Consider the following 102,871-nt stretch of genomic DNA (forward strand, 5'->3'; position numbering starts at 1 on the left):
CACATTTTCCTCCCTCCTGAATCCCCCCTCCTCTCTCTCTGTGGATGACTTCGTCAACCACTTTGAAAAAGAAGGTTGACGACATCCGATCCTCGTTTGTTAAGTCTAATGACACTGCTGGTCCTACTCACACTGCCCTACCCTATGCTTTGACTTCTTTCTCCCCTCTCTCTCCAGATAAAATCCTGCGACTTGTGACTGCAGGCCGCCCAACAACCTGCCCGCTTGACCCCATCCCCTCCTCTCTTCTCCAGACCATCTCCGGTGACCTTCTCCCCTACCTCACCTCGCTGATCAACTCATCCTTGACCGCTGGCCATGTCCCTTCCGTCTTCAAGAGAGCGAGAGTTGCTCCCCTTCTCAAAAAACCAACACTCGATCCCACTGATGTCAACAACTACAGACCAGTATCCCTTCTTTCTTTTCTTTCCAAAACTATTGAGCGTGCCGTCTTTAGCCAACTCTCTTGCTATCTCTCTCAGAATGACCTTCTTGATCCAAACCAGTCAGGTTTCAGGACTGGTCATTCAACTGAGACTGCTCTTCTCTGTGTCACGGAGGCTCTCCGCACTGCTAAAGCTAACTCTCTCTCCTCTGCTCTTGTCCTTCTAGACCTGTCTGCTGCCTTTGATACTGTGAACCATCAGATCCTCCTCTCCACCCTCTCCGAGCTGGGCATCTCCGGCGCGGCTCACTCCTGGATTGCGTCCTACCTGACCGGTCGCTCCTACCAAGTGGCGTGGCGAGAAGCTGTCTCCGCACCACGTGCTCTCACCACTGGTGTCCCCCAGGGCTCAGTTCTAGGCCCTCTCCTTTTCTCCCTATACACCAAGTCACTTGGCTCTGTCATATCCTCACATGGCCTCTCCTATCATTGCTACGCTGACGATACACAACTAATCTTCTCCTTTCCCCCTTCTGATAACCAGGTGGCGAATCGCATCTCTGCATGTCTGGCAGACATATCAGTATGGATGACGGATCACCACCTCAAGCTGAACCCTGGCAAGACGGAGCTGCTCTTCCTCCCGGGAAGGACTGCCCGTTCCATGATCTCGCCATCACGGTTGACAACTCCGTTGTGTCCTCCTCCCAGAGTGCGAAGAGCCTTGGCGTGACCCTGGACAACACCCTGTCGTTCTCCGCTAACATCAAGGCGGTGACCCGCTCCTGCAGGTTCATGCTCTACAACATTCGGAGAGTACGACCCTGCCTTACACAGGAAGCGGCACAGGTCCTAATCCAGGCACTTGTCATCTCCCGTCTGGATTACTGCAACTCGCTGTTGGCTGGCCTCCCTGCCTGTGCCATTAAACCCTACAACTCATCCAGAATGCCGCAGCCCGTCTGGTGTTCAACCTTCCTAAGTTCTCTCACGTCACCCCCCTCCTCCGCACACTCCACTGGCTTCCAGTTGAAGCTCGCATCCGTTACAAGACCATGGTGCTTGCCTATGGAGCAGTGAGGGGAACGGCACCTCTGTACCTTCGGGCTCTGATCAGTCCCTACACCCAAACGAGGGCATTGCGTTCATCCACCTCTGGCCTGCTGGCTCCCTTCCTCTGCGGAAGCATAGTTCCCGCTCAGCCCAGTCAAAACTGTTCGCTGCTCTGGCACCCCAATGGTGGAACAAGCTCCCTCACGACGCCAGGACAGCGGAGTCACTCACCACCTTCCCGGAGACATTTGAAACCCCACCTCTTTAAGGAATACCTGGGATAGGATAAAGTAATCCTTCTACCCCCCCAAAAAAAATTGTAAAGTGGTTATCCCACTGGCTATAGGGTGAATGCACCAATTTGTGAGTCGCTCTGGATAAGAGCGTCTGCTAAATGACGTAAATGTGCCCTTGAGCAAGGCACTTAACCCTAATTGCTCCTGTAAGTCGCTCTGGATAAGAGCGTCTGCTAAATGACTAAAATGTAAATGTAAATGTAAATAATAATAACCTGATGGCTCAGTGTTCCTGGCTGCTACTCTGCTCTCTTTCTCTCTCTGTGTGCGCTTGCGTATGCATGTACAGTACCAGTCAGAAGTTTGAACACACCTACTCATTCAAGGGTTTTTCTTTATTTTTACTATTTTCTACATTGTAGAATAATAGTGAAGACATCAAAACTATGAAATAACACATATGGAATCATGTAGTAACCAAAAAAGTGTTAAACATAACAAAATATATTTTATATTTGAGATTCTTCAAAGTAGCCACCCTTTGCCTTGATGACAGCTTTGCACACTCTTGGCATTCTCTCAACCAGCTTCATGAGGTAATCACCTGGAATGCATTTCAATTAACAGGTGTGCCATGTTAAAAGTTAATTTGTGGAATTTCTTTCCTTCTTAATGCTTTTGAGCCAATCAGTTGTGTTGTGACAAGGTAGGGGTGGTATACAGAAGATAGCCCTATTTGGTAAAAGACCAAGTCCATATTATGGCAAGAACAGCTAAAATAAGCAAAGAGAAATGACAGTCCATCATTACTTTAAGACATGAAGGTCAGTCAATGCAGAAAATGTCAATCTTCAAGTGCAGTCAGTTGCAAAAACCATCAAGCACTATGATGAAACTGGCTCTCATGAGGACCGCCACAGGAAAGGAAGACCCAGAGTTACCTCTGCTGCAGAGGATAAGTTAATTAGAGTTAACTGCACCTCAGATTGCAGCCCAAATAAATGCTTCACAGAGTTCAAGTAACAGACACATCTCAACATCAACTGTTCAGAGGAGACTGTGTGAATCAGGCCTTCATGGTCGAATTGCTGCAAAGAAACCACTACTAAAGGACACCAATAAGAAGAAGAGACTGACTTGGGCCAAGAAACACGAGCAATGGACATTAGACCGGTGGAAATCTGTCCTTTGGTCTGATGAGTCCAAATTTGAGATTTTTGGTTCCAACCGCCGTGTCTTTGTGAGACGCAGAGTAGGTGAACGGATGATCTCTCCATGTGTGGTTCCCACCGTGAAGCATGGAGGAGGAGGTGTGATGGTGTGGGGGTGCTTTGCTGGTGATACTGTCTGTGATTTATTTAGAATTCAAGGCACACTTAACCAGCATGGCTACCACAGCATTCTGCTGCGATACACCATCCCATCTAGTTTGCGCTTAGTGGGACTATCATTTGTTTTTCAACAGGACAATGGCTGTGTAAGGGCTATTTGACCAAGGAGAGTGATGGAGTGCTGCATCAGATGACCTGGCCTCCACAATCACCTGACCACAACCCAATTGAGATGGTTTGAGATGAGTTGGACCGCAGAGTGAAGGAAAAGCAGCCAACAAGTGCTCAGCATATGTGGGAACTCCTTCAAGACTGTTGGAAAAGCATTCCTGTCACGCCCTGACTCAGGGGACGCTTATATGTTGAGTCAGGGTGTGTATATTCCTTGTTGTGTTTGTTTTATGTTGTAGGATCTAGTATTCTAGATCTATGTTGGCCGGTGTGGTTCCCAATCAGAGGCAGCTGTCGCTCGTTGTCTCTGATTGGGGACCATACTTAGGCAGCCTATTGGCAGTAGTGGGTTGTGGGATCTTGTTCCGTGTGAGGTTTGTTGTGTGTACCTTAGGACGTCATGTATCGTTAGTTTATTGTTTTGTTGTTGTGTTTATTCGTTTAATAAACATGTTGGCATATCACGCTGCGCCTTGGTCCGTCCCGTTTATGAACGAACGTGACAGAAGATCCCACCAGACCTGGACCAAGCAGTGTGCCGAGGAGGAGCAGAGAGGATGGACTTGGCAGGAGATGAGAGAGGATCTGGCAAGAAAGATGGAGGCCCTGATCAGGGTGGAGAGGCAATCCCCCCAAAAATTTGGGGGGCACACGGTGTGGACGACGAGGCAGCAGGAGGCCGCGACAGGGCGGATCTGCTGGTTAGGAGAGGAGGCCACCAGATTATGGGGGACATTGGTTCAGAGGGAGCAGAAGGAAGGTGTAGAGGCACGGCGAGAGGAGCTGGTTAGGCAGCAGAAGGAGCAGGGGTTAATAAAGGAACCCAGTCCCGCTCCTCGCACCAAGGAAGTGTTCCTGCCCGAACGTGACAATTCCACATGAAGCTGGTTGAGAGAATGCCAAGAGTGTGCAAAGCTGTCATCAATGCAAAGTGTGGCTACTTTGAAGAATCTAAAATATATTTTGATTTGTTTTAACACTTTTTGGGTTACTACATGATTCCATATGTGTTAGTTCATAGTTTTGATGTCTTCACTATTATTCTACAATGTAGAAAATAGTAAAAATAAAGACAAACACTTGAATGAGTAGGTGTGTCCAAACTTTTGACTGGTACTGTATCTGTTTGTGCATATGTCGGTTGGACACTGAGCAGAACTAACCTTGTTTAAACTTACTGACAGTTAAAACAGAGCAGGCGAGGCCAGGGGAGTGTGTGTGTGTGTGTGTGTGTGTGTGTGTGTGTGTGTGTGTGTGTGTGTGTGTGTGTGTGTCAGGATTTCCGTTAGGAAAACGTAGCGCCAGGCATTTGACCGGCAGCATTTTAATTTACTGGACATTTGAGAAATTTACCAGACCCAATCAGGTACGTAACCTGATTAGGGTGTCCACCCACGGTGCTCAGAATGACAGAAATCACATTAATATTATGGCAATTCATATTAACAGAACATGCAAGTCCAGCATGCAATGGTGTGTGTCCTTCTTACCGAATTCTGATGCGCACTTAGATGTTAGAATAACTGTCCAATGAGTCTGATGCAACAGATCAGAACGTTTAGCTTACAATGTTGATCAACTATTATTTCTTCACATTATAAGTGCAGCAATGCGTACAAGGCAGTAGGCTACTTGCGAATGTTTGTTCCATAATTCAATTAGTGGGAAAACACCAATGTCAAAAGCGCACCGCACATGCGAGAGGTTTCATGTGACAGAGATGAAAGCATCCGTTTGAAATTCTGGAAGTGGGGAGATCTAGTATGGGTTGCTAATATGACTAGGATTGTGCCTTTGGCTACTGCACATTGAAAGAAAGTTTAAATAATTGCCTCCACAGATATGGTCTGATTTTGGCTAGGCTACTTTGAAGCAAGGTAAGACATACAGTGCATTCGGAAAGTATTCAGACCCAATTGACTTTTTCCACGTTTGGTTACGTTACAGCCTTATTCTAAAATAGATTAAATAGTTTTCCCCCTCATCAATCTACACAAAATAACCCATTATGACATAGCAAAAACAGGTTTTTAGAAATGTTTGCAAATGTATAAAGAAAATAATGAAATACCACATTTACATAAGTATTCAGACCCTTTACTCAGTACTTTGTTGAAGCACCTTTGGCAGCGATTACAGCCTTGAGTCTTCTTGGGTATGACGCTACAAACTTGGCACACCTGTATTTGGAGAGTTTCTCCCATTCTTCTCTGCAGATCCTCTCAAGCTCTGTCAGGTTCGATGGGGAGCGTTACTGCACAGCTATCTGGCTGGGCCACTCAAGGACATTCAGAGACTTGTCCCGAAGCAACTCCTGCGTTGTCTTGGCTGTGTGCTTAGGGTCGTTGTCCTGAATGTTGTATACCCGTGGTATACAGCATTCAGGGCTCGAACCACCCAGTTTATAATGCAAATTAACCTATAGACCGATAAGCATGACCAGTCAAATGTATTTACATCGACTGGTATTTCCATCAATGAATAGGCTAAAAAGCATTACTTCGCAATGGGATTTTTTTATTCTTCTCCCGGACAATTGGCCGGTGCAAATGTTATTCATCAGCTTTTCTATTTTTCTATCTGCCAAAAGCCGGCTATTACCGGCTAACAGAAACCCTGGTGTGTGTGTGTGTGTGTACCTCTGGATGGCTAGGGCCTGGTGTGGGCTATAGCGTGTTCCTGTGCGGGGGTGTAACAGGAAGTGTCCAGGTACGTCCGACACCTGTAGCGTTGTCATTAAAATACAGAGCCCAGCAATGGTCAGTGTTGCCCCGGTAACAGCCATCAGCAACCCCATCCACAGCCCTGGACCTTGCAGAGTCAGGAAAGTCAGGAAACCCCCTACTACCTACACACACACACACACACACACACACACACACACACACACACACACACACAGTGAGCCAGGACACCATCTACAACTTAGTTAACATGTTATTTTGGTAACAAACAAACACACACACACAGCTAGAATGCGGCCCCCTCCTACCATCATCACGGGGCCTAGAGATAGCAGCACGCCCTGGGGAGATGGCCGCTTTCTCTCCCCCTGTCTGCCTGGCGCTACCCCGTGGCTTGGCTCACACACACCTCCACACTCCTCCAACACCATCACACCATCATTCACAATCTGCACGAAAGAGAGAGCAAGAGAGTGAGAGAGAGATCAAAGACAAAGGGTTGAGAGTTATCAGATGATCACGTGTTGATTGAACTGTCAGAGGGCATACCATCTCACTACTTTACCTTCTGAAGAGGCTTCTCCAGTGCCCAGCCGGGTATAAAGGTAAGAGATGATTATTTCGTTTCTAAATCTCTCCGTTGTCTTTTTACTCCTTTCTTCCTCAGCTAGTTGCACTTCCTTTTTGCTTTCCATGTGGCGTGAGAGATTCTGATTGTTATCTAAACAAAAATGAAGAATCTCAAGAATCAAAATGTTCGAAACAACCGAGCAAGCTATAACTTAAAACTCATCCCGCTTGCTCTGCCAGAGAGCCGTTAAATCCGTTATAACGTGACATCGCGGTCGACATATTGAATTTGTATCGCAGTAGGGCAGGGCAGGGCAGGACACTTGCCCCGGCTATTCACACAGCTCCGTTCTGCGCGTGGTCAGAGGAAGTCGGTTTCTGACAGTTATTCTGGAGGAGGAAAGGAGAGAACAGAGAAAGGGGAAGGGGAGGAAGGGGGCAGTGCAGTGGCAGAGAAGAGAAGGATCTGAATGTCGTCAGTGTTTGTCAGAAAGATGTTTGGATGTTGTCTGAACTAGAAGACGCTGCACAGAACCCAGATGACGCTGGCTGTGTCATCCCGCCGTCACAAACTGATTAAATCAACGTTGTTTCAACATAATTTTTCAATGTATTGTGACGTGGAATCAATGTGGAAAAATACATTGGATTTGAAAAAAGTCATCAACATAAACTGTTGTTTTGGTGACACTCTTTTCGCTCCACTTCGATGCAAAGTGATATTCGTAGCAGGTTAGGAGAGCATTTTTGATAACCCTAACCCGAACTATTTTCCTAACCTTAACCTTAGTCTCCTAACCTGCAACTTTAATTCTTCTAACCTTACTAAAGTGGCGTGAAAAGAGTGTTTGCTGTTTACATTTGATATGTTAGTCATTCAGCAGACGCTCTTAGCCTCTTATCCAGAGCGACTTACAATTAGTGCATTCATCTTAAAATAGCTAGGTGGGATGACCACATATCACAGTCATAGTAAGTACATTTTCCCTCAATAAAATAGCTATCAGCAAAGTTAGAGCTAGTAAGGAAGAAAAAAAGTGGTACTTCACGAAAGGCATTTTTTGTGGGTGCTGTGGGAATATTTAAAATACTCTTTGAAGAGGTAAAGGTAGGTTTTCGGGAAGATGGGCGGGGACTCTGCTGCCCTAGTTTCAGGGGGAAGCTGGTTCCAATATTGGGGTGCCAGGACAGAGAAGAGCTTGGACTGGGCTCGATTTGGGGTGTAGGGTCTGAGCATAGCCTGAAGGTAGGGAGGGGCACTTCCTCTTGCTGCTCCATAGACAAGTACCATAGTTGTTTTGAGGGTGACAACCACAAGATTTTGGTAACCAAAATGTCATTTTGGTAACCAAATTTCAACATAGACAAACCTTGTCAAAAAAAAAAGTCAACTCTTCTCTTCCAACGTTATATCCACTATCAGAAAAAAAAACTGTAGGCTGGGCAGCACCTCCTACTGGAGAGTGTATCTAACTACAGCTACCCTTTGGTCTCTAAGAGCTTTGCACACCTGGATTGTACAATATTTGCACATATTATATATTTTGTTATTATTCAAGCTCTGACAAGTTGGTTGTTGATCATTGCTAGAAATCCATTGTCTTGTCATAGATTCTCAATTCGATTTAAGTCAAAACTGTAACTAGGCCTGTCAGGAACATTCAATGTAATTTTGGTAAGCAACTCCAGTGTATATTTGGCATTGTGTTTGAGGTTATTGTCCTGCTGAAAGGTGAATTTGTCTCCCAGTGTCTATTGGAAAGCAGACTGAACCAGGTTTTCCTCTAGGATTTTGCCTGTGGTTAGCTCTATTCCATTTATTTTAATCCTAAAAATCTCCCTAGTCCTTGCAGATGAAAAGCATACCCATAACATGATGCAGCCACCACCATGTTTGAAAATATGAATATGTAAACACTGATGTGTTGTGTTGGATTTGCCTCAAACATAACACTTTGTATTCGGGACATACATTTTATTGCTTTGCCACATTTTTTTGCAGTTTTACTTTAGTGCCTTTGTGAACAGGATGCATTTTTTGAATATTTTATTCTGTACAAGCTTCCATCTTTTCACTCTGTCATTTAGGTTAGTATGGTGGAGTAACTACAGTACAATGTTGTTGATCCATCCTCAGTTTTCTCCTATCATAGCCATTAAACTCTGTAACTGTTTTAAAGTCACCATTTGGCCTCATGGTGAAATCCCTGAGCGGTTTACTTCCTCTCAGTTAGGAAGGACGCCTGTTTCTTTGTAGTGACTGGGTGTATTGATACACCATCCAAAGTGTAATTAATAACTTCACCATGCTCAAAGGGCTATTAAATGTCTGCTTTTTTTATACCCATCTACCAATAGGTGCCATTCTTTGCGAGGCATTGGAAAACCTCCCTGGTCTTTGTGGTAGAATCTGTATTTGAAATTCACTGCTCGATTGAGGGACCTTACAGATAATTGTACGCGTGGGGTATTATTGCACACAGAGTGAATCCATGCAACTTATTGCGACTTATTAAGCAACATTTTACTCCTGAACTTATTTAGGCTTACCATAACAAAGGGGTTGAATACATATTGACTCAAGACATTTCAACTTTTCATTTTTAATTAATTTGTAAAAAACAAAAACATTATTGGGTATTGTGTGTAGGCCATTGACACACAATCTCAATTTAATCCATTTTAAATTCAGACTATAACACAACAAAATGTGGAAAAAGTCAAGGGATGTGAATACTTTCTAAAGACTATTGTTTCAATTCAACCCAGAATTCAACCAAAAATAGAAAATACAATAGGCCGATAGTTTCAAGCTCTGGTTGATTTAAAATGTAATGATCTTTAGTAATATTGAATTTGGTTCAACAGAACCAAATATCAACATTTGAAGGAGATGTGTATTCTGCTTGGATAGTTATATCTGTGCCACTGACTTAATAGGCTTTAATTCCAGTTTGTCTACAAGTTAATATTGATATATTGGATTCACGTCTCCATCTCAACCAAAAATCTAAGTTAAAGAATAGGCATTTAAGTGCATTTCAAGTTTGATTTGATTTAGACCTATTCTTTAACTTATATTTTTTGTTGAGATGGAGTAGTGAATCCAACACATCCAATACATTTTTAATTTGTAGACAAACTGGAATTAAAGCCAGACTAAGTCAGTGGCACAGATGGAACAATCCAAGCAGACGATATATCTCCTTTAAATGTAGATTTTTGGTTACGTTGATAACCAAACATAATTCAATATCACTTTTGAAATACAATAAATAGCCTATTAACTTGGAAATTCAACTAACTTTTGAGTGGGTGAATATAGGTTGTAATCTCATTGATCAATGTCTCAACCAAATATTACCCAATTATCCACGTTGAAATGACATGGTGTGCCCAGTGGGATGTGTGTGTTTGTGTGTGAGAGAAAGACAGAGCGAGAGACACTTTTGTTTATTATCTATTTCACTTGCTTTGGCAATGTAAACATACAGTGGGGAAAAAAAGTATTTAGTCAGCCACCAATTGTGCAAGTTCTCCCACTTAAAAAGATGAGAGAGGCCTGTAATTTTCATCATAGGTACACGTCAACTATGACAGACAAATTGAGAGTTTTTTTCTCCAGAAAATCACATTGTAGGATTTTTATGAATTTATTTGCAAATTATGGTGGAAAATAAGTATTTGGTCACCTACAAACAAGCAAGATTTCTGGCTCTCACAGACCTGTAACTTCTTCTTTAAGAGGCTCCTCTGTCCTCCACTCGTTACCTGTATTAATGGCACCTGTTTGAACTTGTTATCAGTATAAAAGACACCTGTCCACAACCTCAAACAGTCACACTCCAAACTCCACTATGGCCAAGACCAAAGAGCTGTCAAAGGACACCAGAAACAAAATTGTAGACCTGCACCAGGCTGGGAAGACTGAATCTGCAATAGGTAAGCAGCTTGGTTTGAAGAAATCAACTGTGGGAGCAATTATTAGGAAATGGAAGACATACAAGACCACTGATAATCTCCCTCGATCTGGGGCTCCACACAAGATCTCACCCCGTGGGGTCAAAATGATCACAAGAACGGTGAGCAAAAATCCCAGAACCACACGGGGGGACCTAGTGAATGACCTGCAGAGAGCTGGGACCAGAGTAACAAAGCCTACCATCAGTAACACACTACGCCGCCAGGGACTCAAATCCTGCAGTGCAAGACGTGTCCCCCTGCTTAAGCTAGTACATGTCCAGGCCCGTCTGAAGTTTGCTAGAGTGCATTTGGATGATCCAGAAGAGGATTGGGAGAATGTCATATGGTCAGATGAAACCAAAATAGAACTTTTTGGTAAAAACTCAACTCGTCGTGTTTGGAGGACAAAGAATGCTGAGTTGCATCCAAAGAACACCATACCTACTGTGAAGCATGGGGGTGGAAACATCATGCTTTGGGGCTGTTTTTTCTGCAAAGGGACCAGGACGACTGATCCGTGTAAAGGAAAGAATGAATGGGGCCATGTATCGTGAGATTTTGAGTGAAAACCTCCTTCCATCAGCAAGGGCATTGAAGATGAAACGTGGCTGGGTCTTTCAGCATGACAATGATCCCAAACACACCGCCCGGGCAACGAAGGAGTGGCTTCGTAAGAAGCATTTCAAGGTCTTGGAGTGGCCTAGCTAGTCTCCAGATCTCAACCCCATAGAAAATCTTGGGAGGGAGTTGAAAGTCCGTGTTGCCCAGCGACAGCCCCAAAACATCACTCCTCTAGAGGTGATCTGCATGGAGGAATGGGCCAAAATACCAGCAACAGTGTGTGAAAACCTTGTGAAGACTTACAGAAAACGTTTGACCTGTGTCATTGCCAACAAAGGGTATATAACAAAGTATTGAGAAACTTTTGTTATTGACCAAATACTTATTTTCCACCATAATTTGCAAATAAATTCTGTAAAAATCCTACAATGTGATTTTCTGGATTTTTTTTTCTCATTTTGTCTGTCATAGTTGACGTGTACCTATGATGAAAATTACAGGCCTCTCTCATCTTTTTAAGTGGGAGAACTTGCACAATTGGTGGCTGACTAAATACTTTTTTCCCCACTGTATGTTTCCCATACCAATAAAGCCTTTTGAATTGAATTAAGAGACAGACAGACAGACAGACAGAGAGGGAGAGAGAGAGAGATGCCATTCCTATTGTGTGGTGTAATTAATGATCAATAGACTAGTTAAAAATGTGTTGGCCTATGTAAGATATTATCTCTGAAGCAGATAACTTTAGTTCAGCATGTTTCAGTGAACATACAAACCTCTGTTCATCTGGGTATTATAATCTTCAGGGATTACACTGTGATGGTCGACTGGCCAGTCGGGTTTCTCTAATACTAGCATGCGTTGATTGAAATATAACTTAACCTGGAATCTAATTCCCAAACTCATAACAATATGTGTATTTACAGTGGGGAAAATAAGTATTTAGTCAGCCACCAATTGTGCAAGTTCTCCCACTTAAAAAGATGAGAGAGGCCTGTAATTTTCATCATAGGTACACGTCAACTATGACAGACAAAATGAGGAAAAAAAATCCAGAAAATCACATTGTAGGATTTTTTATGAATTTATTTGCAAATTATGGTGGAAAATAAGTATTTGGTCAATAACAAAAGTTTCTCAATACTTTGTTATATACCCTTTGTTGGCAATGACACAGGTCAAACGTTTTCTTCACAAGGTTTTCACGCACTGTTGCTGGTATTTTGGCCCATTCCTCCATGCAGATCTCCTCTAGAGCAGTGATGTTTTGGGGCTGTCGCTGGGCAACACGGACTTTCAACTCCCCTCCAAAGATTTTCTATGGGGTTGAGATCTGGAGACTGGCTAGGCCACTCCAGGACCTTGAAATGCTTCTTACGAAGCCACTCCTTCGTTGCCCGGGCGGTGTGTTTGGGATCATTGTCATGCTGAAAGACCCAGCCACGTTTCATCTTCAATGCCCTTGCTGATGGAAGGAGGTTTTCACTCAAAATCTCGCGATACATGGTCCCATTCATTCTTTCCTTTACACGGATCAGTCGTCCTGGTCCATTTGCAGAAAAACAGCCCCAAAGCATGATGTTTCCACCCCCATGCTTCACAGTAGGTATGGTGTTCTTTGGATGCAACTCAGCATTCTTTGTCCTCCAAACACGACGAGTTGAGTTTTTACCAAAAAGTTGTATTTTGGTTTCATATGACATTCTCCCAATCCTCTTCTGGATCATCCAAATGCACTCGAGCAAACTTCAGACGGGCCTGGACATGTACTGGCTTAAGCAGGGGGACACGTCTGGCACTGCAGGATTTTAGTCCCTGGCGGCGTAGTGTGTTACTAATGGTATGCTTTGTTACTTTGGTCCCAGCTCTCTGCAGGTCATTCACTAGGTCCCCCTGTGTGGTTCGGGATTTTTGCTCACCGTTCTTGTGATCATTTTGACCCCCACGGGGTGAGATCTTGCGTGGAGCCCCAGATCGTGGGAGATTATCAGTGGTCTTGTATGTCTTCCATTTCCTAATAATTGCTCCCACAGTTGATTTCTTCAAACCAAGCTGCTTACCTATTGCATATTCAGTCTTCCCAGCCTGGTGCAGGTCTACAATTTTGTTTCTGGTGTCCTTTGACAGCTCTTTGGTCTTGGCCATAGTGGAGTTTGGAGTGTGACTGTTTGAGGTTGTGGACAGGTGTCTTTTATACTGATAACAAGTTCAAACAGGTGCCATTAATACAGGTAACGAGTGGAGGACAGAGGAGCCTCTTAAAGAAGAAGTTACAGGTCTGTGAGAGCCAGAAATCTTGCTTGTTTGTCGGTGACCAAATACTTATTTTCCACCATAATTTGCAAATAAATTCATTAAAAATCCTACAATGTGATATTCTGGATTTTTTTTCCTCAATTTGTCTGTCATAGTTGATGTGTACCTATGATGAAAATTACAGGCCTCTCTCATCTTTTTAAGTGGGAGAACTTGCACAATTGGTGGCTGACTAAATACTTCTTTTCCCCACTGTATAAAGTACCATCATTTAATCATTAAAACATGATGAAGTACTTGCCAGCCAAGGAGAAACATATGTGTATGTGAAGCCTGTTTCTTTCTTTCTTTAGCTATCCATTGATGTCGATGATGATGTTGCTCCCTATTGTTGATTAGTGATGTTATTGTGGGGGTATTCAGCACCAGGGATGGGGACCTGGCTGTACACTCTTATAAAAAAAGGTGCTATCTAGAACCTAAAGGGGTTCTTCGACTGTCCCTTTAGGAGAACCCTTTGAATAATCATTTTTGGTTCCAAGTGGAACCCTTTTGGTTCCAGGTAGAACCCTTTTGGGTTTGATGTAGAACCCTTTCCACAGAGGGTTCTACATGGAACCCAAAAGGGTTCTACCTGGAACCAAAAAGGGTTATCCTATGGGGATAGCCAAATAATCATTTTGGAACACATTTTTCTAAGAGTGTGGGAAGTTGGTGTCTCTGAGCACCATTCTATTCTCCTCCTGGCGAATCTCTCCTGGAGGTGTCTTGGGATGGACACCCTGGTGGCAGGACAGGTAGATCATCAGGTGACTGACTACTAAATGTCCTCGTACACACATGAATGTATAACATCTTGATTTTTCATGTTGATTTCAATAGGACTAGATTACATTAAATCAATCCAAGTATTCCAACTATTTTGTTGAACTTTACATAATTAAACAGTATTTCAGTTTTTTTTCTGTTACACATGCATATACTGTACAGAGCTAGCGGAGGCAGGGAGAGGCCCTGAGTGTGGTTTGTATTCAGTTGGTTCCTTTGCACCAGGCAAGTGCAAGTAAGCAAGCGAGGGTAAAGTATTTGACAAATTAGAAAATGTGTGTGTCTCATTTGAAAAGCATTTTGTGAAAACATGCTAAACTACAGGTTGTTGAAGACAGACAGAGACATGCTGCTCAACGTGTTGATTCTCCTATTCCTGTCGCTTCCTCTGGGTTGACAGCTGATTAGAGGAGCCTAAGTGAAGGGTGTGGCCACAGTATTCCTCTTGCGGTCTGGTTGGTGGTGGCAGTGTGTGGGCCTGTCTGAAGGGATGTCACACTTCGAAGCTAATCTCCCGTGATTGGCCAAACAGGGGTTCCGAGGCCAGGTGTCCGTCTGAGTAGGCGCGGCGCAAGTGGGTGGAGCTACAGGTGTTCTTGATGGCAACCTCGTAGGGAGGTGGGGGGCCCAGCCAGGGAGGATAGTGGGAGGGGGGGCTGAGCGGGGGGTAGTCCACATCATCAGCCCCATACACACCTCGCCGCTGGTGCTCGGTCCTAGACACACACACACACCCACATAAAGGACAGTTACAGTACATGCACAGTGCGTTGTGACCTTTACCTTTTATGCACTTTAAAGGCCCAGTGCAGCCAAAAACGTGATTTTCCTGTTTTATATATACACTCGGCCTGTTTATTAGGTACTAGTACTGAGTCGGACCCCCCTTTGCCTCCAGAACAGCCTGAATTCTTCGGGGGATTCTACAAGGTGTCGGAAACGTTTACAGGGATGTTGGTCCATGCTGACGCGATGGTATCACGCAGTTGCTGCAGATTGTACGGCGGTACATTCATGCTGCGAGCAGCCGTTCCATCTCATCCCAAAGATGCTCTTTGGGTTGAGTGTAAACTGAACTCGCTGTCATGTTCCAGGCAATGTTTTTCCACTCCTCAATTGTCCAGTATTGGTGATCATGTGCCCACTGGAGCCTCGTCTTCTTGTTTTTAGCTGATAGGAGTGGAACCCGGTGTGGTCGACTGCTGCAATAGCTCATCCGTGACAAGGGTTGACAAGTTGTGCATTCCGAGATGCCGTTCTGCACATCACTGTTGTACTGCGCCATTATTTGTCTGTTTGTGGCCCACCTGTTAACTTGCATGATTCTTGCCATTCTCCTTCGACCTCTCTCATCAACGAGCTGTTTTTGCCCACAGGACTGCCGCTGACTGGATGTTTTTTGCTTGTCGCACCATTCTTGATAAACCCTCGACCTAGACACTGTCATGCGGGAAAAGCCCAGGAGGGCGGCCTTTCTGAGATACTGGATCCGGCACGCCTGGCACCGACAATCATACCACACTCAAAGTCGCTTAGGTCACTTGTTTTGCCTTGATGCCTATCTGCCTGCTTTATATAGCAAGCCATGGCCAGGTGACTCACTGTTTGTAGAAGAGATCCATTTTAGTGAATGGGTTGTGTACCTAATAAACTGGCCGGTGAGTATAAGTCCACGCTATGAGTCTGGAATAATACTGTGAAATTGTGAAAATTATTATAATGCCCTTTCAGTGTAAGAACTGTTTGAAAATACCGCCTGAAATGTCTGCCTGTTTTGGTGGGATGGAGTTTCAGAACACTCCCAGACAGTCCTAGCAAAATTATTGCATGAGGGATTTATGTTTGGTAAGAAGCTATTTTTGTTTCTTTTTTACCATATTAATGGAAAACAATTACAGTAAGGTACTTAATTGTTACCAAGACATTATTTGATATTGAGATAAAAACAGCTGCATTGGACCTTTAAATTCAACAATACCAATTCAAGAAGGATGCTATACACCTCTGCAGCAGGGCTGATTGTGACTCTGGGAAGTGTCCAACAGGACCAGGGGGGCTGAAGAGGACGTGGCCCAGGTCAGGATGGGCGTACCGGCCAAGGTAGTTGAGGTCTGGGTGTGGGTAGGGATAGTTGGGGTGTTCTCCCTGGTGAGGATAGTGGGGAATGTTGGGGTATTCTCCCTGGCTGTACTCTACATGGTTCTTGTTGTTCATGGCCCAGAACAGCCCCAGAATCAGCATGATGGCTCCCAGAACCACACAGCACAGAGAGAAGGCCTGCAGGCGACTCTACAATCATAACAACATCATATTAATATTAACATTAATTATAACAATAATAATAATACATTTCACATTGTATTTCTTTATAGTACCCACCTGAGGGGAGGTGAGAAAGGCAGTGGAGCCGCCTGTCACGATGAGGAAGAATCCGAGGAAGATGGCTGCTTGGTGGAGGGAAGGCATCGCTCTGGGACCCCCGGGGACGGTGTGTGTTAGTCTCTGTGGTGTAGGGAAGGCATCTCCCTCTCCATGGGACCACCGGGGATGGCAAATATTAGTCTTCCCAGTGGAGTAACCCCCTGGTAAATAACCCTAACCCCCGTTAGGCGTGCTCTGTCCCGGTCAGTTCCATAAGACCAGGTCCAATTCCAAGTGTGCTTCCGTGTGGGTTATTTTGGATTCAAGAAGCAATGAGATGATGAATGGAGCTGAAGTTAAAGGAGAGTTAAAGTTTAAAAACATAGTCCCATTACCTCCAGGTAGTAAGACAAATAAAATGGGTGAAATGTTGGTTTTCTTTTATTCCTTCCAGGCTGGATAATGAAATTAAGACAAAAGATGAAATGATCTCCATCAATTTCTTTTAGAATAATAGAGACATATTTTCCAATGATATCCAGAGGCTCACATGAAAAACTGTAAATATAATACAGTTTCTTAGATAAAGACACATTTTCTCTGAAAGCAGGAGAGAATCGTCCGGGAGGGCTGAGTATGTGTGTGGTTGAGAGAGAGAGAGAGAGAGAGAGAGAGAGTGGTGTGTGTTCCGGACTGGAGAGACAGACAAGCTGACAGCAGAGCCCATTAAGGATCCTTACTGGCGCCCCACCCTCTGCCTAATGTGTGTGTACCACTCACCAGCCTAGTAACGGTCCATTCATGTGTGTGTGTGTGCATGTTTGCATGCCTGGGTGTATGTGCGTTCTCATGTTCACTCTTTTTTATATGACCCAACAATTGAAAGTGAATTAAACTGATTTTCATTGAAGATGTGAAAACACCTTAACTGAAACCAATCAGTCAGAATTCCCTCCCATCACAGTGACAGTTCATAGATGTCGCTAAAGCTATGTATATAGACCTACCTCAAAGTATGGTTATGGTATATGGTAGTACAGTGCTTTCAGAAAGTATTCATACCCCCTGACTTATTCCACATTTTATTGTGTTACAGGATTCAATAGAATTGTTTTCACACAATACCCCATAATGACTAAGTGAAAACATGTTTTTAGAAATGTTTAGAAATGTATTGAAAATGAAATAGAGAAATATCACATTTACATACACTACCGTTCAAAAGTTTGGGGTCACGTAGAAATTTCCTTGTTTTTGAAAAAAAAATCAATTTTTTGGTCCATTAATATAACATCAAATTGATCAGAAATACAGTGTAGACATTGTTAATGTTGTAAATGGCTATTGTAGCTGGAAACGGCTGATTTTTAATGAAACACCAGTCTCAACAGATACTCAACTAGTCTCAAGAAGGCCAGTTTTATTGCTTCTTTAATCAGCACAACAGTTTTCAGCTGTGCTAACAGAATTGCAAAAGGGTTTTCTAATGATCAATTAGCCTTTTCAAATGATAAACTTGGATTAGCAAACACAACGTGCCATTGGAACACAGGACTGATGGTTGCTGATAATGGGCCTCTGTACGCCTATGTAGATTTTCCATTACAAATCAGCCGTTTCCAGCTACAATAGCCATTTACAACATTAACAATGTCTACATTGTATTTCTATTCAATTTGATGTTATTTTAATGGTCAAAAAAATTGCTTTTCTTTCGAAAACAAGGACATTTCTAAGTGACCCCAAACTTTTTAACGGTAGTGTAAGTATTCACACCCCTGAGTCAATACTTTGTAGAAGCACCTTTGGCAGCAATTACAGCTGTGAGTCTTTCTGGGTAAGTCTCTAAGAGCTTTCCACACCTGGATTGTGCAACATTTGCCCATTGTTATTTTCAAGATTCTTCAACCTCTTTCAAATTGGTTGTTGATCATTGCTAGACAACAATTTTTAAATATTGCCATAGATTTTCAAGTATATTTAAGTCAAAACTGTAACTCGGCCACTCAGGAACATTCACTGGCTTCCTTCTTTTCAATCAATTAGGTTACTATTGTGGAGTAACTACAATATTGATGACCCATCCTCAGTTTTCTCCTATTACAGCCATTAAACTCTGTAACTGTTTTAAAGTCACCATTGGACTCATGGTGAAATCCCTGAGTGGTTTCCTTCCTCTCCGGCAACTGAGTCAGGAAGGATGCCTGTATATTTGTAGTGACTGGGTGTATTTATACGCCATCCAAAGTGTAATTAATAACTTCACCATGCTCAAAGGTCTATTTAATGTCAGCTTTTTCTACCCATCTACCAATAGGTGCTCTTTTTTGCGAGGCATTGGAAAACCTCACTGGTGTTTGTGGTTGAATCTGTGTTTGAAATTCACTGCTCGACTGAGGGACCTTACAGATAATTGTATGTGTGGGGTACAGAGATGAGGTAGTCATTCAAAAATCATGTTAAACACTATTATTGCACACAGAATGAGTCCATGCTACTTATGTGACTTTTTAAGCAACTTTTTACTCCTGAATGTATTTAGGCTTGCCACAACAAATGGGTTGAATACTTATTGACTCAAAGACATTTCAGCTTTTCATTTTGTATTAATTTATAAAAAATTTGAAAAACATAATTCCACTTTGACATGATGGAGTATTGTGTCTAGGGCGGTGACAAAAAATCTCAATGTAATCCATTTTAAATTCAGGCTGTAACACAACAAAATGTGGAAAAAGTAAAGGGGTGTGAATACTTTCTGAAAGCACTGTAGTTAAATGCGTTAGATTTAGCATTGGTTAGGGTTTCATGTAATAATCAGTGTAGTTTTATTACCTGGTTTATGGTAGTGATATTGTTATATAATACCGCTAAATAAAATCTATAATTACTCTTGTAGTTATATGTAAGTTATAATAAATAGGTTATTGAAATAATGCTTAACTACTGTAGGCCTAGTTTGATATCAGTGAAGTTGAATGGTTTTAACAAAGTTGTATCCACTGTATTACTTAACTGTTGCATGTTAATGAAGGTATGCGCAGGATGAATGGTGTGACGGGATTTCTGCTCTCTGATTGGACGAAGCGCTCCAACATAGGCCTCGCCTATCAGAGAGAACGACATGAGTGGCAGGATTCTAACTTCAACATTTACACACCTGTCTGTCTGTGTAGCGGTGTGTGCCTTTAGTGAATGTGTTGGCATAGAGGATCTATGTGGATTTTAAAAAGCAGAAGCTTAGAAATCTTGCATCGCGTGCTCCCAACTAAAGGCAATAGAAAATCGATTGTTCATAAAAGGGATTTATTCTCTGGAACAGTCTTAACTAGACCATCATCAGGCCAGTAGACCAGCAGAGCAGGGTGGATGGATCCGTTGTTGTATCTCGGTGGACTGGTAGTTCTCTTTCTGTTGTGGATCAAGATGAAAGGCTTAGACTACGTGATCGTTCACCAGAGATGGATATTCGTCTGTCTATTTCTGCTGCCACTATCAGTCATATTTGATGTCTAATATTACCTGCGCGCGTGGCTCATCTTCAAGATGTGTTCCGCGCCAAAACAGCACGACCAGCGCGTGCGGGACATCCAGAGACAGGTTAGGGCATGTGGCTAAATTGCAACGATGATGCAAATTGCATCTCTATTAAAATAGGTTAACTAATCTATTAAAACCAGTGGATACACCCCTCTTCACTGACTAGCCTACCTAACCAGGCCTACTACTCTACATGAAGAGGCTTATGAGTTTATATGAGCAGTGCTATTACAGAAGAGCAGACATTCTAAAGTCTATATCTATCATGTTATGTTATCTATAATCTGGACGTTCACACATGTCCTCGCTAACCCCAATGTGTGTGTGTGAGTGCGTCTGTCTAAACTTTAAACACAGATCCCTGATAACACCCGATGATAGCAGTGTGTGTGAGTGTATATGTGTGTGTGAGAGAGAGACTGCAGTGACTGTAATCCCTCTCTTCCTAAAGGGACTTTTGGAAAGAACTAGGGATTTGGGAATGAAGGAGAGGAAAAACAAACTGCAGCGTTCACTGTGTAGGTCTCGGAGTGTGTGTCAGTGTGTGTGCATTCTGGGAGCTCAGCATTTGAGCATGGTATCAGATACTGTATTTCCTTCTGTCGTTTACAAAGTCTAAATTCTTTCTTCCATTTCAAATGTTCTGTAGTGATTTATAGGGAATAGCAGGAGTAGGGCTTTAATCAGAGACCAGAGAGGAAGTGCAGTGCCTTATGTGCCATAAAGGTCCAGACATTTAGGCAGAGGCCATAATACTTACATGCAGTATGATACTGTGTGTGTGTTGCAGGTATGTGAGTGGAGGAAGGGGGGGGGGAAGACTCACATGTGTACAGGTCGGCCCGGCTGGCTGACTGTTTCTCTCAGAGTGGGGAAATACAAGAAGACCAACAAGAACATCCTAATCAACATGATGGACATACTGGAGGTGGACACACAGAGACAGGTAGGACACACATGCTCACACACTGTAGCTCTGTATATAAAAGTATGTATGTGTGTGTAAACCTGTATGACCCGGGCAAGTATATGTACAACAGGTGGTTCATGTGGAGCCCCTGGTCAACATGGGTCAGATCACTGCTCTCCTCAACTCCATGGGCTGGACTCTGCCTGTGCTGCCAGAACTGGACGACCTCACTGTCGGTACGCTATGCAACTCATTACCATTACATCTGCATATCATCAGCATATATTGTTGGCTAAGGTTTTATGGTGTATGGTGGTATATTTTATTGTATATGGGTTTGAGTTATATTATATATATTGTTGTATGGCTGTTAAAAGGTATATATGGTGGTATATGCAATGATGTACACAACCGGTCAAAAGTTTTAGAACACCTACTCATTCAAGATATTTGTTTTATTTTATACTATTTTCTACATTGTAGAATAATAGTGAAGACATCACAACTATGAAATAACACATATGGAATCATGTAGTAACCAAAAAAGTGTTAGACAAATCAAAACATATTTTATATTTGAGATTCTTCAAATAGCAACCCTTTGCTTTGATGACAGCTTTGCACACTATTGGCATTCTCTCAACCAGCTTCACCTGGAATGCTTTTCCAACAGTCTTGAAGGAGTTCCCACATGTGCTGAGCACTTGTTGGCTGCATTTCCGTCACTCTGCGGTCCAACTCATCCCAAACCATCTCAATTTGGTTGAGGTCGGGGGATTGTGGAGGCCAGGTCATCTGATGCAGCACTCCATCACTCTCCTTCTTGGTAAAATAGCCCTTACACAACCTGGAGGTGTGTTGGGTTATTGTCCTGTTGAAAAACAAATAATAGTCCCACTAAGCCCAAACCAGATGGGATGGCGTATCGCTGCAAAATGCTGTGGTAGCCATGCTGGTTAAGTGTGCCATGAATTCTAAATAAATCACAGACAGTGTCACCAGCAAAGCACCCCCACCTCTATGCTTTATGGTGGGAAATACACATTAGGAGATCATCCGTTCACCAACACCGCGTCTCACAAAGACACGACGGTTGGAAACAAAAATCTCCAATTTGGACTCCAGACCAAAGGACACATTTCCACCGGTCTAATGTCCATTGATCGTGTTTCTTGGCCCAAGCAAGTCTCTTCTTCTTATTGGTGTCCTTTAGTAGTGGTTTCTTTGCAGCAATTCGACCATGAAGGCCTGATTCACACAGTCTCCTCTGAACAGTTGATGTTGAGATGTGTCTTTGACTTGAACTCTGTGAAGCATTTATTTGGGCTGCAATTTCTGAGGCTGGTTATTCTAATGAATCCTTTGCAGCAGAGGTAACTCTGGGTGTTCCATTCCTGTGGCGGTCCTCATGAGAGCCAGTTTCATCATAGCGCTTGATGGTTTTTGCGACTGCACTTGAAGAAACTTTCAAAGTTCTTGAAATGTTCCGTATTGACTGATCTTCATGTCTTATAATAATGGACTGTCGTTTCTCTTTGCTTATTTGAGCTGTTCTTGACATAATATGGACTTGGTCTTTTACCAAAAATGGGTATCTTCTGTATACCGCCACTACCTTGTCACAACACAACTGATTGGCTCAAACACATTAAGAAGGAAAGAAATTCCACAAATTAACTTTTAAGAAGGCACACCTTTTAATTGAAATGCATTCCAGGTCGTGCAGAGCTGTCATCAAGGCAAAGGGTGGCTGTGATGAGGTGGTGATGAAGGAGTCAGGCGCAGGAGGGTAAATCACAGAATAACAGGCTTTAATCCGCAAAATACATGTTTACGCAGAAATGCGTCAAACACACTCCAGGGCACAAAACAGGCGCACTGGAAAATACAAGGCACACGGGAAAAATACTCCCGTCGATACACAATACACGAGCTCCACCGAGCTTCACTAACCTCCACAAACAAACAATCACCCACACAGACAAGGAAGCAGAGGGAACACTTATACCATTACTAATGAGGGAATAAGAACCAGGTGTGTGTGATTGAAGACAAGACAAATGGAGTGATGATAAATGGATCGGCAGTAGCTAGTAAGCCGGTGACGCCGAACGCCGAAACCTGTCCGAACAAGGAGGGGAGGCAGCCTCGGCGGAAGTCGTGACAGTACCCCCCCTTGGCGCGCGGCCGACCCCGGCCTCGGGGACGGCCAGGAGGACGCGGAGCAGGGCGAGCCGGATGGCGGCGGTGGAAATCCCGTAACATGGAGGGATCGAGGATATCCCTCACCGGGACCCAGCACCGTTCCTCCGGACCGTACCCCTCCCACTCCACGAGGTACTGAAGGCCCCCCACCCAACGCCTCAAATCCAGGATGGAACGGACAGAGTACGCCGGGGCCCCCTCGATGTCCAGAGGAGGTGGAGGGACCTCCCGCACCTCAGCATCCTGAAGTGGACCAGCTACCACCGGCCTGAGGAGAGAGACATGAAACGAGGGGTTAATACGGTAATCAGGGGGGAGTAATAACCTATAAGTGACCTCGTTGACTCTCCTCAGGACTTTGAACGGCCCCACAAACCGCGGGCTCAGCTTCCGGCAGGGCAGGCGGAGAGGCAGATTCCGGGTCGAGAGCCAGACCCGATCCCCCAGTACAAAGACGGGGGCCTCACTGCGGTGGCGGTCAGCGTTGGCCTTCTGACAACGCACAGTGCGTTGGAGGTGAACGTGGGCAGCATCCCATGTCTCCTCCGTGCGCCGAAACCAGTCATCCACCACAGGAGCCTTGGTCTGGCTCTGGTGCCACGGTGCCAGAACCGGTTGGTAACCTAGAATACACTGGAAAGGTGTTAGGTTAGTGGAGGAGTGCCGGAGAGAGTTCTGGGCATATTCTACCCATGGCAAGAACACCGACCACTACCCCGGCCTGTCCTGGCAGTAGGACCGCAGGAACCTACCCACGTATTGATTTACCCGTTCCACCTGCCCATTACTCTCGGGGTGGAACCCAGAGGTCAGGCTGACCGAGACCCCCAGACGTGCCATGAATGCCTTCCAGACCTTGGACGTAAACTGGGGACCTCGGTCAGACACTATATCCTCTGGTACCCCGTAGTGCCGGAAGACGTGTGTAAACAGGGCCTCCGCAGTTTGCAGAGCCGTGAGGAGACCGGGCAGAGGAAGGAGGCGACAGGCTTTAGAAAAGCGGGCCACAATGACCAGGATGGTGGTGTTACCTTGGGAGAGGGGAAGATCAGTTAGAAAATCAACACTTAGGTGAGACCATGGTCGTTGTGGAACTGGTAAAGGTTGTAACTTACCCACTGGGAGGTGCCTAGGTGCCTTACTCTGGGCGCACACAGAGCAGAAGGAGACATACACCCTCATGTCCTTAGCCAAGGTATGCCACCAGTATTTTCCGGTCAGGCAGCGCACTGTATGGCCGATACCTGGGTGACCAGAGGAGAGTGACGTGCGTGCCCAGTAGATCAGACGATCACGGATAAGAGCAGGCACGTACTGTAGGCCATCTGGACACTGAGGTGGAGAGGGATCCGTGCGTAATGCCTGCTCTATATCCGTGTCCATTGCCCATACTACCGGCGCCACAATGCAGGAGGCCGGCAGTATGGGAGTGTTGTCGCTGGGCATACAGCCGGGACAGCGCGTCTGCCTTCACGTTCTTCGTACCTGGGATGTATGATAGAGTTAAATCAAACCGGGTGAAGAATAGGGCCCACCTGGCCTGGTGAGGATTCAGCCTCCTCGCTGCCCGGATGTACTCCAGGTTACGGTGGTCCGTCCAGACGAGGAAAGGGTGTTTTGCCCCCTCAAGCCAATGCCTCCACACGGTCAAGGCTTGGACAACAGCCAACAGCTCCCGATCACCAACGCCGTAGTTCTGCTCCGCCGGGCTGAGCTTCTTCAAGAAGAACGCACAGGGGCGAAGCTTGGGTGGCGTACCCGAGCGTTGAGACAGGACAGCTCCTATCCCAACCTCGGACGCATCCACCTCCACTACGAACGGTAGTGATGAATCGGGGTGGGCCAGTACTGGGGCTGAGGTGAACAGACCCGCAGTTTGCTGAAGGCCAGCTCAGCCTCAGCAGACCAGCGGAGCCGGGACGGTCCACCCTTCAACAGGGAGGTAATGGGAGCTGCGACCTTGCCAAAGCCCCGGATAAACCTCCGATAGTAGTTGGAAAAGCCAAGGAAGCGCTGCACCTCCTTAACCGTGGTTGGAGTCGGCCAATTATGCACGGCTGAAATGCGATCTCCCTCCATCTCCACAGCTGAGGTGGAAATGCGGTATCCATGGAAGGAGACGGACTGCTGGAAAAACATACACTTCTCTGCCTTAGCATAAAGGTCATTTTCCAACAGTCGGGCCAGACCTTGCGAACCAGAGACACATGCTCGGCGCGCGTAGCGGAATACACCAGGATGTCATCGATGTAGACCACTACACATGTCCCGAAACACCTCGTTCACAAAGGACTGGAAAACTGAGGGAGCATTCATCAAACCATAGGGCATCACCAGGTATTCATAATGCCCCGTGGTTGTGCTGAATGCTGTCTTCCACTCATCTCCCTCTCGGATACGCACCAGGTTGTACGCACTCCTGAGATCTAATTTGGTGAAGAAGTGCGCCCCATGCATTGATTCAATCACTGAAGGAATGGGGGAGAGGATAACTAAATCTTATCGTCTCCCTGTTCAGCGGTCGATAATCAATGCACGGGCGCAGACCTCCGTCCTTCTTCACAAAGAAGAAACTCGAGGAGGCGGGTGAAGTGGAGGGACGTATATACTCCTGGCGCAGGGACTCAGTGACATATGTTTCCATAGCCACCGTTTCAGCCTGTGACAGGGGGTATATATGACTCCTGGGAGGTACAGCGTCTACCCAGAGTTTTATCGCGCAATCCCCTGATGAGGTGGTAATTTAGTCGCCTGCGTTTTAGAGAACGCATGCGCCAGATCGAGGTATTCAGGGGGAATGCGCACGGTGGAGGTACCGTCTGGACTTTCCACCGTGGTTGCACCAACGGAAACACCTAGACACCTACCCTTACACTCTCGCGACCACCCCGTGAGAACCCTATGCGGCCATGAGAAGGTGGGGTTGTGGAGTGCTAGCCAAGGGATACCTAATACCACAGGGAAAGCAGGAGACTCAATAATGGAAAAAATAACTTGCTCACAATGAGTCTCCTGGGTAATCATGGTGACTGGTGCAGTAACTTCCTTAACCAACCCGGACCCTAATGGTCAACTATCAAGTGCTCTGATGGGGCGTGGAATGGATAGGCGAATCAATGGAATGCCTATACGGTGTGCGAATGCCCCGTCCATAAAGTTCCCAGCTGTGCCTGAATCGACTAGCGCCTTACACTGGGGAACTACCATGTGCTCAGGAAAGGAGATGTGTATTTTACAGTGCGCAGCAGAGGGCTCTGAACGAGTGTGGGTGTTCGATACCTGGGGTGATGCGAGAGTGCCCTGCCTGCCGCCTCCCGGTCCAAAATAACGTTGACTACTACGTGTGGTGTATTGTCCCTTCGTGCCACCAGAGTGACACTGTGCTCAGGAAAGGAGATGTGTATTTTACAGTGCGCAGCAGAGGGCTCTCCGCTCTCTCGGCCGGCGGCTCCACCCAGCTACATCTGCTCGGGATCAGAGTCGTCCGGGGTGGAAACGGGCAGACCCCTACCAGGACGTCCTCTGGCTGCCAGCAGGTTGTCCAAACAAATAGCCATGTCCACCAGTTTCTTGAAGGACAACATGGTGTCTCGGCAGGCTAGCTCCCGTCGGACGTCCTCCCGCAGATGGCACCGGAAATGGTCGATCAGGGCCCGCTCGTTCCACCCGGACCCCGCTGCCAGCGTCCAAAACTCCAATGTGAAGTCCTGCGCAGTCCTCTTCCCCTGCCTCAGGTGGACCAGCCGCTCGCCCGCCTCTCGGGCGGGTGATCAAAGACCTCCCGGAAGAGGCGAGCGAACTCACCGTAGTTCTCCAACCCGGCTCCTCCTTCGTTCCACACCGCGTTGGCCCACTCCAGGGCTTTCCCCGAGAGGCAGGAGACTAGGGCGGACACCTTCTCCCGCTCCGATGGAAACGGTCGGATGCTGGAGAAGTAGAGCTCCAGTTGGAGAAGGAATCCTTGGCACAGCACCGCTGTCCCGTCAAACTCCCCTGGTCGGGATATCTGGATCCCTCCTGGTGCTGGGGTGTAGGTGGCGGGATCCGGTTGACCAGCTGGTCTCGACGGATCGGGCTCTCTCCTCTACAGGCATTGGACGACCTGAAGAACCCGACCCATCGCTTCACCCAAGCTGGCTAGCATAGTTGAATGCTCCTGGACCCGTTCCACGACTCCAGGCATGTGCGTCTCTCCTGCTGACTCCATAGCGGGTGGATGATTCTGTGATGAGGTGGTGATGAAGGAGTCAGGCGCAGGAGGGTAAATCACAGAATAACAGGCTTTAATCCGATAAATATACAGGTTTACGCAGAAATGCGAAAATACAAGGCACACAGGAAAAATACTCCCGTCGATACACAATACACGAGCTCCACCGAGCTTCACTAACCTCCACAAACAAACAATCACCCACACAGACAAGGAAGCAGAGGGAACACTTATACCATGACTAATGAGGGAATAAGGACCAGGTGTGTGTGATTGAAGACAAGACAAATGGAATGATGATAAATGGATCGGTAGTAGCTAGTAAGCCGGTGACGCCGAACGCCGAAACCTGCCCGAACAAGGAGGGGAGGCAGCCTCGGCGGAAGTCGTGACAGTGGCAATTTTAAGAATCTCTAATATAATGATTCCATATGTGTTATTTCATAGTTTTGATGTCTTCACTATTATTCTACAATGTAGAAAATAGTAAAAAAATAAAGAAAAACCCTTGAATGAGTAGGTGTTCTAAAACTTTTGGCCGGTAGTATATATAAACCCTGGATTGCTGATGCTATGTATTGGCCATTGGCTTCTTTCACACTTCCGGGTTTGTAGAACGGAAGTTCAGCAAAGCGGTGTTGTTTATGTTCCGGTTTATGTTCTGGTCACTAGCAACAGCGCAGAGTTAGCAAGCTAGCATAATGGCGGCACAATCCTCTCACTGATGCTATTGTAGTGTCTCCCGAGTGGCGCAGTGGTCTAAGGCACTGCATTGCTGTAGCCTGGTTCGAATCCAGGCTCTGTCGTAGCCGGCCGCGACCGGGAGACCCATGGGGCGGCGCACAATTGGCCTAGTGTCGTCCAGGGTAGAAGAGGGTATGGCCGGCAGGGATGTAGCTCAGTTGGTAGAGCATGGCGTTTGCAACGCCAGGGTTGTGGGTTCGATTCCCACGGGGGGCCAGTATGACAAGAAAAGAAAAAACACTCACTAACTGTAAGTCGCTCTGGATAAGAGCGTCTGCTAAAATGTAGTGTCCCTTTTTGTTCCGACAACAAACAAAAACACCCATACCTCAGATTTCACGACTTCCCAAGGATGCGACTTGAGAGCAATTAGAAGAGATGAGGGCCCTGACTTCACTATTTTACATGGGAGCACCTTCATCTGTAGCCTGCATTTTAACCTGGCCAACATCTACTTTGAAGCCAACGGTCGGCCATATTGGCACTCCCCAGAAGGACCAGTCCTTGATAGGAATGGAATTCTACAGTATTTCAATTCAATGTTTCAAGGACAAAATTACATGTATTTAAGTACAGTGGGGGAAAAAAGTATTTAGTCAGCCACCAATTGTGCAAGTTCTCCCACTTAAAAAGATGAGAGAGGCCTGTAATTTTCATCATAGGTACACAGACAAAATGAGAATTTTTTTTCCAGAAAATGACATTGTAGGATTTTTTATGAATTTATTTGCAAATTATGGTGGAAAATAAGTATTTGGTCAATAACAAAAGTTTCTCAATACTTTGTTATATACCCTTTGTTGGCAATGACACAGGTCAAACGTTTTCTGTAAGTCTTCACAAGGTTTTCACACACTGTTGCTGGTATTTTGGCCCATTCCTCCATGCAGATCTCCTCTAGAGCAGTGATGTTTTGGGGCTGTCGCTGGGCAACACGGACTTTCAACTCCCTCCAAAGATGTTCTATGGGGTTGAGATCTGGAGACTGGCTAGGCCACTCCAGGACCTTGAAATGCTTCTGACGAAGCCACTAATTTGTTGCCCGGGCGGTGTGTTTGGGATCATTGTCATGCTGAAAGACCCAGCCACGTTTCATCTTCAATGCCCTTGCTGATGGAAGGAGGTTTTCACTCAAAATCTCACGATACATGGCCCCATTCATTCTTTCCGTTACACGGATCAGTCGTCCTGGTCCCTTTGCAGAAAAAAAGCCCCAAAGCATGATGTTTCCACCCCCATGCTTCACAGTAGGTATGGTGTTCTTTGGATGCAACTCAGCATTCTTTGTCCTCCAAACACGACGAGTTGAGTTTTTACCAAAAAGTTCTATTTTGGTTTCATTTGACCATATGACATTCTCCCAATCCTCTTCTGGATCATCCAAATGCACTCTAGCAAACTTTAGACGGGCCTGGACATGTACTGGCTTAAGCAGGGGGACACGTCTGGCACTGCAGGATTTGAGTCCCTGGCGGTGTAGTGTGTTACTGATGGTAGGCTTTGTTACTTTGGTCCCAGCTCTCTGCAGGTCATTCACTAGGTCCCCCCGTGTGGTTCTGGGATTTTTGCTCACCGTTCTTGTGATCATTTTGACCCCACGTGGTGAGATCTTGCGTGGAGCCACAGATCGAGGGAGATTATCAGTGGTCTTGTATGTCTTCCATTTCCTAATAATTGCTCCCACAGTTGATTTCTTCAAACCAAGCTGCTTACCTATTGCAGATTCAGTCTTCCCAGCCTGGTGCAGGTCTACAATTTTGTTTCTGGTGTCCTTTGACAGCTCTTTGGTCTTGGCCATAGTGGAGTTTGGAGTGTGACTGTTTGAGGTTGTGGACAGGTGTCTTTTATACTGATAACAAGTTCAAACAGGTGCCATTAATACAGGTAACGAGTGGAAGCCTCTTAAAGAAGAAGTTACAGGTCTGTGAGAGCCAGAAATCTTGCTTGTTTGTAGGTGACCAAATACTTATTTTCCACCATAATTTGCAAATAAATTCATAAAAAATCCTACAATGTGATGTTCTGGAAAAGAAATTCTCAATTTGTCTGTCATAGTTGACGTGTACCTATGATGAAAATTACAGGCCTCTCTCATCTTTTTAAGTGGGAGAACTTGCACAATTGGTGGCTGACTAAATACTTTTTTCCCCCACTGTATGTGTTGTTGCAGTGGGGACAGTAACATTAGTAATCTCAAACAATTATATTTTAAATGTTTTTACATATATTTATTTAAATTTTTGTGTTTAGTTCACATAATATAATTTATACTGAACAAAAATATAAACGCAGGCCTCCCGAGTGGCGCAGCGGTCTAAGGCACGCAGTGTTGCAGCATCATTACAGCCTGGGGTTCGATCCCAGCGTCGTCCGGGTTAGGGAAGGGTTTGGCTGGGGGGGGGCTTTACTTGGCTCATCGCGCTCTAGCGACTCCTTCTGGTGGGCCGGGCGCCTGCAGGCTGACTTCGGTCGTCAGTTGAACAGTGTTTTTCTCCGACACATTGGTGCAGTTGGCTTCCGGGTTAAGCGAGCGGGTGCTAAGAAGCGCGGCTTGGCGGGTCATGTTTCGGAGGACGCATGACTCGACCTTCGCCTCTCCCGAGCCTGTTGGGGAGTTGCAGCGATGTGACAAGATCGTAATCACAAAATTGGGGAGAAAAAGGGGGTAAAAAAGATATATACACTACCAGTCAAAAGTTTGGACACACCTACTCATTCACAGGTTTTTCTTTATTTTTACTATTTTTTTTACATTGTAGAATAATAGTGAAGACATCAAAACTATGAAATAACACATATGGAATCATGTAGTAACCAAAAAAGTGTTAAACAAATCAAAATATATTTTATATTTGAGATTCTTCAAATAGCCACCCTTTGCCTTGATGACATCTTTGCACACTCTTGGCATTCTCTCAACCAGCTTCATGAGGTAGTCACCTGGAATACATTTCAATTAACAGGTGTGCCTTCTTAATGCGTTTGAGCCAATTAGTTGTGTTGTGACAAGGTAGGGGGGTATACAGAAGATAGCCCTATTTGGCAAAAGACCAAGTCCATATTATGGCAAGAACAGCTTAAATAAGCAAAGAGAAACGACAGTCCATCATTACTTTAAGACATGACGGTCAGTCAATACGGAACATTTCAAGAACTTTGAAAGTTTCTTGAAGTGCAGTCGCAAAAACCATCAAGCGCTATGATGAAACTGGCTCTCATGAGGGCCGCCACAGGAAAGAAAGACCCAGAGTTACCTCTGCTGCAGAGGATAACTTCATTAGAGTTACCATTCTCAGAAATTGCAGCCCAAAGAAATGCTTCACAGAGTTCAAGTCACAGACACATCTCAACATCAACTGTTCAGAGGGGACTGCGTGAATCAGGCCTTCATGGTCGAATTGCTGCAAAGAAACCACTACTAAAGGACACCAATAATAAGAAGAGACTTGCTTGGGCCAAGAAACACGAGCAATGGAGATTAGACCGGTGGAATTTTGTCCTTTGGTCTGGAGTCCAAATTTGAGATTTTTGGTTCCAACCGCCGTGTCTTTGTGAAGCGCGGTGTGAAGGTTCCAAGATGGCGAAGTAGTGCAGTCCTGTTTCTGTCGTGTGTCTGTAAATAGCCTGTAAATACCCTGTTTTTTTGTATTTTTCGTACATATTTCCCTATCAGACTTTTCATCCTTCTACAAAATATACTTTCCTGCAACCCGCCTCACTCAATGTGGAACGGATTCTATTTTTGACTTACCTTTATCTAGAATCTAGAATCTCCAGTTGAAACTAGCTAGCCAGCTAACTAGCTACTTGCTATTAGCCACAGCTAGCGGTGTTTCACCCAGAACATTGGATTTTTTTCCGCGGGATTAATTTTAATCACTGGACATTGATCACCGGATATTCGGCCAGTCTGCACAGCGCGTTATCGACCCAGAACATATCAGTTTTTCCGCCGGAATCACTGAATCACTGGACCTTTAACTCCGGATTCATCGCTACCAGCTGGCTACAACAAAACGGACGCTGTGGTCTGGCTAATCATCCTGAGCTAGGCCCATCTCCCGGCTATCTACCTCTCTGTCAACCGGACGGGACCACCTAGTGTTGACACGGAGCCCCGCCGATCCTACACGACTGGTCTGCCGACGAAATCGTCTGATGTGGTTACGACGTTAACCACGAAGATTCCATCCATCGGCTAGCCCTGGCCCGCTAGCACACGCTATCCGTGGCCTCTTACTCACTAAACTGAACTAGCTACTGAACTAGCTACTTGCTATTAGCCACAGCTAGCGGTGTTTCACCCAAAACATTGGATTTTTTTCCGCTGGGATTAATTTTAATCATTGGACATTGATCACCGGATATTCGGCCAGTCTGCACAGGGCGTTATCGACCCAGATCATATCAGTTTTTCCGCCGGAATCACTGAATCACTGGACCTTTAACTCCGGATTCATCGCTACCAGCTGGCTACAACAAAACGGACGCTGTGGTCTGGCTAATCATCCTGAGCTAGGCCCATCTCCCGGCTATCTACCTCTCTGTCAACCGGACGGGACCACCTAGTGTTGACACGAAGCCCCGCCGATCCTACACGACTGGTCTGCCGACGAAATCGTCTGATGTGGTTACGACGTTAACCACGAAGATTCCATCCATCTGCTAGCCCTGGCCCGCTAGCACACGCTATCCGTGGCCTCTTACTCACAAGTGCTTCACCACCGGACCTTATGATAACTCAGCTATACAGCTGATATCTGCTGGACTGTTCCTTTTTACGGTACTACATCCTGTTTATGTTTAGCCTCAGCCCAAACATGGTTAGTTTATTGTTGTTTCGGTTATTTCTAATTGTACTATATCACTGTAGACCCCCAGCCTAGCTAAACCTGCCTTAGATAGCTCCTTTGTCCCTCCCCCATACACTCAGAGACCGACTCAATTGATGCCTCTAGAGATACTATCTCTTTCATTGTTACCCAACGCTTAGGTTTACCTCCACTTTACTCATATCCTTCCATATCCTTGTCTGTACATAATGCCCTGAATCTTTTCTATAACACCCGGAAATCTGCCCCCTTTATTCTATGTACCCAACGCACTAGAAGACCAGTTCTTAAAGCCTTTAGCCGTATCCTTATTCTAGTCCTCCTCTGTTCCTCTGGTGATGTAGAGGCTAACCCAGGCCCTGCAGCCCTCAGTATCACTCCTACTCCCCAGGCGCTATCATTTGATGACTTCTGTAATCGCAAAAGTCTTGGTTTCTTGCACATAAATATCAGAAGTCTACTTCCTAAGTTTGAGTTATTCACTGCGTTAGCACACTCTGCCAACCCTGATGTTCTAGCAGTGTCTGAATCCTGGCTCAGGAAGGCCACCAAAAATTCTGAAATTTCCATCCCCAACTATAACATTTCCCGTCTAGATAGAACTGCCAAAGGGGGTGGAGTTGCAATCTACTGTAGAGATAGCCTGCAGAGCTCCATCATACTATCCAGGTCTGTGCCCAAACAGTTTGAGCTTCTACTTCTAAAAATCCACCTTTCCAGAAATAAGTCTCTCACTGTTGCCGCTTGCTACAGACCCCCCTCAGCCCCCAGCTGTGCCCTGGACACCATATGTGAATTGATTGCCCCCATTTATCCTCAGAGTTTGTACTGCTTGGTGACCTAAATTGGGATATGCTTAATACCCCAGCCATCCTACAATCCAAGCTAGATGCCCTCAACCTCACGCAAATTATCAACGAACCTACCAGGTACAACCCTAAATCCGTAAACATGGGTACCCTCATAGATATCATCCTGACTAACATACCCTCTAAATACACCTCAGCTGTCTTCAACCAGGATCTCAGCGATCACTGCCTTATTGCCTGCGTCCGTAACGGGTCCGCGGTCAAACGACCACCCCTCATCACTGTCAAACGCTCCCTAAAACACTTTAGCGAGGAGGCCTTCCTAATTGACCTGGCCCAGGTATCCTGGATGGATATAGATCTCATTCCGTCAGTAGAGGATGCCTGGTTGTTCCTTAAAAGTAATTTCCTCTCAATCTTAAATAAACATGCCCCATTCAAAAATACAGAACTAAGAACCGATATAGCCCCTGGTTCTCCTCAGACTTGACTGCCCTTGACCAGCACAAAAACATCCTGTGGCGTACAGCATTAGCATCAAATAGCCCCCGCGATATGCAACTTTTCAGGGAAGTTAGGAACCAATATACACAAGCAGTCAGGAAAGCAAAGGCTAACTTTTTCAAACAGAAATTTGCATCCTGTAGCACTAACTCCAAAAAGTTTTGGGACACTGTAAAGTCCATGGAGAATAAGAGCACGTCCTCCCAGCTGCCCACTGCACTGAGGCTAGGAAACACTATCACCACCGATAAATCTACAATAATCGAGAATTTCAACAAGCATTTTGCTACAGCTGGCCATGCTTTCCATCTGGCTACCACTAACCCGGCCACCAACTCTGCACCCTCTGCTGCAACTTGCCCATGCCCCCCCCGCTTCTCCTTCACACAAATTCAGACAGCTGATGTTTTGAAAGCGCTGCAAAATCTGGACCCCTACAAATCAGCTGGGCTAGACAATCTGGACCCTTTCTTTCTAAAACTAGCCGCCGAAATTGTCGCAACCCCTATTACTAGTCTGTTCAACCTCTCTTTCATAACGTCTGAGATCCCCAGAGATTGGAAAGCTGCCGCGGTCATCCCCCCTCTTCAAAGGGGGTGACACTCTAGATCCAAACTGCTACAGACCTATATCCATCCTGCCCTGCCTTTCGAAAGTATTCGAAAGCCAAGTTAACAAACAGATCATCGACCATTTCGAATACCACCGTACCTTCTCCGCTATGCAATCCGGTTTCGAGCTGGTCACGGGTGCACTTCAGCCACGCTCAAGGTCCTAAACGATATTATAACCGCGATTGATAATAGACAGTACTGTGCAGCCGTCTTCATCGACCTGGCCAAGGCTTTCGACTCTGTCAACCACCGCATTCTTATTGGCAGACTAAATAGCCTTGGTTTCTCAAATGACTGCCTCGCCTGGTTCACCAACTACTTCTCAGATAGAGTTCAGTGTGTCAAATCGGAGGGCCTGTTGTCTGGACCTATGGCAGTCTCTATGGGGGTGCCACAGGGTTCAATTCTTGGGCCGACACTTTTCTCCGTGTATATCAATGATGTCGCTCTTGCTGCTGGTGACTCTCAGATCCACCTCTACGCAGACGACACCATTTTGTATACATCTGGCCCTTCATTGGACACTGTGTTAACAAACCTCCAAACGAGCTTCAATGCCATACAACAATCCTTCAGTAGCCTTCAACTGCTCTTAAACACTAGTAAAACTAAATGCATGCTTTTCAATCGAACGCTGCTAGCACCCGCCCACCCGACTAGAATCACCACTCTCGACGGGTCTGACCTAGAGTATGTGGACAACTACAAATATCTAGGTGTCTGGTTAGACTGTAAACTCAACTTCCAGACTCACATAAAGAATCTCCAATCCAAAGTTAAATCTAGAATCGGCTTCCTATTTCGCAACAAAGCCTCCTTCACTCATGCTGCCAAACATGCCCTCGTAAAACTGACTATCCTACCGATCCTTGACTTCGGCGATGTCATTTACAAAATAGCCTCCAACACTCTACTCAGCAAATTGGATGTAGTCTATCACAGTGCCATCCGTTTTGTCTCCAAAGCCCCATACACTACCCACCACTGTGACCTGTACGCTCTTGTTGGCTGGTCCTCACTACATGTTCGTCGTCAAACCCACTGGCTCCAGGCCATCTATAAATCACTGCTAGGCAAATCCCTGCCTTATCTTAGCTCATTGGTCACCATAGCAGCACCCACCCGTAGTCTGCGCTCCAGCAGGTATATCTCTCTGGTCATTCCCAAAGCCAACACCTCCTTTGGCCGCCATTCCTTCCAGTTCTCTGCTGCCAATGACTGGAACGAATTGCAAAAATCTCTGAAGCTGGAGACTCTTATCTCCCTCAATAACTTTAAGCATCAGTTGTCAGAGCACCTTACCGATCACTGCACCTGTACACAGCCCATCTGAAATTAGCCCACCCAACTACCTCATCCCTATATTGTTATTTATTTTGCTCTTTTGCACCCCAGTATCTCTATTTGCACATAATCTCTTGCACATCTAGCATTCCAGTGTTAATACTATTGTAATTATTCTGCACTATAGCCTATTTATTGCCTTACCTCCATAACTTGCTACATTTGCACACACTGTATATATATTTTCTGTTGTATTTCTGACTTTATGTTTTTTTTTTACCCCATATGTAACTCTGTGTTGTTTTTATTGCACTACTTTGCTTTATCTTGGCCAGGTCGCAGTTGTAAATGAGAACCTGTTCTCAACTGGCTTACCTGGTTAAATAAAGGTGAAATAAAATAAAATAAATAAAAGTGGGTGAACGGATGATCTCTGCATGTGTATTTCCCACCATAAAGCATGGAGGAGGAGGTGTTAGGGTGTGGGGGTGCTTTGCTGGTGACACTGTCTGTGATTTATTTAGAATTCAAGGCACACTTAACCAGCATTGCTACCACAGCATTCTGCAGCGATACGCCATCACATCTGGTTTGGACTATCATTTGTTTTTCAACAGGACAATGACCCAACACACCTGCAGTCTGTGTAAGGGCTATTTGACCAAGAAGGAGAGTGATGGAGTGCTGCATCAGATGACCTGGCCTCCACAATCCCCCGACCTCAACCCAATTGAGATGGTTTGGGATGAGTCGGACGGCATGGTGAAGGAAAAGCAGCCAATAAGTGCTCAGCTTATGTAGGAACTCCTTCAAGACTGTTGGAAAAGCATTCCAGGTGAAGCTGGCTGAGAGAATCCCAAGAGTGTGCAAAGCTGTCATCAAGGCAAAGGGTGGCTATTTGAAAAATATGTATTTTGATTTGTTTAACACTTTTTTGGTTACTACATGATTCTATATGTGTTATTTAATAGTTTTGATGTCTTCACTATTATTCTACTGTAAGGTTCTGTATTTATTTTCTTAGTCAACCTTGTGTTCTTGAACGTAGCCCTGTCTTTCATTTTTGTTCATTGATTTCACCTGTGTTAGTTACTCACCTGGTCTCATTAGTGCCTTATTTAGTTCAGTTCATTCTGTTTGTGCCTTGTGAGGTATTGTTCGTTTTGACTCTAAGCCTTTTCCTAGCTCGTTTGTGAGAACCAGTTATAGCCTTCAGTCTTAGTTTTTGATTCTCCTGCCTGTTTGCCTACCTGTGTATGACCATTGCCTGCCTGTGACCACGATTCCTGCCTTTTGCGGAGGCTAAATAAACACCTGCCGCGCTCTGCGCGTGAATCTACACCTTTTTCTCCCTGAGTATTCATTACATCTACAATGTAGAAAATAGTAAAAATAAAAACCCTTGACTGAGTATAGGTGTGTCAAAACTTTTGACTGGTACTGTATATAAACGCAACATGTAAAAATGTCAAAGATTTTCCTGAGTTATAGTTCATATAAGGAAATCAGTAAATTGAAATAAATAAATTAGGCCCTAATCTATGGATTTCACATGTCTGGGCAGGGGTGCAGCCATGGGTGGGCCTTCTAGGGCATAGGCCACCCACTTGGCAGCCAGGCCCACCCACTGGGGAGCCAATCAGAATGAGTTTTTCCCCACAAAAGGGCTTTATTACAGACATAAATACTGATCATGCTGTTTAATCAGCTTCTTGATATGCCACACATGTCAGGTAGATGGATTATCTTGGCAAAGGAGAAATGCTCACTAACAGGGATGTAAACAAATTTGTGCACAAAATTTGAGAGCAATAAGCTTTTTGTGCATATGGAACATTTCTGGGAGGCACGGTGGCTTCAACACAGCGCCCCATGTCAGTCATCTAGTGTATATAGAAATCATTGGGTATATATTGTTGTTCGGATGTGATATATGGTGGTATATGTTGTTCTATACAACGACTGACAGATTGCCATCCAGAGGGGTATACTACAAAGTAGGATCAATGAGTTAGTCAGCTGACTTGCCTAAATATTCTGAAATATATATATATATATATATATATATATATATATATATATATATATATATATATATATTTTATTTTATTTTTTTAGAAAGATAAGCTTGAAATGGGCATGGACTAATTGACTCAACAACCAAAAACACATATCTAAATTTAGTTTTCTTAATGAACCAGAAAATCAATAGTTATTTCTGGTTGTTGATCAAAGTTAGCTGGCTAACTCATTTTTCTGCTTTGTAGTATACCCCTCTGTAGCTGAGTGTTTCCATGGCATCTTATCCATCAGGGTTGTTTATTTCCTGTTGGGAGCATCATCACCCTCTCTTATTGGATTAGAGGATCGATGGTTTATAGATGGTAGAGTTCCGAGGGTGAAACTCAGAGGAAATTGCTTCGGAGTGCACAGCGCTCCTGGATCAGATTCCATAATGGTTTTCCGGATCCATAAATGTTAGATCAACAGCTTAATGTTTTCCCATCAGCACGCTGTAGATTCATCTGGAGCTCCACAGAGACTGACACACACAAACACACACACACACAACTGACAAACTGTTTGAGTGTTTACGCTGCTCTCTGCTTCTTCACCTGTGAGGAGATTGAGTCCCTAAAGTGTTGTTGTTGTGTATCCTGTACTGTTGGTGTTGTATCTTGACTGTGTCCCTGAGCACTAGTATGCCCCAATTGTCTTTTGTTTACTAAATAATTAAGCCCTCTCGCTCTCCCTCTCTCTCTATCTACAGGAGGTCTGGTGATGGGTACAGGTATAGAGTCATCCTCTCATATCTACGGACTCTTCCAGCACATCTGTGTTGCCTTTGAGCTGGTGCTGGCTGACGGCAGCCTGGTCCGCTGCACTGAGGTGAGCAGAGCTCTCTTTACTGCTCGGATCTTTAAGAGAACCTTGTTGTCGGAGCAGAGCAATACCTCCAGTTCTGTAGATCACAGAGCAATGCTACAGGCCTCCAGTTCTGTAGATCACAGAGCAATGCTACAGGCCTCCAGTTCTGTAGCTCACAGAGCAATGCTACAGGCCTCCAGTTCTGTAGCTCACAGAGCAATGCTACAGGCCTCCAGTTCTGGAACTAACAGAGCAATGCTACAGGCCTCCAGTTCTGGAACTAACAGAGCAATGCTACAGGCCTCCAGTTCTGGAACTAACAGAGCAATGCTACAGGCCTCCAGTTCTGTAGCTCACAGAGCAATGCTACAGGCCTCCAGTTCTGTAACTAACAGAGCAATGCTACAGGCCTCCAGTTCTGTAACTAACAGAGCAAAGCTACAGGCCTCCAGTCCTTCAGAAAACATAAAGCCAACACCACTGGAAATGGCAGTTAATCTGGAAACAAAGGGTCCACAGTACAACTAGAGAGAGAGAGAAGGAAATGAATCTGCTATGTGGCACTGTTACAGGAGGGAAACTGATGTTCTCTGTGTGTGTGTGTTGGAGGGGGGGTTCTCTAACAGGAGGAGAACTCTGACCTGTTCCACGCAGTTCCATGGTCCTGTGGAACTCTGGGGTTCCTGGTTGCCACGGAGATAAAGATCGTCCCGGCAAGGTATTGGGTTGGTCTGCAGTATGAGCCAGTCAGAGGGCTGGAGAACATCTGCCGTCGGTTCAGTGAGGCGTCTGAGGACAAGAACAACACGTTTGTAGAAGGACTGCAGTACTCACTGGACGAAGCTGTTATCATGACTGGCACTATGACTGACACGGCTGAACCTGACCAGGTGAGAAAGAGAAAAAGAGAAATAGAGGAAGAATGACATGGTACGATCAGAAGGACAAGAGAGGAGAAGAGTGCTGTCTGTCTGCAAGATCTAACCATAACCCTGCACTGTGTGTGTGTTTCAGATTAACAAGATCGGCCTGCACTATAAGCCGTGGTTCTTCAAGCACGTTGAGAGTTACCTGACAAAGAACAACACAGCAGTGGATAATCCCTCTACGCCACTACTACCACAGACACACACGATCCATCTTCTGGGAGCTCCAAGTACACACACACAAATGCACACATACATACACACACAGTGCATTAGACAAATGATACAAAGTGACCCTTTTATCCTGCAGATTTCAGCATGTCATCATCTCCTCCCCCAGCACATAACTCTGCATTAGTCTCCCTAATGTACAGACACACATGCACACACACACGCACGCTGCCATTAGGAAACCATGTGTGGTTTGCTGGTAATTGTTCCTTACCATAACCTTAAATTATGTCTAGTTTTTCTCTGACAGACTGATGATGTTGTTGATGGGGAGGAGGGGTAAAGGGGCAGTTTTACAGCCCCCCCCCCCCCAACCCCTTCCGTTATATATGAGGCATAGACCAGGGTCGTGTTCAGTGGGACATATAATAGCCACACTTTCTGAAATAGAAAACCAAAATGTGTTTCGTTCCATTTCAAAACATATTTTCTCTACTGGACACAACTGTGGAGCTGGAAAGCTGATTGCTGTAAACATGAATGTGTGTGTGTTTTTGTCTCCAGGACATCATCCCGTTTGGTAACCACCCAGTGTTCCGGTGGTTGTTTGGGTGGATGGTTCCTCCTAAGATCTCTCTGTTGAAGCTGACCCAGGGAGAGACCATCAGACAACTGTATGAGCAACACCATGTTGTCCAGGACATGTTGGTCCCCATGAAACACATCCAGACCGCTATCGCACGCTTCCACCAGAACATCCATGTAAGACACACACACACAAACTAGTACATTTCACATAAGACACATAGCTACATTGCATGCTTCCTCAGCGTAACATACCCTAATACATTAAACACACACAAGTGTGACTGAGTTGGTATGTCTCGTTTTAGGGGTGTGACTGAGTTGGTATATCTCATTTTAGGGGTGTGACCGAGTTGGTTTATCTCATTTTAAGGGAGTGACTGAGTTGGTACAGTATATCTAATTTTAGGTGAGTGACTGAGTTGGTATATCTTGTTTTAAGGGTGTGACTGTCTCATTGTAGGGTTGTAACTAAGTTGGTATGTCCCTCCCTGCAGGTGTACCCTCTGTGGTTGTGTCCGTTCGTGCTCCCCCCGGGCCGGGGGATGGTTCATCCTAAAGGTGAGGAGGCAGAGCTGTATGTGGACATCGGAGCGTACGGAAAACCCAGGGTTAAACACTTCAAGGCTAAAGCCTCATGTAGACAGCTGGAGCAGTTTGTCAGAGAGGTGCATGGGTGAGTTTCTGTACACACACATACACACCCCCAACAGCTGTATGATGAGGGTCTATATGGAACGATGGGAGTAAGGCTTCCGATTGTGCTGACGTATGTATGTTTGAATGTGTGTGTGTGTCTAGGTTCCAGATGCTGTATGCTGATGTGTACATGGAGCGTAGTGAGTTCTGGGAGATGTTTGACGGGACGTTGTATCACCGTCTGAGAAAGGAGCTGGGCTGTCAGGACGCTTTCCCTGAGGTATACGACAAGATCTGCAAAGCTGCACGACACTGACCTCTGACCCCTAATCCTTTAACATCTGCCATCCCACCAGTAACACGATGAAGATGAGAGCCTTTAAGGAGTGTTCTCAGCCTGTTTGTATTGTAAAGCCCAGTGAATGTGAATGTGCTGATGAAACAAATACAGCCTTAACACCAGCCTGTTTTAATATTCAACTTCTGACCCCTAACCCCAACACCAGCCTGTCCTGACCTCTAGCCCCTAACATGTTCTGACCCCTAACCCTAACCTGGTTATTTCTACTGCCTGGCACAGAGAAAGGAGATAACTGCTTTTGTCCACAAATGTTTTTGTTGGTGTATGATGATAATAAAGTTTGTTTTGTCAACAGCAAATCTCTACTACTTTCTACCAAACATAAAGACATCTCATGTTGATCAATATTGATTTTAATATAGTTGAAAAACTAAACTTGAAATCTGATGGTTTGTAACATGTATCCGGAGTCTTTGTTGCATGCTGCTTCAATGTGTGTGTGTGTTTGTGTGTGTGTGTGTGTCTAAGCTGATTTCATCAAAGTGTTCCTTCCCGGCGGCACCGGCACCAGGAAACTCCGTCTGTCCACCGGAACATTTATCGCACGCAACCTCTCCCTGAAACACACACAGAGCAATACACACACACGACACACAACACAACACCCACTGTATACTGTTAGTAAATGAGACATTTCTGTAATTTCAGGTGAGGTATCACTGTATGTGTGCATGTGTGTGTGTCTTACTGTGTGTGTTTGTCTCTGTCTGGTTTGTGAAGATATCTCTGTGTCCGGGAACTGAAGGAGGAGGTGTGGCCATTGTTAGTCTTACTCCACCCCTTTTCTGCAATGTCATAACGACCAGGACCAACCATGCTCTGATTGGAAGAGAGGATGTTAGAGTTCAGGGGACGGGGTTAGAGGTCAGAGTTAGAGGTGAAGGTTAGGCTTAACTCACATAATTTCCATTCTGCACTCTCTCTGTCCTGCGGCTGGCACGGGGGGCAGAGGATAGGAAGGGGGGATGGGTGTGACTCTCTGGACGGGACTGTGGAGGGACGGCCTCATACCACCCTGGCCCTGGGAACGTCTGAGGGGAGAGGGATGGAGAGGAGAAAAATAGAGGGAGAAGAGAAGGATATTATATTTTTTCTTCCACCTTTTGGGGCAGGGGTTGGATGTTAAAGGTTAGCTAGAACGGTTGGAAAGCATTGGGGCAGGGTTAGGGGTCAGAGGTTAGGGTACTCACAGCAGGTCGAGGGCATTGGGACGGGGTGCTGTGGTAGATTCTCTCTGTTGGAACAACTGGGTACTGATCCAACATTCCAAACACACCGTGTTTCCGCTTTTCACGACGACACATCTCCTCTCCAAAGCCCACACACACACTAGGGTACTCCCCTGGAGTCAGGTTTACACACTTCTACACATGTACACACACATACACACACACACACACGCAATCAGTTGGTGGTGGTCCCTCACAGTTTTATGTGTTCTGAGGTGGGTGTGATGTGGGAGTGTGTGTGTGTTACCGGGGTAGCGAAGTATCCAGCGGTGATGGGTTTGTCTCGTGGTCCAGTGAAGAGGTCATATGCGCCTCTCCTGCTGCTGCCGCTGGCCAACAACGCCTCTGTGCTGCTCTTTAGAGTATAGGTACAGGGACTCAGCCCACAGTCCTACACAGACACACACACACAGTTAGTTGTAGTATAGTGAGTTTTATAAACTGGGTGGTTCAAGCCCTGAATGCTGATTGGCTGACAGCCGTGGTATATCAGACCGTATAACATGGGTATGACAAAACATTTATTTGTACTGCTCTAGTAATTAGCAATAAGGCACTCTGCATTGCATCGTGCATAAGAACATCACTTAGCCGTGGTATATTGGCCATATACCACACCCCCTTGTGCCTTTTTGCTTAAGTAACCTATACCTTGTTGTTTTCAGTTGTAGTGTTGTGTGTGTGTCGTACCGTACTGTTGCCTTCTGGGAAGCGTTGCAGCGAGGAGCTGAGGTGCATGCTGAGGATAACATATTGTGTCCTCCTGCCCTCTAGTGGTGCACTGTGGTACCTCTCTGTGTTGTGTGTTGTGTGTTGTGGTACCTGTGCTTTTCTGAACCGCTCTTTCCCTGCTGTCACACACTCCTCTTATACTGCCTGGTTTCTTCTGCAGCTCCTCTATAAAGTCTGCTGTTCTGTAGGTTCCTGGACCCACTTTAGTTTTCTATGGGACAGACAGACAGATAGACAGAGGTTAGGGGTCAGTTGTGTGTGCATGTGCGTGCATGTGTGTGTGACCCACCAGGAAGCGTTTGTTTTCCCAGGCCTCCCTGTAGAGGAGGTGAGGTATGGCTGCCAGCCTGGCGGTCTCCTGGGCCCTCTGCCACCCTGGCCCTTTGGCCCGCTCTGCCACCGACCGTTCACTGAAGTCCCCACGGCCTGCAGCATCATACGACCCCGGGCCCAGCCGCCTCTCCTGACATAAACAACACACATATCCTTATAAGGGAAAACTAAAACAAAACTTAAGTGCCATGTTTGTTATGATTTTGAAGCATAGAGAGAGAGTTTGAGAGAGATAGAGTTATTTCACTTTTGTTTATTATCTATTTCACTTGCTTTGGCAATGTAAACATATGTTTCCCATGCCAATAAATCCCTTTGAATTGAATTGAATTGAGAGCGAGAAAGAGAGAGAGAGCGAGAGAGAGAGATGTTGGGAGTTACAAGTCATACCAGGTCATTGGTCATCTTTTTGCAGTAGGGGATCTCTGTGTAGGTACCTACTATCTTATTGGCTGGATGGACCGCTGACACATCAAACCTGCACACGCACATTGCAGTAAGACATCAAGCCGGCAATGTTACCGATAACAACATCCATATTGTTTTCATTATTAATCTCAATGATTCGCCATGTCCCTTGGGCGCTTGTCAATGTCTTACCTCGACGTCTGTGTTCCAAACGGGGCTCCTTTGAACTTTTTTTCAGCCATCGTTTATTTTAGCCTCCCCTGACACAAGAAATGAGACCTGTGTTTTTGACAGAGACGTGGCTATGGCAACAGTGACGTATACATCCCATAATGTATTGTTGATGGTAGTTCCCAGCAACGCGAATTCTATCTTTATTCTGTTTTTATACCGCGGAACTCTGGCAGGCAGGGTTGCCATGTCCGCAATTTGCCGCCAAATTGGGCTACTTTGAAAACGATGTCGCGGTTAAACTGTATTGATCGCGGGTTGCGGGTTTTTGGGCTATTTCTAAATTGCACTGGGCCGCCATGGCATTTTTCTTAAAATATATATATTTCACTGTGACCTGCTGCCGCTTACTATCGGGGGTAAAAAAGTATGTTGAGACTGAGCGCTGCAGCAGGCAGCTGAGTCACGTGAGTGAGTGGAGACAGAGCAGCAGGCGCGCACGTCATGACAACTTTTACCAGTTGTAGCTAGGCTATTTAGATTGTCATTATGGAGACAACTATTTAAAACGCTTTTTCAATAAAACATATTAACGCACTAGTACTGACGCGCATCAAGAAATAAGAAGACAACGCACAGGGAAAACGACTTTAGGCGCTCTAGAGCGCATTAGATAAAGTTGATCTGAGGTGGTTTAAACTGCATTCTATTGTCGACTTTACTTATGGAAAAATACATCAAGCGAAGGGTTTTACGCATGCTCAGTTCTTGGGTCTCGAGTGCTGCGCAAGTGGACATTTTAAATGGAAATTATGGAACTCCCTTGCGTGCTTCTGATATGGGGAAAAGTACACAATGAAACTGACATTGAATGTGGAGAGGTGAAGAGTGATACATCTGTTGACGATATCACTGGAGTCGTTGCAAATCAATTTGTGCCACTTGTTTAGCCTACCTGGAGCTGGCAAACTTCAGTTTATTGCTGTTGTTGCCTTGTGTTATTATGCAATTATTAACGGCCATGTTTAGTTAATGAAATTGGAAGTTATCAATTGTGATCATGGTCACAGTTCTATCAGCTGTTAGAATGCATTAGATTGAATGTAACAGTCAATCAGATTAGGCTACAGGTAAAAATAAAAAATAAACATTGGCTGTTGACAAGCATAGGCCTATTCAGTTCATATCCATATTATGACTATATGATTCAGTGATTGAAATTAAGACCCCATCCTCAGTAGCCTATTCCAGCAGGCTATTGGGCAACATAAGCACTTCTTACCAAAAAATCGCCTCGCTATTCATGTTAAATAAATTAGTTTGTCAATATGAACCAAGCAAGCTGCTAAATCGTTCATCTAACATCTTGCCTAGGCTACTGTAGGCTATCAGGGGCTTTAGGCTACCTGCAATTAGCATAACTAAACCAAGTTGAATTACAATCATAAATCCAGATTTTAGTAGGCCTAGCCTATGCCTATTGAAATGACAAGTCAATCTCGCAAATAGGCCATTTAGAACGGGTTGTAGTCTTAACATCTGGCACATAATAACAGCACAATCACCAGAAAATAGTCTAACATTATTTTGAAGTTCGTCCAAGTGCTTCTTGCGCAGAGATTTCGAGATCCTTTCATCCCACAAACTGTCCTGTTGTATTTATCTATAGTTATGCACATGCGCATAAGGGATTTATTTACAATCATAGCAGTCAAACGAGTTAAATTAACATCCATTGATGGAACATGATCTGGCGAGTTGAATCAGCGAATTATCTTTTCTTTTGCGACATATTCAAATTCCTTTTTTAGTCACGTTAGCTCGCAAGAATTAGACCTATTATTTTTTATGGAAAACCGAATTTTGCTTCTTACGTCATTACAATTGACGTTAATATTCCTTATTAATTTCCTCGATAACGTTAAAGAAAAAGGGGTTCATTGGCTAAATGTGGCAACTCCCCTTGCTGTCGCAAAGAAAATGTGTGTGGGCTGTTTTTAGGGTTTGTGGGCGGGTTTTGAGTAGTCATTGGGAGAGAAGTTCTATTTAATCCTGGCAACCCTGCTGGTAGGGCGGTTCCGGGCTGTTAGTTCACTGACGTACGATATCAGCTTCTTGACATCGTCATCATGATGCTGGAGATAATAAACAGGAAAATAGCCTACAAAGAACTCTCGTCATACAAAGTTGTATACCAGTAAATTATATATCAACCCTATGGAAAATCCCTAGTTAGTTGCAGTAGCGGTGCGTGGGTAAAATCACTGGGGAAGCCAAGCCAGAATAAAAAGCCATATTACAACCAATGTGTTGTGATAATTGCGTTGTTTGCTCTATAACCTGTTAGTTCATATGCCTTGCGACCGTGTTATATAGGCCTAAGGTCGAGACAATAAGAAGACATAGTGGCAGAATAATTCACACCTTTGTTTCATAACAAAACCAGAGAGCAACCTCTGTTGGGTGAAGTCCACGAAGCATATTGCATGTAACAAACAGTTACATGACATACAGCACTGTCAAGCAAGTTACTGTTTCCGACATTTTCAGACCACTAAACAACTATTGATTTAGAACCATGGAGAGTACCACAAGTTTCAAAGAAAACAGGAGCTGCCTCCACTATTCCAGCACCATTTCAACTTCAACATTTCAACATCATCAAATCACCTATGCGTAGTCTAATACAGTGACAACTAAAATATACCAAAAACAATTTAGTCCAATCAACTTAAGCTAAATATGATGTGGCTGTCCATGGTTCTGATTTGTGTGTGTGTGCGCGCGTGTGTGCATGTGTGTTCGTGCAAGTAGAAAAAACATGTTGACTCAACCTACTTGTAGAGAAATGCCAATGCCATCCTCCTCTCGTTCATGTTGACAAAATGGTCTATCACTGTGTCATACAGTACACGCTTTTCTTTTATGTTGTGCTGCTACCTGGCTAAAATGCTTGTTGGCTAGCCTAACTTAATTTCATGGGCACCGTTAGCTAGTTAACATTAGCCTTCTACATCTAGCTACAGTTGAAGTCGGAAGTTTACATACACTTAGGTTGGAGTCATTAAAACTTGTTTTTCAACCACTCCACAAATTTCTTGTTAACAAACTATAGTTTTGCCAAGTCGGTTAGGACATCTACTTTGTGCATGACACAAGTAATTTTTCCAACAATTGTTTACAGACAGATTATTTCACTTATAATTCACTGTATCGCAATTCCAGTAGGTCAGAAGTTTACATACACTAAGTTGACTGTGCCTTTAAACAGCTTGGAAAATTCCAGAAAATGATGTCATAGCTTTAGAAGCTTCTGATAGGCTAATTGACATCATTTGAGTCAATTGGAGGTGTACCTGTGGATGTATTTCAAGGCCTACCTTCAAACTCAGCGCCTCTTTGCTTGACATCATGGGAAAATGAACAGAAATCAGCCAAGACCTCCGAAAAATTTTTGTAGACCTCCACAAGTCTGGTTCATCCTTGGGAGCAATTTCCAAACACCTGAAGGTACCACGTTCATCTGTAGAAACAATAGTACGCAAGTATAAACACCATGGGACCACGCAGCTGTCATACCGCTCAGGAAGGAGATGCATTCTGTCTCCTAGAGATTAACGTACTTCGGTGCGAAAAGTGCAAATCAATCCCAGAACAACAGCAAAGGACCATGTGAAGATGCTGGAGGAAACAGGTACAAAAGTATCTATATCCACAGTAAAACAAGTCCTATATCGACATAACCTGAAAGGCCGCTCAGCAAGGAAGAAGCCACTGCTCCAAAACCACCATAAAACAGCCAGACTACGGTTTGCAACTGCACATGGGGACAAAGATCATACTTTTTGGACAAATGTCCTCTGGTCTGATGAAACAAAAATAGAACTGTATGGCCATAATGACCATCGTTATGTTTGGAGGATAAAGGGGGACGCTTGCAAGCCGAAGAACACCATCCCAACCGTGATGCACGAGGGTGGCAGCATCATGCTGTGGGGGTGCTTTGCTGCAGCAGGGACTGGTGCACTTCACAAAATAGATGGCATCACGAGGAAGGAAAATTATGTGGATATTGAAGCAACATCTCAAGACATCAGTCAGGAAGTTAAAGCTTGGTCGCAAATGGGTCTTCCAAATGGACAATGACCCCAAGCATTCTTCCAAAGTTGTGGAAAATGGCTGAAGGAAAACAAAGTCAAGGTATTGGAGTGGCAATCACAAAGCCCTGACCTTAATCCTATAGACAATTTGTGGGCAGAACTGAAAAAGCGTGTGCGAGAAAGGAGGCCTACAAACCTGACTCAGTTACACCAGCTCTGTCAGGAGGAATGGGCCAAAATTCACCCAACTTATTGTGGGAAGCTTGTGGAAGGCTACCCAAAACGTTTGACCCAAGTTAAACAATTTAAAGGCAATGCTACCAAATTCGCCTCTTGCGAATTGAATGAAAATTATGAAACACAGAGAGACGAAATATAAATTATTTCATATGTTTTCGGGGAAGCCTGGCTTCCCTTGGCATCCACGAATACACGCCACTGGTTAGTTGAGCATGCATGGGCTACAGACGTAATATACCTCAGTGGCTACAGAGCATGAAGTCTATTCTACATTTACATTTACATTTTAGTCATTTAGCAGACGCTCTTATCCAGAGCGACTTACAGTTAGTGAGTGCATAAATTTTCATACTGGCCCCCCGTGGGAAACGAACCCTCAACCCTGGCGTTGCAAGCGCCATGCTCTACCAACTGAGCTACAGGGGACAATTGTCCTGCAGGGACACCTCATTACCCAATTTCAACCTGCAAAATGCACATCAACCCTAGTTTTATGTTCAAGAGAGGAGTTCAACCAGCAATATATCTTTCAATAAAATGATTTCAGTATAATTTCTGATGGGTGTTTCCTGTATGGCGAAATACCCTATCATTTTATGAGAGCAAAAGATCATTTACTGATAATGTGTTATTGTATGTCTTGTATTCATGAGCTAACAAGGAAGCTTCACCCTGAGGTTGTATTACATTTAAGACGCTTCTGCATTTTCTTCTTCCTAAATAGATTTGCAATCAGTTCCTTCTAATTGAAGCTAATTTGGTGTTTATAGCCAGCAATCAGCTGGAAGAGTAGAGCTGCTCTCCACAGGCAGACCAAGTGTAATGTGTGAACCCATGTTTCTCATGAACGATCAATGATTGAATTTGAACCTAAGATGTGCTTGACAAAAACCTTCACTGGTGAAAAATTAACCACATTATAGGTAATGTATCCAGGGCAGTGTGAATGGTTAATCATTACAGTTTGCCTGAATTGTAAAAGTGTAATGTTACATTAGGTCTACCCTCATCTTTGTTGTGTTACCTTAGTACTGTAGAAGCTGATGTGACACTGATGTGCGTCCCAAATGGCACCCTATTCCCTATAGGGCTCTGGTCAAAAGTAGTGCACTATGTATGGAATAGAATGCCATATGGGACACAATCACTGATACTCATAATAAAGGTATTATTAACTATTAACACCCAAAAGAGAAGAGTCAGCTATCTTCTTTGACCTCAGTGTGACCTATGGTGGAGCATTAGGCTGAAGGTGTCAGCTCCCCTGGTTGGGAGAGTACTAATAATATGTGGTGCTACAAACCTACAAGTGGGTTGTTACAAGGATGTACTGTATTATCAATTATTGTCAATTATATTTTTTTGTTTGGCCAAATACCCCTTAGGCTACAACCTTGTTGAACAGTTGCGCAACTGACTAGGGATCCCCCTTTCCCTTTCCCTTAAATGGACACAAAGAAAAACATATTACAGTTGAAGTCGGAAGTTTACATACACTTAGGTTGAACGTACAGTGCCTTGCAAAAGTTTTCATCCCCCTTGACATTTTTCCTATTTTGTTGCATTACAACCTGTAATTGAAATTGATTTTTATTTGGATTTCATGTAATGGACATACACAAAATAGTCCAAATTGGTGAAGTGAAATGAAAAAAATAACTTGTTTCAAAAAATTCAAAAAAATTAATAACAGAAAAGTGGTGCGTGCATTTGTATTCACCCCCTTTTCTATGAAGCCCCTAAATAAGATCTGGTGCAACCAATTACCTTCAGAAGTCACATAATATAGTTAAATAAAGTCCACCTGTGTGCAATCTAAGTGTCACATGATCTGTCACATGATCTCAGTATATATACACCTGTTCTGAAAGGCCCCAGAGTCTGCAACACCACTATGCAAGGGGCACCACCAAGCAAGCGGCACCATGAAGACCAAGGAGCTCTCCAAACAGGTCAGGGACAAAGTTGTGGAGAAGTACAGATCAGGGTTGGGTTATAAAAAAAATATTCGAAACTTTGAACGGAGCACCATTAAATCAATTATTAAAAAATGGAAAGAATATGGCACCACAACAAACCTGCCAAGAGAGGGCCGCCCACCAAAATTCACGGACCAGGCAAGGAGGGCATTAAACAAAAAAGGCAACAAAGAGACCAAAGATAACCCTGAAGGATCTGTAAAGCTCCACAGCAGAGATTGGAGTATCTGTCCATAGGACCTCTTTAAGCCGTACACTCCACAGAGCTGGGCTTTATGGAAGAGTGGCCAGAAAAAAGCCATTACTTGAAGAAAAAAAAGAAGCAAACACGTTTGGTGTTCACCAAAAGGCATGTGGGAGACTCCCCAAACATATGGAAGAAGGTACTCTGGTCAGATGAGACCAAAATTGAGCTTTTTGGCCATCAAGGAAAATGCTATGTCTGGCGCAAACCCAACACCTCTCATCACCCCGAGAACACCATCCCCACAGTGAAGCATGGTGGTGGCAGCATCATGCTGTGGGGATGTTTTTCATCGGCAGGGACTGGGAAACTGGTCAGAATTGAAGGAATGATGGATGGCAGTAAATACAGGGAAATTCTTGAGGGAAACCTGTTTCAGTCTTCCAGAGATTTGAGACTTGGACGGAGGTTCACCTTCCAGCAGGACAATGACCCTAAGCATACTGCTAAAGCAACACTTGAGTGGTTTAAGGGGAAACATTTACATTTCTTGGAATGGCCTAGTCAAAGCCCAGACCTCAATCCAATTGAGAATCTGTGGTATGACTTAAAGATTGCTATACACCAGCGGATCCCATCCAACTTGAATGAGCTGGAGCAGTTTTGCCTTGAAGAATGGGAGATACCCCAAGAGACTTGCAACTGTAATTGCTGCAAAAGGTGGATCTACAAAGTATTGACTCAAGTTGCATGCTCAAGTTCTGTTTTTTTTGTCTTATTTCTTGTTTGTTTCACACAAAAAAATATTTTGCATCTTCAAAGTGGTAGGCATGTTGTGTAAATCAAATGATACAAACTCCCCCAAAATCCATTTTAATTCCAGGTTGTAAGGCAACAAAATAGGAAAAATGCCAAAGGGGGTGAATACTTTCGAAAGCCACTGTACTTCGGTGCGAAAAGTGCAAATCAATCCCAGAACAACACCAAATGACCTTGTGAAGATGCTGGAGGAAACAGGTACAAAAGTATCTATATCCACAGTAAAACGAGTCCTATATCGACAAAACCTGAAAGGCTGCTCAGCAAGGAAGAAGCCACTGCTCCAAAACCGCCATAAAAAAGCCAGACTACGGTTTGCAACTGCACATGGAGACAAAGATCGTACTTTTTGGAGAAATGTCCTCTGGTCTGGTAAAACAAAAGTAGAACTGTTTGTCCATAATGACCATCTTTATGTTTGGAGGAAAAAGGGGGACGCTTGCAAGCTGAAGAACACCATCCCAACCGTGAAGCACGGGGGTGGCAGCATCATGCTGTGGGGGTGCTTTGCTGCAGGAGGGACTGGTGCACTTTACAAAATAGATGGCATCATGAGGAAGGAAAATTATGTGGATATATTGAAGCAACATCTCAAGACATCAGTCAGGAAGTTAAAGCTTGGTCGCAAATGGTCTTCCAAATGGACAATGACCCCAAGCATACTTCCAAAGTTGTGGCAAAATGGCTTAAGGACAACAAAGTCAAGGTATTGAAGTGGCCATCACAAAGCCCTGACCTCAATCCTATAAAAAATGTGTGGGCAGAACTGAAAAAGCGTGTGTGAGCAAGGAGGCCTACAAACCTGACTCAGTTACACCAGCTCTGTCTGGAGGAATGGGCCAAGATTCACCCAACTTATTGTGGGAAGCTTGTGGAAGGCTACCCGAAACGTTTGACCCAAGTTAAACAATTTAAAGGCAATGCTACTAAATACTAATTGAGTGTATGTAAACTTCTGACCCACTGGGAATGTGGTGAAAGAAATAAAAACTGAAATAAATCATTCTGTCTACTATTATTCTGACATTTCACATTCTTAGAATAAAGTTGTGATCCTAACTGACCTAAGACAGGGAATTTTTATTATGATTAAATGTCAGGAATTGTGAAAAACTGAGTTTAAATGTATTTGGCTAAGGTGTATGTAAACTTCCGACTTCAACTGTATGTAATGATAGCCAGAAGTTGCTACTGGAATTGAAAAGCTGCTAGGAAGGCAAACAGAAAGGTGGTGTATATACAGACATAGGATCTTAATTTGATCACTCTGTTGTCACTGAGTATTTTCCTGTGTCGCATGATTTACATAAAGTCACTGAAAACCTGCACTAATACAAGGTTATATTAACAGTATTGCACTTTTCATGTAGCCTAATTTTGGCCAGCTAATAGCCTAACCACTGATCAAGCAACATTACATCAGCGGAAAAGTGTGAATGGACTAAACGTTAAAATCCTGTTGCTGCATGATTATTTTGCTGCGACAATACTGGTCATATTAAGATCCCATCTGTACAGTAAAGCAGGCCCACTGGGTAAACAAAAGCAGACTGGGTCTGTGTGTTTATCTTCCCGAGGTCTGCCTCCCTCTCACATTATCAAACCTCTTCCACTTCTCTGAGGCTTGGACAAACAGTGCTTTCACTGCTGCGCACGCATTGCTGTTCTCATATCCTTCTGCTCTCTGGGCAGGCTATCTGTACTGTTGATGACAACTTTTATAGGGCTGTTACACTTTTAAAGGTGGGCAGTGAGGGTTGTAGCTAGCAGCTGTGTGTGTCATAGTTTAACCAATAAACCCTGGTAGTGGCAACCCCAAGGTCTGTTTGATTCCATTGTTGGCCTGCTCCTTCTCCTTTAATGTCTGACCACTGGGACTTTGACTGAGCCAGCAGCACAGCAGACTCTTTCTTAGTTGTGTTCTTATCCTCAGAGGGGATGTTGGTGTGGATCCTGTTTCTGCTCTGCCAGGTGGGGGCACCTGCCCTGGCACAAGACCTCTGCCAGCCCGGTGAGTAGCTAGGCGTATATAAGACGCTCACATCCTCATAGTTTGAATTACTTGTTAATTACTTGGTGTTTGGTTTTAATTATTTAGTTTGTAAGTGTTACAATTTGTACAATTCCAGCTTCTTATTTCTTCCCTGAATGTTTGTTTCAGCTAATTTGCCAATAGTTTAATGTAGGGAGAAAGACTGTTTAATATGTCAGCTGATCAGAGTTGTCTTGAGGAAGAAGGTACTGGTTCTGAGTGTTTTCATGACTTCAAATGGTCTACATGATGTTGTTATCTTGTCATTGCATTGAATTGGCTAGTTTATCAGCAGCGAGTGCCTGAGTGGGCAGAGGGCGAACACGCAGTAAATATTCAAATACTGTATGGTTTGTGGTACAGATAGTTCTTTATCAGGACAGTATGAAGGACACTTTGTGAGACTAGATGAGCAGGGTGTCCTATTTACTGTTTGTTTCATTGTTGTCATGTTTTTTTGTTATTGTACTGTTTGTATCATCCTATGTGACACAAGTCAACATCTTTGTGACTTAAAAAACCTTGTTATTGTATGCTAATGTTTCATGATGAGTCTAAAAAATTGAGCATACAATGTTTGAGGTTGGGGAGAGAGATAAAAAAAAGTGTTATTCTCTCTGTAGATGATCCAAATGGCTACAAAGTGCGCATCAGCATCAAAACTGCTTTGGGAGAGGATGCTGTGAGTACTATGCTTACCAAAGATACAGCAGATTATTAAATTAAATCAGTGGTATGCTCTAAAATACAGAAGGGGTCCTATCGATCAAGAGCTTTGAAATGCTATTCAAATGTGTTTGAATATTGTGATGGGTGATGAGATTATACTTTTTTGTCTGCAGTATGAATGGAATGAGAGTGAAATGTTCTTTTTCCGAGCTACTATGGCCTTTGCCATGAGGAGGCACTTCCAAATGGAAACATACAAGTAAGAATATCTACAGTGCCTGAAAAACATGTCTGACACATTATTTAATCAGTCGCTGTTTAAACTCAACACAAAGCACATGCTACAGTACATCAGCATATAGTACATTATCAATTGGGTGGTTCAAGCCCTGAATGCTGATTGGCTGACAGCCATGGTATATCAGACCTTATACCACGGGTATGACAAAACATTTATTTTTACTGCTCTAATTAAGTTGGTAACCAGTTTATAATAGCAATAAGGCACCTTGGGGGTTTGTTGTATATGGCCAATATACCACACCCCCTCAGGCCTTATTGCTTAAGTATAATGTTTTTCCAGCATTCCTGTGAGCATTTTTTATGACTTCTGTTTAAGTCAATAGAATTGTCTTCCTGGTGTGTTGTGTAATGCCGTCAACATGGCATTTCTGGCATTATGATGTTTGTGGGACTTTTCCAGTGTCGACAACATTATCCTGTGTGTTCAGACTTCGAGGGTGTCCTTCTGGTTTGTGGTGACATCACCAGACAACGCCACCATGCTTATTCCTAAGGCAGATGTGGAGAAAGCTGTGAGGTAATTCGCTGAATTCGCTAAACACAAGGCAAGCGGTATTTAGACAGATTCAAGTACAGTTTGAGATCAGAGACCTGTAAAAGGTGAGATGTACTATCTGGACCTAAATTAACCCCTTCTATATCCAACAGGATGTCAAGGCATCGCATCAACAATGCCTTCCTCCTGTCAGATAGGACCCTGGAGTTTCTGGGCATCCACCCCACGCTGGCAGCGCCAGTCAACCCTGACACCCCTCCCTGGCTCATCGTGTTTGGAGTGGTCATAGGGGCTGTGTGTGCTGGAATCATCACCCTGCTCGTATCCTCTCTGCTTCAAAAGAGACAGTGAGTCCACCCTTTGACAATACTTCAGTCTCTCTGTTCATAATGATGTGTTTGGTTATTGAACTTGTGTTGATGGTTCATCCTGATCTAGGAAAGAGAAAGGGATGACGGAGGATGGGCAGGATGAAGAGGACAGGCAGGTGAAAGGAGTGGAGAATGGCATCAACCTGGATGGCACCTACAACAGAGGATTCACAGATGATGATCGCTTCACAAAGCTGTAAAGGCTTTTCCGGTACAATGCTGCCAAGTAAGCACTCCAAAGAGACTTTTATGCACGTGTCTACAGTTTAAAACTGCAGCAGCTATGAGATTTTGTAAAACAGACTCTATCCACTAGTTAAATAAGTGAAAAGAACAGTAAGACACTTCCCACTGGGCACAGACGTCAGTTCAACTAAGGTGAATTCAATGTGAAATCAACAAAAAATATCACCATGACATTGGATTTAGGTTACAAGTTTGGTGGAGGAAAAAAAAAAAAAATCCCTTATGTTGATGACTTTTTGCAAATCCAATCAGTTTTCCACATTGATTCAATGTCATCACATTTACTTTTTTTGTTGAAATTATGTGGAAAAAACGTTGATTCAAGCAGTTTTTGCCCAGTGGGTTCAATCCAATTGTAATTGTATAAAAATGTGTATTGCATATTTTTTTATACTCAATGAATGAATACACATTATCTCAGTGGCAGTTTATAAATCAGAGATAAATCATGCACAAGATTACAGGTTGGGTTTCCTTTTTACTTACTTTTTGTGGTAGGCTATATAGCAAATATAGTACTTTTTAGTTCTGTTTTATCCATGGCTTTAATTAAGCATTTCTGCAAACCAAGTAGGTGACAATGGTCTATAATTGTAATATATATTTAATATTGTCAAAACTGTGAAATTATAGAAAGAATCCAGAAGCATGTTCATTTATAAATCATGAGTGCTTCTTCTCAGTGATCACAAATCTGAAAACAATCCAAATGTAGCAACCGTGGCACAGATCAATAAATGTTTTTGAGAGGGAGGAAAAACAACATGATAATTGATTTAACTAAGAAATGCATCTAGTTAAGTGTTAACCGACTATTAACGTTTTTTACTGCTTGTTTTGCACAATGTGAATCACTGGAGAAGAACGCCTTAACAGATGGGTTTAAACTTTAAACAGGTTTTTAGAATGTATGTCCTAGTAGTTTGAAATAATGGGCATTTTGATATTACTGTATATTGTTAAATTATGGAAAGAATATACAGTGGGGAGAACAAGTATTTGATACACTGCCGATTTTGCAGGTTTTCCTACTTACAAAGCATCTAGAGGTCTGTCATTTTTATCATAGGTACACTTCAACTGTGAGAGACGGAATCTAAAACAAAAATCCAGAAAATCACATTGTATGATTTTTAAGTAATTAATTTGCATTTTATTGCATGACATAAGTATTTGATACATCAGAAAAGCAGAACTTAATATTTGGTACAGAAACCTTTGTTTGCAATTACAGAGATCATATGTTTCCTGTAGGTCTTGACCAGGTTTGCACACACTGCAGCAGGGATTTTGGCCCACTCCTCCATACAGACCTTCTCCAGATCCTTCAGGTTTCGGGGCTGTCGCTGGGCAATACGGACTTTCAGCTCCCTCCAAAGATTTTCTATTGGGTTCAGGTCTGGAGACTGGCTAGGCCACTCCAGGACCTTGAGATGCTTCTTACGGAGCCACTCCTTAGTTGCCCTGGCTGTGTGTTTTCGGGTCATTGTCATGCTGGAAGACCCAACCACGACCCATCTTCAATGCTCTTACTGAGGGAAGGAGGTTGTTGGCCAAGATCTCATGATACATGGCCCCATCCATCCTCCCCTCAATGCGGTGCAGTCGTCCTGTCCCCTTTGCAGAAAAGCATCCCCAAAGAATGATGTTTCCACCTCCATGCTTCACGGTTGGGATGGTGTTCTTGGGGTTGTATTCATCCTTCTTCTTCCTCCAAACACGGCGAGTGGAGTTTAGACCAAAAAGCTCTATTTTTGTCTCATCAGACCACATGACCTTCTCCCATTCCTCCTCTGGATCATCCAGATGGTCATTGGCAAACTTCAGACGGGCCTGGACATGCGCTGGCTTGAGCAGGGGGACCTTGCGTGCGCTGCAGGATTTTTATCCATGACTGCGTAGTGTGTTACTAATGGTTTTCTTTGAGACTGTGGTCCCAGCTCTCTTCAGGTCATTGACCAGGTCCTGCTGTGTAGTTCTGGGCTGATCCCTCACCTTCCTCATGATCATTGATGCCCCACGAGGTGAGATCTTGCATGGAGCCCCAGACCGAGGGTGATTGACCGTCATCTTGAACTTCTTCCATTTTCTAATAATTGCGCCAACAGTTGTTGCCTTCTCACCAAGCTGCTTGCCTATTGTCCTGTAGCCCTTCCCAGCCTTGTGCAGGTTTACAATTTTATCCCTGATGTCCTTACACAGCTCTCTGGTCTTGGTCATTGTGGAGAGGTTGGAGTCTGTTTGATTGAGTGTGTGGACAGGTGTATTTTATACAGGTAACGAGTTCAAACAGGTACAGTTAATACAGGTAATGAGTGGAGAACAGGAGGGCTTCTTAAAGAAAAACTAACAGGTCTGTGAGAGCCGGAATTCTTACTGGTTGGTAGGTGATCAAATACTTATGTCATGCAATAAAATGCAAATTAATTACTTAAAAATCATACAATGTGATTTTCTGGATTTTTGTTTTAGATTCCGTCTCTCACAGTTGAAGTGTACCTATGATAAACATGACAGACCTCTACATGCTTTGTAAGTAGGAAAACCTGCAAAATCGGCAGTGTATCAAATACTTGTTCTCCCCACTGTACAAATTGTGTGAATCAGAGGATATGCAAACCATCTGTGATTTAGATGTCTCCCCCTTTCCTATTGTGGAACCTCTCTTCCAACCTCTCTAGTCTGTTGAGATTAAAGCAATTTAAACTTAATTAAGGACTATTGGCTCATTTATCCCCTTCCTCTCCCCTGTTACTATTCCCCAGGTCGCTGCTGTAAATGAGAATGTGTTCTCAGTCAACTTACCTGGTAAAATAGAAAATAAAAAGTGTTACCTCTTTATTTAGCTACAGCACATGACAAAAGATTATGGAAAAATGATGGAACACAGAAACACATTCACTCAATGCCTGCAATTACACATGCATATGGGGTAGATGTGGGGTCAAATGTACAATGATTTACATTTTACACCCTGTCCCGACCCAGTTCCTCAGTAATATTTAAATGGGTAAATGGGTGGCTCTTAACTTCCTACAATCTCTCTAATGGGTAGGTATTCTACCAGTTTCAGCTCTGGTGGAGGAACACACAAGGGCCTAAAGCAGCTGGCAACAAACTCAAGTGTGCCGCTCAAGTGCCTTTGATCCGTCGCCAGAAAGGACATCTTACAAAGGGAAAGCTTCTGTGATTCATTTGTTTGAGAACATTCTGTTCACTGGCTGAATTTTTTTCTTCCCACACCATAGCCATTTATTTTTCTAGACACAAGGGGGAGGTTTTAGCCATGCGGTCAGAACATGGTTGAACAGCTATTGAACTTTAGGACATACAGTTATTTTGGTTATATCAGTGTAATATGAGCCAAGGTAGATTAGACTGCTCTTTGTATTTGTATTTATTATGGATCCCCATTAGTTCCTGCCAAGGCAGCAGCTACTCTTCCTGGGGTCCAGCAAAATTAATAATAATAATAATAATAATAATATGCCATTTAGCAGACGCTTTTATCCAAAGCGACTTACAGTCATGCATGCATACATTTTTTTTGTGTATGGGTGGTTAATTAAGGCAGTTATACCATTTAAAAAACATTACAATACATTTCACAAAACATTAAGTGTATGCCCTCAGGCCATTACTCTACTACCACCACATATCTACAACACAAAATCCATGTGTATGTGTGTGTATAGTGCTTATATTATCATGTGTGTGTGTATGCAGTCTTATTATGGGTATTAATTTGATAGATAAGGGGGATAATTTCACCTCCAAAGCATGTAATGTAGGCCTACAGAGAACATTGACAGAGACTGAAGTGTTACCTCTGCTGGCAGATAAGTGTATACCAAAGATGGTTGAGCGAAAGTGTAGGAAGATCTCAATTGTTTCTCCTCGCGTCCTCTCTCCTTGTCTCCTTCTCAAAACCCATTAGATTCCCTCAGATTACACAGACCCACAAATAATTTGAAAACAAATCCAATCTTGATAAACTCCCATATCTATTAGGTGAAATACCACAGTGTGCCATCACAGCAACAAGATTTGTGACCTGTTGCCACAAAAAAGGGGCAACCAGTGCAGCACAAACACCATTGTAAATACAACCTATATTTAAATGTTTATGTATTTTCCCCTTTTGTACTTCAACTACTTTCACATTGTTACAACACTACATAGCCAATAATATAACATTTGACATGTCTATATTCTTTTAAAACTTTTGTGAGTAATGTTTACTGTTAATTTCTGATTGTTTATTTTCCTTGTTAATTCATCTTTTGTTTATTTTCTATTTCACTTGCTTTGGCAATGTTAACATATGTTTCCCATGCCAATAAAGCCCTTTGAATTGAATTGAAAGACAGATGTACTTTCCCTCTGACCTTCTCCCCCAATGAGTTCTGAAAAGGAGACGAGGAGAGGACATAAGGAGTATGCAATTGAGATCAGCTAGAGATCTTACAGAAAGGAGGAGATAGGTATCCCATTGTCTTTTGAATGGCGTTTTTGGATAAACGCTGAAAATAAGGTCTGTGGTAAACACAGGCTTAGGAAAACCGAAAGCACGAACCACCGCATTTACCATGGCAAGGTGACGGGGAATATGGCAGAATACAAACAGTGGTCGATCCCTCCGCAAGGCAATCAAACAAGCAAAACGTCAATATCGAGACAAAGTGGAGTCGCAATTCAACGGCTAAGACACGAGACGTATGTGGCAGGGTTTACAGACAATCACGGACTACAATAGGAAAACCAGCCACGTCGCGGACACCGACGGCTTGCTGCCAGACAAGCTAAACAAATTCTTTGCCCGCTTTGAGGATAACACAGTGCACCGACGCGGCCAGCTACCAAGAACTATCCGCTCTCCTTCTCCATGGTGGACGTGAGTAAGACATTTAAACGTGTTAACCCTTGCGAGGCTGCCGGCCCAGACGGCAATCCTAGCCACGTCCTCGGAGCATGCGCTGACCATCTGGCTGGTGTGTTTACGACATATTCAATCTCTCCCTATCCCAGTCTGCTGTCCCCACATGCTTAAAGATGGCCACCATTGTTCCTGTACCCAAGAATGTAAAGGTAATGAACTAAATGACTATCGCCCAGTAGCACTCACTTCTGTCATCATTAAATGTTTGAGAGACTAGTCAAGGATCATATCACCTCCACCTTACCTGTCACCCTAGACCCACTTCAATTTGCTTACCGCCCCAATAGGTCCACAGACGATGCAATCGCCATCACACTGCACACTGCCCTATCCCATCTGGACAAGAGGAATACCTATGTAAGACTGCTGTTCATTGACTATAGCTCAGCATTCAACACCATAGTATCCTCCAAGATCATCATTAAGCTTGAGGCCCTGGGTTTCAACCCCGCCCTGCACAATTGGGTTCTGGACTTCCTGATGGGCCACCCCCAGGTGGTGAAGGTAGGAAACAACATCTTCACTTCACTGATCCTCAACACTGGGGCCCCACAAGGGTGTGTGCTCAGCCCCCTCCTGTACTCCCTGTTCACCCATGACTGCGTAGCCATGCACGCCTCCAACTTAATCATCTAGTTTGCAGACGACACAACAGTAGTAGGCTTGATTACCAACAACGATGAGACAGCCTACAGGGAGGCTCTCGGAGTGTGGTGTCAGGAAAATAACCTCTCACTCAACGTAAACAAAACAAAGGAGATGATCGTGGACTTCAGAAAACAGCAGAGGGAGTACCCCCCTATCTACATTGACGGGACAGTAATGGAGAAGGTGGAAAGTTTTATGTTCCTCTGCATACATATCACTGACAAACTGAAATAGTCCACCCACACAGACAGTGTGGTGAAGAAAGCGCAACAGCGTCTCTTCAACCTCAGGAGGCTGAAGAAATTTGGCCTGTCACTTAAAACCCTCACAAACTTTTACAGATGCACAATTGAGAGCATCCTGTCGGGCTGTATCACCGCCTGGTACGGCAACTGCACCGCCCACAACCGCAGGGCTCTCCAGAGGGTGGTGCGGTCTGCACAACGCATCACCAGGGGCAAACTAGCTCCCCTCCAGGACACCTACAGCACCCGATTTCACAGGAAGGCCAAAAAGATAATCAAGGACAACTACCACCCGAGCCACTGCCTGTTCACGCCGCTATCATCCAGAAGGCGAGGTCAGTACAGGGGCATCAAAGCTGGGACCGAGAGACTGAAAAACAGCTTCTATCTCAAGGCCATCAGACTGTTAAACAGCCATCACTAGCACAGAGGCGCTGCTGCCAACATACAGACTTGAACATCACTGGCCACTTTAATAAATGGAACACTAGTAACTTTAATAATGCTTACTTATCTTGCGTTACTCGTCTCATATGTACAGTTGAAGTCTGAAATTTACATACACCTTAGCCAAATACATTTAAACTCTGTTTTTCACAATTCCTGACATTTAATCCTAGTACAAATTCCCTGTTTTAGGTCAGTTAGGATCACCACTTTATTTTAAGAATGTGAAATGTCAGAATAATAGTAGAGTGATTTATTTCAGCTTTTATTTCTTTCATCACATTCATCAGACCAGATGACATTTCTCCAAAAAGTATGATCTTTGTCCCCATGTGCAGTTGCAAACCGTAGTCTGGCTGTTTTTATGGTGGTTTTGGAGCAGTGGCTTCTTCCTTGCTGAGCGGCCTTTCAGGTTATGTCGATATAGGACTTGTTTTACTGTGGATATAGATACTTTTGTACCTGTTTCCTCCAGCATCTTCACAAGGTCCTTTGCTGTTGTTCTGGGGTTGATTTGCACTTTTCGCACCAAAGTATGTTAATCTCTAGGAGACAGAACGCGTCTCCTTCCTGAGCTGTATGACGGCTGCCTGGTCCCATGGTGTTTATACTTGTGTACTATTGTTTGTACAGATGAATGTGGTACCTTCAGGCGTTTGGAAATTGCTCCCAAGGATGAACCAGACTAGTGGAGGTCTACAATTATTTTCCTGAGGTCTTGGCTGATTTCTTTTGATCTTCCCATGATGTCAAGCAAAGAGGCACTGAGTTTGAAGGTAGGCCTTGAAATACATCCACAGGTACACCTCCAATTGACTCAAATTATGTCAATTAGCCTATCAGAAGCTTCTAAAGCCATGACATCATTTTCTGGACTATTCCAAGCTGTTTAAAGGCACAGTCAATTTAGTGTAAACTTCTGACCCACTGGAATTGCAATACAGTGAATTATAAGTGAAATAATCTGTCCGTAAACAATTCTTGGAAAAATTACTTGTCATGCACAAAGTAGATGTCCTAACCGACTTGCCAAAACTAGTTTGTTAATAAGAAATGTGTGGAGTGGTTGAAAAACGAGTTTTAATGACTCCAACCTAAGTGTATGTAAACTTCCGACTTCAACTGTATATACTGTATTCTATACTATCGTAATAATGTTAACATATCTTGCATTACCCATCTCATATGTATATACTGTATTCTATACTATCTATTGCATCTTAGCCTATGCCGCTCTGAAAATGACATTGCTCATCCATATATTTATATATTCTTATTCCATTCCTTTACTTAGATTTGTGTGTATTATATATATTTGTTGTGGAACTGTTAGATATTACTTGCTAGATATTACTGCACTGTTGGAACTAGAAGCACAAGCATTTCGTTACACTCGCAATAACATCTGCTAAACGTGTATGTGACCAATACATTTGATTTGATTTTATGTTTTGTTCTATGAGATCTTCATCAGTTAACGTAACTCTTTTTGAATTAAGGCTTAATAATTCATAAAGGTCATGCTAACTGACTGCTATTATCTCATAGAAAACGTATAAGATCTCCTAAGCCTGTGTTAACTTCGTACCTTATTTTATGAGTTTATTCCTAAACCCTATTCTTCCCCCATACATTTTATCCATAGGATGGCTGAACGAACCAGAGGTAACTCATTTCCGGGTTTTAGGACTCCAAGGTGGCGAGCTCACGCCCCACCAAACTGACTGTCGACCAATCGCGTTCACGTTGTCATTCTGCATCACGCTGTTGCTAAACTAATCGTCACGCCATCCCTTCTCAAAGTTAGGGTAAGAGTCGACCATGCAATCCCCTTCTCAAAGTCAGGGTATGAGTCGATAAACCTGCTTATTTTCCTCGAAAGTACGTAATGTCACGATTCCAAAGCTATACGATATTACAGAGAACCATTTAATAATCTTACATCTCGGAAAAGATGGGGTGCGTTAGTAAACTCGCTCTGGCTATCTACTCCGATTTCAGAGCACTCTCGCCTGAGTGTGCCAGAGCGCAGAATAACTGATTAATTTACGAACACACACAAAAGCAGTCATGCGCTCAAGCTATATGGCTAAAGTTATTTACTTCTAGACACAAATTAGAGAACACCTCACTCTGACCATTTTACTCGCCCTAGCAGAGCTAGTTAGGCTGCTTTCGTGTTATCTAGAGCGTTAGTGACTAACTGTGCTGCTAGCAACAATCTCATTCAGATTTTTGCCAACCTTTACTGACACCTGTCATATTCAACGGGTGTTGCGCGTTCGTAAATTCATCAGTTATTCTGCGCTCTGGCACATACGATTCCAATGTAGTTTCCCATCTCCTCAAATGTATCTCAGATATAGCTACCAATGACTGTGATATTGTTATTTTACTTCCGCAACTAGATCTTCTGCGCACATGACCACAACAACCACCGGAAGTTGCCAGTGTTTGATAGCTAGCTAGCTAGCTAGCTAGTCAGACATTTGAGGAGTATTATGGGCAGTTAGCTACTAGATAATTGAAACGTTTACTGCTTAACTCAGGAAATAGCTATGTCTAAACCAAAGTTTGTTGTGTTTGACCTTGGTAAGTTGAAAAGATAACTACTGTAACATTAGCTAGCTTTATCTAGCCATTTAGCTACCTAACAATGTTCTATGAGAAAGAAGACTAACAAATAGCATACGTAGCTAATACTAGAGCAGAACAAGAAGACTGTCACAACTAAAGTAGCTTGTCTAGCTAACTGCCACGTGTGTCTGTCCGTCTATTTGTCATCCTCCATCTCATCTCTGTTTTTTGTTTTTTTCCTTCTCAGATTATACTCTTTGGCCCTTCTGGGTAGATACCCATGTGGACCCACCATTTCACAAAAACAAAGCGTGAGTTTATTGGTTAAAATCTTGATGAGTATTAAGCTAATGATGGCTTTAGGCTATATCTTTCTCTAAATCCACTCCCTTCCAACTCTTACACACATCACATTTCAGCCATGTCTATTCAGATTTCTAATAATCGCTCATCTGCCTTTCCCTACAGGGGAGTGGTGTTGGATGCAAGGGGGGAGAAAATCAAACTGTACCCGGACACAGTGGACATACTGACTTCTCTACATGGCCAAGGGATCCAGATTGGAGTGGCATCCCGGTCAGTTCACACAGCGATCAACAAATCTTAAAATCATGCTATTTTATAATCTGATTAAAATTATGTTTAAACATCTATGTAAAACGTGTTTAGACAATGGTCATTTCTGTTTTTAGCCTCTAGATTGGAGATTGTTTGAAATAACATGCCGTTGTAAATAATCTAAATTTTCCTTCTATTCCTCAGCACAGGGGAGGTGGATGGAGCCAATCAGCTGTTGTCCCTCTTCAATCTCAACCAATTCATATCCTTCAAGGAAATATACCCGGGGTCAAAGGTCCCTCACTTCAAAAAGTAAGTGTCTGAATTTGAAATAATTGCTGCGTTCACGTGCTAGTCGGAACTAGGAAACTCTGACTTGCTAACTGGTTGTAGTTAATCATGTGCCACGTTCAACGAATTAGCAATTCTGACGTTTCTGAGTTTCCTAGTTCCGACTAGCATGTGAACGCAGCATTAACGACCACTGCCACTGGTGCTGGACGATTCTTCTCTGAGGATGGAAGTTTGTGTTCATGTCTGGCTGTGAAAGAGTGTTTTATAGCGGAACTCATTGTCATTGTGTCTTTGTTCAGGCTCCAGGAAAACAGTGGATTCAAGTTCAGTGAGATGATGTTCTTTGATGACGAACACAGGAACATCACAGACGTCAGTCAACTAGGTACTACTTTCATAACTTTCCACCTCCATACTGCATCAAATCAAACCAATTTATAATTTCATGAAGTCCACTTTAACTTCGTAAAGTCATTAAAAGGCTTGCACAATAGAGTAGGTAAAAGTATAGATGATTTTAAAATGATTCCATATCATGAGTTGATCACAAACATGTCATGACATCTGTTTTGAAGTATAGCAACTTAGCAAGTACTGTATGTTGCATAAACTGTTCACACCCAAAGGAGATCACAACATGAGTAACTTTACTGTAACTTACCCTGAGCTCTGGTTCCTCTCTCAGGTGTGCACTGTGTTCTGGTCCCTAAAGGAGTGACTATGAAATTAGTCAATGAAGCGCTTCTGCAGTTCTCCCAGGGTGCAAAATAAGGACTTGAGGACAGTTGATGCAATATGTATACTTCACCTCTTGGGGCAGTGTTGTACTGCCACAAACCTGATTTATACAGAATTTTTAAACTCCAGGCTTTGATTTCAAACCTCATTACCTAACTTCATTCAATGTTACTGTAACATTCTCTGTCTTGAATTTGACCAATTCTATTATACTTATTATTACTGTTATTACAGAGAATATATAAAACATATTTTTTAATGAATATGGGCGGCCTCATTTTGTCTTGTGTCCGTATTACTTTATTTTCTAATCCTTTAGGTATTCCATATCAACTGTACATAGTCGTGGTCATAATTTTCCTCATTATGTATTCTATTTGACATTAGTTTTGATATCAATGTTCAATTCTCAACTCTTATGTTTTATAGTTTATGCACGGTTAGTTTCTCTAATTTATCCTTAGACTATTCATTCATAGTTTTAATTTACTCCTCTTTCTCATTGTCCTCTCTTCTTCCTATAAGCCCCAGGACAATCTCCACACCTCATTTTCTACCCAAAGAGCTAAGGATTGTTTGTCAGATGGTTGGATTTAATTTCCCTTTGTGATCACAGAGAGGGCTGGTGGGACAAACAAATATCAGTTTGGCCAAGGCTCCCAGTCTCTGCTAAATGTAGTCGTCACACAGTAATCGAAAGTAACATTGTTATCACTAATAGCTCATTCTAAAAGCAATGCGTCTTTGCAGTAGTAGTAGAAATGAGCCATACAGTGTTTGCAAATCAGATTATCTGGATCTTTTGGGGGAAATATTGATTGGTGGTCATATTAATCATTCTTTAGTTAAATTATTCATAGTATAGTCAACAGTAAGATTGCGTGTATATGCTTTCCCAATTCCATGTCAGGTTTTGAAGAAAGAGCAAGCTTGTGCAGTAGGAAGGGTTGCAAAGATTAAATCAAGACTAGAATATCACTACTGCCCACCATGAATATACCTGCCCTAAAATCAATAAACAGGTTTATATTGCACATAATGTTTATATCTGAACTATCTGGGGGAAATAACATGTCACAAGAGACATATTCAACACCAACCATTTAATCACTACAAATTAGGGATGTCATTTTTCTTATTCAGTGAGTGAAATAATGACAGTGTTACTCATAAAGGGACACTTTCTTGGTTTATGTGAAATCCTCCACTGAATAATCGCCACATTGCAGAAGTTGATATTTACAATATGCACATAATCATGTCGCTATAGTAGAAAACATATTATACTTTTTACAAGGCTCCTTTCTTCAAGGATGTATTATCTCAGGTCTGTGTGCAAATTGCATAGTATTTCATAGAATTTACTACTGTGATTATAATTACTGGGAATTACACTACATAGCCTGGTTGGCTATTCAATTCTGAGGAGCTCCCTCCTGATTGTGACTTAACATAGCACCTGTATACTAGAGTGTCTACTGAGATGTTATCATCAGAACAGCTTCCATTTGACAGGATGTAATGTGTACAGATTATTTTGTCATCCCTATATATTCACATTAGCTTCATGTATCGTTGTGTGCATTACGCAAGTGTGATTTTTAAAATTGGTTCAATTCAGTTTAAATGATACATTTGGGAACACAGTGTTCTGAGTGAGAGTGCCCCTATTAAACTATCAATATTAAATACCACAATTCCATTACATTTTTCATGAGGCCTATTTTCCAACAATGCAGCTTTCAGGGCTGGGAATCAATATTTCAGAAAGTGAATTTTTCATAACTTTAGCTTAGAAATCTTAAGTGAATTATTCATATCAGTTACAAGGGCGGTCTAAAAGTGACAGATTTTATATGCTCTTTAATAAACACAGAAGGGTGAGTTCATGAGGTGTGCTGAATGCATCCTCTGGAATGTCTCGGCTGTGCTGCATTGCCAACGAGCAGGAAGTTTAGTCATTGAACAGAACTTTCTCTCTGAAGTTGTGCATAACACCCCGTATTGCTTTTAAATTGCATCCGTTGCAGTGTTTCTCTCCTCGCCAAACTCCTATTCAGTATCTTTGATTCGCAGGTTCTCTAAAAATCCCACCTTGAGATCTCTTTCCCTTCACCCACATTCTCTGTTTTGCTCGTCACATTGACAACCAAACTCTGGCTTCCATCTCCTACCAGTGTCTCCTCCTCCACTGATCTTCTCTCACACTTCTTTTCTTGTTCTCTCTCTTCGATTATCTTCACTAGCCTATGGAACTTCTTGTCCAACTCGTCTACTGCTTCCCTCACTCTCTCCTCCTCCCTCTCTCCCTCGCTCTCCAGTGAGCTCAGCGACCCCGCCCGAGAGTCCCCCCCCTCAAACTCATAGGTCTGCAGTGAGTCGTAAGGTGGCTGGGATAGGTCAAAGGTCACCTGGTCCAGACGGTGCTTCAGGAACTCCTCCATCCTCACAGGCAGGGAGGAGTTACAGTTAGCCCCACCCCCTTCCCTGTCAGCCACCAGTCCCCTCCCACAGCCCCACCCCCTGCTGTATCCCAGCATGCCTCCAGAAACGGGCAGTAGCTGTGGGGTCAGGTCCCTCCTACCCAGCGCATACATATTCAGGAATTCTGCACTGCCTGGATACAAAGTAGTCCCGGTCACAGGTATCCCTCCACTGCCCTGGTTTAGTGAACCCACAATGCTGTATGTTGAGTCCCCCAGTAGATTAGTGTGGGTGTGATTAGTATTTATCTGGCTAACACCAACAGTGTCTTCATTCTTCTCTGAGCTGGGAAGAGTAGAGGAATCTGTATCGTCTACTGCAGAGCTGGAGGCTCCGGTGGTGGTGGTGGTCTGGGAGGGAGAGAGATCTGGCTTGTTCTCCTGCTGCTCTGATGAAGAGATGCTGCTGCTGTGACTCTGAGAGGATGAGCCATTTGGGACAGAATAGTTCAGAACCAGTGCTTCATCTGTCAGTACAGACTCAGGCTGTGTCTGGGGAGGAAATACACAATTTTATGAGGAATATCAAATACTTTAAAAGGAAAAATTGTCTGAGAGAGATCGACCAAAATAACATTGAGACAGCTGAGGTTGATAATAACAACATTGTTACACCCATTATATATAAAAGTTAATATCTGACTCTGATTGGTCCCTGCTCTGGATGCAGCTGCTGCTGGGTGTCAGCGTTGGTCTCCCTGCCTCCCTCTCTTTCTGTGGGTCTGCTGTCAGCCACCCAGCTCTCTGGTCCATCTCTGCTGGGGCACCATGGCTCAGCAGGGTTGAGATGAATCGCCTCAGGCTCCAGTAGATCAAAGGTGCCCTGGTTCTGGATGACTAGAGAATTATTATCCATGTGATTGCAAGGAAGCCCATAGGTTCCCATTAGTTTGGCCAGCTGCAGACCTGACTGGAATGGAGTGGGCCCCTCGTGAAAGTCTCTGAGGACAGGCAGGGTGTGAATGTTGTAGCAGAGGTGTCCGTACAAAGGGGCTGAGCCTGGACGCTGTGGGTCCGCAGCAGAGTGTGGGGTCCGGCGCCAGCTGTACGTCCTGGCCCTGGCCTGATTCTGCTGGGTGTACCATCTGTTGGAAGAGAACAGCATAAGGCAGAGGAACACACACACAGACACATCTGCACGCCCACACTCCCTCACACACGGCACATGTCACAAACACACGGCCACACGCACACGAACACCCACACTACACAAACCAACTTCACATCTCACATGTTCCTGCTGTCCTGCATGCGTTGTACTCTGTGTAAGCTCTGGAGCGCGGTGATGTCAAAGGCAGCAGTGTCTGCCTCCCCTCCCCCTTCGTCATCGTAGGTAATGATGTTCTCCCTCACATCATCCTCCTCAAATGGGTAGTGGGAGTCTTGCTTCTGATGCCGCAGAGACAGAGACAGAGCACACACCACTGGGGGAGAGAGAGAGAGGCACATCATTGTAAATACCACACACGGGATACTGACCAACTGACCGACATACATACAGTGGTGTGAAAAAGTGTTTGCCCCCTTCCTGATTTCTTATTTGTTTGCATGTTTGTCACACTTAAATGTTTCAGATCATCAAATACATTTAAATATTAGTCAAAGATAACACAAGTAAACACAAAATGCAGTTTTGAAATGAAGGTTGTTATTATTAAGGGAAAACAAAATCCAAACCCACATGGCCCTGTGTGAAAAAGTGATTGCCCCCTACAACCTAATAACTGGTTGGGCCACCCTTAGCAGCAACAACTGCAATCAAGCGTTTGCGATAACTTAAAGAGTCTTTTACAGCGCTGTGGAGGAATTTTGGCCCACTCATCTTTGCAGAATTGTTGTAATTCAGCCACATTGGAGGGTTTTCGAGCATGAACTGCCTTTTTAAGGTCATGCCACAGCATCTCAATAGGATTCAGGTCAGGACTTTGACTAGGCCACTCCAAAGTCTTCATTTTGTTTTTCTTCAGCCATTCAGAGGTGGACTTGCTGGTGTGTTTTGGATCATTGTCCTGCTGCAGAACTCAAGTTCGCTTCAGCTTGAGGTCACGAACAGATGGTCGGACATTCTCCTTCAGGATTTTTTGGTAGACAGCAGAATTCATGGTTCCATTTATCACAGCAACTCTTCCAGGTCCTGAAGCAGCAAAACAGGCCCAGACCATCACACTACCACCACCATATTTTACTGTTGGTATGATGTTCTTTTTCTGAAATGCGGTGTTACTTTTACGCCATATCTAATGGGACACACACCTTCCAAAAAGTTCAACTTTTGTCTCGTCAGTCCACAGAGTATTTTCCTAAAGGTCTTGGGGATCATCAAGATGTTTTCTGGTAAAAATAAGACGAGCCTTAATGTTGTTTTTGCTCAGCAGTGGTTTTCGTCTTGGAACTCTGCCATGCAGGCCATTTTTTCCCAATCTCTTTCTTATGGCGGAGTCATGAACACTGAGCTTAACTGAGGCAAGTGAGGCCTGCAGCTCTTTGGATGTTGTTGTGGGGTCTTTTGTGACCTCTTGGATGAGTCGTCGCTGCGCTCTTGGGGTAATTTTGGTCAGCCGGCCACTCCTGGGAAGGTTCACCACTGTTCCATGTTTTCGCCATTTGTGGATAATGGCTCTCACTGTGGTTCGCTGGAGTCCCAAAGCTTTAGAAATGGCTTTATAACCTTTTCCAGACTGATGGATCTCAATTACTTTCTTTCTCATTTGTTCCTGAATTTCTTTGGATCTCAGCATGATGTCTAGCTTTTGAGGATATTTTGGTCTACTTCACTTTGTCAGGCAGGTCCTATTTAAGTGATTCCTTGATTGAGAACAGGTGAGGCAGTAATCAGGCCTGGGTGTGGCTAGAGGAATTGAACTCGGGTGTGATAAACCACAGTTGAGTTGTGTTATAACAGGGGGGGCAAACACTTTTTCACACAGGGCCATGTAGGTTTGGATTTTGTTTTCCTTTAATAATAACAACCTTCATTTCAAAACTGCATTTTGTGTTTACTTGTGTTATCTTTGACTAATATTGAAATGTGTTTGATGATCTGAAACATTTAAGTGTGACAAACATGCAAACAAATAACAAATCAGGAAGGGGGCAAACATTTTTTCACACCACTGTACATGTAATATACATCAGACAGTAGTCCTCCAGTCTTACCTAGCAGCGTAGTGACACAGGCCAGCAGGGCCAGCAGGGTGACCATACTGAAGATGAGTGATGGAGAGGCGGAGGGCAGGGGCAGACATATCGTCTCTCTCTCCCAGCCCCTGTCCCTCTGTCTCCCCCTCTCCTCGGCCCGCATGCCCCCTCTCAGACAGGGACACACGGTCACGGTGACTGTCCCAGTGTTGGTGAGGCCGGACGCGCCATCCCGCAGCACAATGGGCACGTGCAGGGTGAGGAGGGAGGAGGAGAAGTCAGGGAGGGGCTGCAGGGCCGACTGGAGAACCAGGCTGGCTGTGGCACCTGGGATTAAATAAGACAATAACACCAGAAACTCAAGTCAGTCATCAGGTCACTTGTACATGAATGCCATTCTCCAGATATACGTCATAATATGAATTTCAGTTCAATTCAACAGGCCTATATCGTTACTGTAAGATGCAGGCGCACTGTCATCAAGCATGTAAAAAAAACAAGCATGTTGTCATTGATAATCCAGTTGCAGAATTTCTGATTTGACATGCATAAGAGGGTTGAGGAGGGTGACCGCTTGACATAGAGGTTGAACATAGCTAGAATGCACCTCCACTTTCCATGATGGTGAGGTTTAGAGCAGAGCTGGACTCTGGAGGGATGCTGAAGTGGATGGTGGCGTCCTGACCTCCCTGGTCCCTATCCACTGCCCTCACCACCTGAACAACCTGGGAGACAGAGCAGAGAGAGGAGAACCTCTATTGGACCTCACAAGCTAGGTTTCCATCCAATTGGCGACAGATTTTCATGCAAATATTCAAATATCCGCATTTTCCCACCAGAGATGTGATTCCATCAAATTGACTTGTTGCTGATAAAAGTCTGTGCGTGATGCATAGACATTAAAACCAGTAGATAGAGATAGCGCTGACGTCATCCACATATTCCTATGGAAAACATATTCCACAGATAGAACACTGAATCAGATGTTTCAACAGATGTATAAATCTGAAGCGTCCGGTTGGCATTTTCACTCACTACCAAATATGGCCCAGTGGCCGGCAGTGGGAGAAGATGGAGCGAGATGTATTTTGGCAATTCTGTCATTCTGCAAATTCTCTCATCATTGAAACATTTGATCTCAATACAGTTTTCTGTTCCCAAAACGATAATCTGTAGTGGACTAAGGTTTGTATACTTTACCCTTTTCCAAAGTCTCAATTTTTTTTATTGCTTAGAAGGAGTGCAAGGGCGAATTTAGTTATTGCACACGTGCACTTCACAGAGTAGGCATTTCCTAACGGAAATATGCAAATACATGCTAGAACGTGCCAAAAAGATCTCGCTAGCTCGTGCTTGGCTCGGCCCACCTCCTTGCTTGTTTTGCCCTCTATGATTAATTTGCTTCCATTGGAAAAGACAGGCTGTGGTCCATCTTGGGTTAAAAATCTTTGATATTGCTGAATGGGGTTGAATGGCACCAAAAAAATCATGGTGAAAGTGACCATAACTAGCAAAGGATCATGGTCGATGTAGTTGTTTTCATCCTGCCTGAGAGAGTTAACTGGGAACCTCCTTGTAGCCTACCAGCCCATGATTGGACAAATATAGTAGTCAGAATGGATCACTATTTCATTAAATATCTCGATTTGTAGCGAACTTGAAAATAATTCACCGTGGGGATCGAATTTGATCATGATAAACTAATTTTAGAGGCCAAAATGGGCGTCCATTTTTTGAGGGCTTTGGCCGTTCTGGTGATCGTAATTTATATAGGCTTTCTAGGGCAGACCAGAGCTTTTGGCACCGCTAGGTAGCTACCACTGAGGTATAATAAGAACAGTTGCTACGCAGTAGCCGACCAGCAGAGCTCGTGACTTCACGCTCCAGACCGGAGTTTACCGACAAATTTGCGGTTTCCATCAGGCCTGTCATAAAAATTGTATCCGACATGTATTTTAATCGCATAAAAAGGTTGGATGGAAACCTGGTTACAGTCACACAACTCAGTCACACAACTCAGTCACACAACTCAGCCAAATGGCATTGGAGAAAAATTACTCTGGAGAAACGGGACTCATTACACCAATAAGGTGAAGAAGAGAAACAGAAACAGTGACTCAATTGATCTTGAGTCAATTTCATAAAAGGAGACAATAAAAGGAATAGGAGAGTCTTCAAAGACTTCTAAAAATAATTGTCCTGAAGGTTGAAGTCAGAAATTAGCATTATGGTTATCAGCATGCAGGGCTATAGATAGACAGACTGATAAAGTGCAGTGTCAGAGTTATGTGTGTAAGTGTTAGAAGCACTGACCTGTCCAGGGGTACTGGAGTCACACACAGACGTTGTGTACTGCCTGTCCAACTCTGGTGCATTATCATTCTGGTCCAGTGTCTCTATGGCAACCACAACCCTGGTCACAAGGTTGGGATTGTCTGGAAAAGGAAAGGAGTGCCTGGTGAGTTTAACTTCAACTTCATCACAGCATTTCACAGCCATCACCAGGGCTACAATGAGTGATATGAGGGAAAACTTGACTCTGTACTAAGCCAGAGCGCTTGTATTGCCTGTGGGCAGCTGAGGCTGAGAGGACTGGAACCTCATACCTCTCTGTGTGGCGATGACAGTGATATTATGCCATTGCTCGCGCTCCCGGTCCAACTCCATCACCGTAGTGATAAGGCCGCTGTCAGAAGCAATACGGAACAGAGCCTCCAGGTCAGACTGGGGATCAATGGAGTACCTGAAAGAGAGCGACAGGGGGGAGAGAAGGAGGGGGAGAGAGAATAGTTTGAGTAAAGAAAATGTGAGTGAGTGACAGGCAGACAGACTGACGGACTGACTGGCTGACTAAGTGAGTGTAGCCTACCTGATGTTGGTGCTTTGTCCTGTGTCTGGGTCAACAGCAGATACTCGGCCCACGCTGCAGACAGAAGGACAGTTCTCAGACACATCCAGACGGTAACGGGACCGGGAGAAGCGGGGGGGCTCGTCTGCGTTGAGGACCATGACCCATACGGTTGCACGGTCCTTAAAGGGACCTTTCCTTAGGAACCGAGCATCCACCACGGGGTTCACAACTTCCACTGAGAACGAGAATGAACTGCGACTCTCATAGTCCAGCAACTGAGGAGAGAAATACAGCCAATTATGTTTTACTATACTTTTCTTTAACAATTTTTGTCTATTATTTATCTCTCTCCTTTGCTTCTTCTCTATCTCCCTCCCTAACTCGAACACTCTCTTGCTCCCCCTCTTTTCATCATGCCCTTTTCCTACCCTTGTTCCATAATTATTTCACTCCCACATTCACTAATCATTACCTCATTCTATCTCATACTCTCACCCTTGTCTCACAAACTTTGTTAAATGGAGCTTGCGATGCCCCATGTACTCGACACAACACTGAAAAAAACACAGGCTCACAGCCTATTTTCCAGTTGGTGATTTAAATTCAACTGCTAGTCAGAATCTTTCATTTTTGTATTAGTTGTGCAAACAGTCCATGGTATTTGAATCCCTTTTTGTCTATTGCTTATTTTCAAGCCACCCATGGTGAGATAATGCTTTGTTTGAGATAATTAAAGGAATTCTCCGGTACTTTTGTATACTTTTTAGCCAGTAGCTTAGAAAGTAGCACTCACAAGCCAATATTGGTCCCCCAAAAATGGCGTACTACGTCACATATCTTCTCTCTCGCTCTGCTGTGTGTGCATCTTGCTAGCTGTCACTCATATGGCGAGGGGCTGAAGCTCATTGGTTGAACTCAAATTGCTTGGGATCTGGCACACGTGGGGGAAAATGGCGCAGCACAGCGTCAAGAAAAAAAGTTGCTTTCAAACTAGGGATTTTCGTGGTCAAAAGCGAGAGGTTTTAAAAATACAATGTTCCAGAGCATATCTTTAAATTTGCAGTATTCGTGCAATCACACAACAGGAATGCAAGGGAAAACTGTTAAATTACTGTTTCCAGACCAAATATTTATTCAAAGCATCCTATTACCAGGCCTGACTATGGCTGACTGAAGTCTCCACAGGCAACACTGTCGTGCTGTTTTATATGTTTTTCACTGAATTAACTTCCTGGTAAGAGTGCCTTGGAGGAGCTATGCTTAGTTTAATCCTCATTTTACGCCATTGTGGATGTTTTTGACTTGAGTCTGATTAAGAGCTACGTACAGTATTCATCTGGTCTCCCTTATTTATTTCTCACCTTGTTTAGTACAATGACAGCTTCTTGGTCTCTTCCGGTGATGTTAAATGTGTCCCCCTCCTCTCCGTCCAGGATGGTATATTCCAGCATGGCATTATCTCCCAGATCAGCATCTGTTGCTGAGAGGCGACCCACCTCCACCCCTGGTGCTGCCAGCTCAGAGATAGAGAATGACCAGGCACCTAGAGAGAGAGAGAGAGAGAGCGAGAGAGAGACTAAACATATAATTTAGATCATAATAATAAATAATAATAATATGCCATTTAGCAGACGCTTTTATCCAAAGCGACTTACAGTCATGCGTGCATACATTTTTTTGGTGTATGGGTGGTCCCGGGGCTCGAACCCACTACCTTGGCGTTACAAGCGCCGTGCTCTACCAGCTGAGCTACAGAGGACCACATCATAAAATGATGAAGTAGTCATCCAGTAGTCCTCAGGGAAAATGTTTACAGTAATGATGAAAACCAAATTACAAATGTTTCTATGGGCGTCTTATAGCCTAGGAAATGGCAGCCAAAGTGCAGTAGTCTGTGACATCAGGGTTTGGCAGTTGCCTGGCTCCAGTGTCGTAAAGTACTGAGGTAAATATACACTGCTCAAAAAAATAAAGGGAACACTAAAATAACACATCCTAGATCTGAATGAATGAAATAATCTTATTAAATACTTTTTTCTTTACATAGTTGAATGTGCTGACAACAAAATCACACAAAAATTATCAATGGTAATCAGATTTTTTAACCCACGGAGGTCTGGATTTGGAGTCACCCTCAAAATTAAAGTGGAAAACCACACTACAGGCTGATCCAACTTTGATGTAATGTCCTTAAAACAAGTCAAAATGAAGCTCAGTAGTGTGTGTGGCCTCCACGTGCCTGTATGATCTCCCTACAACGCCTGGGCATGCTCCTGATGAGGTGGCGGATGGTCTCCTGAGGGATCTCCTCCCAGACCTGGACTAAAGCATCCGCCAACTCCTGGACAGTCTGTGGTGCAACGTGGCGTTGGTGGATGGAGCGAGACATGATGTCCCAGATGTGCTCAATTGGATTTAGGTCTGGGGAACGGGCGGGCCAGTCCATAGCATCAATGCCTTCCTCTTGCAGGAACTGCTGACACACTCCAGCCACATGAGGTCTAGCATTGTCTTGCATTAGGAGGAACCCAGGGCCAACCGCACCAGCATATGGTCTCACAAGGGGTCTGAGCATCTCATCTCGGTACCTAATGGCAGTCAGGCTACCTCTGGCGAGCACATGGAGGGCTGTGCGGCCCCCCAAAGAAATGCCACCCCACACCATGACTGACCCACCGCCAAACCGGTCATGCTGGAGGATGTTGCAGGCAGCAGAACGTTCTCACGGCATCTCCAGACTCTGTCACGTCTGTCACATGTGCTCAGTGTGAACCTGCTTTCATCTGTGAAGAGCACAGGGCGCCAGTGGCGAATTTGCCAATCTTGGTGTTCTCTGGCAAATGCCAAACGTCCTGCACGGTGTTGGGCTGTAAGCACAACCCCCACCTGTGGACGTCGGGCCCTCATACCACCCTCATGGAGTCTGTTTCTGACCGTTTGAGCAGACACATGCACATTTGTGGCCTGCTGGAGGTCATTTTGCAGGGCTCTGGCAGTGCTCCTCCTGCTCCTCCTTGCACAAAGGCGGAGGTAGCGGTCCTGCTGCTGGGTTGTTGCCCTCCTACGGCCTCCTCCACGTCTCCTGATGTACTGGCCTGTCTCCTGGTAGCGCCTCCATGCTCTGGACACTACGCTGACAGACACAGCAAACCTTCTTGCCACAGCTCGCATTGATGTGCCATCCTGGATGAGCTGCACTACCTGAGCCACTTGTGTGGGTTGTAGACTCCGTCTCATGCTACCACTAGAGTGAAAGCACCGCCAGCATTCAAAAGTGACCAAAACATCAGCCAGGAAGCATAGGAACTGAGAAGTGGTCTGTGGTCACCACCTGCAGAACCACTTCTTTATTGGGGGTGTCTTGCTAATTGCCTATAATTTCCACCTGTTGTCTATTCCATTTGCACAACAGCATGTGACATTTATTGTCAATCAGTGTTGCTTCCTAAGTGGACAGTTTGATTTCACAGAAGTGTGATTGACTTGGAGTTACATTGTGTTGTTTAAGTGTTCCCTTAATTTTTTTGAGCAGTGTACTTTAAAGTACTACTTAAGTCGTTTCTTGGGGTACAGTGGCTTGCGAAAGTATTCACCCCCCTTGGCATTTTTGGGGGTTTGTATCATTTCATTTACACAACATGCCTACCACTTTGAAGATGCAAAATCTTTTTTATTGTGAAACAAACAAGAAATTAGACAAAAAAACAGAACACTTAAGCGTGCATAACTATTCACCCCCCCAAAGTCAATACTTTGTAGGGCCACCTTTTGCAGCAATTATAGCTGCAAGTCTCTTGGGGTATGTCTCTATAAGCTTGGCACATCTAGCCACTGTGATTTTTGCCCATTCTCCAAGGCAAAACTGCTCCAGCTCATTCAAGTTGGATGGGTTCCGCTGGTGTACAGCAATCTTTAAGTCATACCACAGATTCTCAATTGGATTGAGGTCTGGGCTTTGACTAGGCCATTCCAAGACATTTAAATGTTTCCCTTAAACCACTCAAGTGTTGCTTTAGCAGTATGCTTAGGGTCATTGTCCTGCTGGAAGGTGTACCTCCGTCCCAGTCTCAAATCTCTGGAAGACTGAAACAGGTTTCCCTCAAGAATTTCCCTGTATTTAGCGCCATCCATCATTCCTTCAATTCTGACCAGTTTCCCAGTCCCTGACAATAAAAAACATCCCCCCAGCATGATGCTGCCACCACCATGCTTCACTGTGGGGGATGGTGTTCTCGGGGTGATGAGGGGTGTTGGGTTTGCGCCAGACATAGCGTTTTCCTTGATGGCCAAAAAGCTCAATTTTAGTCTCATCTGACCAGAGTACCTTATCCATATGTATGGAGAATCTCACACATGCCTTTTGGCGAACATCAAACGTGTTTGCTTCTTTTTTTCTTCAAGCAATTGCTTTTTTCTGGCCACTTTTCCGTGAAGCCCAGCTCTGTGGAGTGTACTGCTTAAAGTGGTCCTATGGACAGATACTCCAATCTCTGCCTTGGAGCTTTGCAGCTCCTTCAGGGTTATCTTTGGTCTCTTTGTTGCCTCTGATTGATGCCCTCCTTGCCTGGTCCGTGAGTTTTGGTGGGCGGCCCTCTCTTGGCAGGTTTGTTGTGGTGCCATATTCTTTCAATTTTTTAATAATGGATATAATGGTGCTCTGTGGGATGTTCAAAATTGTGGATATTTTTTTATAAGCCAACCCTGATCTGTACTTCTCCACAACTTTGTCCCTGACCTGTTTGGAGAGCTCCTTGGTCTTCATGGTGCCGCTTGCTTTGTGGTGCCCCTTGCTTAGGGATGTTGCAGACTCTGGGGCCTATCAGAACAGGTGTATATATACTGAGATCATGTGACACTTAGATTGCACACAGGTGGACTTTATTTAACTAATTATGTGACTTCTGAAGGTAATTGGTTGCACCAGATCTTATTTAGGGGCTTCATAGCAAAGGGGGTGAATACGTACGTACGCACCACTTTTACGTTATTTATTTTTTAGAATTATTTGAAACAAGTAATTTTTTTCATTTCACTTCACCAATTTGGACTATTTTGTGTATGTCCATTACATGAAATCCAAATAAAAATCAATTTAAATTACAGGTTGTAATGCAACAAAATAGGAAAAACGCCAAGTGGGATGAATACTTTTGCAAGGCACTGTATCTGTAGTTTACTATTTATATTTTTGACAACTTTTACTCCACTACATTCCTAAAGACAATATGTACTTTTTACTCCCATTCATTTTTCTGACACCCAAAAGTACTCATTACATTTCGAATGCTCAGGAGGACAGCAATAGGGTCCATGTCACGATCGTTGATGAACGGGTCAGACCAAGGCGCAGCGTGAAATGCATACATGTTTATTGAACTGAATAAACATACAAAAGACAACGAAACGTGACGTCGGAAGGCTATCCACTAACAAGCCCAAACTCACCGAAAACAAACAAGATCCCACAACACAGGCAGGAAAACTGGCTGCCTAAGTATGATCCCCAATCAGAGACAACGAGCGACAGCTGCCTCTGATTGGGAATCACACCCGGCCAAACATAGAAATACAAACATAGAATCCCCACATAGAAAAACACACAAATGATATTCACACCCTGACCAAACTAACTAGAGTTCTATAGGTCAGGGCGTGACAGTCCAATTCACTAACCTATCAATATAACACGATGTCAACCCTACTGCCTCTGATCTGGCGGACTCACTAAACACAAATAAAGAGGGGGAAGAGTGACGGGACAGCAAGAAAGGAGAGGGAAAGTGATAAAAATAGGAACACAGTATAGAGGAATGTATTGTGTCTCAGAGCGTTATATTCGGCAGTGATTTTATTGTCTATTGGAGCAGAAACGACTGAACTTTAGATGAAATATTAATAGAATAGAATGTAGAAGCGCTTGGATAAGAAAAGACTGACATTATCTCTCACTGTTTTCCATGAAGGGCTAGCTTAGTGCTGTTGAGAAACCTAAAAGAGCAATCTCAAGATGTTATTAATTCAGATTGATGACAATTATATAATAATGATGCTGAAGACGATGGTGATGATAATGGTGAGAAGGAGGAGGAGGAAGAGGAAAGCAGCTCATTCATGGTATTTATTAATTAGTTTGCAATGATGAAAAAAGAGCCACATGCGCATATCAAGCAACACACCCTAAAATTAAAGCACAGTCTCTTCTCACAGCTGTTGCTGTTACGGTTTCGGCCGAGGCTGCTCCTCCTCCTGGTTTGGGCAGGCTTCGGCGGTCGTCGTCCCCGGAGTACTAGCTGCCACCGATCTATGTTTCATGTTCGTTTGGTTTTGTCTTGATGTTGTACACCTGTGTCTTGTTAGTCCTCGTTAGTGTCCTATTAAGTTCTCGTTGTGTGTGTTTGTCTTTGTGTGTGATTGCTCTTCTGTTTCGTGTTGGAGCTACGTACTTCCCTCCAGTGTTTTGGAGAGGTTTTTCGCACATGTTAGTGCGCCGTTTGTTTGACGCCTGTGTGCGCCGTTATTTCGCCTTCGGGCTTATTGTGCTTATTTTCTACGTGAATATTGCACTAAAGTCTTTTGGACTGAGCTTCTGCGTCCTGCGCTTGATTCATGCACCACACCCACCTTCAGCACCCCTTGACAGTTGCGTGACACAACCCTGGCAGAGAAGACCCTAAAGGTGCTCTTAGCAGCAGAGAGATCATTGCACCATCACAAGTGCCACATTACAAGGCATTTCATCACTCTAATCACACACACGCACACATGCATGCATACACACACACACACACACACACACACACACACACACACACGAATGGAGCGTTACTAGGCTGTAATACATGACATATGCCAATAACAAAACAGTAACAGTAATGTTGCTCACTCTTTCTGAAGTGAGGGGGGTTGTCGTTGACATCACTCAGCCTTACAGTGACTGTGGTCGTCCCTGACATCCCCCCCAGGTGCCCCCCCATGTCTTTGGCCTCAAGGACGACCAGATATGTGTCCTGACTCTCCCTGTCCATGTCAGTTACAGCAGTACGTAGGACACCTGGCAGAGAGGACGAGGAGAGGACAGAGGACAGTAAATTACCACATGACGCATTGCAATGACAATGATCACAGCTGAAGGGGCAAGCAGACTGCACCAGGATGAGTAATCTGCTTTAATGTCACATATTGCTATGTCACAATTGCTATGTCACAAGCCTTTATGTACATAGAATACCTGTGGACTGTCTATGGCTGTACATACAGACCACAGAAGTACACAATATGGTATCTTTACAGATCACAGGGCATACTGTAGTCTGTTCATCATCATGGTTACCATATGGCTAACATGGACAGTGACTTCGGAAAGTATTCAGACCCCTTGACCTTTTCCACATTTTGTTACTTTACAGCAGGACTGCCCAACCCTGTTCCTGGAGAGCTACCGTCCTGTAGGTTTTTGCTCCAACCCTAATCTAGCACACCTGATTCTAAGAATTAGCATGTTGATAAGATGAATCAGGTTAGTAACACCTGGGGTTGGAGCGAAAACCTACAGGAGGGTAGCTATCCAGGAACAGGGTTGGGCAACCCTGCTTTACAGCCTTATTCTAAAATTGATTAAATAAATACAAATCCTCATCAATCTACAAACCATACCCCATAATGACAAAGTGAAAACAGGTTTTTAGAAATGTTTGGAAAAAAACAGAAATACCTTATTTACATAAGTATTCAGACCCTTTGCTATGAGACTTGAAATTGAGCTCAGGTGCATCCTGTTTCCATTGATCTTCCTTGAGATATTTCTACAACTTGATTGGAGTTCACCTGTGGTAAATTCAATTGATTGGACATGATTTGGAAAGGCACACACCTGTCTATATAATGTCCCACAGTTGACAGTGCATGTCAGTGCAAAAACCAAGCCATGAGGTCGAAGGTATTGTCCGTAGAGCTCCGAGACAGGACTGTGTCGAGGCACAGATCTGGGTAAGGGTATCAAAAAATGTCTGCAGCATTGAAGGTCCCCAAGAACACAGTGGCCTCCATTCTTAAATGGAAGAAGTTTGGTACCACCAAGACTCTTCCTAGAGCTGGCCGCCCGGCCAAACTGAGCAATCGCGGGAGAAGGGCCTTGGTCAGGGAGGTGACCAAGAACCCGATGGTCACTCTGCCAGAGCTCCAGAGTTCCTCTGTGGAGATGGGAGAACCTTCCAGAAGGACAACCATCTCTGCAGCACTCCACCAATCAGGTTTTTATGGTAGAGTGGCCAGACGGAAGCCACTCCTCAGTAAAAGGCTCATGACAGCCCGCTTGGAGTTTGCCAAAAGGCACCTAAAGACTCTCAGACCATGAGAAACAAGATTATCTGGTCTGATGAAACCAAGATTGAACTCTTTGGCCTGAATGCCAAGCGTCACATCTGGAGGAAACCTGGAACCATCCCTATGGTGAAGCATGGTGGTGGCAGCATCATGCTGTGGGGATGTTTTTCATCGGCAGGGACTGGGAGACTAGTCAGGATCAAGGGAAAGATGAATGAAGTACAGAGAGATCCTTGATGAAAACCTGCTCCAGAGCACTCAGGACCTCAGACTGGGGTGAAGGTTCACCTTCCAACAGGACAACGACCCTAAGCACACAGCCAAGACAACGCAGGAGTGGCTTCGTGACAAGTCTCTGAATGTCCTTGAGTGGCCCAGCCAGAGCCCGGACTTGAACCCAATCTAACATCTCTGGTGAGACCTGAAAATAGCTGTGCAACAACGCTCCCAATCCAACCTGACAGAGCTTGAGAGGATCTGCAGAGAAGAATGGGAGAAACTCCCCAAATACAGGTGTGCCAAGCTTGTAGCATCATACCCAAGAATGCTCGAGGCTGTAATCGCTTCAACAAAGGTGCTTCAACAAAGTATTGAGTAAAGGGTCTGAATACTTATGTAAATGTAATATTTCAGTTTTAAAATGTTTAGAATAAGGCTGTAACGTAACTGTGGAAAAAGTCAAGGGGTCTGAATACTTTCCGAATGCACTGTAGCTTGATAGGAGTGTGTATTATAGGCCCACCAGACCTGTCTGAGGATCCACAGAGAAATACTGCTGGCCCTGGGTCACAGCATACACCAGCCTGGCACTGTTACCATACGTAGGGTCATCTGCATCCGTGGCTGTCACCTGGATTATGGATGTACCTGTTAGAGAGAGATGGAGTGGTGAGACTACAGGAATGACAAATAAGCCCTTGAGACAGCCTGACTAGACTGTAATGTAAATCACAGATCAGGGCTGGAGTCCTGTCAGTCACGTATAGTACCTATATTGGCCATCTCGGGCACGGTGGCGGTGTATGGCTCGTCCTGGAAGACAGGTGGGTTGTCATTGATGTCCTGAACTCTAATGATGAATGTGGACGAGGGTTCGAGGGCGCGGCCTGTCTGGCGGTCGGTTGCTGTAGCAATCAAGCGGTACTGGTCCTTGTCCTCTCGATCCAGGGACTTGGTGACGTGGATGTTGCCTGTGTTCCCATCGATGACAAACACAGACCCCACCCCCTCTCCTTCTAATATGTACTTAGTACGCCCATCGCCCCTGTCCATATCTGTGTGCAGCTGAAGGAGATGGGTATAGACAGAAAAATAAAGTCATAAAAGTAATCTATGGATTCTGCTGGATGGATTGAGCCTAGCTTAATGAGTGACTTTTGTTCTCTCTGCTCTATTCTCTAAAAGGCCAGGGTTTATAGTTTAACTGATGCTTTTGACATATTGTCTCCGAGCCACCACTGACACAGACAATGCATCCCTCATTAGCACCATTTATCATCGACCTAAACAAAAACATGTGATTGTAAAATGAGCGATTGAATCAAGCTCAAGATGTGGTATTCAGTAAGTGTGAATTGAATGGCACCAGGTGTGAAGGGGACAGAGGGGAGCTGAATGAGTACTGATGCGTACAGCTAATTAACTCATTGGACCAAGCAGGCCACTGGGGGATTGTTAGGGGGTGAAAGCACATGACTGTGGACAGTGGCCCCAAATGTCCTGCTCACACATGCAGAACACTGACAGCCGAAAGTGTCCATCTGCATGTGTCGCTCTTTCTGTCTTCTATTCTGTTCTGTCCATCTGTCTGTTTCTGAATCCATCTGTTTGCTTGTCTCTGTATCGCCCCTTAACTTTGTTTTTCTGTCACCCTTTCTCTCTCTCTCTCTCTGGGAACGTGCCTCTCTCTCTGACAGTCCATCTGCATATCTGTTCCTCTCTCTCTCTCTTTCTTCCTCTGTCTCTCTATCTGTCTCTGTGTGTCTGCCCATGTTACTTTGCAGTAAACAGTGCTTGCTTGTTCAGTATTTAATGGCAGTTGTGGGATATTACAGGGAGCTGGTTGGGTAAAAGGCCAGACACACAGAAATAGAAAGCTAAAGGGATTACTCAGCCTTCATCACACAGGGAAGGCTTTCTGACCAGGAACCTTCACATCTCACTCCCCTTAAGGCACATCTGCACATGTTCATAATCCACTAGGCTTATTCACATCACATCCTTTCCTCTGCTCCGCTGCGGACCCTCCGTTACAGACCAACACAACCTCTGTCTTAAACCACAACCCATTATTTTAACTATAGTAAGCAGCATGGGTTGTTTGATATTTACTGAGCAATATACTGCAGGTTTTTACATTAATATGGACACAGCTTTGTGGTCAAACTGTGGTTATTATATTTTTCACATGATAATTAAATTCAAGACAAGCAATAGGCAAGGAACATTATGAATATTATTATGTCACATAAGCCTGGAGAGAGCAAGAGCGAAAGAGTATTATGGCCCCTAGGCCTTAAATCACATAGATGTGCATTTCTTCTTCCCAAGAATACCAAAGCGGTGCATAAACACATTGGTATACATGTCAACTGTAATTCATAAACCGCAGGTGTATACAGCCGTAATACACAAGTGTCTCTGTGTGCGAGTGTGTGTGCGTGTGTATGATATGTGTGTTAGAGAGGGAGCAAGAAAAAGAGGGAAGCTGTGTGTGTGTATGTAGTTGAGTGTGCAGTTAGGGATTAAAGAAACACATGATAACACACAGTAAGAAATGCTAGATGAGGGAGTAGGGGGTTTATTTTCTCCAACACCCCCCTCCTCTTCTTCCTCCTTAAATCTGCTTTTATTCGGGTCCCACGCATCACCACCAGAGACATCTTTGTCATTCTTCCATCTCACTCGCCTAACCCCCCCACCCTCTCTCTCACCAACCCATACCCCCTACTCTCAATCTAATTGCTAGCTCAGTCCTGCTGTGCATCAGTCGCCATTGCAAAATGTTTTCTCTGCGGGGTTGAAACTTATCCAATCCATAAAAACAAAACAGTGGAGGGGAATTATTTTTTGAAATGATCTCTGATGGAATTCCCAGAGGGCTACTTGTCTTTCCCCATCCTGTTGTCACTCTCCCCACTCTCTTTCATTTCACTTTTCTCTCCTCCTCGCTTACAGTATTGCAAGGATCTTCAGTCTATCTTCTGCTTGTTGATTTTCTCCTCCTGAAAATGTCTCATTCATTGCCATCACGTACTGTATCTTACCCCACTCAATGTTTACTATCAATGTCTTTCAAACAGCATAGAACATACACTCTAATCATGTGTGTGAGTCTGAGCGTTGATGTATGTATGAAACTATCAAACTCTCTTAAAGCCCTACAAGCTGCAACCAAAAAAAAACTCCTCCCTATGCGATTTCCCGTATGACATCATAGCTATCTCAAGCCCAGAATCAGACTTGTGCACTAACTACAACTAGAAAGAGTATCATGTCTCCATCGCTGGACTACCATCCCTCCCTGACTGTATCAATACCAGGCAGAGAGGAAGATGAAACGTTTATATGGTATACACAGTGTTGGTTGATGAGGCTCCAAACTGTGGTGTCATAATAAAGTATGCTGCTGCTACTGTGGCTGGCAGAGTTCCCTGTTAGCGTTACAGCTAATATAATCCACATACACATTCAAGCTGCCAGCAGCTGCATTAACAGCCCAGCGCTTTGCCTGTGAAGTGCTACAAGTAACCTCCCAGGATCTAGATGGATCAGGTGCGAACTGGTTTAAAACATCTTCAATCATCTCATCATCAGACTGGTTGAACACTGACTTCCTGTCAGCTCTGTGGTGTTGTTGGTGTGGTGCGACCTTGTTGGTGTGGTGCGACCTACCGTACAAACTGACTATCCTTAGTGAACTACAGTATGTCTGACTAGTAGAGTACTGTATCATCATGCTGTTGTTCTAGGAATAACTGAACCAAAGCTACAAGTATGAACATTTTCATAACACTGAAATCACACTGTACTTTTAATGACATACAGTATATGAGCATTTGTTGTGATGAGGCCTTACCCGTCCGATGAGCACTGGTTCTGGTCCTCTGTACTCCTCTATCACAAAGAACTGGTTCCACTGCCAGCTCCGCCTACGACGAGAGCGAGGCCCCTCCCCTGTTAGAGTTATCCCCACCCCCTCTGCCTGAGACACCAAGCTCCGCCTAGAGATGCTCTTTGGAAGAACTCTGGACTCTGGATGGAAGTCAGTCTGGAGTTTCAAATGATGGCTTGGGTCTCCATTGGGATCTGCCTCCAGTGACTGAGTGTGAACATTATACCCATTATCCACAGCTTCACTCTTGGATGTAATTACATTCAAAGTGGTGTGAAGGGTAAAGGCAGTTTGGGTTGATATCTGTACCAGTTCATCCAGGCCATTCTTTCCTTTTTCTGTTAATCCAGGAGCCAGTGGGATGTGGGTGGTCATAAGACCCTCAGCATTCTCACCATGATTCACTAGAGAGACATTGTTTTCTCCAGCGCTCGGATCTGTTAGGGCTTCCTGAATGTTCTGAACTGGAATTGGTAAACTAACAGTTAGTGAGCTCTCTCCTCGCTGCTCCTCCCACATACAAACCAAAACCAGAAGAAGCACCGTTGGGGTGGTCATAGCGGAGGTGGTATGTTGGTATGTTAGTCAACTCGTTTCAACAAAGAAATCTCCAGAGATTTTTGTTCCTCTCCTTGGATTCTGCTATGTCTTCTTGCCACAATGTGCTTTCCTTTGCTATCCCCAGGGTCAGTCTTCATTCTGTTTGGTTTTCATTCAGAGCTGGATTACCTGAGAGGAGAGATAATTAGAATAATCTCAGCTGTTTTAATTAAAAGGAAAGCAAACAGCTCTGAGGTGCAGGAGGTATGAAGACATTCCGAGCTGTTGACACTATTCTCATTAACTGCTCAAGACCTGAGGAGAACTGGCTGCCATTTTACAACTCCACATTGTGGGGAATACATTGTAATAGCACTGTACTGTTTGCACAGTTTTTTTGCATACTGTCTATGTTCAGATTTGTCCATGTTTTAGTGTTTGGTGAATTGAAGGATTAGACACCATAATCAATTTATAACATAATAAAACATTACAAGGGCTCAGACATGCTCATAACCAGTGATAAAGCATAACACCTGTTGGTTAAAGAACGTCACTGAATACTTATTGACAGAATGGGGCATAGTATAATGAGACTATTGTGTTAGGTTATGAGCTCAATGTAGAGCCTATAAGGGAGCTTTGTCTCTGGAGGCTGAGTTTGGACCTGAAGGGCAGAGGGTGTGGCACAGCTCCACTACTTTACTGTGTCAGACACAATTGCCAGTCCATCCGATGATTGATTTCATCCTAAAGGTGGCCTCCTCATGCCTCAATGCCCATTAGTAGAAGAAGTTACCCTTAAGAGATTAATTGGACTCATAAATATTTTAATCAATTTCTGTCCTCATTTCCCAAAAGTTTAACGATCTGAGTTTCGTTAGTATTAGAGTCAGACCCCGGCCATCGATCTTCCAGGCTTTGTATAATGAAGGCTGTCACCAACTTAACAAGACTGAAAATGTGTAATCACAATTCCTCTATCTATATCCCTCTCCCTTCTGCATTCGCCGCTCTCTCTTCTCTACCTGTGAATTTGTCACTGTCACTCTTTACCTTTTCCTCTCTCACATTTAACACACAATCACAAACACACACTCATATTCAAAGGTATATTTATTTCTCTCGATAAGAAATAATATAATGACTGCAACCCTACAATCCCTGATTTAGTCATCCTCTTTTTATATCGAATAGCCTTATCTCTACTCTACAGTGCAATTAAAATGTCTGCAATTGTATTAAAAAACCAATTCATTTAGATGCAAATGAGGGCCTAAGTTAAAATATTTACCCATAATGACTGTGTAATATTTATCAGAATGTTTAATTTATCCAATTTTAGAATGTTTACATCAGGGACACAACACTAATTCATCCCAATTCAGCAATTGCCCTAGTTTCTTAATGCTTGAGAACAAATAACTAATTTGAGCTTTTGATCGTAAGAAATATTGTCGACTTTGTTCTACCCTTCTCCCCTCTTCACATCAATTCTTTCGCAGAAGAAAAAAAATACTGTTGAAAAGGAAAAAGGCTTTTTTTTTTTTTGCACATATTAATGCCACCTCATCAATATGAATGCCAGATGTGCACTCAGTCTCTCTGAGCCGATGTGTCTGTTCCCTCATCTTTAAACCATCCCCTATATCTCAGCTCTGGCGCTTTTACAGCTATTCTCTTTCTTCTGTATAATGCTGCATCTTTAAATCCACTTCCTGGCCCATTTTAAAACAGTTAGTTTGAGTGTTGTTCATATTGTTTTCATGTCTACCGCTCCACAATAACAGAAAAAACATGCCATTTAATATTGTTTTTCAGTACGTGAGATGTAAGTGTTAGTGAGGGGATGGATCATGGCTGGAGAGAGATAGAGCGATAGAACGATAGAGATAGGGAATGAAAGAGTCAGGGCGATTTACTTTGCTGGCTGATGAGTGGTGACACAGGCCTAAATTGCTAAATGCTGTTTCAGTCTCACTTCACTGTGTTTCTCTTCACTGCAAGGAAGCTGTTTCATTTTTATTAAAAATAGCCTGTGCATGTCAGGCCTTTACATAGATATAGAGAGAGAGGAGAGGGAGAGGGGGTAGAACGGTAGAGAGAGAGGGAGGAGAGAGAGAGAGGGAGGTGGGGAGAGAGAAAGAGGGGGGGAAAGAGAGAGAGAGAGACAGAGAGAGAGACAGGGCAGAAGGGAGAGCAGGGGGGAGGGGGAAAGAGAGCGGGAGAGAGATAGAGGAAGAGGGAAAGAGAGATGGGGATATGTGATGAAGGGAGAGCTTGACTGGCTTAAATACATGCTCCGGAACTTTGCCGACTACTAAGTATCTTTTAAACCTCCCGCTTTGGGCTGGATGTGTAGTTCATACATGCATAATCTATGAGCATAATTACTGTTTCACCTCAATTAACCACGAAATCCCTAGTTTGAAAGCGACTGTTTTTCTGGAAGATATGCTGCACCATTTCCCATTATTTTCCCCCACATGGGCCAGCCCCCTAGCAATTCCAGTAATAACCAATAAGCTTCAGCCCCTCGCCATTTGAGTGACAGTTAGCAAGATGCACACACAGCAGAGCGAGAGAGCAATGATGTGGTGCACATATCTGCACATATGTGACGTAGTACGCAATTTTCAAGGACCACTTTTGGCTCGTGAGCGCTACTTTCAGAACTACTGCAGAACTATCTCTTTAAAGGGTCAATCAGCAATTGAAACAATAACAAAGCAAGCTTTCCACCACTGTTTCTGTAAAAATCTGAGGGATGGGGCTGGAGAATATCATCACTCTCAAATTCATAGACAGAGCAAAATTGGATAAATCACTGCTACTCCAGCTGCTCTTTCTTCATCTGTCTATGTTTTCTCTCATAGTCCGAGAGCATCTGGTCGTCGCGGTGGTGACACAGGGCTATTAATTTCTCTTAAATGGAGATTTTCTCTTTTCTCCCTCTCTCACCTGTCCATCTCCTTATTTGAATTCCATGCTGTCACTGTCACTTGTCCACTCAAGCTTAACATTATTGTCATCTATCACCCACCAGGTGCCCTTGGAGAGTTCCTCAATGAGCTTGGCACCTTGATAAGCTCATTTCCTGACAATGGCTCACCGCTCTTCATACTTGGCGACTTCAACCTCCCGACTTCTGCCTTCTATTAATTTCTTTCCAACTCTCTCATTTCCCTCCTTGCCTCTTTTGACCTCACCCTTTCCCAATCCTCTCCAACTCACAAGGCAGGCAATAAGCTTGACCTCATCTTTACTAGAGGCTGCTCGCCTACTAATCTCACTGCAATCCCCCTCCAGGTCTCTGATCATTACTTTGTTTCCTTTTCTGTCTCCCTTTCCTCCAACCCTAACCACTCAGCCCCTACCCAGATGGTCATGTGCCATCGCAATCTTCACTCGCTCTCTCCCACTACTCTCTCCTCTTCTAACCTATTATCTCTCCCTTCTGCTAAATCCTTATCCCTTCTGTCTCCTGATTCTGCCTCTTCGATCCTACTCTCCTCCCTTTCCGCCTCCTATGACTCGCACTGTCCCCTTTCCTCCCGGCCGGCTCGGCCCTCCCCTCCTGCTCCGTGGCTGAGTGACTCATTGTGAGCATACAGAACAGGGCTGCGGTCAGCTGAGCGAAAATGGAGGAAACCTAAACTTCCGGAGGACCTATCATCCTTTCACTCCCTCCTCTCTACCTTCTCTTCCTTAAGAAATGTCAAGCTTCTGCCTCTATCCCTAGGAAACTATTTTCTTCCCTCCTTAATCCTCCACCCTCTCCCTCTCCCTCCTCCCTCTCTGCGGACGACTTTGTCAACCACTTTGAAAAAAAGGCTACTCACTCACTCAGCCTATTGAATCCACTGGTCTCACTCACAAATAATTACCCTACGCCTTGACCTCTTACTCCCCCCTCTCTCCAGATGACATCCTGCGACTAGTGAGGTCTGGCCGCCCTGACAACCTGCCCGCTCGATGCCACCCCCTCCTCCCGTCTCCAGACCATCTCTGGAGACCTTCTCCCATTCCTCACTTCCCTCATCAACTCATCCCTGACCACTGGCTGCGTCCCCTCTGACTTCAAAATGGCCCAAGTTGCTCCTCTCCTCAAGAAACCAATACTTGATTCACCTGATGTCAAAAACGATAGACCTGTATCCCTTCTTTATTTTCTTTCCAAAACACTTGAGCATGCTGTCTCTGATCAACGTTCTCATTATCTCTCTCAGAACGATCTTCTTGACCATAAGCAGTCAGGCTTCAAGACGGGTCACTCAACCGAGACTGCTCTTCTCTGTGTCACGGAGGCTCTCCGCACTGCCAAAGCTCACTCTCTCTTCTCTGTTATCATCCTCCTAGACCTATCCGCTGCCTTTGACACCGTGAACCATAAGATCCTCCTCTCCACCCTCTCAGGGCTGGGCATCTCAGGCTATGCACACTTTTGGATTGCATCCTACCTGGCAGACCGCTCCTACCAGGTGATGTGGAGAGGATCTGCATCTGCACCACGTACTCTCACTACTGGTGTCCCCCAGGGCTTGGTTCTAGGCCCTCTCCTCTTCTCTCTATACACCAAGTCACTTGGCCTTGTCATATCCTCATATGGTCTCTCCTATCATTGCTATACGAATGACACTCAACTACTTTTCTCCTTTCCCCCTTCTGATACCCAGGTGGCGACACGCATCTCTGCGTGCCTGGCAGATATCTCAACTTGGATGTCGGCCCACTACCTCAAGCTCAACCTCAACAAGACGGAACTGCTCTTCCTCCCGGGAAAGGTTTGCCCGCTCAAAGACCTCTCCATCACAGTTGACAACTCCACAGTGTCGCCCTTCCAGAGTGCAAAGAACCTTGGCGTGTGTGACCCTGGACGACACCCTGTCGTTCTCGGCAAACATCAAAGCAGTGACCCGCTCCTGCAGGGTCATTTACATTTAAAAAAAATATATTTTTACCTTTATTTAACCAGGTAAGCCAGTTGAGAACAAGTTCTCATTTACAACTGCGACCTGGCCAAGATAAAGCAAAGCAGTGCGATAAAAACAACAACACAGAGTTACATATGGGGTACACAACACATAAAGTCAAAAATACAACAGAGCATATATATACAGTGTGTGCGAATGTAGTAAATTATGGAGGTAAGGCAATAAATAGGCCATAGTGCAAAATAGTTACAATTTCATATTAACACTGGAATGATAGATGTGCAAAAGATGATGTGCAAATAGAGATACTGGGGTGCAAATTAGCAAAATAAATAACAATATGGGGATGAGGTAATTGGATGGGCTAATTACAGATGGGCTGTGTACAGGTGCAGTGATCGGTAAGCTGCTCTGACAACTGACGCCTAAAGTTAGTGAGGGAGATAAGAGTCTCCAGCTTCAGAGATTTTTGCTGTTCGTTCCAGTCATTGGCAGCAGAGAACTGGAAGGAATGGCGGCCAAAGGAGGTGTTGGCTTTGGGGATGACCAGTGAGATATACCTGCTGGAGCGCAGACTACGGGAGGTGTTGCTATGGTGACCAGTGAGCTAAGATAAGACAGGGATTTGCCTAGCAGTGATTTATAGATGACCTGGAGCCAGTGGGTTTGGCGACTAATATGTAGTGAGGGCCAGCCAACAAGCGCGTACAGGTCACAATGGTGGGTAGTATATGGGGCTTTGGTGACAAAACGGATGGCACTGTGATAGACTACATCCAATTTGCTGAGTAGAGTGTTGGAGGCTATTTTGTAAATGACATCGCCGAAGTCAAGGATCGGTAGGATAGTCCGTTTTACGAGGGCATGTTTGGCAGCATGAGTGAAGGAGGCTTTGTTGCGAAATAGCCTCCTTCTAGATCTAACTTTTGATTGGAGATGCTTAATGTGAGTCTGGAAGGATAGTTTACAGTCTAACCAGACACCTAGGTAATTGTAGTTGTCCACATACTCTAGGTCAGACCCGCCGAGAGTAGTGATTCTAGTCGGGTGGGCGGGTGCAAGCAGTGTTCGGTTGAAGTGCATGCATTTAGTTATACTAGTGTTTAAGAGCAGTTGGAGGCTACGGAAGGAGTGTTGTATGGCCATCAAAAAGAAAGGAGGACCAAGGCACTCTTCATATAATTAATTAAAATGCCTTTATTTGTATGGCATGTTCAATAGAAACAATATTTTTTTTTCAAAAAGTCTACGGAAGGAGTGTTGTATGGCGTTGAAGCTCGTTTGGAGGTTTGTTAACACAGTGTCCAATGAAGGGCCAGATGTATACAAAATGGTGTCGTCCGCATAGAGGTGGATCCGAGCGTCACCAGCAGCAAGAGCAACATCATTGATATACACAGAGAATAGAGTCGGCCCGAGAATTGAACCCTGTGGCACCCCCATAGAGACTGCCAGAGGTCCAGACAACAGGCCCTCCGATTTGACACATTGAACTCTATCTGAGAAGTAGTTGGTGAACCAGGCGAGGCAGTCATTTGAGAAACCAAGGCTATTTAGTCTGCCAATAAGAATGCGGTGGTTGACAGAGTCGAAAGCCTTGGCCAGGTCGATGAAGACGGCTGCGCAGTACTGTTTTTTATCGATTGCGGTTATAATATCGTTTAGGACCTTGAGCGTGGCTGAGGTGCACCCATGACCAGCTCGGAAATTGGATTGCATAGCGGAGAAGGTACGGTGGGATTCGAAATGGTCGGTGATCTGTTTGTTAACTTGGCTTTCAAAAACTTTCGAAAGGCAGGGCAGGATGGATATAGGTCTGTAACAGTTTGGATCTAGAGTGTCACCCCCTTTGAAGAGGGGGATGACCGCGGCAGCTTTCCAACCTCTGGGGATCTCAGACGTTACGAAAGAGAGGTTGAACAGGCTAGTAATAGGGGTTGCGACAATTTCGGTGGTTAATTTTAGAAAGAAAGGGTCTAGATTGTCTAGCCCAGCTGATTTGTAGGGGTCCAGATTTTTCAGCTCTTTCAGAACATCAGCTGTCTGAATTTGTGTAAAGGAGAAGCGGGTGGGGTGGGGGGGGGCATGGGCAAGTTGCAGCGGAGGGTGCAGAGCTGGTGGCCGGGGTAGTGGTAGCCAGGTGGAAAGCATGGCCAGCCGTAGCAAAGTGCTTGTTGAAATTCTCGATTATTGTAGATTTATCGATGGTGACAGTGTTTCCTAGCCTCAGTGCAGTGGGCAGTTGGGAGGAGGTGCTCTTATTCTCCATGGACTTTACAGTGTCCCAAAAGGTTTTGGAGTTAGTGCTACAGGATGCAAATTTCTGTTTGAAAAAGCTAGCCTTTGCTTTCTTAACTGATTGTGTATATTGGTTCCTGACTTCCCTGAGAAGTTGCATATCGCGGGGGCTGTTCGATGCTAATGCAGTACGCCACAGGATGTTTTTGTGCTGGTCAAGGGCAGTCAAGTCTGAGGAGAACCAGGGGCTATATCAGTTCTTAGTTCAGAATTATTTGATTGGGGCATGCTTATTTAAGATGGAGAGGAAAGCACTTTTAAAGAACAACCAGGCATCCTCTACTGATGGAATGAGGTCAATATCCATCCAGGATACCCGGGCCAGGTCAATTAGAAAGGCCTGCTCGCTAAAGTGGTTTAGGGAGCGTTTGACAGTGATGAGGGGTGGTCGTTTGACCGCGGACCCATTACAGACGCAGGCAATAAGGCAGTGATCGCTGAGATCCTGGTTGAAGACAGCGGAGGTGTTTTTAGGTCAGTACGAACTCTGAGGATAGATGGGGGGCAATCAGTTCACATATGGTGTCCAGGGCAAAGCTCGGGGCTGAGGGGGGTCTGTAGCAAGCGGCAACAGTGAGAGACTTATTTCTGGAAAGGTGGATTTTTAGAAGTAGGAGCTCAAACTGTTTGGGCACAAACCTGGATAGTATGATAGAGCTCTGCAGGCTATCTCTACAGTAGATTGCAACCCCACCCCCTTTGGCAGTTCTATCGAGACGGAAAATGTTGTAGTTGGGGATGGACATTTCTGAATTTTTGGTGGCCTTCCTAAGCCAGGATTCAGACACTGCTAGAACATCACGGTTGGCGGAGTGTGCTAACGCAGTGAATAACTCAAACTTAGGGAGGAGGCTTCGGATGTTAACGTGCAAGAAACCAAGGCTTTTACGGTTACAGAAGTCAACAAATGATAACGCCTGGGGAGTAGGAGTGATACTGGGGGCTACAGGGCCTGGGTTAACCTCTACATCACCAGAGGAACAGAGGAGGAATAGTATAAGGATACGGCTAAAGGCTTTAAGAACTGGTCTTCTAGTGCGTTGGGTAAAGAGAAAAAAATAGGAAGATTTCCGGGCGTTGTAGAATAGATTCAGGGCATTATGTACAGACAAGGATATGGAAGGATATGAGTACAGTGGAGGTAAACCTAAGTGTTGGGTAACGATGAAAGAGATAGCATCACTGGAGGCACCAATTGAGTCGGTCTCCGCGTGTTTGGGGGGGTGGGACAAAGGAGCTGTCTAAGGCAGGTTGAGCTGGGCTGGGGGCTCTACAGTGAAATAGTACAATAAGAAATAACCGAAACAGCAATAAGCAAGACATATTGACATGGGAGAGAGGCATAAAGCAATCACAGGTGTTATTCGAGAGAGCTAAGACAACAGCTGGTAATGGCGACAAAGTTTGGGCTGAGGCTAAACATAAACAGGATGTGGTACCGTATAAAGGAACAGTCCAGCAGGCATCAGCTGTATAGCTGAGTTATCATAAGGTCCGGTGAACAGCAATAGGAGAGTTCGGAGGTAGTTCGTGGGCCGCTACAGCACTGGCGAGCAAGAGGCCCGGCTTGCATGTGCTAGCGGGCCGGGGCTAGCAGATGGATCTTCGTGGTCGACGTTGTAACGGGAAGCCTGTTGAAACCACATCAGACGATTTAGTCAGCAAACCAGTCGTGTTGGATCGGCGGGGCTCCGTGTCAACACTAGGAGGTCCCGTCCGGTTGACAGTGAGGTAGATAGCCGGGAGATGGGCCTGGCTCGAGGCTAGCTCAAGGCTAACTGGTGCTTGCTAAGGGGCAATGGTAATTAGCCAATAACAACAGCCATTTGGTTGCAGCTAGCTGGTTGCGATGATCCGGCGCTAGGGTCCAGTTATTCCGGCAGAAAATCCGATATGCTCTGGGTCGATAGCACGCTGTGCAGACTGGCCGACAAATTGTCCAGGCTAGAGCTAGAGCCTGCTGGTGGGTAGTGCAGGCCACGGACAATGGTGAAGACGCTAACGGTGGCAAATAGCAAGTAGCCATTTGGTTGCAGCTAGGCTAGTTTCAGCTTAAGGTTCTTGATAAAAGTTATAAAGAAATAATAGAATCCTTTCCACGTTGGGTGAGGCGGGTTGCAGGAAAGTATATTTAGTTAAAGAATGAAAAGTAAAATTGAGAAATATATACAAAATAGACAAAAAACTAAAAAACTGGCTATTTACACAAGGACACCGACAGCACTGCTACGCCACCTTGGATTGGCCCTACATCACACAGGAAGCGGCGCAGGTCCTAATCCAGGCACTTGTCCTCTTCCGTCTGGACTACTGCAACTCGCTATTGGCTGGGCTTCCCGCTTGTGCCATCAAACCCCTACAACTTATCCAGAACACAGCAGCCCACCTGGTTTTCAACCTTCCCAAGTTCTCTCATGTCACCCCGCTTCTCCGCACACTCCACTGGCTTCGCATCCACTACAAGACCTTGGTGCTTACCTACAGAACAGATAGAGGAACTGCCCCTCCCTACCTACCTGTTCTGCCATGTTATTGAGGAAAAATGTACTTTCTAAGCCTATGATATGTGGTTGTCCCACCTAGCTATTTTAAGATGAATGCACTAACTGTAAGTCGCTCTGGATAAGAGTGTCTGCTAAATGACTAAAATGTCAAATGTAAATGTACAATTACAGTTTGAACCATGTTTTGAACCTATACAGTGTTTGTTTACATTTACTTCATTTACAAACATTGGAGTAAAACAAGGTTATGGGCTATTCAATCCATTTCGTGTAAGTTAAGTGTTACAGCGTGTAAAAATAAATTATGACGAAGTTCCCGCGTTAGCGGAGACTGCATTTACAGTAAATGCTGCATATGCCGGCGTTTAAATTTGTATCTCACAATCTGTAACGCTTCAGCGATACAGATTGAATAGAGACCTATATTTTGGGTTCTGATGGGGTACGACAGGTAAAGTAAGCTATTGAGGCATTTATAAGTTCAGAATCAATGGGTACTGTCACGACTTCCTCCGAAGCTGCCTCCTCTCCTGGTTCGGTTTGTCGTCACCGGCCTTCTAGCCACTGCCGCTCCTCATCTCATCATTCCATTTGTTTTGTCTTGTTTATTACACACACCTGGTTCATATCCCCTCATTAGTACTTGTATAAGTGTTCCCTCTGCCCCCTTGTCCTTGTGTGTGATTGTTTATTGTGCGGAGAGTGTAGCTCGGTTGAGCTCCGTGTATTTTGTATTGCCGGGGCATTTTTTTCTCCGTGTGCCTGTTTGGTTCCAGTGCGCCTGTTTTGCGCACTGGACTGTTTGACACATTTCTGTGTAACTCTGTATTCCGGAATAAATTCTGTATTCTGTGATTTACCCTCCTGCGCCTGATAATTAATTTACCAAAAAGTGGATGTAGCAACTGTTCATTACCCCTTTAAGTAACAACGACCGGCAAAGAGATTCTGCTCCACCTGTGAATCTCCCTGGCATTCTCTTCTTCCTTCCATTCAATTGAACATTTTAAGACTGCTCAGCCTCTCTCTCCCTCCTCTCTTTCCCTCTCTCTCTCAGTCCTCCCAGTCTGTCCAAATCAAACTGATGAGGAGAGGCCTCATTGTGACTGTACTCAGCACATCACCCATCTTGCTATTGTCACCATTTTACATTCAGACAGTCAGTCAAAGTCTAAGTGGTACGACAACCACCTAATCAAAGCTCTGTGTTGTGGCAGATGTATGCTCAGACAATGTGCTAGTGTTTATGACTCAGCCATACATTCACTTGACAAATGAATGCGTTCAACAAAGATTTCGGTGAGCGGGGACTGGGGAATATCTATACTGGTTGGCTGGATAGTGTGTGTGTGTGTAAAGCCAAGCCTATATGCTGAGTGAAAATGGCAGATAATGATCTTCTCTTCTTTGATAATGATCTTCAAAGTGTTGTTGATGTGCGAATGTGGTACATATGGTCTCTCTCATTCTCATTCCAAGGGTTTGTTATTTATCTCCCTACTTCCTCTCCTCATGTGTCACAGACACACAGATACAGACACACACACACTTCAAAGCTGGGCATTAGCATACTTTAGATACACTGAACAGCTTGGAGCATGACCTTGTCTTGTTAGAGAACGCTGGAGCTGTGACCCCTCTAACGCATGTTAATGTGATTTGCACACTTGGTCTAACTATAATAATGAATGTAATGCTAGCCATTCCACGCTACTGGAGACGCGGAATTACTAAATGACATACTGGTTACCTTAACCTGTAAGCAGTCTATGGACAAGGTATGACAGCACTCCATGCTTTGGTTTAGTTTCTCTGGCACTGTTTTCACATACTAACATTTTAGCATTTGTGCAACAAATCTCATTCAAGTCATGGAACCGATATTAGCATTTTTCTTCATCATATTCAAATCATCTATAAATGACATTGTTGGGCTTCACAACCAATTTCAGGTACTTTTGGATGATTTGGACATGATATGCAAAAAATGTTTATATCGGTCCCATGACTTGAATGGGATTTGTGCCACAAATGCTAAAACGTTAGCATGTGGAAACAGTGCCAGGGAAACTTAAACAAAGGATGGATTGCTGTCTTACCTTGTCCATAGACTGCTTACAGGGTAAGGTAACCAATGTGTAATTTTGATGAACTATCCCTTTAAGCATGAGTAAATCAGTGTGGACTGTGGAACCAGTGCAGGCTGCAGGTGAGCGTTTCGAGCGCTGCGCTTCATACACATACACACACACACACACACGTGTAGCCTAGTCCAGGAAGGAAGGGAAGATGACTATCACATTGGTACCATCTGTCAAATCTCTGCGTTTACTTCAGTCAACCAGAATATCCACAGTTTGGTCCCTTAATTCCAACAGATCTCTTGGATAACTCTGTATTATGTCTACATTCAGCCTGCCGCTAAAACAGTTGACATCTGTTCCTGACATCTGAAGGCAAAAATCTTTATTTTGCACATTTTATTTTGGTATAAACACATGCGCCACACAATTTAGGCTGTATTTCAGATTATATACATTCAGATTCAAATGGATTGGCTATATGTATCGATATTGAAATACAATTTTTTTGGCATGCATAACACTGTCAACAGTCAATAGCCGTGATAAATTGTGAACTAACCATCGATACCCCATTTATTCTGCAAGATAAATGGGCTACAGTGAAAGTAGGCTACAAATACAACTGAACCCTATTAAGAAAAAGAAAACGTTTTGTCCTGATGGATTTTTGTCACACCAATTTCAATCTTACCTTTTAATAAAGATATAATATCGTAGCTCCTTCGTCTGCCTGTGATTTAAGTGAACGCGCTGAATGAAATACAACTAGAATCCAACGTTGGAAAGAAGCCGGTGTTCCCTGTGTGCCTCTATGCGCCCGCTCTCACTCCCTCTACTCTCACTCTCTCTGGTGCCCGTGATACTGTCCCTGAAAATTACATATCACTCCCCCTCTGTCCTCACGGACCCCTTCCTCCTCCTCGCGGGGCTGACAGTTTGATTGTCATATTTTTGGGATATTGTAGACTAGGCTACTATTTTGCCAGCCTTCATGCCATAATGTAATTGTGGGCATGTTTGCTTTGCATCCTGTGAATGCATATAGCCCAGGGGTTCCCAAACTTGTTTTGCCCACAACCCCATTTTGATATCTGAAAAATCTTGCGACCCCAACCATGTGAAAACAAATTATGGAATTAACAGCCAATGTTTACTTTTTTATTTGGGTCTATGGCAGTCAATTGAAAACATTTAAACAGTATTTCTGATTGTCTTCTCAACTCACCTCATATACTTTTAATGTGGGGCTATGACAGTCAATTACAAATGAGTCGGACAAAACGTATATTATCTCACCACCACTAATAAGATGGGTGTTGATGCATGTCATGTCGGAGGGAGCTTCTCAAAGTCAGGGGGCGTGGTTGATAGTGCACACCTCATCTCTGCTGTCATATCCAACCTGGATCGATATTTGGTTTTCATGCAGAGGAAAGCACTGAATCCAGCTTCACACAGATATGAGCTGGCGAAGGGTACCATGAGTTTTATGGTGCTTTCAAGACAACTGGTAACTCTGAAAAATATAAGGTAAAATCATGACGTCAGTGATCTTCAGGTCGGAAAGTCGGAGCTCTAGAAAGAGGCCAGAGTTCCCGAGTTGGAATTCCGAGTTGGATGACCATTCATAACGATATTTGCCAAGATAATACATCCACCTGACACGTGTGGCATATGAAGAAGCTGATTAAACAGCATGATCATTACACAGGTGCACCTTGTTCTGAGAACAATAAAAAGCCACTGTAAAATGTGCAGTTTTGTCACACAACACAATGCCACAGATGTCTCAAGTTTTGAGGGAGCGTGCAATTGGCATGCTGACTGCAGGAATGTCCACCAGAGCTGTTGCTGGAGAATTTAATGTTACTTTCTCTACCATAAGCCGTCATTTTAGAGAAATTGGCAGTACATCCAACCGGCCTCACAACTGCAGACCACATGCAACCACGCCAGCCCATGACCTTCACATCCGGCTTCTTCACTTGAGGGATCGTCTGAGACCAGCCACCCGGACAGCTGATGAAACTGTGGGTTTGCACAACCGAAGAATTTCTGCACAAACTGTCAGAAACCGACTCAGAGAAGCTAATCTGCGGGCTCGTCGTCCTTACCAGGGTCTTGACCTGACTGCAGTTCGGCGTCGTAACCGACTTCAGTGGGCAAATGCTCACCTTCGATGGCCACTGGTACGTTGAAGGAGAAGTGTGCTTTTCACGGATGAATCCTGGTTTCAACTGTACCGGTCAGATGGCAGACAGCATGTATGGCGTCGTGTGGGCGAGTGGTTTGCTGATGTCAACGTTGTGACCAGAGTGCCACATTATGGCAGTGGGATTACGGTATGGGCAGGCATAAGCTACGGACAACGAACACAATTGCATTTTATCGATGACAATTTCAATGCACAGAGATACCGTGATGAGATCCTGAGGCCCATTATCGTGCCATTCAGCCGCCGCCATCACCTCATGTTTCAGCATGACAATGCACGGCCCCATATCGCCATGATCTGTACACAATTCCTGGAAGCTGAAAATGTCCCATTTCTTTCATGGCCTGCATACTCACCAGACATGTCATCCATTGAGCATGTTTGGGATGCTCTGGATCGACGTGTACGACGGCATGATCCAGTTCCCGCCAATATCCAGCAACATCGCACAGCCATTGAAGAGGAGTGGGACAACTTTCCGCGGGCCACAATCAACAGCCTGATCAACTCTATGCGAAGGAGATGTGTCTCGCTGCATGAGGCAAATGGTGGTCACACCAGATACTGACTGGTTTTCTGATCCATGCCCCTACGTTTTTTTTAAAATGGTATCTGTGACCAACAGATGCATATCAGTATTCCCAGTCATGTGAAATCCTTAGATTAGGGCCTAATGAATTTATGGATCACCACCTCAAGCTGAACCTCGGCAAGACGGAGCTGCTCTTCCTCCCGGGGAAGGACTGCCCAATCCATGATCTCGCCATCACGGTTGACAACTCCGTTGTGTCCTCCTCCCAGAGTGCAAAGAGCCTTGGCGTGACCCTGGCCAACACCCTGTCGTTCTCCGCTAACATCAAGGCGGTGACCCGATCCTGTAGGTTCATGCTCTACAACATTCTGAGAGTACGACCCTGCCTTACACAGGAAGTGGCACAGGTCCTAATCCAGGCACTTGTCATCTCCCGTCTGGATTACTGCAACTCGCTGTTGGCTGGGCTCCCTGCCTGTGCCATTAAACCCCTACAA

At 44.3% G+C, this 102,871-nt stretch overlaps 4 protein-coding genes, 1 long non-coding RNA gene and 1 pseudogene across 5 annotated transcripts; 4 read left to right on the forward strand and 2 right to left on the reverse strand.

Annotated features, from left to right (window-relative positions):
• The first annotated feature begins 6,315 nt into the window (after nucleotides 1-6,315).
• Nucleotides 6,316-16,831, forward strand: LOC121533328. The gene is made up of 2 exons (XR_005994447.2): nucleotides 6,316-6,465; nucleotides 16,411-16,831. It is a non-coding gene; the product is annotated as an uncharacterized LOC121533328 (long non-coding RNA).
• A 2,937-nt stretch (nucleotides 16,832-19,768) lies between these two features.
• On the forward strand, nucleotides 19,769-41,858 carry LOC121532676 (annotated as a pseudogene).
• An 80-nt stretch (nucleotides 41,859-41,938) lies between these two features.
• LOC121532675 (lymphocyte expansion molecule) lies at nucleotides 41,939-45,445 on the reverse strand. Its single transcript, XM_045205756.1, has 10 exons — nucleotides 44,496-45,445; nucleotides 44,286-44,373; nucleotides 43,852-44,025; nucleotides 43,653-43,773; nucleotides 43,521-43,600; nucleotides 43,078-43,221; nucleotides 42,792-42,965; nucleotides 42,501-42,632; nucleotides 42,290-42,420; nucleotides 41,939-42,158 (listed from the first exon to the last, which is right to left on the reverse strand). Exons 1-10 carry the CDS (start codon nucleotides 44,543-44,545, stop codon nucleotides 42,065-42,067), a joined length of 1,188 nt encoding a protein of 395 aa, XP_045061691.1. The 5' UTR covers nucleotides 44,546-45,445; the 3' UTR covers nucleotides 41,939-42,064.
• A 7,969-nt stretch (nucleotides 45,446-53,414) lies between these two features.
• On the forward strand, nucleotides 53,415-56,080 carry cltrn (collectrin, amino acid transport regulator). The gene is made up of 7 exons (XM_041838456.2): nucleotides 53,415-53,539; nucleotides 53,730-53,807; nucleotides 54,452-54,510; nucleotides 54,671-54,756; nucleotides 55,201-55,317; nucleotides 55,449-55,643; nucleotides 55,735-56,080. The coding sequence occupies exons 2-7, from the start codon at nucleotides 53,735-53,737 to the stop codon at nucleotides 55,865-55,867; spliced, it is 663 nt and encodes a 220-aa protein (XP_041694390.1). The 5' UTR covers nucleotides 53,415-53,539; nucleotides 53,730-53,734; the 3' UTR covers nucleotides 55,868-56,080.
• Nucleotides 56,081-64,482: 8,402 nt separating this feature from the next.
• mdp1 (magnesium dependent phosphatase 1) lies at nucleotides 64,483-66,622 on the forward strand. The gene is made up of 6 exons (XM_041839157.2): nucleotides 64,483-64,784; nucleotides 65,017-65,080; nucleotides 65,238-65,345; nucleotides 65,532-65,639; nucleotides 65,921-66,006; nucleotides 66,307-66,622. Exons 1-6 carry the CDS (start codon nucleotides 64,751-64,753, stop codon nucleotides 66,390-66,392), a joined length of 486 nt encoding a protein of 161 aa, XP_041695091.1. The 5' UTR covers nucleotides 64,483-64,750; the 3' UTR covers nucleotides 66,393-66,622.
• A 790-nt stretch (nucleotides 66,623-67,412) lies between these two features.
• On the reverse strand, nucleotides 67,413-87,308 carry LOC121532894 (cadherin-24-like). The gene is made up of 14 exons (XM_041838692.2): nucleotides 87,232-87,308; nucleotides 84,143-84,437; nucleotides 83,901-84,020; nucleotides 81,715-81,882; nucleotides 76,193-76,374; nucleotides 74,850-75,106; nucleotides 74,587-74,723; nucleotides 74,294-74,415; nucleotides 72,588-72,705; nucleotides 71,999-72,307; nucleotides 70,074-70,266; nucleotides 69,486-69,927; nucleotides 68,454-69,334; nucleotides 67,413-67,416 (listed from the first exon to the last, which is right to left on the reverse strand). The coding sequence occupies exons 2-14, from the start codon at nucleotides 84,423-84,425 to the stop codon at nucleotides 67,413-67,415; spliced, it is 3,216 nt and encodes a 1,071-aa protein (XP_041694626.2). The 5' UTR covers nucleotides 84,426-84,437; nucleotides 87,232-87,308.
• Nucleotides 87,309-102,871: the final 15,563 nt, after the last annotated feature.

Source organism: Coregonus clupeaformis, chromosome 20 (assembly GCF_020615455.1).
Source record: "Coregonus clupeaformis isolate EN_2021a chromosome 20, ASM2061545v1, whole genome shotgun sequence".
Classification (NCBI taxonomy): Eukaryota; Metazoa; Chordata; class Actinopteri; order Salmoniformes; family Salmonidae; genus Coregonus; species Coregonus clupeaformis.

Excerpts from the sequence above, each read along its gene's own strand:
- LOC121532675 (XM_045205756.1), bottom strand. The coding sequence starts at position 44,545 with ATGGCTGAAAAAAAGTTCAAAGGAGCCCCGTTTGGAACACAGACGTCG. Across the intron at positions 42,633-42,791 it reads CCCAATGCCCTCGACCTGCT|ACGTTCCCAGGGCCAGGGTG; the intron begins GTGAGTACCCTA and ends CTCTCCCCTCAG. Across the intron at positions 42,159-42,289 it reads GACAGAGACAAACACACACA|GGAGAGGTTGCGTGCGATAA; the intron begins GTAAGACACACA and ends TGTGTGTTTCAG.
- cltrn (XM_041838456.2), top strand. The coding sequence starts at position 53,735 with ATGTTGGTGTGGATCCTGTTTCTGCTCTGCCAGGTGGGGGCACCTGCC. Across the intron at positions 53,808-54,451 it reads ACAAGACCTCTGCCAGCCCG|ATGATCCAAATGGCTACAAA; the intron begins GTGAGTAGCTAG and ends TTCTCTCTGTAG. Across the intron at positions 55,644-55,734 it reads TCTCTGCTTCAAAAGAGACA|GAAAGAGAAAGGGATGACGG; the intron begins GTGAGTCCACCC and ends ATCCTGATCTAG.
- mdp1 (XM_041839157.2), top strand. The coding sequence starts at position 64,751 with ATGTCTAAACCAAAGTTTGTTGTGTTTGACCTTG. Across the intron at positions 65,640-65,920 it reads AAGGTCCCTCACTTCAAAAA|GCTCCAGGAAAACAGTGGAT; the intron begins GTAAGTGTCTGA and ends GTCTTTGTTCAG. Across the intron at positions 66,007-66,306 it reads CACAGACGTCAGTCAACTAG|GTGTGCACTGTGTTCTGGTC; the intron begins GTACTACTTTCA and ends TTCCTCTCTCAG.
- LOC121532894 (XM_041838692.2), bottom strand. The coding sequence starts at position 84,425 with ATGGACAGGGGCGATGGGCGTACTAAGTACATATTAGAAGGAGAGGGG. Across the intron at positions 81,883-83,900 it reads CTCTGTGGATCCTCAGACAG|GTGTCCTACGTACTGCTGTA; the intron begins GTCTGGTGGGCC and ends CCTCTCTGCCAG. Across the intron at positions 70,267-71,998 it reads CTGTGTCACTACGCTGCTAG|TGGTGTGTGCTCTGTCTCTG; the intron begins GTAAGACTGGAG and ends TCTCTCCCCCAG.